This window comes from Eubalaena glacialis, chromosome 3 (genome assembly GCF_028564815.1).
Source record: "Eubalaena glacialis isolate mEubGla1 chromosome 3, mEubGla1.1.hap2.+ XY, whole genome shotgun sequence".
NCBI classification, from domain to species: Eukaryota; Metazoa; Chordata; class Mammalia; order Artiodactyla; family Balaenidae; genus Eubalaena; species Eubalaena glacialis.
Window position 1 is genome coordinate 33,580,525 of NC_083718.1, and position 113,102 is coordinate 33,693,626.

Genomic DNA, 113,102 nt, shown 5'->3' on the forward strand with positions numbered 1-113,102 from the left:
GAGCAGAGTGGCTTTGCTGCAGTCTCAGCAGAGCCTTGGGCTGATCGGAGAGTTTGATCAGTCATTGCCCCAACCTGATGGAGGAAGAGGCTGAGCTTATTTAAGGTCCAGAAACTGGGCCTCGGATTTGCCTGGCCCGAACTTCAGTGTGCCCTCTGCTCCCCTACTGACTTTCCAAATCGCCTTGCCAGCCCCTTCCAGCTCAGGCGTCCGGAATTCTATCTTGGAGCCCACAGCAGAAATGTCTTTGCGTTCCCTCTACCCCTCCTGACAAGCTGAGCACAGCCAACCCTTAGAACATCTTCCTTTGCCCTTAGCCAGTGGCTTTGGCCACATTCCCTGAGGTCAGTGGAAGAACCTACACTCCCGTTGCTATGGGTAGGGCAGGGGATGCTGGGGAGCAGGTCCGGAAAATAGCAGGTCTTGGGCAGCAGGTGCCTGTGGCTCCTAATTCTGAGCACCTCTCCCCTCCCCCATGGTATTGGGTCCTTTTTCCCCACCCCCTGTCTGATGGCCTCTTCCCCCTCCCTGCTCCAGGGGTCCGGATGGGCAGCCTGGGGCTGTTCCTGCAGTGTGCCGTCTCCCTGCTCTTCTCTCTGGTCATGGACCGGCTGGTGCAGCGATTCGGCACCCGGGCCATCTATCTGGCCAGCGTGGTGGCTTTCCCTGTAGCTGCCGGCGCCACGTGCCTGTCCCGCAGCGTGGTGGTGGTGACCGCTTCAGCTGCCCTCACTGGGTTCACCTTCTCTGCCCTGCAGATCCTGCCATACACGCTGGCGTCCCTCTACCACCGGGAGAAGCAGGTACTCGCCCTGGCCGCGGAGTGGAGTGGGGTGGAGGGGCAGCTGACTAGCCCAGAACCGGTGTCTGGCAAGAGAAGCTGGAGAAGGAATTCTTTGATCAGAGAGGAAGCCTGTTGTAGCCCCAGGGCCAGAGACTTGGGCTGCGGAAGGAGGGTGTAGATTAGATTCTGGGAATGACTTCCTGGTGTCAGGACTATAAAGCACTTAAAGTGGATGATTGCAGGAAATGTGAAATCCTTCTCTGGAAATCCTGAAGAATCAGGCTAGCAGAAGCCCTCAGTCAGGGCTGAGTTGTTCTGTGCAGAGGCAGGGGTCTGGATCAGATGACCTCTGGGTCCCCGGCTTCAGCAGCCAGTGAGTGGGAAAGGTCTGGTGTGGGCCACGCCTCTCCTTATTCAGGGGGGGACCTTGTGAGTGACCCAAACCTTGCTTTGGTCTCGGAGATGGGGAAAGCTCCTTACCGCCCCTTCCCCTCTTTGGGTTTGTCTTCCTTTTCTGTTTAATTCTCTCTTTTCTTTTCCTGCTTCACTCCTTTGCCTCGTCCCCTCCCCCCGCCCCCATGGCGGATCTCTGAGCCTGATGCGCCTGACACCGCTCGCCTGGGCACTGTGTAAGTTGGGGGGCCTCCTTCCTGCTCAGCCCCACACTACCCAGCCCCTCCAGGGGCCCCCTCCTCTGGGAAGCCTCCTGACCAGGCTGTGTGGTCACCTTTGTTGTCTCCACTGGCCTCACTGAGCTACAGCCCTGGGTGCAGAGCTCTGCCCAGAGGGCAAGAAGTTGGGGCATCCCGAGGAAAAAGAGATGCAGCCTGGCTTCACAGGGCTTCTAGACTGTAGGAAAGACATAGTCTGCCCCTTGTAGGACATGGGTGGTGTGGCAGAGAAACACCTAGCTGGGAGGCTGGTTAACTGAATAGGTAGCTGCAGGGGTGGGGGTGGAGGTGGGGCTTTGGGTTGGGGGAAGCTGGTCCCCGAGGCCCCTGTCAGCGCATTGATAACCTTCATCATCCTCCACGCTTTCCCGCCCTGGTTGGGGGCTTGGGCTGGTGTCCAGAAGCCCGGCTTGGGCATGTGCCAGGGAATGTGCTGAGCTGGTCTTCCCTTCAGGCTGAGAACACGTCTGTCCCCAGGGGCCTCTCCAAGCTCCAGCCGCACTGATCTTTTGTGGGGTGGCAGGCAGGAGGTGAGGTCCCAGGCATGGTTGGCCCCGCATCCCATCTATGTCTGCTTTGTCCACTTCTGGCTGCACCATGAGCCTTGGGATTCCCTGGTGCCAGGCTTGAGCTCTGCCGTGGCTCCCAGCGCTAATGCAGCTGACCCTGAGAGCTCTGTGTTAGGCACTAGTGGGCCTGGGGAAAGTGGTCAGATGAGTTCTGGCCTCGTCCTTAGATAGGAGGGAGGCTCTGGGACATTGCGGGCAGGGCAGGGGCAGGTCACACTGATCCAAGGCAGACAGTGAGAAGGAACGAGAAGGCTTCGGCCTCAGCACAGCTGGACCATGGGAGTCGGGAAGAGGGTGATTCTTTCTGTTCCTCGCTTCCTCCAGGCTGAGTCTGAGGACCCTCCCTGCCCCAGGCTGGGGCCGCAGACCTCACAGTAGGGCAGCAACTGTAGCTTGGGCCTGGGACCCACAGTGGGAAGGGAGCGTCTCTCAGTGGAGGTTGACAAGGATTTCCCAGTGGTGAGGTGGTAGGGGCAGGAGGAGGGTTAGGAGCATCTGTGTGGGGCTTTGGGGCCTTGGGGGCCCCACCTTTGGACTTTGTTCCTCTGCTCTGACATGTCTCTCTGCCCACCTGTCCTCATTCTTCTGTGTCTTTCCTTTACCTTGGGGTTCTGTTCTCTTCCTAACCTGCAGTACTGAGTTTGTCTGTCACTTACTGATTCTAGGAGAGGCTAGAGGAGACCTAGACTTCTGGTTTCAGATGTCCCCTCCTGCCCCCCTGCCCTCCTGCCCCCCTTCTGAGGAGAATCCTCACTAGACCCAGACCAAGCAGGGTCTGCTCAGTTTTCTGACCTGTTGCCCGATTTTCATTAAGGCCTAGTGCCTGGTTTCTTCTAGCCCCTGGGATAAAGGCCAGGGTCTGTTCTCCTAGTTGGGGGATCCCATGCTTGGGTACATACCTGTCCTTGTGTGTTCCCCTCCCCCCAGGTTTTCCTGCCCAAATACCGTGGAGATGATGGAGGTGGTGCCAGTGAGGACAGCCTGATGACCAGCTTCTCGCCGGGCCCTAAGGCCGTATCTCCCTTCCCCAATGGACACGCGGGTGCTGGAGGCAGCGGCCTGCTCCCTCCTCCACCTGCACTCTGCGGGGCCTCTGCCTGCGATGTCTCCATGCATGCAGTGGTGGGTGAGCCACCGGAGGCCAGGGTTGTTCCGGGCCGGGGCATCTGCCTGGACCTTGCCGTCCTGGACAGTGCCTTCCTGCTGTCCCAGGTGGCCCCGTCTCTGTTTATGGGCTCCATTGTTCAGCTCAGCCAGTCTGTCACTGCCTATATGGTGTCGGCTGCAGGTCTGGGTCTGGTTGCCATTTACTTCGTCACACAGGTGGTATTTGACAAGAGCGACTTGGCCAAATACTCTGTGTAGAGTACTTCCAACCCACTGAGGGAGGACCTGCCTCACTGGGTCCCAGCTCTCCCTATTCCAGTCTCCCGTTGGCCCTGTAGGGCTGGGGGCTGGCCTTCCAGTTTCTATTGCTGCCAAAGTGGTGTGGCTCTCTGCTGCCTCCCTGTGGCAGTGAGGTGCATAGCTGCACAAGTAGGGGACTGGGGCTTCTTCCCTCCCACCTCTCCTCAGTCTTTAGGGCTGGCTGACTGGAAGCTCTCCGGAAGGCTTCAGTCTGGACTTCCACAAGGAGAGAAGGGCAGGGCATTTAATTAACTCTGTGCACTGGAATGCAGGACTCTGCCGGGGGATCACCCAGGCTCAGGGTTAACAGCTAGTGTCCTGGTCGAGAAATACCCAGAGAAGGGATTTGGGGAGCTGAGTAAACTCAGCCACCTGGTCTCCTACAACCAAGGCCTCTTATCCCATAGGTTCTCCCAGTGTCGCTCTTGCATGGGAGTTTCTAATGTGAAACGCTCCTCTACAGGATTTGAAAGTATGAAAGTTATTGGGGGATGCGGTCCCGAGGGGAGAAAGGAAGCTGCCTAGCCCCACAGCGCCACCTCTCTTCTGTTCCCCCTCCCCTGCCTTTTATTAGGATTTGGCTTGTTGGCCCCTGTGTTGCCCTCACAGGGACACGGGTTTTTAAATATTTAACTTATTTATTTAAGTAGAAGGGGAATCAAGGTGTTTAGGGGTTGGGTAGGATGAGATCCCTAATGACTAGGTCCCCTGAGACGATTGGTTATTGGGCTGAGAATTGTCAGAATCTCCTCCTGGAGTGATTGGTCTGGCCCCAGAACTGCCTAACACTGAGCCTGGAAGCTCTGCTTACCCCAACTGATATCCCAAATCCTGTTACCCAAGGCGGGGAGGGCTGGGGAAAGGTGAAGGGTGGGGCTTCAGGTCTCAGCAGCCTCCGTAGCCTCCCCTCCCCTCTTGGCCCTGCCGCCCCCCCCCCCCCAGCACCCCTCTGCTCCCTCTAGGACTGGGCTGATGAAGGAGCTGCCCAACCCCACCTTTCCCCACTGGCTCCACAGCCCTCTCCTTGGGGCTGTTTCGGGACCAGAAGCACAGAGTGTGGCTCCTTGAGCCTTTATCCGTCTCAGCCCCCAGGGCATATCTGTGCTTGGGGAATCTAGCACAGAAACTCAGGAGCACCCCCTGCCTGGGCTAAGGAGGTCTTATCTCCGGGGGCTTTAAGTGCCCTTTGCAATAATGTTATGTCTTATTTATTTAGTGGAGTAAATATTTTATACTGTATGTGAGCAATCAGAGTATAATGTTTATGGTGATGAAATTAAAGCCTTCTTATATGTTTAATTGGTCTTTGTGTCTTTTCTGAGCGGAAAAGACCAAATCTCTCTCAAATTATCTTCAGCTTCCTTCTCATCAGGACCGTTTTGGCAGCTTCAGTTCCCAGCACCACCAGCAGGTGGAGCCATAGACCAACACTTTTGTCCTTTGGCGATTGGGTGTGGCTGTGCTTCCCCAGAATTGGGGAGTCCCTTTGAGGGTGAGGGAGAGGGCGGGAGAGTAAGAAGTATAGAGAGTGGGGGCATTTTCCTTCTCAAATGGCTCGCGGTGTGGCCAACGAGATGGAGCAAGCACCCATTATCAACCAGAGCAATAGGAATCCCCTGGCATGTATGGGTGAGGATTCGACACCACTGTGCCTCGGTTGCCACCCTTTCCCACCTCCTTCACCCTTCCTGCCAGGCTCAGGTCAAGTTCAGTCTTCTCAGCCTTGCCACTTCCTCACCCCTCCAAACTTGACTGGCCTTCCTGTCCCTTAAATTCAAGTGGTCAGTATAGTTAACACCCTAGGCAAGGACTAGCTTTATTTTTTAAATGTTCTATCTTTTATTTAACTTTCTATTAGTTTTCAAACATACACAAGAAATGAGCCTGGTGATAATGAACCCAACTTCAACATTTATTAACATTCTGCCATTTTTATTTCATCTATTTTCCCTCCCCACCCTTCCCCGCCCACCCCCCACCCCCCACCCAGGGTATTTTTAAAGCATATGGCAGATACAATTTCACTTCACCTGAAAATACTTCAGAATGTATCTTTAAGAAATAGGACTTTTAAACAACTTGATCACAATACCATGAATATATTCAACAAACAGTAATTCCTTATCATCAATTACCCAGCCCATGTACAGTTTTCCCCAATTGCCTTGAAAATGTCTTTTTACAGTTGGTTTGTTTAAATCAAGATCTAAGAAAAACAACTATTAATTTGCACTTAGTGGTTATGCTTCTTAGGTTTCTCTTAATCTCTAACAGTTTCCCTCTTTTTTTTTTAATGCCATTCATTGGTGAAGAAACAGCCATTTTTCCTACAAAATTGTCCACATTCTATGTTTGGCTGACTGTATCCTCAGTGTTATTTAAAATGTTCCTTCTTCCCCCCTTTTCCCCCATAATCTGGTAATAAGGTCTAGAGGCTTAGTTAGATTCAGATTTGATTGTCCCATCAGAGGGACACAGGCCTTTAAATGTTTAACTTAATACCTCTGTACACGCCTACATAATTTTGAAGAAATTTCAGGTATCATATTCCATTCCTAAATATTTCAGGATGTATTTCAAAAAGATAAGTACTTATTAAAAAAAAAAACACACATAGTCACTTTACTAATATCAGACCAAAAAAAAAAAAATTCCTTAGTATAATCAAATATCCAGTCAGTGTTCACATTTCCCTGTCTCATAAATTTTTTTGTATAGTTTTTGTTCAAAGTGAAACCTAAATAAGTTCCTTACGTTGCAGTTGGTTGATGTGTCTCTTAAATCTCTTGTAATCCACAGGTACCTCCTCAATTTTAATTTTTTTCCTTGCAATTCATTTGTTAAGGGAACTAGATTGTTTGTCCTATAGATCATCTGGATTTTGCTGATTGCATCCCTGTGGTGATATTTCACATGTTTTTATTGCCCTTCTATTTTCTGTAATTGCCCTTCTATTTTGGTAATTATAGTCAGAGACCAGATCAGATTTGGTTTTTTTGTTTTTGCAAGAATACTTAATAGGTTTGTGTACCTCCATAGAAGGGAATATGTATTGTCTGCTTGTCTTCCTTTTTTGATGTTAGTAACATTGATAGCTTAGATCCATTTTTTCATAGGCATTGGAAAATTATTATATTCTTTTATTTCCTTAACAAATGCTGGACTCCTTCCTTATATTTACCAGTTTTCAAAATAATGAATTGGTTACCCCCTAGTGATGACAGAAGTTTTTCCCTTTAATGTCATTATGTATTCATGTGTTTAAACATATGTGATATGTTTCAATCCTTTGCATTTGCTATTCGTGTTCAAATTGTTCCCATCTTTGGCCAGTAGGAGCCTCTTCAAGTTGATTTCTTTGAGTCCTTTTGACAAACTTCTAAATGGTCTTTGAAAGCTTCTATGCTTTCTGGCATGACTAGATGTCCTGGCTCATCTTGTATATTTCTTGCCATAGACCTGGAATGAGCTATTTTCTCTAAGGGTCTCTGATAGCTTTTTGTGGAAAAAGGTTTTTTCCCACGGAGACCATAATACCGGCATTGGGAGTACTTGTTACTAGGTTGATCATTGGTTTTAGGTCTTTTCAGTGGACAAAGCTAGGGAAAAAAATTTTTAATGTAAATACATGGTGAGTTTCTGCTGATATTTCCAATTCAAATTCAGGATTATAGATTATATATATTTATATATCTACATACATATGTATTTTACTTCTCTATCTAATTTCTACCACACTGAAACAGAGCTGAAGGCCTGGCCCAAGGCTTTCAGCATGTATGTGTGTATGTGTGAGAAGAAGCAAAAAGAACCACCAGTCAGTCATTAATGTCAGCTTGTCTGTGCCACCAGAACGTAGAACCTGGCCCAGAAGGCATGTTCATTCTTTCTCCCGATCCAAAGGAGAAAGAATGAACACTTGGGCAAACTGTTTCAGAATATACAAAAGGAGACTGGGAATCATTGGGGAACAGGAAACTTGGGCTCAGAGAGGCTTTTCTTTTCTTTCTTTTTTAAAAATTGAAACATAGTTGACATACAATATTATGTTAGTTTCAGTGTACTACATAATGCTTTGATATTTGCATACATTATGCAGTGATCACCACAGTAAGTCTAGTAACCATCTGTCCCCATACAAAGCTATTACAATATTATTGACCATATTCCTTATGCTGTATGTTACATACTCATGACTTATTTATTATATAACTGGAGATTTGTACCTCTTAATCCCCTTCACCTATTTCAGCTGTCCCCTGGCCCCTTTTCCCTTCTTGTAACCATCCATTCGTTCTCTGGGTCTGTGAGTCTGGTTTTGTTTTGTTTTGTTTTTTAGATTCCACGTATAAGTGAGATCATGCAGTGTTTGTCTTTCCCTGTCTGATATTTCACTTAGCATAATACCCTCTAGAGCCATCCATGTTGTCACAAATGGCAAGATTTCTTTTTTTTTTTTTATGGCTGAGTAATATTCCAGTGGGGTGTGTGTGTGTGTGCATGCGTGTGTGTGAGTGCATGCACATATGTACATGTATACCATATCTTCTTTTTTTGTGAGTGTGTGGAGCTGTACTGCATGGCTTGTAGGATTTTAGTTCCCTGACCAGGGATCAAACCCGGGCCCTTGGCAGTGAAAGCGTGGAGTCCTAACCACTGGACTGCCAGGGAATTCCCACCACATCTTCTTTATCCATTCCTCTATTGATGGGACACTTAGGTTGCTTCCATATCTTGGCTACTATAAATAATGCTGCAATGCACCTTGGAGTGCGTATATCTTTTAATTCAAAATCAGTAATTCAAGTGTTTTTGTCATCTTCAGGTAAATACCAAGAAGTGAAATTGCTGGATCATATGGCAGTTCTATTTTTAATTTTTTGAGGAACCTCCATACTGTTTTCCATAGCGGGTGCACCAATTTACATCCCCAACAGTATACTAGGATTCCCTTTTCTCCACATCCTTACCAACACTTGTTGTTTGTTGTCTTTTTAATAATAGCCATTCTGACTGGTGTAAGGTGATATCTCACTGTGTGTTTTTCTTTTTAATTAAATATTTTAAAAAATTTTTGGCTGCATTGGGTCTTCATTGCTGCACGCGGTCTTTATCTAGTTGCGGCGAGCAGGGGCTACTCTTTGTTGTGGTGCACGGGCGTCTCGTTGCAGTGGCTTCTCTTGTTGTGGAGCACGGGCTCTAGAGCGCAGGCCCAGTAGTTGTGACACAGGCTTAGTTGCTCCGCGGCATGTGGGATCTTCGCGGACCAGGGCTCGAACCCATGTCCCCTGCATTGGCAGGCGGATTCTTAACCACTGCGCCACCAGGGAAACCCAGTATGGTCATTTTAACAATGTTAATTCTTCCAATCCTGATCACAGTATATCTTTTCATCTGTTTGTTGTCTTCAGTTTCTTTCGTCATAGTTTTCCAAGTACAAGTCGTTTACCTCTGTGGTTAGGTTTGTTCCTAAGTATTTCACTCTCTTTGATGCAGTTAACTTCAGAGGGCCTTTTCTAGCACAAGTTTTCAATATTGGAGACCAGCAAAGCCAGCTCACAGGCTGTGAGGCCTTGTGTTGGTAGTGCCTCAGTTTTGTTTTGTTTTTTTTTATATTGGGGAATAGTTGATTTACAATGGTAGTTCCTCAGCTTTAAACTACATTCTTCACAGAAACACCAACTTGCTAAGAAGTGTAGAAGGGGAGGAAAGAAGCAGGAAGAAAGGGGACTCTGGAAAGGAGGAGGAAACTGCAAGTAACTTCAAAGACATCACAAATAACATTTACTGAGTCCTTTTCATGTGGGGTCTCAGACGAGTGCAACCTGGCCAGTGCCCTTAAGGAAAATTTAATTTAGGTGGAAAGGAATAAGCATGTATGAATCAATTGTTCATAGATGTATCAGGTAGGATGTACGTGGAAAATTCAGAACATGAACCAAAGATACTGAGTTTAGAGAAGGGAAAATGATTTTTTTGTGGTGGAGAGAGGAAGGTTCTCTGGCCTCATCGTGCTGGATCCTGCCCATCTCCCAGAGGGGGATGGAGCCCTGGGTCCTGGCTTGTGGTTTGAGCCCAGGAATTGGAGAAAGGGGGGTTGGAGTGGGGTTAGATGGGCAGTGCTCCATCTTTTGTACATTCATGGGTCTTCCTTTCTGGCCTGGGTGCTTCTCCCTGCAGAGCCAGTTACAGTGAGAAAGGGGAGCAGGAAGAGTAGGGGTGGGGAACATCCCATGGGTGGGCAGCTTGGATCTCAGGTTACTTCTTGTGCAGCTGGGGAAAAAGCCCTTGGTTTCCAGGATCAGATTTGATTACAGCAGCCTGGCAGTTTTGTCACTGTTGGCTGGAGGGCTGTTCAGAGTAGGAACTTTCTGACATCCAACACTGTCACTAGATCTCCACACACATTAGGAGGTAGCTTGGTGTGCCCTGGCGACCAGGTCACTTGACCTCAGTCTGCCCCCGAGCATTTGACCTTCAACAAGTCATTCTAGGGCTTCCCTGGTGGCTCAGTGGTTAAAAATCCGCCTGCCAATGCAGGGGACACGGGTTCGAGCCCTGGTCCGGGAAGATCCCACATGCCACAGAGCAATGAAGCCCGTGCGCCACAACTACTGAAGCCCGCGTGCCTAGAGTCTGTGCTCCGCAACAAGAGAAGCCACCGCAATGAGAAGCCCACGCACTGCAACGTAGAGTAGCCCCCGCTCGCTGCAACTAGAGAAAGCACGCACGCAGCAAGGAAGACCCAACGCAGCCAAAAATAAATAAAATAAATAAATAATTTAAAAAAAAACAAAAAACAAACAAACAAAAAAAACAAGTCATTCTACTATGTGTACAATGAGGGGGTTAATGGACCTACAGACACAGCTCTAGACTTCCATGCTCCACAGTTCCCTGCCCTGTGTTCCCCTCCCCAGGACACTGTTTAGCACTTTATAGTCCCCAGTTAATGCTCTCCCCTTCCCTCCTTTCATCAAATAATATTTGTCTATCTTCCTATATGCTGGACCCTATGTGTGCCCTGGGGCTGTGGCACTGAAGACTCAATCACCGGCAGCTCAGATGGGGCTGTGAGGAAGCAGACTGGGAGCAGCCTCCTGCCTGCTTAGGGGCGTCCATCCTGGAGAGGAAGCGGGCTCCAGGGAAGCAAGGCGTGGGTCCGCCAGTGAGCAGCCGCCCGCACCCTGAGACCACCTCACCGTCTGGCATGATTTCTCCCAGTGACGTGGAGAGAGCAGGTAGGCAGGGGACCCTGTTATCCTTCTTTCACCAGTGACAGAACTGAGGCTTGCTAAGATGACGTGACTTGTCCAAGGGCACACTGACTCAGGGCTGTTTTTGTTCTACTGTCACCAATTTTAAATGGTGGAGGTGAGGGGTATGTAGGAAGCCTCTGCGTTATCTTTGCAGCTCTTCTGTAAATCTAATATTATTCCAAAATAAAAAGGTTTTTTCGTCTTTTGACCCATCTCACCACCTTCTGAAATACACCAACAAAATCAATTAGTCAACCATTACTGTTCACTGAACACCTGATAGGTATAAGGCTCCATGGTACGTATAACCAAGGGTTAATGAATATGTATCAAACGTGGTCCTTGCTCTCTGTGAGTTCTCAGGTTTCCCCATAGAAAAATAAGACATGTTCAAATGAAAAGTTATTTCTAATGGTACAAGGCAGTTTGATAAGTGCCAACAATACATAGGAGTACAAGGGAGATGGGGAGAGAAACCACTGCTAGGAGGATGTTTTTTTAAATAGGGACAAAGATTATTTCCCTCTGCAAAACAAGTTCAGTGTTTTTGACTTAATGAACACTTTTGAAATACATGAGCACTTCAATCGATAGTACATACATTTTCTCAGGCTTCCTGCATTAGTCATAAAGAAAACCACCAAGTCATATTGATTCTACATCCTAAATATCCCTCATACTGATTGCCTCACTGCTAACCTCACTGCCACTGTCATGTTGTCCCTCTCCTGGACCAATTCATTAACCGTAGCCATCTCCCTTTATCTGGTCTAATCTCCACTCACCCTGACTCCCGCCGCCATTAGGTCCATGCTTGTACTGCAGCCTGAGTTAGTTTCCCATGCACTGAGCTGACAGCCCCATGCTTGGGTGGCAGGGGAACCTCAGGAGACTCACCTGAACATGGCTCCTTCACATGTGGCTCCGTCCACCTCTTTATCCCCTTCATTGCCACCTCCCCATTCCCCCAGCCCCTCAAACCCTGCTTCGGCCATAGTGAGTTTCTTCCCACTGCTCAACCAAACTTTGCTCTTATGAGCCTCAGTGCCTTTGCCGTTGCTGCTCTCTCTTCGTGGAAAGCCCTCTGCCTCTTCTCTGCCTATGGGAATCATGGTTATTCTCCAACCCTCAGCTTAAACATCCCCTTCTCTTGTTCCCTGAAGTTAATCACTTCCTTCTCTGTCTTCCCATAACATACTGCTACTGTGCAACTCATGTACATTGGACAAAAACTTGGCTTATCCACAGGGTGGGGGAAAATATTTGCAAATGAAGCAACTGACAAGGGATTAATCTCTAAAATATACAAACAGCTCAGTAACAAAAAAACAACCCAATCAAAAAATGACCGGGACCAGAGGGCAGACAGCAGAAGCAAGAAGAACTACAATCCTGCAGCCTGTGGAACAAAAACCACATTCACAGAAAGATAGACAAGATGAAAAGGCAGAGGGCTATGTACCAGATGAAGGAACAAGATAAAACCCCAGAAAAACAACTCAATGAAGTGGAGATAGGCAACCTTCCAGAAAAAGAATTCATAATAATGATAGTGAAAATGATCCAGGACCTCAGAAAAAGAATGGAGGCAAAGATTGAGAAGATGCAAGAAATGTTTAACAAAGACCTAGAAGAATTAAAGAACAAACAAACAGAGATGAACAATACAATAACTGAAATGAAAACTACACTAGAAGGAATCAATAGCAGAATAACTGAGGCAGAAGAACGGATAAGTGACCTGGAAGACAGAATGGTGGAATTCACTGCTGCGGAACAGAATAAAGAAAAAAGAATGAAGAGAAATGAAGACAGCCTAAGAGACCTCTGGGACAACATTAAACACAACAACATTCGCATTATAGGGGTCCCAGAAGGAGAAGAGAGAGAGAAAGGACCCGAGAAAATATTTGAAGAGATTATAGTTGAAAACTTCCCTAACAACATGGGAAAGGAAATAGCCACCCAAGTCCATGAGCACAGAGAGTCCCATACAGGATAAACCCAAGGAGAAACACGCCAAGACACATAGTAATCAAAGTGGCAAAAATTAAAGACAAAGAAAAATTATTGAAAGCAGCAAGGGAAAAACGACAAATAACATACAAGGGAACGCCCATAAGGTTAACAGCTGATTTCTCAGCAGAAACTCTACAAGCCAGAAGGGGAGTGGCATGATATACTTAAAGTGATGAAAGGGAAGAACCTACAACCAAGATTACTCTACCCGGCAAAGATCTCATTCAGATTCGATGGAAAAATCCAAAGCTTTACAGACAAGCAAAAGCTAAGAGAATTCAGCACCACCAAACCCGCTCTACAACAAATGCTAAAGGAACTTCTCTAAGTGGGAAACACAAGAGAAGAAAAGGACCTACAAAAACAAACCCAAAACAATTAAGAAAATGGTCATAGGAACATACATATCGATAATTACCTTCAACGTGAATGGATTAAATGCTCCAGCCAAAAGACACAGGCTCGCTGAATGGATACAAAAACAAGACCCATATATATGCTGTCTACAAGAGACCCACTTCAGACCTAGGGACACATACAGACTGAAAGTGAGGGGATGGAAAAAGATATTCCATGCAAATGGAAATCAAAAGAAAGCTGGAGTAGCAATACTCACATTAGATAAAATAGACTTTAAAATAAAGAATGGTACAAGAGACAAGGAAGGACACTACATAATGATCAAGGGATCAATCCAAGAAGAAGATATGACAATTATAAATATATATGCACCCAACATAGGAGCACCTCAATACATAAGGCAACTGCTAACAGCTCTGAAAGAGGAAATCAACAGTAGTGGGGGACTTTAACACCTCACTTACACCAATGGACAGATCATCCAAACAGAAAATTAATAAGGAAACACAAGCCTTAAATGACACAATAGACCAGATAGATTTAATTGGTATTTATAGGACATTCCATCCAAAGACAGCAGATTACACTTTCTTCTCAAGTGCACACGGAACATTCTCCAGGATAGATCACATCTTGGGTCACAAATCAAGCCTCAGTAAATTTAAGAAAATTGAAATCATATCAAGCATCTTTTCTGCCCACAACGCTATGAGATTAGAAATCAATTACAGGGAAAAAAATGTAAAAAACACAAACACATGGAGGCTAAACAATACGTTACTAAATAACCAAGAGCACACTGGAGAAATCAAAGAGGAAATTAAAAAATACCTAGAGACAAATGACAATGAAAACACGACGATCCAAAACCTATGGGATGCAGCAAAAGCAGTTCTAAGAGGGAAGTTTGTAGCAATACAAGCCTACCTCAAGAAACAAGAAAAGTCTCAAATAAACAATCTAAGCTTACACCTAAAGGAACTAGAGAAAGAAGAACAAACAAAACCCAAAGTTAGCAGAAGGAAAGAAATCATAAAGCTCAGAGCAGAAAAAACTGAAATAGAAACAAAGAAAACAATAGCAAAGATCAATAAAACTAAAAGCTGGTTCTTTGAGAAGATAAACAAAATTGATAAACCATTAGCCAGACTCATCAAGAAAAAGAGAGAGAGGACTCAAATCAATAAAATTAGAAATGAAAAAGGAGAAGTTACAACAGACACCGCAGAAATACAAAGCATTCTAAGAGACGACTACAAGCAACTCTATGCCAATAAAATGGACAACCTGGAAGAAATGGACAAATTCCTAGAAAGGTATAACCTTCCAAGACTGAACCAGGAAGAAATAGAAAATATGAACAGACCAATCACAAGTAATGAAATTGAAACTGGGATTTAAAATTTTCCAACAAACAAAAGTCCAGGACCAGATGGCTTCACAGGTGAATTCTATCTAACATTTAGAGAAGAGCTAAAACCCATCCTTCTCAAACTCTTCCAAAAAATTGCAGAGGAAGGAATACTCCCAAACTCATGCTATGAGGCCACCATCACCCTGATACCAAAACCAGACAAAGATACTACAAAAAAAGAAAATTACAGACCAATATCACTGATAAATATAGATGCAAAAATCCTCAACAAAATACTAGCAAACAGAATCCAACAACACATTAAAAGGATCATACACCATGATCAAGTGGGATTTATCCCAGGGATGCAAGGATTCTTCAATATACGCAAATCAATCAATGTGATAGACCATATTAACAAATTGAAGAATAAAAACCATATGATCAACTCAATAGATGCAGAAAAAGCTTTTGACAAAATTCAACACCCATTTATGATAAAAACTCTCCAGAAAGTGGGCATAGAGGGAACTTACCTCAACATAATAAAGGCCATATACGACAAACCCACAGCAAACATCGTTCTCAATGGTGAAAAACTGAAAGCATTTCCTCTAAGACCAGGAACGAGACAAGGATGTCCACTCTCACCACTATTATTCAACATAGTTTTGGAAGTCCTAGCCACGGCAATCAGAGAAGAAAAAGAAATAAAATAATACAAATTGGAAAAGAAGAAGTAAAACTGTCACTGTTTGCAGATGGCATGATACTATACATAGAGAATCCTAAAGATGCCACCAGAAAACTACTAGAGCTAATCAATGAATTTGGTAAAGTTGCAGGATACAAATGCACAGAAATCTCTTGCATTCCTATACACTAATGATGAAAAATCTGAAAGAGAAATTAAGGAAACACTTCCATTTACCACTGCAACAAAAAGAATAAAACACCTAGGAATAAGCCTACCTAGGGAGACAAAAGACCCATATGCAGAAAACTATAAGACACTGATGAAAGAAATTAAAGATGATACCAACAGATGGAGAGATATACCATGTTCTTGGATTGGAAGAATCAATATTGTGAAAATGACTATACTACCCAAAGCAATCTACAGATTCAATGCAATCCCTATCAAATTACCAATGGCATTTTTTACGGAACTAGAACAAAAAATCTTAAAATTTGTATGGAGACACAAAAGACCCCGAATAGCCAAAGCAGTCTTGAGGGAAAAAAATGGAGCTGGAGGAATCAGACTGCCTGACTTCAGACTGTACTACAAAGCTACAGCAATCAAGACAATATGGTACTGGCACAAAAACAGAAATATAGATCAATGGAACAGGATAGAAAGCCCAGAGATAAACCCACGCACCTATGGTCAACTAATCTATGACAAAGGAGGCAAGGATATACAATGGAGAAAAGACAGTCTCTTCAATAAGTGGTGCTGGGAAAACTGGACAGCTACATGTAAAAGAATGAAATTAGAACACTCCCTAACACCATACACAAAAATAAACTCAAAATGGATTAGAGACCTAAATGTAAGACTGGACACTATAAACTCTTAGAGGAAAATATAGGAAGAACACTCTTTGACATAAATCACAGCAAGATCTTTTTTGATCCACCTCCTAGAGTAGTGGAAATAAAAATAAACAAGTGGGACCTAATGAAATTTAAAAGCTTTTGCAAATCAAAGGAAACTACAAACAAGACGAAAAGACAACCCTCAGAATGGGGGAAAATATTTGCCAACAAATCAACGGACAAAGGATTAATCTCCAAAATATATAAACAGCTCATGCAGCTCAATATTAAAAAAACTAACAACCCAATCCAAAAATGGGCAGAAGACCTAAATAGACATTTCTCCAAAGAAGACATACAGATGGCCAAGAGGCACATGAAAAGTTGCTCAACATCACTAATTATTAGAGAAATGCAAATCAAAACTACAATGAGGTATCACCTCACACCAGTCAGAATGGCCATCATCAAAAAATCCACAAATAATAAATGCTGGAGAGGGTGTGGAGAAAAGGGAACCCTTCTACACTGTTGCTGGGAATGTAAATTGGTACAGCCACTGTGGAGAATAGTATGGAGGTTCCTTAAAAAAACTAAAAATAGAGCTATCATATGATCTAGCAATCCCATTCCTGGGCATGTATACCTGGAGAAAACCATAATTTGAAAAGATTCATGCACCCCAATGTTCAATGCAGCACTCTTTACAATAACCAGGACATGGAAGCAACCTAAATGTCCATTGACAGAGGAATGGATAAAGAAGATGTGGTACATATATACAATGGAAAATTACTCAGCCATAAAAAAGAACGAAATAATTCCATTTGCAGCAATATGGATGGACCTAGAGATTGTCATACTGAGTGAAGTAAGTCAGACAGAGAAGGACAAATATTGTATGATATCACTTATATGTGGGATCTAAAAAAATAGTACAAATAAACCTATTTACAAAACAGAAATAGAGTCACAGATGTAGAAAACAATGTTATGGTTACCAGGGGGGGAAGGGGGAAGGGATAAATTGGGAGATTGGGATTGACATATACACACTACTATATATAAAATAGATAACTAATAAGGACCTACTGTATAGCACAGGGTACTCTACTCAATACTCTGTAATGACCTATGTGGGAAAAGAATCTAAAAAAGAGTGGATATATATATATATGTATAACTGATTCACTTTGCTGTACAGCAGAAACTAACAGAACATTGTAAATCAACTATATTCCAATAAAAATTAAAAAAAGAAACTTGGCTTATTCATCTACAAATTCGTTTCACAAACAATTTTTAAGTAGCTACCATGTGCCAGAGTTGTGGCAGGGTGAAAAGATAGGAACAGTCCCTGCCCTCTTGGAGGTCCCCAACCAGTGAGGAGTTTGGAGATACACAGAAGCAATTACAGAATGTGTGACAATGCTATGACAAGGGGCACAGGGCTAGGGGAGTGCATAGAGGGGCCCTTGCCCGGTCTGGGATAAGGCTTGGTGGTAGCAGGTCAGAGAGGGCTTCCCAGGAGAAGCAATGGTAAATGAGATGGGCCCAAGCAGGCATTTGCAATCTGTTCCCCCAGCAAGTTTTCCCAGAGCTAAAGCTGCATCTTATTCTTTGTTGTGTTGCCCCATATCTAGGTCTGTAGCTACACACAATATTCAATGGGTGCTCAGTAAATTTGCTTGCTTGATTCAATGAATTGTTGAGCAAACAAAATCGATGGGCAAATGAAAGACATCTTACTTTTAAGCAAGTGGACAACCTCAGTTTAACACCTCTGCTTCAAATATCAGGTGGTTCGTCTGAAGATGAAGGCTGTGTTTTGCCTTTGCATTTTGCGTGGTTTATTGTAGTACTTCTTTTTGACCTTTAGATTCAGTTTAGTAATACTGTGTGAGTGGTTTCACATTTTTTTTGGAGAGAGTTTGTGACTTCTGTTTCAGTATGCTATAGAAGGAAGTAGTTAATTTAATTTATTAATATCTGTGAATTTTATGGATAATATTTTCCTTAAAATGCTTGTAAAATTTTCTTAACATAGAAAAAGAAAAATTAAAGTTGTGAAGTGGGAGTGGAAAGAAATTGTAGGGGTGGTGGGCAGGTGGTAAGGGGAAGGGGTGGAGTTAAATACCAAGGATGACCTTGCCTTTATGTCTGGGATTTCAAAGCCATTTCCCATCCGATGTCTCTCTTGTTCACCACCAGGGCCAGGCCTTTCGAGTGACCATACTCTACTTCTACGAGTGTGATGGTTAATTTTATGTGTCAACTTGCTGGCCACAGGGTGCCCAGATATTTGGTCAAACATTATTATGGGTGTATTTGTGAAGGTGTCTGGGGATGAGATTAACACAAATTGGTAGGTGGAGTAAAGCAAACGTGGGTGGGCCTCGTCCAATCAGTAGAAGGCCTGCATAGAACAAAAAAGGCTGAGCTTCCTCTGAGTTAAATGGAGTTCCTTCTTCCTGACTGCCCTCAAATTGGGACATCAACTTTTTTTCCTGCCTTTGGACTCAAACTGAAACATCAGCTCTTCCTGGGACTTGAGCCTGCTGGCCTTCAGATTGGAGCTACACCACCGTTCTCCTGGTTCTCAGGCCTTCAGACTTGGACTGGAACTGCACCACTGGCTCTCCTGGGTCTCCAGCTTGCCAACTAACCCTGCAGACCTTAGGACTTGTCAGTCTCCATAATTGTGTGAGCCAATTTTTTATAATGAATCTTTCTCTGTATATAAATCCTACTGGTTCTGTTTCTCTGGAGAAATGTGACTAACAGAATGAGGTCTTACTAACACCAGGTAAATCATCAACTCACAGATGCCAGAGCTGGGCATCAAACACCTCCCTCAGTTTATGGATGATGAAACTGCAGCCCAAGAAGGAAGGGTCTTCCTGTGGCATACTCCACCTACCATGTTCACTACTCAGCTGATGCTTGGAATCTCCTTAACTGGAAACCATATTTACAAAGAATACTTAAAATGCAAATATCCCTGGGAGAATAATATACTGATATGAATTCATAAGAGAATATAAATGACTTGATGAAATGTTTTCTGAAGAGCAATTTTTGGTGGGGGAAGGCAAGAGTACAAGGTGAAAAGATAGACATAGTTCCAACCCTCTTAGAAAGGGGGTCCTTGATGAATGAGAGTTTCAGAGATGGACAGAAGCAAGCCATGCACGATGGGCATAGTTTGGTTTTTAAAAGTGAAAGGAGGAGGCATTTGGGACAGTGGGAGGTGGGGTCCAGGAAGGGCAGGGCAGGCCCACAGACTTCACCTCCTTATGACCTTGAGAGCTGGTCCAGACCACTGTCGTCTATGTTGTGCTGGGAAGCTGAGACTTTACACATCTGAGGGCATGAGTGGCTGGAGCTGGCCCAATACTTAATTTCAGTGAGCTTGCAAGAAGCTTCTGGAAATACAGACTTCTAGCAGTAATGCTTGCCTTTTTAAAAAAATAACATTTTGGGGCTTCCCTAGTGGCACAGTGGCTGGGAGTCTGCCTGCCAGTGCAGGGGACACGGGTTCAAGCCCTGGTCCGGGAAGATCCCACATGCCGCGGAGCAACTAAGCCTGTGTGCCACAACTACTGAGCCTGCGCTCTAGAGCCCACGAGCCACAACTACTGAGTCCGCATGCCACAACTACTGAGCCTTGGAGCCACAACTACTGAGCCCATGCACCACAAATGCTGAAGCCCGTGCACCTTGAGCCCGTGCTCCGCAACAGGAGAGGCCGCCGTGGTGGGAGGCCCACGCGCCGTGGTGAGGAGTGGCCCCAACTCGCTACGGCTAGAGAAAGCCCGCGCAGCAGCGAAGACCCAACACAGCCAAAAATAAATAAATTAAATAAATTAATTTTAAAAAAAATAACATTTTGTGTGCATGCATCTGCCTTCCTGGCTACATTAGGATGTGTCGTGGGTAGAGTGGGCAGAGGCTGTTTGGAGTCATGAGGTGACCAGAAGCCTATTTTCAAACCTTATGTGTAACTTTTCTGCTTTTTGCTTGTATAAAGCTTCTGATTGAGTTTTCTCTTTGGGTCAACAGGTTGAAAAAGAAAGCTGTGTTATGCCAATCTGGCCAGTATCATAATTGTCCTTCCTGTTTAGAGCAAGTGCAGCGGGCAAGATGGTGAGGATACTTGAAATCCCATTACACAATGAAGGTGAAGGAAATGGGGATGTGTTTAGTTTGGGGAAGAGACTCCTCAGGGGACTTGAGAGCAGTCTTCAGCTATTTAGAGAGCTGTTCTGTGGAGGAAGGAATGGAGTTGGTCTGTGTTCTCCTGAGGCCAGGGGGCTGGAGGAAGGTTACAGGAATACAGATTTTGATAGTCAAGAGTAAATGGGCTGCTTCAGGAGGTAGGGAGCTCCCGGCACTGGAGGCACTGAAGCATGGGCTGGACGAGTGCTTGGTGCAGGGTAAGCATTAAGGGTTGGTTGGTCTACATTATTTTTAAGCACTTTCTAACCCTGAGATTCTGATATGAAGCTATGGATGATGGTCAGTTGTCACGGATAGAGGAGTCTGAAGAAGTTTGTTATGAGCATTCATCCAACCAAACATATTGGTCTGTTGTGTATGAAGCACTCTATTCAACATGAGAAACTAAAGTCCCCGTCCCAAGGGCACAGATGGCTGTAATACAAAGCGGAATGCTGTATAGGCCGTAAAGAGGTACACACTTCTCTTTCTCTTCTGTTAGATATCTGAATCTGGATGAGCAGCCAGAGTTAGGCTAGCACCTAGGAGATTGTTTTAAGATGGCCAAGGGGAACGTGTCAGCAGAAGGGAGATGGCCAGGTGGAGGCTGAAAGGGGGGACCAGATGAGGAAGGGGTTGGGGGTGATCGGTCCCATGCTGTTCAGAAGGGGCTCCCTCGCCAGTACCCTGCTGTGCAGCTGGCATATCTAGTTACCATGTGCTATGGTCTGAATGTTGATGTCCTCCCAAAATTCGTATATTAGAATCCTAATCCCCAAAGATGATGGTATTAGGAGGTGGGGGCTTTGGGATGTACTTAAGTCATGAAGGTGGGGCCTTTGTGAGTGGGATTAGTGCTCTTACAAGAGAAAGTTCACAGAGCTCCCTCGCCCCTTCCACCTTGTGAGGACACGGAGAGGTGTTGGTTCTGACCCAGGAAGCAGGCTCTCACCAGAATGCAACCACGCCGGTGCCTTGATCTTGGGCTTCCCAGCCTTCAGAACTGTGAGAAATAAATTTCTGTTGTTTATAAGCCACGTGGTCTGTGGTATTTTGTTATAGCAGCCTGAATGGACTAAGACATCATGGAACATTTGACTCATTTAGCCCACCTCCCTCTGCCCAAACACCATGCTCACCAATTAGCATGATGGTCATGATTTGGCTTTTCATGTTAATTTCTCTACAGGAAAGGTGTATGACAGAAGGACCCCGTCACAGCACTTATCTCAGTGTTCTAATCCTTTGCTAGACTGAGGTTCCTTGTGGCTCTCTCTCTTAGCCCAGGGCCTGGTACTTAGCAGGAATTCATGAAATTTTTGTTAAGTGATGAAGGCTGGAGGGAACAATCACATCTAATTGGGGTGGAAGTGGGCAGTGGTCAGGAGAAATAGAGAAGTAACATTTGAGAGCTGGGCCTTCCTTGAAGTGCGAGTTCCTCATTCAGTACTTACTAAAGTCCCTACTATGTACCAGGCACTAAGCTAGGAGACACTGGGTATATAGAGATGATTGACACAGTACTTGCTTTCAAGGAATTCCATGCGATGGAGGAGACATTCCAGGCTGAGGGAGCTACATACACAAAGTCCTGGAAGTGCCTGACGTGTTTGAGGGGCTTTAGTGTGTGAGGCTGGAGATTAGGCTGAAAAAGGGCTAGACTGTAAAGGGTCACTAATCGAAATAGGAAACATTGAAGGATGATATGGCCTTTTTAAACCTTGCTCTTCACAGGCCTGTCAGGCCAGAGTTTGGACTTTATCCTGGAAGCAGCAGAGAAATCAATCACTGGACACTCTAAAATGGATGAGTGACATAATTGAATGTGGGTTTCAGTAAATTTCCTTGTGGTAATGTGGAGGATGGGCTGGAATGCCTGGACACCAGGAGAGAAGTTAGAAGGCTACTGCAATAGTCCTAGCAAGAGATGGTGCGAGCCTTTGGGACAGGCATGAGGAGGGGACAGATGTGAGATATTCCAAAGATTAGATACAATAGAGCACGGTGAACAGTTGTGGAGGGTGAAGAAGAAGGAATCATTAGAGATGACTGAAATGTCTGGGTAATGCTTTCAACTGAAATTGGGAAGGAGGATTTGGGGAGGTGTGGCAGGCGCAGGTAATGAATTCAAGTTGTATATTCTGAGAGGGAGGGCAGGTCATGAGGACATCAGGTGAAAAAATCCTGTAGGAAATTGGAAACATGGATCCAGGGTTCAGGGCAGAAGTAAGGGTCAGAGATAAAGTTTAGGGGTCATTAGCATTTGGGTGGTGAACAAAGTGTTGGAGAGAATGAGGTCCCTTGTGGGGAGTGTGTTGAGGCACAACAGCCCAAAGACAGAACTCTAAGGCAAGGATACAGCCCATTCTTCAGAGCTGGTGGAACAGAAGCCCCCAAAGAGACAAAAACTGGCCAGAGAGATAGAAGGAGAATCATGCAAGCCAAGAGAGAACTGTGTTTCAGCGAAGGTGCCAGGAAGAGACATCTAAGCCTGCTTTGGAAGTCAGGGGATGTTTACCTAAGGAGGTGATGTCTGAATTAGTCTTAAAGATGGAGAACAGGATGATGCCTGGAAAGGGGAGGTCAGATCTGGCAATTAGGATGCCTGTGGCCTCCACTAGGGAAGAGTCAATGGTGGGGCCAATAGACATATTCAGTGGATTGAAGAGTGAGTGCAAGGTGAGAAAGCATAGGTGGCAAATATAAACCATTATTTTTTGAAGCTTGATACTAAAGGGAAGGAAAGAGAGGAAAAAATAGGCTGAGAGTTGAAGGGGGAAGTTCCCTTAGGATGGGTGGCTTGAACCCCAGTGCACTTCTCCGCGTCAGGTATGTTCATGCCCTTCGCCTAGATGGTCTAGTCATTCCGTGAGTATATTGAGCAGCTCTCAGGGTAGGGACTGTGTTGGGTGCTGGGCTGCAATGGGGAACAAGACCTCTCAAGGACCCGGTCCAAAGGGTTAAAGAGACAAATAAGAAATTTCAGATCGGTGCGGTGAGTGCCACAGACAGGGTCAGTATGGGACACGATGGGAGACACTGGAGGTCACAAACCCAGCCTGGGGTTTGGGGGGACCCCCTGGAGCAGGTGACATCTGAGCTGAGACTTAAAGTAGAAGATAGCCAGGTGGGGCAGGGCAGGGCAGGGCAGGGCAGGGGAAAAGGCATTCCAAGCAGAATGTTTTTCCTGCAAATCCCGTCCCCAATTTTCTGTAAATCCTAGACACCCTGGATGCCCGTGGAGAACATGAGGAGCCTCCTGCCGTTTTTACCCCTATTTAACGTGCTTTCCTGTGTCATAGTGGTTTTTACCCCCTCGTCTGTGTGTCTCCTGAAGCATCTAGTGCAGTGTTCAGCACATGGCTAATGCTTAAAAAAAATTTTACATGAAATCTTCTCAAGCCCAAGGACCACTATCATGGTTAATATATTTTCAAGGGGCCCCTGGCAAGGTTAATAAACAGAGGTATAAAGGGAAAGGAAAAGTAGACATAGGAAGAAGAATAAGGCTGAGAGAGAAGGCTGGGGTGGGAGGTGGGGAGAAAGCAAAGAAACGAAGATCAAGTGTACATAGGGTGGCGAGGGATATAATTCCAAACAAAATCTAACCAGAACTCTCTGCTCCACGGAACCTTGCCTTTGGATTCTTTTCTGTCACGGGCAGAACCCCCTATTCTCCCTCTACTTTAGGGCTCTCCCATTGGAATCTGACTTCTAGACATATTTGATCAGTTATATGCAACACAGCTGCATTTTCTCAGGAATGGGGAGAAGCTGAGAGAAAGAGGGGAGGAAAAAAAGCCCTCCAGACCCAACAATTTTCCCACTTCACAGGGTGAGCCCAGACAGAATTCAAATTTCCTTCCCTTGAGAGAGGGAAGCTGGTGGCTGTGTCACACTTCTAAACTGGGTACACAACTCACAAGCTAAGTTCTGTAGCACAGCAAAACTAATTTTGTTTTGCAGCTGGATAAAGTAAGGAAGAAAAAAGCTGGCATTACAGATTTTTGAATTGGCACCATGTCTTTCAAACTCCACCTCTTTCAGGAAATGTTCCTTAATGCAGTGGGAGGTGGTAATTTCACTCCCTCTCCCAATCCCTCCTCACCACAAGAAACCCTGTTTAGAGCTGCACTTACCCCTTCATTTGTCGGCCTGACTTTGCTTTTCCCATCATCTCTGGATCCTTTGCTGAATTCTTTGTCTATGTCAATAGGATCAACATAGATAATGTGAAAGAACTCTAAAAACAATGGAAGTCCTAGATAGTAATGATGGTCTCTGAGGGTGTCAGTGTCACTGGTCCAAGACTGAAAGTTCCTAGGAAAAAGAACAAAGCCTCTTTCAGTTTCCTCTACAGTAAACAGCTTAGTATTATGCTGAATAACAGTATTGGTGGTTCCTGAATTAATTGTAATTGAAAAAAAAATTTCCAGCCAGTTATCACAATATATACAAGAGAGGAAACAAAACTTCTAATTTAAAATTCAGAGCAATATGTATCCTACAAGGAGCTGGAAAAGCCACCTAGAATCATACAGTTACACACAAGGTGGATTTCATGAGCTTTTGTCAATTAAGTTATATCTTTTCTAAAGGGCAGTTAGAAATGAAGTTCCCTCCTCTTTCTCTAGAACATACTCCATATCAATTTTCATAAGCCTAGAGAAAAGCACATTTATCAAAGACCAATAAAATTATTATTTTTTAAATTTTATTTTATTTTTTATTATTTATTTATTTGGCTGTGTCGGGTCTTCGTTGCAGCACACAGTCTTTTCTCTTTTTGTGGCACAAGGGCTCCAGAGTGCACAGGCTCAGTAGTTGCCACATGCGGGCTCTCTAGTTGTGGCGTGCGCGCTATAGAGCACATGGGCTTAGTTGCCCCATGGCATGTGGGATCTTAGTTCCCTGACCAGGGATTGGACCCGCGTCCCCTCTATTGGAAGGCAGATTCTTAACCACTGGAGCACCAGGGAAGTCCCCGAAAACCAATAAAATTATTTTAGGTTGAAAATATTAGTGGAGGAGGAAAGAAGTAGCCCAGGTGTAGATTCTAAAGATGAAAATTATATGAAGGTGTGTTTGTGACAGGTCATTAAATGTATTAGATAGTTGCTATGCCCCAGGCACGTAACTGCAATAACTCATGTCTCGTCATGTTTCCCTCTCTGGGAAAACAATGTGTTGTGTGAAGATTACAGCTGGGGCTGAAAGATGTTGCCATGAGCTTGCCTCATAGTCTAGAGGCCACGAGTACCTTGTTCAAGGACCTTTTCAGGGATTTTTCTCTGGACCTTGAATATTCTCTGATTATTGGGGATGAAATGTATTTGCCCAGAATAACAGTCTTGGTGAAAAGACATTTCTAACCATCATTTCACTGTTTGTCTTTGGTGAATTTTAGGCCCTTGATAGGTAGTGCGGCTTAGCAAATGCTGCCAAATTCTATAGACAACTAGCGTGTATTTTATTTTCAAATAACTTTTCCTCTATCAAGATCTCAATTCTCACAAATATAGTTAACTATAGGATCATTTAACAAGAGTTCAGGCATAGTTTGATCAACCATCTTTTTCTTTTACTCTATGCACCAGAGACTAGAAGCGAAAGGTATGACTTTCTTTTATCTTCAAAGATGTTGAAAGTGAGGCCCAGGAAAGATATTATTTCCTTAGGATTTCCTCAAGAGGATTTCCTCAGGAGGATCAAGCTTTGGGAGACTGAAAGGCTAGAACTCAGAGATCCCTGATTTTTCTTCTTTCATCTCAGACGTGGTGAATTTTGTCTCACATCTATCCCTAGGGGTTGTTGGTGCTCCTTTTGACATAAAGGTTATCTCTTCTTTATTTCGTGTGCTGCGAGACATGCCTGAAAGACACACCAGGCAACTGGATGGCTCCATGCTTGCTCAATGAGTCAGAGTCCATGAAATATTTCTTTAGGAAAAAAGGGATACAGTCATCCCTCAGTATCTGTGGAGGGCTGGTTCCAGGACCCCCGAGGATACCAAAATCTGAGGATGCTCAAGTCCCATATATAAAGTGGAGTAGTATTTGAATATAAAGCACATCCTCCCATATACTTTAAATCATCTCTAGAGTACTTGTAATACTAATGCAATGTAAACTCTATGTAAATAGTTGGCATGCAGCAAATTCAAGTTTTGCTTTCTGGAACCTTCTGGAATTTTTTTTCAGAAGGCTAGTTGAATCCGTGAATGTGGAACCCCTGGATACAGAGGACTGACTGTGCTAACTTGGTGTAATGATGAGGCAGTGAAATGGAAGAGAGGGAAGGGGAAGTTGCCTTAAGAAGAAATGATCATAACTTATTGTTATTGTTTCTTAGAAATGTAATTAAATTGGGGGAACTGGGGTGGCAGGGCTGGGATAACTGTAAAGGTTAAAACATACAATCTAGGGCAGATCAGGCAGAAAACATGTGTTTAAACACTGAAAAAATCTGCAAATTATATGTGATATAGCCCTGAGTAGCTAAGGCTAAGCATGAGGATCCATCTATCTGGTGGGAAAATGACAAACAAGATAACAAAAAAGCACAATCTTTTTGGTTGACCAATATAACCACCATGGAGTCTGCAAAAACAGAACCATCTGTTGTGTAAGGAACCATGGAGAGAGATTCTGTATTTATAGAATCCTGAGTGGGAAAAACAGGCACATTAATAAACTTTTTTTTCAATTCACTAATCTGAAATCCACTTTTCTTCTGGTTTCTCTGCTGTCAACATATACCGTGTTTAAAAACAAACAAACAAAACACCCAGTCAATTTAAAAGCAGACAGACTTGCTATGACTAATTTAAGAACTCCCAAAGTAGGCTCTTTTCCAAAAATACATAGCAATTGACAATACTGGCAGCTCAGTCTTCGGGGTTATGATACAACTACAGATCCTGAGGCTGAATCAGATGTTTACTACTAGTTTGGGCACCAGCAGGGTAGTTTGCAGAGGAACTCTACAACCCTTAACTGTTCCTGGTATGGGGCTTTAAAATGAAATCGTCCCATAAACAAATGTTTCCAATGCGTGTACCTTAAGCAGCCTACCTTAATAATTCTTATTTTTTCCTCTTGATTTCTTTTTTTTTTTTAAATTAATTAATTAATTTTTTGGCTGTGTTGGGTCTTCGTTGCTGTGTGTGGGCTTTCTCTAGTTGCAGCGAGCGAGGGCTACTCTTTGTTGCGGTGTGCAGGCTTCTCACTGCGGTGGCTTCTCTTTGTTGCGGAGCACGGGCTCTAGGCACGCGGGCTCAGTAGTTGTGGTGCACGGGCTTAGTTGCTCCGCGGCACGTGGGATCTTCCCGGACCAGGGCTCGAACTCGTGTCCCTTGCAGGCGGATTCTTAACCACTGCGCCACCAGGGAAGTCCCCCTCTTGGTTTCTAAAATGGAAGTTTTTCAAGGAAAAAACTTGTAGTAGTGTCCAAGAGCACTATTGCTTTTCAGATGTTGCATGTTCCTTTTAAAACACCTATTTCTTAGTTGCCGCCTCAGCGCAGTAGGCAGCGTGTCAGTCTCATAAAACACACATTTCTTAATGAAAATGTCATAAAATTATTTTCGAAAAGCTAACATCTTTAGCTGGCATTGCTTTTCCACTATGTGTTATACCTCATAGAATACCTCTATGTGTTATAATTACTCTGTATTATGATGGAGGAGGTTGGAAATTAAAGTGATGATTCTCTTCCAAAAGCCTTCAAAGGGATGATAGGATCACATTTCTTTTTTTTTTTTTTGTCCATTTTATTAAATTATTTTTCTAGGAATTTTCCCTTCAACTAAGTTTTCATATGTTTCTTCATAAAATTATTCATAGTATTTTGTTATCATCTGTTTAAATATCTATAGGATGGATGGTGATGTCTCCTTTTTCATTTATGGTATCGGTTATTTTTTAAAATTAATTTTTATTGGCGTATAGTTGATTTAAATATTGTGTTAGTTTCTGCTGTACAGCAAAGTGAATTAGTTATACATATACATATATCCACTCTTTTTTATTCTTTTCCCATATAGGTCATTACAGAGTATTGAGTAGAGCTCCCTGAGATGATCCCATTTCACTCAGTGAGTTCAATTAATTTTGCCATGGGGAACTCCCTGCGGGTCCAGTGGTTAGGACTCGCTCTTTCACTGCTGCGGCCAGTGTTCAATCCCTGGTCGGGGAACTAAGATCCTGAAAGCTACTTAGCGCGGCCAAGAAAAAAAAAAAAAATTTTTTTTTAAAAAAACCATTAATTCAACTGTGGGGACAAGGAGGAGGCAAAAATAAATGACATCACCATTTACTGGGTGTCTACTATGTGCCCTGCAGGTAATGCACTAAGCACATTACAGCCTTTATCACATTTTATCTTCCCAGCAATGCTGCACATTATTATCTTCATTTTACATGAGGGGACTGAGGTTCAGAGTGGTGAAGCAACTCATTGCAGGACACACAGCTAGTGAGACACTGGCCTGTCCTTGGTTTCCTGTTAAATGGGATACACAGTATATTTCTTGGAGGTTTTGTTCAGCATAAGGTTATACCTTCTGCTGCTAAATTGTTCAAGTAGTTTCTTGTACCAAGTGTGACCTGGTTCCTTAAAAATTGTTATTTAATGAGAACCTATGGGCTAGACACTCTGCGAGGTGATTATGCACCTTATCTCCTTTAATCATTACAGCTCTAAGAGATTGGGTTCTCTCCATTTTTCGTATATTGAAACTGTTTTGGGAGGTGAAGAAAGTTGCTTAAGACTGACGAGTTAGTGAGAGGCAGAGCCACGGAAGGATTCCAGGTCTCCGACTCCAACGCCAGAACGAGCTTTCCCCAGGACACCAGTGTTTCTATTTGTCAGTCCCGGCACTAGAGAACCACAGTGCTGATTTAATGTTTATCAAGTGTTCATAGTGCCCTGGGATCTGGCACTTCGATGAGAAAGCTGTGGCAATACCGACCTCTGTGTCCACCCAGCCAAGAAGGCAGGACGGGAGGTCTGGAGGGAGAAGCCCTCACATTTAAGTTTCGCAACAACAGAAGGGGTCCTCTGGAGGCTGCTTGGCGAGCGCCACCTCTTCCCTCGGGCGGGGGAGACACGGAGGGGCCCCAGGCCCCTCCGAGGTCCCGAGCCATGTGGCAGCTTTGGCGTGCGGTTTCGGGTCGTGGGCCTCAGTAAACAGCAACTGGCTAGTAGTCCAGCGGAGAGTGCAAAGCGGAGAAACCCAAGCGGCACCCTCGCCGCGCCCGCACCCCTAGCCCCCCAAAACCGGAACGGGGAAAGGGACAGCGGCGAAGGATGCTACGGCGGCAGCTGGCAGACCCCTCTGCTGCTGGCCCCTCCCTTCCCGACCCGGAAGTGACGCGCATCAGCTCCGGCGTCGGGGAGGGGCCCCAACGCAGCCGGGGGGTTTGAGAGTGGCGGCGGCCGCGGAGCGATTGGCAAGCTCGGCCGCGGCGAGGAACGCCCCGAGCGCGCGCCCGGCGGGTAGCGGCCCCGACGACCCGCGCCGCCGCCGCCGCCGCCGCGTGTGGGGGCGGGGCGGGGAGGGCGGGGAGGGCGGGGCGCGAGAAGCCGCGGCGGGTGCGGCGGCGGCGGCGGGAGATGCGGGCGGCTGCGGGCACCCCGCGGGCTTGGCTCGGCCGCCGGCGCCTTCTCCGGCTCCGCCGCGGCGGTCGCAGCGGCTGCCGCGCCATCCTCGAGTTCCCAGCTTGAGAAGGCGGCGGGCGGAGAGGAGCATCGTGTTCGAGGCGAAGACCCAGAGGGAGCCCCGCGCGTGGCCTCGGTGAGCGGCCAGCCCCGCACGCCCCGTCCACCCCGCGCCCCGTCGGGGTCTTGAGGCCCGCCAACGGCGGGGAACACGGGCGGGGGCGAGGGGCTCGCTGCACAACAGGAAACGAGCGCGCGGGGGCGGGCGCGGGGGCTGCGGCGCGCGCTCCCCTAGGGATCCGCCCCTGCCCCGCCCCGCCCGCTCAGGCGGCCCTAGCGCCGAGGCGCGCAGGTAGATGCGGCGCGCCGCGCTCCGCTCTCTTCGCCCCTTATTTGGTGCCGCGAGGTCCCTGGGGCAAAAGGTGGCAGTGATGTTTTTTTTGGGAGGGGCAAGAGGGGAGCAATTCTGACTTTATGTAGTGACAGGAAGTTGGAAAGTGAAAGTACAGTAATTCAGTGCTTACCCAGGCCCGGTGAGGTTGCGGCTCTTCCCCCGGACTTTGATCTCCTCGGGGGCACACGGTCATCCGTGTCTCTTCCTCTCCCCAAGCTCGCTATTCATCCGGTGTCAAGTTTCATTTCTTTTTCTATTTCTCTCCCGCAAACCCCCTCCCCTCTTTACTTTCCGCTTAATGTACAGCTGCCGCGAGGCTGGTGGCTTCTTCATTCCTAAGATCAATTGGAAACATCTTTTGGGGGCTGACTATTAACTGGCTTTGGCAGGAAATAAAGGGCATTGTTGACTGAAGTAGTCAAACGATACACGGTTGGCTTTTTCCCAAGCTATTGCTATTTGAAGTTTAGGGCATTTAAAGAAAGACTCTGGAATTTTATTCCTCATCAGAACGGTTCACCCATCTCTTTGGTTGGTGGATCAGAGCCTCCCTCCCTCTTTGCCATCTCCCACTCACCGCCCCACTGCGTGGAAAACTTGGTGCTTCAGTATTTAAGACTGTCAGTGGTGTTTTCATTAAAATGTATTGTGATTCAGTTTTCCCCCTCAGGAACTCTCCCCTCTTTAATTTTGTTTAAATGTTAAAACTGCGTAAGTGGAATACATTTAGGGAAATGTTGTTTTTAAGTTTTATGGTAATGTAACAGTACACTTTTAATATTCTGTTAGTATAGGATACTGTACAGTTAGATACACCAGATTACTTTTTGACAACTACGATGATTTTAAGTCGAAACTAGTCTTGATACATTTCATAATTTGCTTTTGTTTTACTTAAGCAGCACTCTGAATTTGGAGACATTTATTTTTGGGGTCTTAGCTACTGTTTCTGAAAAATAGTTGGGCCATGGGTCACCACAGCAGCTGGACTATGTGTATTGTAAACATGTTTAGGGTGGGAAAGGTTTCACTTAATAGAGGCTTCCTTTCCCTAATGAGTTACTTCAACATGCTCCTTCTTTCATTTTAGCACAGGGACTCATCTACTGTCTTTGAAGTGTTAAGTTAGAATCAGTTATGTTTTCCACATTTAATTCCTCAAAAATCAGATTCCTTCACTTGGATCAGTTAAGTATTTCCCTCCCTCATTATACTTCTACTAAAAATCTCTTTTAAAACTGTAACTTTTGGAAAAAACTGTAATTGTAGAAACATTGAGAATTTCATGAGAAGAAAAAGAAAGGGTTTTGGGGTTTTTTGACTGATAGATAATAAGAATAAAAGTATTTAATATTTTTGACTTTATTTCACTCTGTAATTTTAAATAACTTCTGTAACTTTTTTTCCTTTAATTCTCTTTTATGGCTGAAGAAATTGTTGAATTTCATATTAATAGCACACTTTTAGGAACTAAAATGAAGAGGTTCAGCTTAACTATATGCCCAGTGGTTCACCACCTTTTCAGTCAAAGAATAAACTGATATCAAAATTGAATGAGTAAAATATTCCTTTAAAGTACCCACTGAGGATGTCCATTTTATGTCTTTGTTAGTTTTTCGCAAAAGAAATTTTTTTTCCAGTATTTAAGTCCAAAACCACAGTGCCCATTTTCTTTCACAACCATTTCCAATCCCCGACGCACTGTGAAGTACCCTAAAGAAGCTGCAGCGTTTTCCACACAGTTGGGTTCTGCCCTGCAGTATGCAACAGCCCCACCAGCGTTTGGCTCAGTACACACTCTCTCCTAATAACCAAAGGGAGAGGTGGAAGGTAAACCCACACCACCTTGGGAACACCTCCCATTTGCTCAGGATGGCACTTGTGTACTCATTGTGGAGATGCTGATGGTTATTTCTTTCTTTTTGCATGTATTGCTTAGCCATTATAAACTTGTAGGGCTCAAGCACTATCTGCATGATAGGCGTTAAGACTCTAGGATTTGGTTTGGGGAATTTTTCCAAAAATAAATGGAATTACAGGCACCAAATTTGTAATAGTCTTGAGATTCCGGTTCTCTGCCCCGTTCACTTTCTTCTTTCCTCCTCTCTCCTCTTCCCCTCCTTTCTAGCTTCAACATCACCACCATTATCATTCTCTCACACATACTCACACACTGCTGTAAGCATTGTTGATAATGAAGATGATGTCTGGAAATGTGGAGACTGAGTTCTCTGGTTAAGCTGAAATTTACTGGGAAGTAGTTGTAACAGATTTAGACTAACAAATAATTGTTTAAATGGGAAACATGTAGTTAAAAAGTAACTTGCCATGAACAGGCATTATCAGAAGAAAAGCCTCTGCAGTAAAGTCCGAGAAATGGCAGGGACCCCCCACCCCCCACCTCCCCGCCCAATACTTGATGGATATAATATAAAACCTCTATTTTAACCCAGCTTAAGTGAGGCTATGGGAAACTATGATTTCTAGTGAGCATAGTTATTTAGCATTAAAGTAGCATTTCATATTTGTACATTATTATCACTTAGTATCTAATAATGTAATACTTCTTTACAACCCACTGGTGATGTGAATGCTTTTATCCATCTAGGGAAGTGGTTTCCCTAATGAACAGAGTGTATGACTGTGATGAAAGAGACTTAGATTCATGGTCTCAGTTTCTCCATTAACTCTGTAAATGTGGGAGGCATCTCCCCTATTCTATTCTTTATTATTTTCCCAACTCTACTTTTGGATGACAGTATCTCTGTATAACCAGCTTCGAAGTGATAGCTGAGGATAATTGGAGGACTTTTTGAAAGTCTCAGAAAAGTTACAGAAACTCAGGTATTTTCTAGTATAGTTCCTCATCTTTGCCCTTTTTGGAAGCAGACATTGTTGACCCTTTGTGAGTTGTACATAGTTAGAGTTAGGTTTCTCAGGCCTAACTTTTGTATTGTTTATTTTTAACATCTTTATTGAGATATAATTCACATACCATAAAATTCACCTACTTAGTACAGTTCAGTGGTTTTTGTATATTCACAGAGTTGTATAATCACCACCACGATCTAAATTTAGAATATTTTCATCACCCCATTAACAGTCACTCCCCTTTTCTTCTCCCCACCCATTCCCCATTCCCAGCCCTAAGCAACCACTGATCTACTTTCTGCCTATTCTGGACGTTTCATATAAATGGCTGGCTTCTTTCGCTTAGGGTAATGTTTTCAAGGTTCATCCACTGAAGTAGCCCATATCAGTACTTCATTCCTTTTTCTGGCTAATATTCCACTCTGTGGTTATACTACATTTTGCTTGTCCACTTGTCAGTTGTTGGACATTTGGGTGGTTTCTACTTTTTTGGGTATTATGAATACCACTGTGAACATTCCTGTGTAAGTGTCTGTGTGGACATATATTTTCATTTCTCTTGGGCATATACCTACGAGTGGAATTACTGGGTCATATGGTAACTCTATGTTTAGTATTTTGAGGAACTGCCAAACGGTTTTCCAAAGTGGCTGCACCATTTTACACTCCCATCAGCAATGTATGAGGGTTTCACTTTTCTCCACATTCTAGCCAACACTTATCATCTGTCTTTTTGATTATAGCCATTCTAGTAGGTGTGAAGTGGTATCTTGTGTGGTTTTGATTTTAATTTCCCTAATAACTAATGACACGGAGCATCTTTTCATGTGCTTATTGGACATTTGCATTACTTTTTGGAGAAATGTCTTTTCAAATCCTTGGCCTATTTTCAGTTTGTTTTTTAATTGTAAGGATTCTTTATACTTTTTTGATGAAAGTCCCTTATTATTTGAAAATACTTTCACCCATTCCAAGGATTGTCATCTCACTTGATGGTATTGTTTGCAGCACAAAGTTTTAAATTTTGATGTAGTCAATTTACCTGTTTTTACAGTATTTTAACAGAATTGATTTCATTTAAGTCCTGTTCTAATCCAGTGAGATCTAATTCATAGATTTAAAAAGGAAGGTTTTTTGCTGTGTGTGTGTGTGTGTGTGTGTGTTAAGTTCAATTATAGACTTTTTAGAATGTGCTTATATATGGCCAGAGTTTATGCCCTAAAGAATTCTTCCTGGGAGGGTGGGAGGGAGACGCAAGAGGGAGGAGATATGGGGATATATGTATATGTATAGCTGATTCACTTTGTTATAAAGCAGAAACTAACACAATTGTGAAGCAATTATACTCCAATAAAGATGTTTAAAAAATATTTTAAAAAAAATTCTTCCTTATAAACAAGGTGTTTTGAAGTTTTTGTGAGGAAAATAACTTTGTGAGAACATTTCCTTGCTGCTCCATTGCCTAAACCAATGGTTGTTAACTGAGATGATATGGTCCCCCCAGGAGAACATTTGGCAATGCCTGCAGACATTTTGATTGCCAAATTGGGCAGGAGGTGCTACTGGCATCTAGTCGGTAGAGGCCAGGGATGTTGTTAAACTACAATGCACAGGACAGCGTCCAGGAACAAAAAATAGTCTGGCCCAAAATATCAGTAGTGCTGAATTTAGGAAACTCTGGCCTAAATAGGAAGATCCTAAAACTTGAGATACTGAAAGATATTTCAGTTCCAGTCTTGATAATCAAATAAAGGTTGCTAATCAAATAAAAGGAGGATCTATGCAGGTGGAATCCCTGTGGACAGAATGGTGACAGGACTTGTAACTTAGGGAACATTTTGCTGAATTTTCAGTGCTGCCAATTTATGTGTAAATTACATTTATGATAATGGAAACTATTTGGAGGAGAAATACCAGTGGAGCAAAAGTAGATTATTCCCTATACCTCTGGGCCACCCTGAGACACACAACATATCCTGGCAAATAAACCAGCTGGGCTAATTTAGATAGATGCTGAAATGGTGGTCTCCTCGGAGAATATGACAATGAGTTTTTAAGATAAAATTTAATAACAGTGATACTCTACTGGTTGGCATTCGTCAGTCTGCTCCTGCAATTTATAAAACTAGCTTTATCTCACAGCAAGACTTTTCTTAAGCAGCGTGGCATGCTTAAGAGTTTGGACTCTGGATCCAGATTGCCTGCGTTTATTAAATCTCAGCTCCACCATTTACGTGTGTGACCTTAGACAAGTTACTTAACTCTTTAATGAATCAGTTTTTTCACATGTAAAATGAGGCTGCAGTAGTATCTGTCTTATAGGATTGTTGTGGGGATAAAATGAGTAATTAGTCTAATACAGTTAGAGTACTTAAAACAGTGTCTGACATATACGGTTGGCTGTTAATTGTGTATCTTATTCGATGCCTCTTTCAGCTCATTGCTATGGACAGTGCTATCACCCTGTGGCAGTTCCTCCTTCAGCTCCTAAAGGAGCCTCAGAACGATCACATGATCTGCTGGACCTCTAATAATGGGGAGTTCAAGCTTTTGCAGGCAGAAGAGGTGGCTCGTCTCTGGGGGATTCGAAAGAACAAGCCTAATATGAATTATGACAAACTCAGCCGAGCCCTCAGATACTATTATGTGAAGGTAATACACATCCACCTCAAAACAAGAATTGATCCTTCTCTTCTGGTGAGGTTAGAGGTACTAATGTCCTGGTTTATTTATTTATTAAAAGAAATTTTTTTTAATTGAGGTATAATTGACATAAAGTTATATTGGTTTTGGGTGTACAACATAATGATGCGATATTCGTATACATTGTGAAATGATCACTGTTCTGGTTTATTTTCATTCAATTTATTTTACAGCTTCAGCAGTTTGGAATTAGGATGACAGATGTAAATGTTCCAGGTGTATTTCTGCAAATTCTTATTCAGTACCCAACTCCCATTGCTCATATTTTATTCCTAATTACAGTTGTCTTTAAAGAAAAAATGATTATAGAGTTGGAATAAGGAAAAGGAAATTTGAGATTCTTGAGGATGAATAAATACTCTTGTTTATATCATAATTTACTTTAAAAATTATCTCATATTTACTCATTTTTTTAGCTCTACTTAATTTTTACTTTTTAGTTTAACCTGGAACACAAATTAATACCTTAAAGAATAGCTGTTAATACTTAGATGTGATTTCTTAGTTAAAATTTTGTTGTTTAATTTCTTATTATTTTGAATACATTCTTGGGCACTGAAGTAAAATAAATGGCTCAAATGGGTAGAATTAAAGTGAGAAGCTGGGATCTTAATTTCTTTCACCTTTGAGTGGTTGATGTTATCAGCTTTCCTGTATGGAGAGATGAGGTAAGAAACAGCTGGAGTTTCTGAAGGAAGTAGGAACCTTAGCAGAAGTAATATTCTGAATTCTTTTTTGCTTCCTCAGGATGTGAATGGCTTGTACCTTTGGAGTTGTTTGAGATTGCAGTTCAGCAATTTTTGAGTTCATACAGATACTTGGCTGACAGTGTTAAGCAATTAAAATCTTTCAGCTTTTATGTAACATATTAGTTCAGTTGTTAATAAGACATTTAAATGTTTTTAACTTGTACTCCATAATAGTAGGAACTGTGTTTGGTATGGCTAGATAAATTTAGATGATTTTGAAGCTTTCAAGTAAACTACCTATCAAATAGAGAACCCCATTAGGTCAGCTTTTTCATGGGGGGGTGGGTAAAGTTTAAGAAATGCTTAAGAAAAGTTTAAGAAAGTCTAAGAGTGCTTATTTTATTTATCTACAGAATATCATTAAAAAAGTGAATGGTCAGAAGTTTGTGTACAAGTTTGTCTCGTACCCAGAGATTTTGAACATGGATCCGATGACAGTAGGCAGGGCTGAGGGAGACTGTGAAGCTTTAAGCGTCAGTGAACTCAGCAGCAACAGTTCCAAAGATGTGGAGAATGGTGGGAAAGAGAAGCCACCACAGCCTGGTGCCAAGACCTCTAGCCGCAATGACTACATACACTCTGGCTTATATTCTTCATTTACTCTCAACTCTTTGAACTCCTCCAACAGGAAGCTTTTCAAATCTATAAAAGTTGAGAATCCAGCTGAGAAATTGGCAGAGAAAAAATCTCCTCAGGAGCCAACACCATCTGTTATCAAATTTGTAACCACACCTGCCAAAAAGCCACCAGTTGAACCTCTTGCTGCTGCCATTTCAACTGGGCCAAGTATTTCTCCATCTTCAGAAGAAACTATGCAAGCGTTGGAGAATTTGGCTTCCCCCAGACTGCCTTCTCTGGAAGCACCAACTTCTGCCTCTAGCGTAACTGCCGCTTTTACCACCACACCACCTATTTCGTCCGTGTCCCCTCTGCAGGAGCCTTCTAGAACACCTTCACCACCTCTGAGTTCCAACCCAGATATGGACACAGACATGGAATCAGTGGCTTCTCAGCCAATGGAACTTCCAGAGGACTTGTCCCTGGAGCCTAAAGACCAGGATTTGGCTTTGCCAGAAAAGGACAAAACAAATAATTCATCAAGGTCCAAGAAACCCAAGGGGTTAGAGCTGGCACCAACCCTGGTGATCACGGGCAGTGATCCAAGCCCACTGGGAATATTAAGCCCATCTCTCCCTACAGCTTCTCTTACGCCAGCACTTTTTTCACAGGTAACACTTTCTTTCTTATTAGTGCCGCATTTTTTTTGTTTTGTTTGTTTTTACTCACCTTTTAAAACAAATCCAGAATTTATAACCTCAAGTTCTCATTTGGCTACGTAGGCTTGCCTTACAGAAGGTTATATGACCCTGTGAAAGTAACCCAATTCCTCACCTCAATTAGGATTGTCAAAATAAAAGGTTTGGAGTATTGTGTTAAAAAATTCATTGTTCTACAAGTAAATAAGTATTTGGTTTTTCCACTTTCTCCTAAAGAAAATAAGTATATTCCCTCTCTCTCTCTCCCTTTTTTTTGGGGGGGGGGTCTTATAAAACAACAGTGATAATCTCAAGTTAGAAGACAACAGATACTGAGGTCCTTACAAGTTTGTGCAGTTATTTTCATTAGCTATTTCTTAACTTGCTTATCTCATATAACATTTAAATAGTTAGATTACTCCCAGACCTACGCATTATTAAGGGGAAAATATGTTTGTGACTCAGTTACCCATAATTTCTCCATACCAAAATTCAGATTGGTTTTGTTTTTCTATTTGAAAAAGATTCTACCAAAAACGGGTTAGAAAATATTTTGACCTTTATCTTACCTGGGTTGTAAAAGTAATTTCTGAGTTTTTCCTCATGATAAGATTTCCGACTTGGAGATGCTTGGAGTGGAGAATAGGACAATATTTGGATTCAGAGCTATTTGTATATTACAAGGGTAAACATAATCCTGATAAGCCATTTAGTTATATTTTTGGTTTGTGTATTGCAGACGCCCATCTTACTGACTCCGAGCCCCTTGCTCTCCAGTATCCACTTTTGGAGTACTCTCAGCCCTGTTGCTCCCCTAAGTCCAGCCAGGCTACAAGGTGCTAACACACTTTTCCAGGTAAATTACATAAAAGCTTGTCTTCTATAATTGGGGTGTGGTAAATGAAGAAAGAGGCAAAAAGGCAGTATCCACTCTTCAGTTAATCATTGTAAAACTTCTACTTAATAAGTATTCCTTAGATTTATTTTTGAATTTCTAAGTGTTCATTTTCTGGCCAGCAAACAACTCAGATAAATATTCACGGCAGAGTTTCCTTTTCATTGTTTACTATCCCATACATTTGAATTAGACCAAGAATTGTTTAAAACTGTAGTAGATTTTGAGCCCATCCAATTTTTTTTTTGGTCATTTTAAATGCTAGAAATCCTCTTTTCTAAAAAAAGAAAATGTGTGTGTGTGTGTATATATATATATATATATATATATATATATATATATATATTTTAGAGGGGTTTCCCCTTTTAACTGAGGATTTTAAAAAAATAGAGAAAACTCTTGAGAATAGTATATCAAATACTCCCATTTCCCCCCTCATTCAGAATTGATATTCATCAGCATTTTAAATATATATATTTTTAAAAAAGAATATTGTATTACCTCTTAACCAAGATCTTAGGAAAGGTCTCACAGCTTGCTTTATTTATTTATTTATTTAAACCCTGCAAGGCAGGTATTTTTAATCTTTTTTTTTAAGGTATTTATTTATTTATTTTAATTTTATTTTGTCTGTGCTGGGTCTTTGTTACAGTACGTGGGCTCTTTGTGGTGGCGTGCGGGCTTCTCTGGTTGTGGCGCGTGGTCTCTAGAGCGCACGGGCTCAGTAGTTGCAGCACATGGGCTTCTCTCGAGTTGGGCTCTCTTGCTGTGGCGCACGGGCTTAGCTTAGTTGCTCCGCGACATGTGGGATCTTAGTTCCCCGACCAGGGATCGGACCCTCGTGCCCTGCACTAGAAGGTGGATTCTTAACCACTGGACCACCAGGGAAGTCCCGGTCTCACAGCTTTAAACCATTATTTTGCCCAGAACATCTAGACTTTATAACCTGTAGGCTTTCTTGTAGTTGATTCATTCACTTATTCAAGGGTGACTCCCTGGGAGATTTTCTTAGATTTTGTAATTTAAATTTTCATTTGTTCTTTTGGAAATGGAATGGTGAGGGGGGAAAAAAGAAAGAAAATTAAAAATCTTACTACTTCTGCAATTTGTTTTTTGCAAAAACTTATAAATTATTGAATAGAGTGTTGAGAATTTTCCATATTTCATTTTACATTTTTCTTCGCCTCTCACAAACAGATAATTGAATTATAGAGAGAAAGTCATAGTGCTCATGTAGCTTCAGCCTGGAATCTCCATATAAATTTGGTCTCAGAATACATGATGGGGAGCCCTTTTCTAGGATGAGCACCCTACAACTATTTGCAGCAGTTAAGAGATGGGCATCTCCTTCTGGACCTCTTTTTGATAGTCTGTGATTTGCTATACAATTGAATTATACTCTGTAGTGCATGCTGTCATTTACTGAACTTTCTAAAACCTTCATTTTGAAGTAAAGTGTGAACCTGTGTACCTTAGCATCTGAGGGAAAGTATAGGCTTGTTCTTTCCATTCCATCAAGGTACGCTGGAGGGTGTTAATATTTAACATGTAAGACAAACAATTTTTTTAAAGTTTTTGTGACATCATATTCTTCCATGATAAACAATTACTGCCTTTGTCTTGTGAGCCACTGCAGGTGGATGTCATGTTCTGCCTCAGGGAATATAATAGGGACAGAAAGTGAAATTTAGGGTTGCATAATAGGATGATAATGTGTTTTATTTTCTTTCTCAGTTTCCTTCTGTGCTGAACAGTCATGGGCCGTTCACTCTGTCTGGCCTGGATGGACCTTCCACCCCTGGCCCATTTTCCCCAGATCTACAGAAAACATAACCTATGCACTTGTGGGATGAGAGAACTAAGGAATAAAGAAACAGAAAGACACCCAACATGATTACATTTAAAGTGAGCAATTGATACGTCACAATGCTGATAATAGACTATTGTGATTTCTGCCATTCCCCATTAAAAATGCTTTTTTAGGATTCCCTTTGAATAGGACCCAAGTTAGACTGTGTATAAAAATGCCTTAATTGGAGTCCAGACTCCACCTCCCTCTTTTTCTTTCTTTTTAAAAAATATTTTGAACTTTGTGTTAAAGAAATTTTTGGTGGGGTTTAGCAGCTAGCTATGCTTTGCAAGAGAATTAAGAACAAAGTTACTCCTCCTGCCTTATTGGGACCCTTTGGCCAGGAAAAAAATTATGCTTTGAGCATGTTATATAAAGAAATATTAGTTAAATGAAATGGGCCATATCTTTAGGACTTAATGTGCTCTGTTGAATATTGAGTTGTGCATAAGCAGTGGAGGAAAAAGAATCATTCCTATTCACACAAAGTAAGATTGGAGCAGGACTGTTGGGTAGATTCTGTTTTGCTATGAACTATAACATATGTAAGCAATTCCACAAAAAGACATCTTATTTACATTTATTCAGGGTGGATCTCTTAGCCATATGTGTGATCTTGTCTGAACCTGTCAACAGAGCATAGAGCTAGTTTATTCCCACATAGGGAGATTTTTAAACCGGGGACTTAAAACAGTATTTGGAACAACCAGTAAGAATATGGGACCCCATAGCTGGCACAGAAATGTCATCTGCTCTCTAGGTGGTATGATTACACACCCACGGAATACAGTATGGTAAATGATGGCTTTTAGGGAGATGAACCTGGGGTTTGAAATTTTGAGGCATCTCTGAGTCAAAGATTCAATTGAATAACTTGAAACAACATGTAGGGCTTTTCTCAGTTGGAAGGTACCGGCATGAAGGACCCTTTTCTTTGTTCATTTTATCCCATTTTCTACTGTATATTTGTCTTTTAAATTTAAGGTTGTTAGAGGTTGTGATAGTTTTAACAATGTAATTAGGAAGATGAAAAGCAAAGTGAAGCCTCCAAATCTGTAGTGAAGTAAAGATATGCTTATTTCTTTGAGGTTTTTTTTTTTTTTTAATAAGGAAGGAGCAGAGTTCATTTGGCAATGCTCATACATAGGGATTGGATTATTCATATTAGTAATGAAAAACTTAGGCCTTCATCTCTACCAAATTTATAAAATATTACCATGTAGTAATCAGTGCCAGGTGCAGACAGATTTGTTGATCCCCTAAACTGATTTGATACCAACATCACAGTTGAGTCTTTTGAAAAACTTGGCTTTAAAGTCCAGGATCAGATGATATGCTGCTACCATCACCACCACCCTGCCCATTAAACTAGTCTTTTAACCCTAGAAATAGTTCCTATAATTAACCACCTGAAGTAAATGGAATAAGGGAGTAGTAAGGACTTGAGGGCTCAAAGTGACACTGCTATAAACCAGCATCTTCCAGATATATCAAGTTCACTTTGTTTTATACAGTATGGAGAAACTCTAGCATAAGATGTCTATGCTAGTTCATTAGTAGCAGAAGGACAGTATTCAGGGAGCTGCCTTTATATTTGTAGTGTTGGAGACCTGTTACTGGTTCATTTGTGGTTATCAGCTGAAAAGTTCTGTTCCTGAGATGTGCAATAGCAGTGTTGAAAGGTAGTGTTCAGTAGTGATGGGGAACAGACATACTGGATTTTCTTTCCACATTGAATCATTTCGTTTGCATGCCTCTTTGAAATTAGACTGCTCAGCAGCACTTTGGACTAGTTTTTATTAGGTTAATTCACATTTTGTACATTAGATAAGTAAATATTGATGGCTTGATTTAACTAGATATTTTAAATTTTGAAAGCACAAAAGTATCTTATTTTGAGTCAAAGGAGAAAAGCCATTGGTTTGTTTTCATAGATAGTATCTTTGATAATTAACCGTCTCAGCACAGGGGTGCCTGGAACCAAGGGCACCATTAAAACTCAGTCAAAGCAACTTCCTAGGAACCAGTTTTAGTGAGTCCTCTGCCTATAAACCTCTCCCAGAAGTCTCTGAGAGGTGTGGGCCTTAGGAGGTTGATGATGATCTGCTTTCTCTTTGAGATCAACTATTCTGGGGAAGTTGGTGTGTGTGTTCATGTGTATGTATGTGTTCACTTTTTTAAGTGAAATGAAACTGCAACCATAGTGCAAGTGTATGAGGCAGATCGTTCTATTTGTAAACTACCTCCTTCCTGGAAAAGTCTCTGTTTTGTATTTTTTTGAACATCCACAGAGTTCTTCTTAGCATCAAAAGGTGACATACCACTTAAGATCAGTATTCACTGGAGAGACTTATATTTGGTAGCGGTAGCTGGTATCCATCACTAGTCACTTTGCCAGGATGAATGCTGGTGGGCAAAAGTAGCCCAAGTTAAGATAGGGGAGCAGGTTTAGTGAGTTTTTGCGACTTCTGCTGTGATTAGCTTAACTTTTCATTTGCTCTGGCCGATATCTAGTCAGTTGTATGCTGCGAGATGTTTAACCACCAGGCTCTCTGAAGGGAAAAAAAGGGCCTTAAATTGTAGCATTTGCTGATTCCCATGATGTTAGTTACTCCCTCTGTGGCTGATTTTAAGCCACCACCTTGGAGTTGAGAAGTGGGGGGCGCACAGTTGTCTCAGAGCCACACACTCAGCCAGCGAACCACTGCATTTATTTCACCCTAGGGTGGATTTTCACATAATTTCTAAAATAATTTTTTCTTTTTGGTTTGTCACAGTGCTTTTGTGATATAATATTCCTCATGGCATATTTTATGTGTTCAAACAAAGGTGGAAACTTCCATTGACTTTTTAAAAATTTATACATGATGGAAGAATCCAGAAACCCTCAAAAGGTCAACCTTATGCTTCTTCGAGTTAAAATATAGGTTTAATTTTTCTACATCTTGGTGGTTAAAATACAGGTTAGAGTAATTTTTTTCTTTAGATTTTGATAGGGAAAATAAGCCCATGAGCCTATAGTAAAAGGGTACTGGATTTTTTTTTACACTGGATTTTTTTTACAATTCCTTGAAGATTTACATACTATATTAGAGATCAAAAAAGGCAGCACTGACTGTTGAATCTATTTACATGGCACAATTTTTAGTTTTCTCCATACTATGCGTCACTTAGGCTTGGAGGAGACAGTAAATCAGAGGCTTGGAATTCTGGAGCTGTAACTGCAGGCTGTTGATATTATCACTTCAGTTCCATTCACACTTGGCATTGTGTGATGTCTAGTCTAATGACATTGTTTCATCCTGATCTCAGAACTTGTGTTATGATTCTGAAGTTCTCAAGGGCAGTTTTGTATGTTTCTAGTGAATTTATGCACATTAGAGCCACTCACTGGCATTTCAGAAAAGCAGTCTCCAACCTTTTTGAACACACACCTTGATCAATAAAAGGCTTTGAACACAAGTACCCTATTGCAAATTTATATGTATATATGTTAAGTTATATACTGCTATACTAAAGTCCTATGTACACTATAAGACATAACACAAAACAGAAATTAAGGATGGCATAAAAATAAATCTTGAGTAGAAATTCTAATATTTTTTTCCTGCACCCAGTAGATTGTCTTGTGCACCCCCCTGGAGGCATGTACTCTACTTTAAAGCCCCCTGACTCAGGGTATTGTTTGTCAGTCTAATCTTGAAAAATACAATGTGGAAGCTTTGGTTGTGATGTATGGGGAAATCCTTTACGTATTTGATTTGATTTTTATGTAAAATCTCCAGTAGAGATTAGGAATTTTTCAGCAGAGCTTGTCGTCAACTTTCTGAAATTTCCTATTTCTTTTTCATAAGAAATTTCTTTTTCATATGTTGCCAAATAGCCCATTACCAAATGTTTTCCAGAGCTTCATGCTTATTATTTTTGACAGCCTGTTGTCTCTTTCCTTTTCATATTAGGTGTGACTTTATAATTTACTTTTATTTTACTAGCTGCTCTCAAACTTCTTTTGGCCTTATTAATGTTACATTTTACCAACAATTTCAGAATTATTTCAAGTTGCTTTATGTTAAAATACATAACAACCTCCATTTTCTTGCTGCATTGGTAAGTTTTTTTTTATTATTATTATTTTTTTGGTAACATTTTGGCATCTGAAGAAATAAATACTTTCTTGATGGGTCTGTTCTATCTATCACTTCATTTATTGTATATATTTTATTTACCCATGCCAGAAATCTAGCATTGTGCTGAGGTGCCATTCTTAGGTGTGTAAACAAGTACGGCGACAAGTGCAGGTCTCTGTGCAGAAGCCTGGAGCTCTGAGTGAAGGACCACAGCAACAGGAAAACTAGACTCTTCATGAAGTACGTAGTCTGTGATCTGAGGGTGTGACAGGATGGAATTGAGAAGTTAATTGTTCAATTCATAGTAGTGAAGTGGAGGCCAGCCATAATTATCTTGAGCAGGTACTCTGACCAGAGAATTAGTTCGATGGAAAGTGTTTGGTTAATTATCTTCTTGGTTTTGGGTCAACAATTAAATGGGTTGTTACTGTTTTTAATGCTGCTGGCATTGCCTGAAACAAGGTGCCCTGTTATTTCTCTGTGTCATCAGAACTCTGCTTACTGAAGTTGAAGTTTTAATCTTAGAATCTAGAATTCTTGTGGGTGGTGGTGTATTAAGCAAGAAAAGAAGGCGGTTTGATTTCATTTCTCGTACTTGGTGGAACCTGTTAGGATGAAAGTCATGTTTTTACCTGTAAACAGAGCAGATCTGAAAAGGTGAGTTATTGATGTAGTATAAATGTTCCATTTGAAGCTGCCAGTTTCTTCAAGCTACTTTTCTGAAAAAAAAAAAAATTGTGGTAGATTGACAGCCTGCCAGAAAATAGCAATTTCTAGGGTGCTGCCATCCACACTTAGCTGTTGTGAAAATGGAAATCAGAGTGGTTTGTGTAAGAGGGGAAAGGTTGGCTCTAAGCTTTCTATAGAAACCAGGAAATTCAGGCTGTTGTTAACATTTTAAATGAAACCTTTAACAAGAAAATTTATGAGGGATACAATCAAACATAGTAAGTCTCTTGAACTCTAATCTTTTGAGTATAATACACATCAAGAAGTTTTAGGAGGCTTAAGTTTTTATTTTAAAATATTTTGGGAAACTAGAGCATTTCTTTCCAAGTCATTCTGATTGGCTGAGTGCATATATGTGTGTGTATATATACTGATGTATTGACTGAGTATATCTTTGTGTGTATGTGTATAAATAAATCTATTTTTCAGAGGGAACATATGGTCATCCTAGTCTAGGATGGTTCCTAGGCTATTTTATACTAAAACTTAAAAACAAAAATTGGCTGCACTTTGCAGTTGTCACTTTTTAAAAATTAATGCCTTGCACATTTCAGTTTTTTTAAATGCATAGAATCATAGGCCTTAAAGACTAATTGCTTGTCTACTCTTTAGAAATACTGTACAGTGCTACATGTGACATACTCTAAGCAAAGTCATCTTAAACTGTTTTCTTATGTTCATGTATTATTGAGCAAGTAAGAATGTTCTTTCTAAAAATTTCTACATTTTTGTGTTAAATCCTTGTTACGTTGGGTTCTAAGTTTCTCAGAGAGGAGGTTTATGCTAGACGTAGTATTTCTAAAATACAGATTTAACCATGATTGATATAGTGGTGGAGGAATTCTGGCATTGTAGCCTATTCATCCTTTTGAACTGTACATAAAAAGCATTAGCAGAAAACTCAGTGTATCTTGGGCTGAATGGTCTTCTCAACTTTGCCTTGTTTCCCATCTCATAAGGGCCCGTTCTTGTTCTTGTCCCCTCCAAGGATTATGAGCCCTGCGAGGACAGGCCTGGGATCTTCTGGACGGGTTGGGGGTGGGGAGGTGCCCTGTGGCTGGGCCTGAGTTCTAGCCAGTCCATCATTCAAGCTTGCCTAGAGTTCAGGGGTGGGAATGCCATATACTGGTATGAAATCACTTGGCACTTTTTGGGACACCATTATTAGCACTGTTCTGTTTTTAATAACTGGAAGCACTTAATGATTATTTTGTTTAATTTCATCTTGAGGATATTGAGGGTCAGGGAAGTTAAGGTTATTGCTTGCTTATGTTTTCTGGAACTTAAGACTGTTTGGAGAAGGGATAAATGGATTACCCAATGAGCCATTCTAGGCTCTGTAAGGTATGCTGTTTTGGCTAGGATGCTTTAAAATAACTTACAAGCTTTTAATATTCTGCTTTGTAGAAATGTATGACTTTTAATGGTTTGCAGTTGGTGGATTATACTCAACTTTGTGAATTCGCCAACTTTAAGTTTCTTTTCTGTTTAATCATTGTTGCTTATTGTCTGTCAGGTAGGGGACACAGTCCCTCCTAAGACATTTCATACTTTTTGTTTTTGATGGCAGTATTACCAAGGGCCTTTAAGTGTACATTACATTCATTGCTTATGTGATAAAGTAGCATATTGTATGAACTTCCCTGTTCAGTATTAGTGAAATGAACTAAGATGCATATATGTAAAGATAGAAATGAATGCAATTAATTTTTGATTACTTGAGGCCTATTTATTTGGTTTGGCCATTTGACCTTTTCTAGTCACAATCATATGTATTTCTTCACTTTTACCTTCTAGCAGTTTCATTTATCTTTGTGGGTAGGGAAGGTTAAATATGAAACTCAGTCCAGTCATTTTGCTACTGGTTGGCTTTGGTTTGAGGCAAATAAAATTTTTGACTTAGTTTTTTAGAATTCTGCCCTTTTCACTAGATAATCAAGTTGGCTTTTAAAAAAAGTGTACGATTTTGTCCTTTGAAGAACAAACTAATAGTTTTCTGTGAGCCCTATTGGATCTTCAAGTATGGACATCACTTGAAAATTAAATACTGTTAAACTTTTGATTTTCGTCCACCCTATCTATTAAGTCAGAAAAAGAGCATATGTCTGCTGTGGTGTTAACACAGAGAGATGTATTCTTTTACCTCAGCGTCTTAGTTTGGCCTCTGTAATAAGAACTTGTCAGGGTGCTTTTCTTAAACTCCGATTCATTCAGCTGAGAAGACAGTTACTTCATTGTTTATTTTTCCCCTTGTTTATTTTATTGAAATTTATCTCTCATAATATCTAGTATCCACTACTTTTGTATAAACAGAATACTTACATATAATGCCAGTGCACACCTACCCAAAAGACTGCATTACTGTTAAAGTGTCATTAATAACTTGTCTTGATTAATCTCAGTGTAATTTACATGAGGGAGACCTTCGAAGTATTAAAATCACTTTTTCTTTTTCCTAAAAAAGCAATTCAAATGATGGTAACTGCTAACATTTATTAAAATCACGTTAATTGTTGATGCAGCTGGAGAGAAACTGCCACATCTTCTAGCTAAGCAGTCTGACTTAACGTGTTGGGAAACTAAGGGATGTTGTTTTAGGGTAGTTAGTATGGCTGTAGCCGGAGCCTTCAGCTCTACATGTGTGTGGCAAAAAAACTTTACAGAGTTTAGGTTGGTGAGGAAGAATATGCGCTGGCACTTTGAGGGCTTTATAATATGCTGCTTTTAGGAGGGAAAAGTGTAGTTGATACTCAGTGCACCTCCAGACATAGTAAGGGGTTGCTCTGAATAAACAATCAGGTGATCTTTCTTTTTTTTCTATGGCTTCAAGTTTTATGCAAAAATATTGTTAAATTCTGTAATGATGATATGCATCTTTTTAGAAAGATGATACATTTTTTAAAACTATTTTATATAAGAACTGTCAGAGGAATCTGCTTTGTATAATGGCAAGCTGGCTTTAAGAAAGCACTGTATCAAATTTACTGAAGTCCAAAATTATATAGATATGTTAATAGATGTATGTGCAACTTGATATGGACAATTGTATTTTTTTAAATAAATATTTTTAACAAAATGACTTTCTGAATTATTTCCCTCCTCTCACATCTATTGAGGTAGTCTTTGTGTATTATATTCCCATCTATGCTAAATGTGGGTAAGGAAAGTTCAGCTTTCCCAAAGGTTATCAATCATTAAAACCTGGCCTTCAACTATTTGATGTGTATCTACATTAAAATATTTAAAGCCTGTGTTGAGATAGGTAGTGAAAAGGGGAAACTGTAAAATGACTGTTGATATAAAAAGGAATTAAAAGAGTACTGACTGACTGGCTAGAAAAATTATTTGCCTTGTGAAATCTTTTTATTTTACTTTTAAAATTTATTTACATTTTTTAAAAGTATTTAAATTTTAATCAATCAGGTTCTTTTGTTTTAGTCCTTTGTAAGAAGCAGCTCTTGCTTATTTCTGCTCTAGGCACTGTTTCTTCACGTAGTTTTTGAGATTAGAAACTAGAGACTTCAGTTCGTTCAGCAAATGAAGTTAGTTGTTAGGCCTTTTTAGAACTGGTCTGATAAAATATACATGGGGGCAAGTGGGGTTAATAGGTGGCAAAATCACATCAGAGCTCTGTTTCATATCTCTAGATGAAAATAAGAGTAACAAACTGTCCCGCGGGGGACGACAGTTCACTAGCGCTGGTGAGATGTCCCTTCAGATGATGGGGCAATGTTCACTCAGCACAGTGGGTGGTAACCACTTGTTAGGACTGCTGGATTCCCCTAAACCAGTGTTCTCAAAATGCATTGCCTAGAACAGTAGTCCCACGAGGGCGAATAAGATTGGGAAATGGGGTCTTCACCTCTTGGAGAGTCGAAGTGCATATTAGAATATTAAAAGCTCTAAGAAATCTTTTCGTAAAAATAACCTGTTTAATCCACCATTTTCTAACCTTTCTGACTGCTGACACGTCCTCTTTTGAGAGGCATAATGTCTATTTTGCAATTATCAATACTTTGTGTTTCATAGATGCATCTAATGATAAAACGAATATCCTAATATTGGGTAATTTTCCAGGGCTGGCATTATTAGGTAGGAGATAATCATTAACAGTTTTAAGATTTCACATTGATTGTCACTACAAAGCACTGCAATTACTGGAATACACCCTGTAACTGAAGGGAGTCCATGAAGTTGACTTCATTTGGAATAATTTCCAAGAAGAGGGCATTATATAATGAAAAATGAAACAGGGACAATAATTTCTAATAGCTGTGCAAGTTAGGTGGCAAGCATTGGTGGCAAGGAGGTTGCTGGAACAGAGTTGATTTTATGGTTCTCATATGTTTTGAATACACATCATTTGATAGAAACCCCTCTCTAGTCAAGGTCACCTTCCGTATTGCCAAATCCAGTGGCTGATGTTCAGTCCACATGGGACTTTGTAGCAGCACTGATTACTTCCTCCTTCTTAAGATATTCTTCACATGCCTTCCAGGAAACCACATTCTCTCCTGAACTTCCTCCTACTTCTCTGGTTGCTTCTCTCATTTACTCTGCTGGATCCTGTTCTTCTTTTCAAACCTCTCGGTGTTGCAGAATCCCAAGGCTCAATCTTCGATCTCTCTCTACATTTACTCCCTAGATGACCTCATTCAGTCCCGTGGCTTTAAACATTCTTTATACGTAGGTGACCACGAAGTTTGTATCTTCAGGCTTGACTTTTAACCTCTAGATTTTATATCTATCAGCCTTCTTGACATCCAAGATAGCATCATAAAATGAACATGTCCTGAAACAACTCTTGAGTGCTCCCGTTGTCTTCCAGTGTTAAATGGCCTTATCCCATGCCCATAACACAAGTCAAATGCCTTTGGGGTTATCCTTGATTCCCATCTTTCTCTCATGCCCCACACCTGATTTATCAGCAAATTGTCAGTTTGACTTTCAAAATATACTTTAACCCAATCACTCTGACTACTGATGCTACCAACATTGTCCAAGCCACCACCATCTCTTACATAGTTTACTGCAATTATACCCTTTCTGGTGTTCCCAGTTTCATCCTTGTTCCACAGTCTCTCTTTTTCACACAACAACCAGAGTATTACTTTTAAACATGTAAATCAGATCATGTCCCTTGCTGCCCACAACTCTCCCAATAACCTCACCTAACTAAAAAAAAAAAAAAAAAATCCACATTCCTACCATGGCTTATATGATCTGAACCCCCAGCTACCACCCCAACTTATTTGCCACTCTTCCCACTTCCTCACTGCACTTAGCCACACCGGCCTGCTTGCTGTTCCTCAGACGCTATAAGCATATTCAGTCTAAGGCCCTTGCACTTGCTGTGTCCCCTGCCTGACAGGAATACCTCAGGTCTTTGGATGGTTGCTCCTGCCTCTCATTTCGGTTTCTGCATAAATGGCACCTCTTTAGAAAGGCCACTGGAGCATCTCTTGACATTCCCTCTTCCCATCCACCTTCCCTGCTTTATTTTTCTTTACGCACTCAATTATCACTCACCCTGTGGCATGTTACTTGTTTACTGTCTTTGTGAGGCAGGGACTTCTGTCCCACTCTCTGCTGTATCTGCACCTAGATCAGTGCTTTAAACCTAGAAGGTGATCAATAAATCTTTTTTAAATGAATAAATGAATTCTCTAAAAGACTTTTTATGTCACTGTGAATCTGGTATACTTCCAGATGCTGGTATACTGATGGGTTAGATTCCCACATCCAAGTGGCAGAAGGAAATCTGGGAACAGGGTGATTCCACAGCACTCTGAAATGTCAACACCCTTCAAAGAAGATCAGGAAAAAAGCCTACTTTCTCTGTAACTGATATTGAAGTGTGGTATAAAACCTACCTGCTTCCCCTTATTCTGATCATATGTAAGAGGGAACAGTGGTTCCCAGTCCTCCCTCTGAGAGTTTTGTTTCTTCTAAAATATCAGCCATGGGAACCTATAGTATGAGAGAAACCTGTCTTTGGGGAACATTTGGTCATTTGTTTCTGAGCTTTTATAAAAGGATCAATTGTCCTTCATAATGGACAACACGCTTATTAAATTTGAAATATTTTATTTTAGGAAAGGTACTCTTAGATTTGTTTCAATCTTGTTTTCTATATTCACAAATTAATCATGATCACCTTAGATATAGCTATTGATTCTTCTTTCTAAATCTGTATAAAACGGATGTTTTCTTGAAAAAAACCACAAGAAAAATATAGCTGCTTTCTTTTTCCCCAGGTCAGTCACTCACTCTGGTTAGATTGCACAAGTAAGTCTGGCTGCCATCTAATACTTCTAAGTATTTACAGACATAGTTAAAACTATACCCCTAGACCAGCAGCTTTCAAAAGAATTTGGATGTTTGACTTACAATAAATATGTACCAAACATATGAACAGTTTCTAAGCTGCTAATGAGGAGGTTTTAAAAATAAAAATTGCTAACAGTTATTAAGCAAATTTCTATGTCAGGCATATGATAACTGCTTTACACAAATTCACTTAATTCTTTCAGAATTCCTTTGAGGTAGGGTAAGGTTCTTTTAGAAATGTCACTTTACAGATACAAAAAAGCAAGCCTGGAAGAGCCTCAGTGATCTGCCCAGGGCCACATAGCTACAAGGTGAGGCCAGGGCTTGAACCAGGTCTCTCTCTATAGCCAGATTCTCACTGTGACACCATATTGACGGCAGATGGAGCTGGCTAACATGACAATGCCGACGGTTCCAGGATAAGCCTTTGGTGTGGGGCATGTGAACTGCTCCACTCGGACAGGTTATTGAGAACCATGATCCACTTATTTTATATTTATACATGTACACTTGTATTTACACAGAGAAAGTGCTGGTAAACTAACACACAAACAGCCACTGTAATAGCCATTTCACTACTTACAGAAGTCTCAGCACTCTTACCCGCTCCAAGTTGCTGAGTTTGCATTCTGTCTCTGTATTACTACAGGATTTGATCTGGACAGGAGCTGATACTCCTTGACAGACACTGCTTTCAGTATACTGCACAGCTCGAATTGGTCAGTCGTCCAGCTTTATGTTAAAGAAAATTCTGACGTGATATAAAAAGTTTTTTTCCCTATAGAAGATGTAAAGTTTAAATTAGATATTTTTGAGAAATTCTTAATGCTCTTTCTATACCTTTTATAAGCCATTCAATGTCAGTAAGAAAAGCAGAAACGCTATCCCATTCTCCCAGACAACTTCTGGACCAATTAGCATTGATGATTAGCAGTGGTATGCTGGTAAATGTTTATCAGATGGCTCTCCAAGGGGACAATAAAGCCATGATTTGTAGCTTTCGCCAATTTCTGTGGTGTAAATACTCCCACCATGGCTGATCTCAAGCCACTAACATGTTATCACTGAAAATGGAGTTGGAAAGACATACACAGAAGCATACCTTTATATAATATTTCTACCCTGCAGGCACAATAAATAACTTCAAGAGCATAGGTATAAAAAAGTTAGGAAGTGATGAGTTTTGAGTAGTTATAGTTAAATTACATTAAAAACAAAGGTAATAAGTTTCTCTAATTTAATTTTAAATAATGGCTGGGTTTAACAACCAGCTCTCAAAATGAAAACTTAACAATTGGCTTTTATAAGCTGGTATGAGCTAGCCCAGCATACCACTGAAGTGCCCCAAAGGTAGCAAGATTCAACTTTTCCTTTCGATGTTTTAGATTACAGACGAACTACTGACAGCAGCAGCAGGAGTTGGAGGGCCTTTGGACTATAATAAGTAAAAGCACATAAATCCTTTGAGCATGCCAGGGAATAACTTGGGGTTTGTTTTGATTAATTTAAAGTCTATCTACATATAGCAATGATCATCGCTCTTTATAATTTCAACTTATTTTTTCAAACTTCAACCAAGAGTGATCTTCAAACCCAGGGTGTGGTCCATGAAGGAGGCGGCCAGTGGAGTGAAGCATCTAGCTGTCTTCTTCCTTCCCAGCTGGGTATCCTAGCCCGCTCTTACCAAAAGTCTGAGCCAGGGAAGAGGAGAGGAACTTGAATAGCCAGGTAAACATCTAATGATTTGCCCAGGGAGGACCCAGGTACCAGAACTCAATTTAATTTCTTCTACCCAACCAAGTATTAGTGAAGATCGGAACCAAGGCGTCGAGAGGTTGCCTCCACTGCCACCCCAGCTTTCTTCAGCCCTTTGACCTGAGCTGGTGCTCAAGAGGCCAGAAGTCTTCGCCAGCCTCCTTCATCTAGTTTTACCTCTGGTAGCACTCCAGGCTTTCCATTCCAAGTGCTTTGTCCTGGGTAGGAACTACAAGAGAAAAAACAGGTAGCACGTTTCAGCAGTTCTGATTAACTAGCCCTTATTCATCCCGAGAGCTCACTTTTTGTTTCTCTGCCATTCAATGGCTCACATTAGGGAGCCGAGTGGAAAGTCAGACCTACTAGTTCTGGCAGACTAGCCGGTGGAGGCAGTTTGCTGAGACTAGTGTCTAGGGCTTGGGGAATATGTTTTTTTTTTTTTTTTGTCTCCCGTGAACAGGGAACTCATTAAGTCTTACTCATTGGATATTCATCAGAGCTTTCTTGAACGGTGGCCTAACTGAAGGCCCTGTGCCGAGTGCTGGACTGAACAACTCTGGTACCTGCCACCTCAGGCACAAGGCTGTAGCGTGTGCTGACTGGGGGGCCCATGCTGATGTTTAAAGGGAGTGTATGTCCACCTACTGAGAGACAGGACCATGGATGCCTGACCCTTCAGTCTTTTTGTGATTGGTATTTTACTTTCTATGAAGAGGATAAGGGTTCTGCCTGGGCACCTTCTCTTAAGAACTGGCTATGTGCACAGCTGGTTCAGTTGCTGGGACTTTGAGCGCTCTGGGCGGAAAGGCAGGTGAGGGCTCAGGGTTATGAAAACAGCTTTGGGACTCCCCCTGCCTGGGGTCTCCAGGAGCGAGACTATTCTTAGGAGGTGTCTCTGCCCTGAAGGAGCTTTTCTTTGCCACTTGGCCTGAAGGACTTCTTTTTGAAAAAGAGATTTGGACTCGAGTCAAGTCCCAAACTGCAAAGAAATGGCCAATTAGGCTGCTGGGCCGAGTTCCAGCCAAGGAGGCAGGCTCTGCCTTTCAGTGCTCAGCACAGGCTGGAATGCGATTCTTGGCCCATGGTCCCCTGGTCTGGTGGGATGCAGGAAGCCAGTTCACAGACCATGCCCCTCTCCTGATGGAGAAACCATGAGTCAGCCTATCCCGTTCCCTCTTGCCCTGAGAGCCCAGCACAGACAATCGCAGGGCAAAGCAGGAAGAGGGGAAAAGGAAGCTGTAGAAAAATAAACATTTCCTTGCATTTTACTTGGAACAGAACATCATTTGTAGCGTGCTAAGATCCACAGCATCTCCCACGTGCCCCCCTGCTCTGTTTTCCTCCTCTTGTGTAGAAACAGATTCTTTCCTTACCTGATGAGAGTCCAGGGTGCATCCTGTGGAAAAACAGCAGCAAGATATAGAAGGTAAAAGCCAAGCCACCAAAGATCACGCCACAGACCAGGAAACTATAGCTGCCCTGAGCCTGGAATATCTGCCAAAGGGGAAAACACAGAGAAACAGGCCATCAAAACCTCACATAAAGATGTATTGGAGGAAGCAGCCTTCTCGGGCCTCAGCAGGTTTTTCAGTCAAGTTCTGGCCCATCATGCCAATAGACAGAAACACTGGTAGGAGGGACATCTTGGCCTTGTTTCAAGGTTATGTTTCTGGAGGTGGCAGAAATCCTGCTGTACGGCAGAGGTTGGACCCAGTGACCCCCTGCAGTCCCTTTCAGCTCTGTGTCCTGGAACCTTTGAAAATCTCCATATCTTCCTTAAAACTCCAATCATATTAGGTGTTTCTATATGCTCAAGCCCTGACCAGAACTCTGCAGAGGAGAGAGATATATATACATATCCTTTTATTATTATATATATATATATATATATATATATATCCTTTTATTATGGAAAATTTAAAACATATACTCAAGTGGCATATGGAATTCCCATGGACCCATCACCAACTTTAGCAATTAGTATGTTTCCTCTGTACCTCTCTGTACCCCTTCTTCCCTGCACTAGATTACACTGAAGCGAATGACATCACGTCATTTCAATGCAGAGGGTAGCGTAAGATATAGCTCTTCCTCCCGTCCAGCAGGACAAAAGAAAAGGGAAGGATAATTGAGTAGTGATTAGAGGGATTTTGGAGACTGAAAGACATAAGTATGGACGTCATCTCTGTTGGTTATTACAGGTGTGACTGAAGGCAAGTTGCTTAATTTCTCTGAGTTTCAGTATCCTCCTTTGTAAAAAGAAGCATAACAATATCTTCATTACAGTCTTCCATAAAAAGCAGGTGGATTTTTTTTTTTCCTGATGAACAAATGAAACGTGGGTATGTTTCAAGAGAACTGGGTGAGTTGGCCCTTGATCAGGGCAGGAGTCGGGCAGGAAAGCTGGGCCCTTTGTAGGGTGGCCAAAGGCGAGGAGAGGTGGGGCAGGGAGTGGTGGATTGAGAGGGATGGAAAAGAACTCCGCCTGCAGCCCAAACCCATCCCAGGCTCTGAGAGCTAAACATTCCCACGGGGCCCTCTGGCCCTGCTCCCAGACATGGCTTGTGTTTGCTTTGGACAATACCTAGCATCCCTTTACATCTCCAGGTCCCACATTTGGAGGCTCAGCTTTCAAGGGTGGCTCGGAAACGGAAACAGGTGACAGAGACAGAGTGGGGCTCCCGCTTGCTGTGTGGGAGGCTCAGGGAAGGGACAGCCTAGGTTCAGACGGGGGCTGGCCACATCTTCTCACCTGCCTGGAGGAGCGCTCCCTGATTACTCCCCCCACCCCGAGTTTCCCCACATACCGAACCAACCAGCATCTGGAGGGCCATCTCACCAACGCCTGCCCCTGTTACCAGCACTGTGGTCGCACAGCCTAACCAAAAGAGAAGGATCTGGCTTAGTAATAGCAAGTTAAGGAGACAGAAGTCCGCTGGCGTAATCCAAGTTGTTTCCGGGAAGCCTCTGGAAAGTGGTACAGCTGCCTAAGAGGACTACTTTGGATCCCTGAGATTTCTCAGACTTTAGCTCTTAACTTTGCTTAGGTCCTGCTTGTCATTATATCCCTTCCTTGTTCTGAAACCTTCAATTGCTCACGATTGTCTCCAGCATAAATTCCAAGTTGCTTAGCCTGGCATTCAGGGCCCTTCCCAATCTGAACGCCAACTACCTTTCCAGAAAGATTTCCTGATCTCCTCTGCCAGGCAGGCTAGTGTCCTCACTGCCCTGGCATCGTGCTGACCAGCCACACCTCTGGTCAATCCGGCAACATGGCACAGACCTTCAGAGCCCAAGCTTCAGAGTCAGACTTGGGTTCCAAGCCTGCTACGTCACCTACTAGCCATGGGACCTTAGGCAAGTCCTTCCCTTTCTCTAGGCCCTGGTTTCCTTCGGTAAAATGGGCATGACAACACCTCTTTCGCAGGGTTGCTGTGTGGATAACTCTGACGCAAGACACGTGAGTGCTCAGCAGAGCGCTGGCCAGTTCTCCGCTTAAACCCTTCAACGCTGCCATCAGGATCAGGTCCAAATGCTTTAATGTGGTTTGCAGGGCCCTCTATAATCTGCCCCCGTTGAGAGCTCAGACTGTCACAGTATCTGCTCACAATCTACCCTCCAGTCAGGAGAAACTCTCTTCCGTTTCCTGACCCTGCACACAGTCTCACCGCCAGCTTCTCATACATGCCTTCACCCCCTCCTGAACATTCCTCCTCTTCCTCTTTGTCTGGAAAACTCCTGTTCATCTTTTAAGTTGAGATTTCCATCATAATCTTCTCCCCCCAGCCCCCGTCCTTGAACCTGGATTAGCTCCTCCTCCTCTGTGCTCCCTCAGCCCCCTGCACTCTACTCTCATGTGCCTCACCCGCCTCCCACCTGTTTACCAGGCAGCCTCCCTCTACAGGCTGGAAGCCCATGAGAGAGGATGTGCCTTGAATTTTAGTTCAGTGGCATATACCACTGCTTAATATTAGCACAGTGGCCAACGTACGGTAGACACTTAGTGTTTTTTGAATCAGAGATCGCCATTGTCTCCTCTGTCCTTCAAGTTCCTCACTTACATTTACACCTGTCTCTGTGCCTTTGCTCTCACCCTGTTCACTGCCCCCCACCCCATCCTTCCCCGGAATGCCTTTCCTTTTTCCTCCGACTTTCCAAACCCTGGGGCAGTTCATGTTCCCGCCCCTCCATGAAGCTATCTCTAGATTCAACACTGGTCAGCAGTACCCACTGTCTATTCCACTCATACATTCAAAAACCTTTCAGTACCTGCTGTGCATCAGGTACTGTGCTAAACACTGAGGGTACTCAGATGAATAATTAGAGTTAACATATATACTGAGCACCTGTGAGCCAGTTATGCTGCTAAGTCAAGAGCTTTACATTTCCTCTAGTGCACAGAACAGTCCTCACAGGAAGGTACCTGCATCCCAATTTTGCACATAAGAAAACTGAGGCTCAGAAAGGGGAAGGAAATTGAACTGCACAAGGTCACAAACCCAGAAGGTGTGGAGACAGGACTGACCTTCAGATCTGCTGATGACCTCAAAGCCCATGCTCTTGCCCTTGTCCCTTGCTGGTGCATTCAGGGAGCATGTTGTCAAGGAGAGGATGCAGATAACATAGGTAGAAAAGCCTTGAGATGGGACAAACACGAGAGGCAGGTACAAAGGAGGGGGGCACACCTTCCCAGTGGGGTCAGAGACGCTTCCCAGAGGGGGTGGAAGGGGAGGGACTTGAGCAGGCAGATGAGAGGGTGGGACAGAAGAGAAAGGGCATTCCAGGCAGAGGGTTCACTTTGTGCCAAAGTGTGGCGAAACAGAATGGGTTTTGTGCCATCAGGGAATAGCAAATAATTCAACATGGCTAGAATGCGGGCTCTGAGGGGAAGCAGGGAAGGAGAAGGCTGGAGAAGGGAAAAGCGCTCCACAGAAGATGTGAAGGCTGTGAGCAGCTCTGTGTTTCCAAGCAATCCCTCTGCAGCCGTGTAGAGGACGGCCCAGTAAGTGTTCCTCACCCTGGCTACACGTTACCATCACTCAGCAGCTCTGGACCAGTTACATCAGACTTCGTGGAGATGAAGCCCAGGCATTGGGCTTTGTTACAAAGGCTCCAGGTGATTTTAATGTGGAACCAGCAGTGAGAACCACTGATGGAGGCAAATCTGAAGGCCAGGAGACAAGCCAAGACCTGCCAAGGCAGGGATGGGAGTGATTAGAAATTACGAAAAGCTGGGCACCCTTAACTATTCCAAACAGGTTAAGTGGTTGAACTAAGGCGGGGATGGTGAGAAAAGAAGAGGACGGATTTGAGTGACCACTTGCAGCAGAACCAACCAACATAACATTCTTCTTCTTATTAAACTCTAACATTTGTTAATCACTTCGACCTCTGTGGGATATACTATGTGACAGGTGATACCAACATTACTTCATTACTTCCTTTACTCGCTTGAAGTTTGGGGATTATCCTTTGATTTCAAGGACCCAGGTCTCAGGATCAACTCAGCGGATGAGCGGGATGTAGCTCTCCTTGCTCTGACCCTGCCTGGCGCCCCCTGCAAACCCCCACACCAACGGCCCCCACTCCTGCTCTACAGAAATCACTCATCTTTAGTGCTGGTTTTCCAACACTCTAGGGCACCTCTGATTACTTCTGACGGTAATGTTAAATGTTCAAAACATAATTATTTTTAATTAACTTATTTTTTTTAAAAAAGATCTTTGCTATACGCCCTTGGGAGGCTACGGAAAGGGAAGGAGACTAGTTGAGGGAATCAGAGGTTTCCGACATCAAGGAAGCTGGGCACAACCCTGAATCAGGTGTGGAGTCATTGTTCTACTCTGTTTCGAACAACATCCACAAGAACAACAAAACACAGAGGTCCTTTTACTGATAAGTTATAAAACTCCTTTCCTATGTTATAATTTTTCCTGTGCAACTTTGCTTTTCTTTGAACTTGTTATTTCCAGCACATGGGTGTTACACAAGATGCCAGCTGTGGGTCTGTAGACACCGCTACGGGAAAAAGAAAATGGGAAAGAGATGCTTACTGTTTCTCTGTGGTCTGAAATCACATGATCCGGTATAACGTTGAATGGGGGGGGGGGGCACGTGGGCCAGAACAAGCCTGTTGCCCCCAGAGTCAGAAGGGGAGCCTTCACTTCTGTGAGGAGGTGGGGCAGGGACCTTGTAGCTGGAAGACCCCAGGAAGAGGGGCTTGCGGGGAGGAAGCAGCGCCCGGCCCGAGGGAGTGCCTCTTCGCTCTTGGGCGTGCGGGCTCACCTCTGTACTGCAGGATGTCCTCGGTGTAGGCCAGCATGCTGGGAAAGGTGCTGCTGAGGAACAGGCCCAGACTGGCTGTCCCCACGAACAGGAAGACGACGTTGTAGGAGAAAACAAGAAGCACCAGGAACGTCACCACCACGCCGACCTGTCATGGCGGAGACGGAGGCGATAAGAAATTGGGGGAAAGCTGGGTGGTCATGGAGAAAGGAAAACCAGCAGTCCGTCTCCAGACTTGAAAAGTTCCTCTCCGACCGCAGGGGCAGCGCTGTGTGACCCGTGCGCTACCCTGTGGAATATGTGGGAACTGCACCTTCCCCAGTTGGTGTCGGCCAAGGAAACCCTGAGAATAGGAGCAAGGGGGGAGGGGAGCCCAGCCGGACATCTCGCAAACAGCCTACCGCGCATGCCTTAGAAACGCTTAGCTCCTTCTCCGCTCCGACCTTACAAACAAAGCTTTGAAGAGTCGCCCGGAAAATCTCTAGACTTGGGAAGTTTTAAGAACACCTAACTCTCTTAAGTTAGCCTGCATGACAGAAGACTGAGGATGCCAAGGGCGAATTAGCAACTCTGCCAACCAGCCCTGCTCCCACTCGGCGCGGCCCCCTCCTCAGTCGGTGGCGCAGACTGGCTGTCTGCCTGCTTCCCACCTCCCTACCAGCCCCTCATCCTCACCTCTGTACCGGGACACACACGCTCCCTCTCCCCTGCCCATCTTCTTCCCTAGCCAACTGTAAGCTCCTTAAAGGCAGAGACGTCGTCTTATAGAACTCGGCACCCCGGCAGTTCCCCGCAGGGCCCCCGCACGTGTGTACTCATTAACCAGTAAGTGGTTGTTGAGATCCAGGAGAACATCAAGAGCAGAGTGACCCTTAATTTTAAAATGAGCGGAATCTGGGAAGAAGTTGCAGTGAATTCGAGACATGGCAGCTGCCGCATCTGGGAGCTTGCTCAGGGCTGTTCAGGTGTGGTCCCAACAGGCTGCCCACGAAAAGTACCTGAAAAGCTTTAAAACAATTCAGACACCCAGGTTCCCCTCCACACTTCCCCCTGCTCCCCGAATCAGAATCTCTGGGGTAGGGGCCCAGGAATCTGTATATTCCAAAAGCACCTCCAGTGGGTCTAATGTATTTGGGAATCACTTGCTCTAGGATAGTGTTTTCCTAAACTTGCTTGATGACACGAACCCCCTAGAGTGTTTGTTGAATACACAGATTGCTAGCCCCCTCCCCTGGACATTCTGATTCACTAAGTCTGAGCTGGACCCAGAAATCTGATTTTCCTTTTTAAAAACCAGCACCCCGGGTGAGTTTATCATCAGTGCCTAACTCATGTGGAGGCTTCAGACTTCCTTTTCTCACCAACCCAGAGTTATACCCACTGTCTTCTAAGCAGCTGGCCTCGTGTGCTAGAGAGTCTGGCCACCAGCAGCCCCTGTACCCTCACTCTTCTCCACCTCACGGACCTGAGGAGTCTTTCTGCCTGCATCACGTCACCATCACCCCAGCTCCACAGAAGAGGGCCCCTCTTCTTACTAAGCTTAGCACTTCCTTCGCCTCTGTCCTTCGACCCCGTCCCTTCTCCCCTGACCTTCTTCATTCACTTACTCTCTGACGTGCTATCCTCACCGGCCTCCTCCTTACGGGCTTCCTGCCTTTCTCCTCTGCCTACAAACACGCTTGTACCACCTGACCCCTGTCAAACAAGACTCCCTTCACAGACATATTTGCAATTCTCACACCTCCACTTCCTTCTTATCCTCAACCTCTTTTTTTTTTTTTTTTTGGCTTGCACTGTGCGGCTTGCGGGATCCTAGTTCCCAGGCCACCAGGGATCAAACCCACCAGGGATCAAACCCACCAGGGATCAAACCTGTGCCCCCTGCAGTAGAATCACGGAGTCCTAACCACTGCACTGCCAGGGAATTCCCACCCTCAACCTCTTGAGTTTGGCTTCTACCCCCCTCCCCCACCTCCTATCTACATTGAACAGAAATTTCTTTCTTGAAAGTCATCAACCAGCACAAGGCCAAATCCAAGGGCCTTTCTTTGGGCTCATGATCTTTGACCTCTGTAGCCTCTACATTATTTCCCAACCTTCTCTCCACTAGAAACTCAACTCAAGGAAGTACTTTCCGACAGTGGATTGGACTTCCTGGAAAGGTAGTGAGTTTCCAGTCACTCAAGGGTGTTTAGACAGACTGTGGACCCCTTGGAAGGGATATTATAGAGGTGATTCAATCCCTGGTCGGAGGTTGGGCTAGACAACCTTACAGGAATCTGTAATCTGGACCTCTTTGTCATAGATGGTGGCATGGACACACATGAGGGCAAAAGTCTTAACCCACTTCTCAGGCCCAGACCTCCTGCCTCCGGAGCAGACCAGTTCCTTGAAGGCCATCCTACATGCCAGTCTGGTTACTTAAGAATCATCTGGGAGAGCTGCAAGATGTAAATTCCCAGGCCCCAGCCCAGAGATGGTGATTCTGAAGGCCAAGGGATCCCTGGCCTCCACTGGCCATAGGGCTCTGACCAGCTGGGCACCAAGGTGAACAAGGGAGGATCAAGGCCAGCACCTGCTTCTCTCTACTCCTTGCAGGCTGTCAGCTGGGATCTGCTCCAGACACAGCACTAATGGTCTCCTACAGCCCCTTTCTTCAATGGGTACAAAATCAGAGGCCCACAGAGGGGAAAGGATTTTTCCAAGATCACATGAATAGGCTCCACCCCTTGGATTTCCATCCCTTCCCCACCAGCATCTCTCTCCTCTCCTCTCCTCCCTCTACTTCTACATTCCTCACCTGCTGGCAGAGTCCAGTTCCGAGCAAATGTCCTGGGGCAGTGCTAGGGCCAGGAGTGAATGGTTCTTCTGGGTCTCCAAAAAGTGAAAGGCGGCCACTTACCACATTGACGAAAACCATGGTAGCTGGCTTCACTCTTGAGGAGATGGGAATGGAGATGAGCCGACCCAGAGTGATGAAGCCCCAGAAGAGGCTGGGGAGGTAACCGGCCACCTTGTGTCCCACAGACAGCGGTTTCTCTACTGCATAGCTGTACACAAAGGCGGAGTATGCCCCCTGTGGGGAGACAGGTCCTGCTGAGCACACCTGCAGCGTCCCCCCGCAGAGGAGGCCTAGCTGGGGCAGGTATGGTGTGGGCTGGCAGGGACTGGTCCTGCTGCTAGAGGCTTAGGGGTGGGCTTGGAGCCGAGACCACGCGGCATACACAGGCCTGAGCTGAGAGTGGAACCTGGGCACCACAGCTTCCGGACGGTGCCTGCAGGAGCTAGGGGATCCAGGAAGGTGTCTCTAGGTCCCCACGGGAGTCCCGAAGGGTCTGGTCATGCAGGCTCTGCTCCCCCCTTCAACCAGAGCAGAGTTCCACTACATGCCTTATTTGTGAGCATTCCACAGAAGGTTTTTTGTTGAAGGAAGGGTGCTGCAGCTGAAAAAAAGGTGTGTATAGGCATCTCATTTTACAGATGAGAGGGCAGAGGGAAGTGACTTGCCCAAGGTCACACTGAGAGTTGGAAGTCAACCAGTACTGTCACAAGTACTTTCCACCAGGTCATCTAGGTTTTTAGGGCCTTTTCTTTGAAGAATCCCTCATATGGCAACCAGTTAATCAATCAGCCATTCAAAAATGTCCTAATCCTTAGAGATTTTTGGAAAAAGGCACTAAACAGAGTAACAGAGGTCACTAGTGGACTGAATAGCTGGGCCCAGATCCTGCCTGTAGTTTGTTTACCACGTGGCTTGAGAAGCCCAGGCTTCGAATGTATTCCAGGAAGCAGAGTGCCCTAGAGTTTATATGGCATGACCTCTACCTGGGGGAATAGGGCACTGCCCCTTTAAAAAATGTGGGGAGCCTACACTCAGTAACAAACCAGAGGCCCCTATCCACAGAGTTCATGAAAATAAAAACAACTGAATGAGACAGGAAACCACAGCTCCAAGGGGCTGTATTCAATTCTGGAGAGACTCTCCCCTGGGACTTGTGCTTGGTTTAAATTTTTGGGCCCACTGTAGTACAGGTGAGGTCTCTAGGAAACCTTGACGTTCCTCCTTTCTCTTACCATCCCCAGATTTGAGGCTCAGGGAGCCCAGGGGGGTGCCCAATAAGGGACACCGTCCGAGGGCAGGCTCACCGTCAAGCCGTCGGTCATGAACAGGACCAGGGCGGCTGTGATGTGGATGGCGAAGAAAGAAGAAGGGACTCCTTTGAAGTTCTTCCTCTGGCAGCAGCTGAACAGGTCCTCATGCCCTGGATGAGACACGAGAAGAGCAGGGACAGGTCTCAGCTCCTGCTCCCTTCCTCTGCGCACCCAGGGACAGTGGCCAGCAGTCAGGAGAGCCCTGGCAGAGGGGAGACCACTTACTGCCTCCCACCTTCTCCAGCTTCCAACTCTCTATTAGGAACAGCCCCTGTCCATCTCACAGTGTTGTTGGAAGCAAGGCTCAGAGAGGTCAGGTAACTCGCCCAGGGTCACACAGGAGGGGTTAGGTAGAATGCAGGCTGGAGCCAGAAGTCTGCCTTCCTCATTCTCTTGGCCAGTTTGTTCCGTCTCCTGCCTCCCAAGACCAGCAGTGCCAAGGGTTCTTCCCCAACCATTCTCACCTGTGATCTACGTTCTCCCTCTGGGTGGGAGGGCTTACCAGGGAAGCCTCGGTATGGGGCCATGAGCCTGAGAGTTCATTAGAGCCCCCACCTGGGTGAAACTTAGGGGGCAGCGAGGAAGTGTCTTCCTTCTCAGGAGGCTGCGTCTCCAGGGTGAGCTCATCTGCAGACAGGAGTAGGGGCCTCCTCTGAGGGCAGCAGGTCAGCAGCCGCTCTTTGGACAGCAGATACAGCACAGCCATGGGCACCGGGAGCTGGGGGTGGGCAGAGGGTCAGGAGAGCCCTGTTCCCATTAGGGTCCCCATTTCCCATGCCTGGCCTGCCGCATACACCTCCACGTGGCTGTGTGGCAAATGTCTGCACAGTCCTGGGAGAAGACAGCTCTTTTCCCAGGGTGCCCACCTGGGGAATGCAGCCAGGTGCCTTGACCCCTGGGCAGGCTTGGTGTAATTGCTGCCCGACTTTAACCACAGTCATTTCCCTGAAAAGACAGGTACTTGTCACATGCAAAGCTTGGACTCACACCGGGCCTCTGCTGGCACAGGAGGTGCTAGAGATAAACTCCTTTCTAACGTCCTTGTCCTGAGCAGGGCTGGAGCAAGGCCCCTCACACTCATTCATGCTGGTAGAGCATGTGATGCTTTACAAAGAAGTTTGGCTTTTGTTCATCACAGTTCTATAAAACGTGCTGGGGGGAAATCCTTAACCCCATTTTCCAGGTGGGGCAACTGAGGCTCAAAGTTATTACTTAGTCAAAACCTGTTACAACTGGAAGAGACCTGAGAGCGTTAGTGCCGGTCACACAGCTGACTTGAGGCAGCGCTAGACTGGCGCCCGGGCAACCTGATTCTGACCAGTGCCATCTCCATGTCAGGGGCTGTTCTGGGTGATGTTATACCTTATGAAGGTACAGAGGCTATCCTCAGGGAAAACAGAGACAGGGACTCCTTTGGATTGAAAAATGCATGCTGTGAGCAACACACATGCAGAGCCCAGTGTCATGTTCACTGATATTTATGTTAAGCCGCTTCAGTTTTATGAACTCCCCAGAGTAATGGGAAATGTCTCCTGCTCCTGAGGTTGCCTGGAGAAGCCTTCACCACCTCCCTCAGGTGCCTTGCCTGTGTCTAACCACCCTCGCTGCCAGGAAGCTCTTCATCAAGTCTAACCTCTGCCCTTCCTGCTGCAACTTCATCCCAGCTCCTTTTGCTTCAGAAAGAGAGGAAGCCCAGGGAACTGCGGAAGTGTCCCAGGGGCTAATGGGCTCCTCTGGGCTCGCAGGCGAAGCTGGCCTGGTAGACGGACGTCAGGGGGCTGCCAGCCCCTGCCTAGTGCTGCTCTGGGGAAGCCTCCCCGTCGCCTGGAGGCAGGCTGGCTCACATAGACATTTTCCCAAGTCACCTGAATGCCACCCCTGTGCTGACACCTCCCTGTGGGCACCTTGGGAGCCTCCCTCCACTTATAAATAAATCAGACACACCCCAGCAGCATTAGAGCCATAAATCTGGCCTGAATGGACGAGACAGCCCCTGCCCTCAGGAGTCCTGGGTCCAATGGGGGAGGTGAAGCCCTCCGTCCAGTCTGATGGGAGAAACAGGAAACCCACACACAGAGGCCTGTGGTAGCAGAATGCCTGGGGCAAGGCCAAGGGGAAACAGCTGTAAAAGAGGTGTGCTCACGAAGGTTGGGCTCTCCAGGGAGGTGGGTGGTGGGAAGGACTTCACAGAGGATTGGCTGACGGTGCTGGCAGGAACACACCGGATCTTTATAAGAAGCCCATTCAGGGAAGGTAGGCTCTGCCTTAGAAGTCAGAGAATGCCAGGTGGGCTGGCCTGTGTGAATGTGTTTGCCCACATGCATGCACAGCCCATTCTCTTCTGGGGTGGGCTGTTTATCTTCAGATACAAACCAATGGAAAAAGTCCGGAAATCCTGCAGCAAACAAAGTGCCTCCAGTCTGCACCTCATGGGGCAAGAGAAAACAGACCTCAGGCTTAAGCTGGCTGGACCTTCCGGCTTCCTGGTCCCAGAGTCTCAGCCTTGACATTGTACTGACAGTGCTCTGTGCCTTCGTAGGTCCCCTGTGGAGGGCACAGGCCCAAAGCTGCATTGTTTCCAAAACAATGTTGGGCATGGGCAGAAAGGAAAAGGAGCAGAGGGAGAGGGGTATGTTTTTCAGAGCCCCCAGTGAAGAATCTGGTACAGGGAAAGTTACAAAAGAGAAGGGAAAATGAGCAGTGACTATAGGGCAGCTGGTAGGGGCTTGTGCTGGGGGTCAGGGTTCCAGCCTGGCCAAGCCTCTTCCTAGCCCCTTATCAGGCCCTTGAGCCAGTGATGGTATGACACCCCTGCCCTGCTGTTTAAGTGGGACTGGGTGCCCACAAAGGCCTCTTTCAATGCTACGTGTATAGCATCACTCTGAGGCCCAGCCTGCCTGCCTCAGGAGGGGTAGGTAACAAGTCTGCCTAGAGCAAAGACAGACTCCAAGTTGGGGTGACAAACCATGTGGCACCTCCATCCCATAGCCAGGTGGATGGCCACCTGGAATACTCCCCACCCCAGTGCGTGCTCCTGGTGTTCACGACCATTCTTCCCAAGCTGGAGAGGAGCTGGCGGGGAGGGTGTCCCACCTCTCCCTCTGGCCCCAGCCTGGGCTAACTCGGGCCGCAGGGCACCAGAGGAGGTTTCCAGCCAGAGACCAGAATCAGTCCTGACTTAGCAGGGGAGGATGAGAGCTGGAGTGCAGAGGGCCTTGGTATCTGACCCAGACACAGTGACGTGGTCTCCCTGTTCTGCTCCCACCAGGGCAGCCTTGGCAGGCAGGGTCCCTTGGAGGTCATCTTGTCTATCCTCCAGCCTCCACAGGGGCCCACCACACAGCAGGCACAGGAGAATCCCACCAGTGACTGAGGACCCTGGAGAAGAGCCTGGTATGTCCTGCAGTGCTCTGTCCCAGGGTCTACATCATCTGGCCTTGGAGGAAAAGAGCTGGTTCCCCAGGGAACCTCTGATGACTTGGAAGTTGACCCTGATCTCATTGCACTAAACCTGCTCACTGTTTCACCTCCCTTGACAATCGCAATCCCAGGATGTCACAACTGAAGGACCTTAGAGGTGATCTCCTGCAGCCCCCTGTGTTCAGATGAATCCCCGGGGGTCAGTTCTCCCCTCTTCTTGCCTTCCTGAAGGCATATCTCAGCCCCAGTACGTTTCTCAGAAACAGAAGAATCTGTACTGGGAGCTGGTATGGACTGGTATGGGTGACTGTCCACTAGTGCCCACCCAGCCCCGCCCCAGTGGCACTCACATTGATCAGGGCCATGATCCAGAAGGCGTAGGACACGCGGGCCCCTGCCCCGTCCTGTGGGGTCAGCCCAGGGAGCGTCTGGTTGGACCAAGGCTGGGCCCCAGTATGGTGGTGGGCCAGGACCCTGGAGGCATGGAGCAGGTGGCTGCCGGAGGTGGCGTTGGCTGTTCTGTTGGTGGGCAAGCAGCTGGCCTCAGACAGAAAGGGGTCAGCGATAAGGGGGCTCAGCAGTGCACCAAAGCCCACAAAGAAATGGAGAACCTGGGAAGGGAAGAGAATCGGGGTGGGTGGAGGCATGCCTCAGGCTTTGCCTGCCCCCCACCTTGTGTCCCATCTGGGGAGCCCCTGCCTGGGAGCAGTAGGGTGGGAGGCAAGAGAGGTGAGGAGTGAAGCTCCTGTCACCACCTTCCTGCCTGGGATAACTTGGTGACAGTGGCCAACCCCTCCCTCTCTCTTCTTTCCCAAAGCTTAACCACCAGCTGGGGGCTGTTCCCAGGTTAGCATCCACCAGTTAACACCCCAAAGGGAAGGGGGCTTAATAAAGGGAAGGGCTGGACTGGAATCCTGGGTAACTGGGAGGAGAAGGAAGGAAGAAGAAACACACAGAGAGGAGGAGATGAGAGAAAACACCAAGTCCTTCCATCACGCCCTTTCCAACTTACAAAGAACCTTTGCTCATTAGCACTTAGATTCCTCTGACCACCTGCAGGCCAGGATCATCACTCCATTTTAGAGATGAAGAGACCTGAGTCCAGAGATAACGGCCCAGTATAGTCCAGCTGGAAACGGTCACACTGAACTTGACCCTGCTCCTCTTTCTGGGTCACCGTCCTGGTCTCGGGGAGGAGATGCCTGCCCGGGGGGAGAGGGCTGAGGGAGCTCCCCTGTGCCCTGCCTGCCCCCAGCCCCACGCCTGCTGGGGGCTCACCTGGAGGAAGACCGCCGAGTCCTTCTGGTAGATCCTCACCAGCTGCATGTTGGCCACGGTGTCGATGCAGCCCATGGCCAGGCCTGCCAGCGCCATGACTGAGGCCAGCACCTTCACGTCTCGGCAGAAGGGGATGGCGGCGAACACCAGGGAGATGGCCAGAGAAGAGGTGAAGAGAGCCCATAACGACTGGGCCAGGCTGCAGTAGCGGAGGGTGCGGTCAGTGGAGGGGGGCCGGAGCCCTTCGAAGGAAGACCCCCCCACCCCGTCCTCCACTCACTGGGTGGCCCCCGGGGAAGCCGAGACGCTTCCCCCCGCCTCTGGTCCAGGAGCAAAGGGAGCTGTGGCAGAAGCTCTGTCACGTGTTAGCTATGGGTCATGGGCAAGATGACTGAGTCTGCCCAGATAACAATCCCTACCACGCAGGGTGGTTGTGAGAGCTATGTAATGGACACTTCACAAAGCGTAACTGCTATTATTGGACTTAGAAGTGATTTTGTTATCATTTGCTTAAGCTTTAAATTGTTTGCTTATAAACAATTATATGCAAAGATATTTCCATGTCTCTCACGGAAGGTGTGAGGGGAATGGCTTTGAGCGCCTCCAAGGAGCCGTGCCACATGCGTGAGCCTGGAGGGGGGGCCGGGGAAGGCTGCTGAGCCGGGCTGCAGTGCCCTCCCCACACAGGAATGGAACACGCCAGGCCCTCTGCAGGCACCAGGCCTGAGCTGCCTGAACCAAAGCCCACAGCCGAGGTATTTGGGGAAATTGGTGACCCCTCTATGGGCAGAGCTGTTGGACTCTGTGCCTGGCAAGTGTCCAGAAGGGAGGCCCCACTGAGAGGTGTCTGAGTGGTGACCTTCCCCCAGAGGAGCCCACAGCAGCAGGCTGAGTGAGTGAAAGGATGAGTGAACACATGGGTGGAGGCCTAAGGCTCTGTCCGGTCTTTCGGGTACACTCCGCCCAGTAAGCAGACTCTCGGAGAAAGGAAGGAAGCCTCGTATTTTCTGGGGCCAGTCTGAAAGGCTAACGTGGGGGGAAGGAGAGTGGGCAGCAAGCAGGTTCTGGAAGGGAGAGGTTGTAGAGGAAAGTGTCTCAGATTATGAGAAGGTGGAGAGCCCCAGGTGCCTTCGTCTGGCTGCCGGACCTGGAGGGGTGGAGGTGGGAGTGTTGGTATTTCTGTGACAAGAAGACCTGAGTTTCCAGCTCACCGAGGAAAAGGGGGAGGCCCCAAGAGACCCCTCAGACTGTCTTTTCCCAGAGGTTCTTGCCTCTGACCCTGTTGGCTCTCAGCTTTTCATCTCGCCCCATCGTTGATGAAATCCTTTATCAGAAGGGCTCTGCTGGTAGCAGCAGTTCTTTATTTTCTCATTTTCTTGTTTCCAGGCTGATCTGCTGATTGGAGATTACCAATCATGACCCCTGTCTGTTCCCAGCTCAGAGCTGTGTGTGAGGGGGCAGGGGAGACTCACTTCACCCCGGCCACTAGAAGGAGAACAAGAGGGTCGTGTTGTGGAGAGGCCTGTTCAGGTCCCTCCCAGCACCCCCTTCCCGCTCCCCAAGCATCCCTGCTCTGCTGGCCTCCAGCACTGACAGCCTGGGCCACTCACCAAGCTTCATGCGTTTCTGCTTCCTGCTACCTGGTGGCCTGTCTCATTGGTACTGGCACAGAGGCGATGCCCACACCTCTGCAGGCTGATACAATCGACAGACCTCTCAGAATAGCTCTCTCCTTCCCCTTCCTTTCCCCGCACAAGATCGACTAGGCAGCCTCCTGGGTGGCCTGACTTCAGGGATAGCAAGAGGGTCCCCATCTCCCCCTCAAGTGTTCCCCCCACTGCGCTGCTACGTGGGCCTGACACTGCCACAACCTCACTCACCACTTCGCGGTAAAGCACCGACACCCCAAGTACAAAAATGCTCTCTTGAAGAATTAATACATTATCATTATTGCCCTGAAAAACCTGGATGAGAGTGGTTAACCAGTCCTGTAGCACAGTCCTGCGGGCACGGGACCTGGGATCAGTGAACTGAGATAGGCAGGAGCTTTGGGAAGGTGTGGGAAAAGAAAGGAGAACTAACATTACAGGGTACATGAAAACAACGAACACTTGTTTACAGGGTCCAAGACATTTGGTGTACGTGACAACGCTGTGAGGTAGACCTTGCAATTGTGCCTCGTGTGACCCACGAGTAAACTGAGGCTGAGAAGGGCTAAGAAAGTAGCAGACAGATCCTTGACCCAAACCCAGGGCTTCTGACTTGCTGTTCCCTATGCCATGCTGCTTTCCCATGGAGGAGCGTGCACGTGCGTGTGTGTGTAAAAAGGCTGATGCTGGGCCACGGACGCAGCCAAGCTGGAGAGGGGAGCAACCAGGGAGCATGAGGCCAGATTCTTCAGAGCCTTGGTCTTAGGAAGCAATGGCAAACAGCTGTAGCCACTAGAACATGAGCCCCCAGTGGACCCTCTGCTGGTGTTATGGGAACTCCAACTGCTTCTGGATAACTGCTGGCTCCGTCGCAAGCTTCCCAAGGCATCTGCTGTATCCTGTTCATTGTGGGACCCCACGTCTGGACTGTGTTTGCCCCTGAGGTGTTTGATCCAGGGTTGCTGGATGTTGCTAGTGAAATGGGAATGCTTGAGAAAGGCTTGTGTCATCACCCCACACAGCATGGCCTGGAGAAAGGGACTAGAGACCGTTAGGAGGCTGATGTGGGATAGTATGGGGGTGACAGAGAGAGAGCCAGAGCCAGAGTCAGAGGTAACGAGATAAAGAATCTAGTGGGCCAAGTTGCCAGGAAGGTGCTGACTGGAACAGCAGGAGGCTCAGGAGATGGGGATGGGGTTTGGGAAGGGCTGGTGGCCAGTGGGCAGCCCTGTCCAGGCCTCTCCTCTCTCCAACTGGTACCCTCTCACCTTGTTATTCCAGAGAAGGACACTCGGTGCCCAAAGGGGGCTCTTTCATTCCCAGGCCCAGTGACAGGCAGGAGGGAGGGATAAAAAGAGAACAGGAGGAAGGAGAGGCTGGAGGGAGGCTGGCTTGGGAAGTCCCCTCCCTGTGACTCCTGCCAACCCCAGGGCCGTGGTTTGACCTTGCAGCCTGCCAGCTGCGTTCCTGGGGTATCGGGTGGGGTGAGCGGGCGGGGGGGCAGGGGAGATGGAGACCTGTTCCCAGTAAATGGGGACAGCCGCACCACAACGAACCCTGGGTTTGGAGCCCAGGCTGCCCACCCTCCCCAGTTGTTTCAGCAGGGCTGTGCCTGGTCCTTCCAAAAATCAGCCTGAACAAGTTTCTTTAGAATGGTATGTTGTTGCCAAGAAAAAAGGAGTCCTAGACACATCTCAGAGCCAGACTGAAATACACTAATTGTCTTGGTCACTTAATGGTTTGGTCAATGGCCCCTTCCAGGAAAGTGGGTAATTGAAAATTATAGAATAATAATGTCATCGCAGCTTTGGTAGCACGGATGTGCTACCTAGGACTGGTCCTAGGCCCACCTCTGCCACTTCCCAGCGGGCGGCTCACGGCAAGCCACTCACACTTAGCCCTTCTGAGCCTCAGGTGCTCCGCTATAAGTCAGGGATATGAAGCACTGCCTCGAGAGGCTGCCGCGCAGAGGGAGTGAGACGTTACAGTTCGTCCTCCTGTGCTCCCTCACTGGAAGCTGCCTCCCGGCCACCTGCAGCTCACCCCCTCCCTGCAGGCCCTGGGCCGCCCCAGAAAGCACCATCAGGCCCAGAGAAGCAGGCTCGCTGGGCAGAAAGGGTCAGAGAACTGGAGCCAGCTCCTGCCCGACACCCCCGCCCCGCCCATCCCTGCTGCCAGGCCCTCTGACTGCCAGAGTGGCACCGAGGACCAAAGAGTCCTACCCCCCATTTTACAGATCAGGAAGCTGGCCCAGACAGGGAAGAGAGCGAGTAATGCTGAGTGGGGACCCAGTTTCTGACTCCCAATCCAGGAAAAGGCCAGCGTGGTGTCGTGGAACGTCCCTCCCCTGGCCCTGGGCTCTGACGTTAATTCAGGCCAATGAGAGGAAGGGCCCCACTCCCCCAAGACAGTCTAGGGAACCCTTCCTCAAGAAGCCTGAGAAACGTCCAGGTTACTTATTAACGGCTCCACACGGAAGGTGCAAACGGGCAAGGGAGAGCAGGGAGCCAGGTGCCTGCCCCGCCAGCTGGCTGTGTGACCTTGAGCACACTGCGGACCTGTCAGCCCCAGTGCTCTGCCTTACCCAGAGGGCACATGTGATCACCTTGTCCTGCCATGGGTGCCTGCTCTGGCCTTCCTGGTTCTGTGATAAGAGGAGGGGCTGCTAGGCTCCAAAGCAGGGGAAGGGCTTGAGCAAAACAGTAAGATGTCAGCCAGCTGTCTAGCCCTCCACTGCCCAGGGGTGGGGAAGAATGCTGCTGAGGGGCCAGCCCCATGCCACCGGGGTGAGCGACCCCAGGGCGGCACTCACATTCTCCTCACATTTTTACCTCAAGGGATTCCCCCTGTCCACCCTGGATAATCTCCTTCCCTGAAGGACCAGGGAAAGGGGCAGAATGCAGAACCAGGAGGGGTCAGAGGCATCCCCAGCTCCCCTCCACCCCAAAAGGGGCCGGCAGTCTCCCAAGAGAGGAGCGGGGCCTGGGACAGGAACCAGGGGACAGGACACCCCTGGGAGTGAGGGCAGGCTGGAGACTGCAGCGCAAGCCAGGGCGAGAGGGAAGGGGTGATAGACTGAGGGAGGGGCAGGGGGAAAGGTCCCCCTCTAACTGGGTCCCCCCACACTGACACCCCAGCTTGTTTGACACCCTTTGTTAAGGCTCAGGGGACCCAGAAGGAGGAGCAAGGAAGCCTGTCTTTGGGGGGATCCCTGTTAGACTCAGATCAGGGGAGCACCCTTGCATGACGACGTTCCCTGGCTCAATGGGTGCTGGAGTCGCAGGGAGTGCTCCTTACACACTGGTTAAACTTGCAGCTCTGTCTGCCTGGAACACCTCTCCCCATGTTCTTTGCTTGCATGGCTCTCTCCTGTCATTCAGGTGTCAGCCCAGAGAGGCCTTCCCTGACCACTGAGCTAAAGTAACCCCCAACTCTGTAACTCTCCATCCTTACCCTGCCTTATTTCCTTCATTTCACTAAAATGATCCTCCAGAATGTAAGCTCCTTTAGAGTAGGGACCTGTGTCATATTCACCCCCAAAACAGGGTCTGGCTCAAGAGATATTTGTTAAATGAGTGAATTAAAGGGTGGGATGAGTTTTGAGATTTTTTTAATTAAAAAAAATGAAATATAATTTATATACCATAAAATTAATCTATTCAAAGTGTACAATTCAATGGGTTTTTTTTAGTATATTCAGAGTTATGAACTCATCACCACAATCTAAGTTTAGAGCATTTACATCACCCCCAAAAGAAATCCCTTCCCCATTAGCAGTCACTCCCCATTCCTCTCTGCATCCCACCCTCAGCCCTAGGAAACTACTCACCTACTTTCTACCTCTATAGATTTTCCTACTCTGAACTTTCACATAAATGACACCATAACAGTATGTGGTATTTTGTGACTGGCTTCTTTCACTTAGCATAACATCGTCAAGGTTTACCCATGTTATAGCATGAGTCAGTACTTCATTCGTTTTTATGGCTGAATAATATTCCATTGTGTGGAGAGACCACATTTTGTTTGCCCATCCATCCGTTGATGAACATTTGGTTTGTTTCCACTTTTTGGCTATTATGAATAATGCTGCTATGAACATTTATGTATAAGTTTTTGTGTGGACATGTTTTCAGTTCTTTGAGGAGTATACCTAGGAGTGAAATGGCTGGGTCAGATGCTACCTCCCATGTAGAGATGGATTTTTAAGCAAGAACCATGTCTGGTGCCAGACCCCTAGGAGACCTTCAGCCCACGTTTGCTACACGCTGAAAGGTGGACAAGCTGCTGCAGGGAGAGGCAGAGGCTTTCTAGATGGGAGACTAACCAGGATCTGGCTCAGAGAAGGGAACTGGCTTTTGTATTGTGATCCCAGAACCACAGGGGGCCAGCATCCTGGGGAAGTAGGTCAGATAGTGGCCTGGGGAACATTGCATGGAGATTGGGTTTCATGCAGTGCGCAGGAGAGAGTCAGAGGTGGGTATTGGGAAGGCAGGGCTGCAGGAAATTGAGGAAAAAAGAAAGGTAGAGAAAGAGATAGTTAATATAGCAAAGAGAAGAACTCAAGTCTTCCTTTAAGAGCATGTGTGCAGAGGAGAGGCCCAGGTGAGGCTGGGGAAAGGTTGGGGAAACTGAAAGCCATTTATCTGCCCTGATGCCTTTGAGATAAAGGGGTCTCCCAAACTGCCCAGGGTGGTTAAACAGGTCCCCATGGAACCAGGAACAAAACCCTAACCTTTTGTCTAAATACCCCTCCTCTTTCCTATCTGACAAAGCACATATCTATACACCCTGCCAACCAGGTGGCTTTGGGTTTTTCTCTTCTCTGAAAGGCTTCCTGCTCTCGATAAGCAAGATTTTTCTAAGGAAGGTCTAGTCCAGGTTTTTCTGGCCCTAATTGCACCCTTCTCCCTCTTGGCCTGCATGTGGTGGCCTCCTTCAAGATCTCTGTCAATGTCAGATGAGAGAGAGAGAGCTGGTCCCATCCTGAGTGGAGGGCTCCTGCCCTCCTCTGCACCCACTCTAACATCAAGGCTCTCCACACCCAGTCCCTCCAATGCATGTCCCTTTGGAGGCATCCAGAAACTCTATTCAGCCTTGGAACTCAGTCTGGGCCAAGGAGTAGGCAGGACTTGAGCAGGAACCCTAGAGAAAGAGTGCTGCCCTGACTCTCCTCTCCCTGGTGTGTGTCATCCCGCAATTTTCCCCACTCCCGCACAACAGCTGGCCCTCCCGTCCCAATTTGTTAAACCAACCCTCCCCTCGCAGTACCAGATGAGCTGCACCAGCAGTAATCACGTAAGCTGAAAGCACTAGCAGTGGTATTAGCATTTTAACTTGTGGTGAAGCCCCAAGGAATCAAGCTTTAGAGGCTGGTTTCAGGGCTGGTGGAGGTTCTGTTTGTTTTGGGAGATGGAGGATTGCGCTCAGCTGTCCAGCCCTAGCTGGGTGATGACTCCTGTCTACACACAGGCCACCCCTGTGATGTCCCTCTATTTCCACTGAAGTCTACTTTGCTCCTAACCAAGGGAAAATGTTCTTCAAGACATTCTGTCTTGGGGTGGGAGGACTGAGGTTCAGAATTTAAACCTGAACCACTGATGGGACTACTCCCCCTACTCCACCGTACCCCCACCCCTCAGATTCCAGCAGGAAGCCCCAGAGGCCCATAGTTTCCTTCCCAGGAGTGTCAGCTCAGGAATACTCAGCCCATGAGTATACACAGGGATACTCATGCCATGCCTTTGCCTGGTGAGTATAGGGTATAACTTGTACCCTTCAGAGCTGAAGCTGACTACTATGAGTCAGCTTGCTTTTTTATGAAAAAGCAAGAGGGATTTCCAAAGTATCTTGTTCTAGACACAAATGTGCGGGTTCATATCCTCACTAGCTTAATAGCTGTGTGACCTGGGGCAAGTTTCTTAACCTCCCTGTGCTTCAGCTTCCTTATGCACAAAATGGAGATAAGAGCACTACTCTACAGGGTTGTTGTGAAGGTTAAATGAATTGATACAGTGAGTATCAGTAAGTAAGAACAGCACCTGGCATTGCCTAAACACTCAATAAAGCTAGTTATTATTGCCACCATGATCATTCTTTTCTGTGAGCCAGTTTCCTGAGGCAAGACCCTTTCCACTGCCTGTTCAGAGCCCCTCGTTGAGTAAGGAGCCCTGAAGGAGGCACAAAGCAAGTAAGGAAGAGCTGGCCCAGCTTGTTGTGTACCTCTGCTGTTTTCACAAAGCCTGGCATGCCAACCTGCCATTTAGAATGATCCTCATTCCCTTTCCTGTTCTTTGCACTACACAGGTTCCTAAAAAGTTCCAGGTAAGGGAGCTTTTGTAAGTCAAAATACTTAAAAACAAAACCAGAAAAATACCCTGACTGATTTCTAATTAAACCTCTAGGCAGAATTAGAAAGGATCTGGAGCTTTTTCTTAAGATTTTCGGAGTCCCCCATGCATGCAATCCTGTACAAAACCCACAGAAACACTATTGTACACAAGGAGACTTGCTTCTCAAGAGGACACTTTGGTTTACAAGAGGATTTTGGTAGTGGGGATAATCACTCCCTAATTGATGCTTTGTCAGTTGGGTGGCTTAATGTGGGGTCTATATGTATAGACACCTATGCTCCTCTCCATCAGCTCTAGAAGTGAGGTGGAGGGGGAAACCCACCTCACAGATACCTCTAGCAGTGAGCCAAAGGGCAGAGCCCTTGGCGCAGAATGGCTCCCCAGAGGCTTCAACTGTGGTTTTGTTCCCAGGCATCTGCTTGCTTGAGTCCATGCAGTCCAGGAAACCACCCAGCTAGAAGCCAGGACTAGGGAAACCTCTAGCAGCCTCTGACTTGCAAGTCATCTAGCCCCTGCTTTGGGTCTGCTCTCCCAGTTGCACTAGGAGAGTGAATCCTACTGCCTTTCCAAAGGGCTCCGTGGAGGTGGCCCTGTCGAATTTGAGCCGGGAGACTGAGGCTCTGCAATGGTATCCAAAGGGGCATCTCTGGGGGCCATGCCAGGCAGAGGCAAGGGAGGAGTAACATGGGGTGGGGGAAAGCGGAGGGGGATCCTGGCACCAGAGCTGGAGTGTCACCTCACTAAGCTATGGGTGAGTCACCCTGTGCCTCCCCTACGTGGACCCAAGTGCTAAGGTTCTGTTTGTCTCAGAGGCAGAAGGGTGCCACCTCCAGGGGCCAATGCAGGAACCCTGGCTCCCTCAGGAGCAGGACCACACAGGACCCACCTGCCCCGTGGCCGCCCAGGGGAAGGGACACCCTGTGTCAGCTGATCTGGAGCTGAGGATCTGAGTGGAGCACGCCCCAGGGCACTCTGTCCAGCCGCAGCCAGCTCTGGCACTGGGCACGGCCCCTGAGGTGACACTCCCTCTCCTTCCACCTCACTTCCAATTCCGCCCCCCACCCCCGGCAGCAGGGGCTGCAGACAAACCTCAGGTCTGCTGTGCAAGAGGGCGACCCTCCCACCTCTGCAAACTCCCTCACCCCTCTCCCTCGGGGTGTGGGTGGGAGAAGAGGGGTGAGAGCTGAGTCTATGCCCTCACCGGGGTGAGCGAAGGCAAATAAACAATCCAGAAGTCACCTTCAGTCTCCAGAGAGAGTTTTGCGGGGAGAGCTGGGGTGGGGGAGGGAGGCAGGCCTCCAGCTAAGGCTGGGCATGGCTAGCGGAGCGGGGAGGGGTGGTCGCTGCCTTCCAGAAGGCAGGTACAACCGGCGGCCCGAGCCCCGCGGGGGCAGAGACGAGGGTGACGGGAAGGGTCGGAAGGGTCGGGGGGCTGCGGCGCTCGGGCGCGCGGACCGGGCACTCACGTCCTCTTGAAGACGCCCCCGAGGGCGCTGCCCAGCAGGAGGCAGAGCTGCTGCGAGAAGAAGACCCAGGAGATCTGGGGCAGCGAGCTGTGCGTCTGGCAGCGCAGGTCCAGCAGCGTGGGCCCCAGGAAGGCGATGCACAGGCCGAAACTGAAGAAGACGCTCCAGTAGGTGAGCGTGGGCTGCAGGTTGCGGCGGAGCAGCCCTGACACGCGGACGTCGCAGCCCATGGTGCCGGCTCGCGGCTGCTGGTCCGGGCGCGCGCGGTGCCGAGTGCCGCTTCGCCCGCGGGAGGGCCAGCAGGGCTGGAGAGGCCGGGGCCGGGGGAGGGGCGGGAGGGGCGGGGAGGGGCCGCCCGGCGAGGGGCCCCGCCCTCCGGCCCAGGGAGCACCGGGGGCGCCTGGGCCGCCCGTGGGCACCGCGTCCGGGCCAGCGCCTTCCTCGTGCGGTGCCAGGCGCCGGCCTCCCCTCCTTCCTGAACTCACGTTTCCACCCTCCCCCGGCTTCGGGAGACCAACCGGGAGCCGCTCTTCACCGCCACCCCCGCTCCCACCCAGCTCCGCGTCTCTCCAGCCTTCTTATCCAGCCCCCCAAGGTTGGAGGGCCTAGACGCCCATTTTAGAGCTGGGCAAACTGAGAGCCTGAGACGTCCTGTAAGTACACCGAGAGGCTGGGGAGCAGGATCTTCCAGCGCTTTTCCCTCGGGGCAGCTGCAAACCCTCCCCAGACACCGATCTGGCCTGTGCTTTGGCGGTGAAGGAAACACCGAGCCCTCCCCCCCTTAAACCTAGGGGCTTCACTGATGGACTTCGGGGGTCTGACAGCATCCCATCTTACCCTGGAATAGAAGGCAAAATTTCATACATACGTTTTTTTTTTGGTGGAGTATTCATGGCTTTCACCAGGAAGGTAATCACTCTAAGCTCCACAGAAGGACCTGAGAGCCGGTCTTCACCTGCCACATGACATTGGCGCCCTGTACAGGTGCGGGGTGGAGGAAGATGTAAACGTTCTTCCAGACTCCATCTCTCTCCCTTCTTCCTAGTTGGGGGAGGGGTGAGGAGAGGGCGGGAGGAGCAGGGCAGTGACTTGAAGGAATTCTGAAATAATCCTCTAGGAAAAGAAAAAAAAAGAGTTCTGAGGAAAATTGCTTTTTTTTTGTTTTGTTTTTTTTGTTGCGGGAAAAAGCTGGATGGAGGGTGGAGTGGGAGGGTGTTAAACTCCAGACTGGGAGTCCTTCCAGGATCCTGCAGCTGACACAGGCTGTTACTCCCCCCAAGTGGCCACGGGGCTGTTGGGTCCCGTGTGGTCCTGCTCATGAGGCTGCCAGACACCTTTCCTGTGCTGACACCTGGAAGCAGAGCAGAAAGGTCCTTCAGGGTCACTCTGCCCAAGTGTCCTAGTAGTGGCAGGAGCCATGACATCATGACCACTTGCCCACCAAAGGGACCAGGGCTGAAAGGGCTGAGGAGATAGGTAGGTGGGTGTCCCCATGACAGCTTGGCATGTGGCGGGGCAACCAGCTTCTCTTGCAGGTACCCTCCCCCCTCACAGTGGCACCCTAGCATCTGCTCCATTCCCCTAGGCTGTGAGCACCAGGGAGGGGAGCCCCAGGGTCCCTCTGGCTCAGTTGGCCTATAGGTGATGACAGTTACTTATTCAGTGGTGATAATGATGGGCCTGCACAGTACTTGCAATTAAGTAAAAAGTTATCCTCTGCAGGGAAAAAGCAAAACTAAATAATAACTGCAAATGTTTGAGTCCTCTCTGCCACTCTCAAAGAATTCCAGAACCATAGAAGCTTCAGAGCTGGAAGGAGCCATCTCCAGTTGAGTCCCGTATCCCCACCCCATCATTGCTGATAAATGCTTGTCAGTATTGTTCTTGACTGATACCTCTTACTGATGGGGACCTTACTTATCATTTCCTGGGGGGCTGCCTCCAATGTGGTTCAGCTCTGGTTGTAGGAAAGGTTTTATGTGGAACTGAAATGCTTCTCCCTGTGGCTCCCCACTGCCACCCACAGGACAAGACTATTGCTTTGTGCGTGTTAGCCCTTCACACACATAGTGATCTCACCCCCCACCACTCCCCCCTGCACACTTGGCTTTTCCAGCCCAAATTCCTGAAATTCTTTCATAATTTTCTTGGATGGTGCTTCCCAGTTACATCACCCTACAGGTTCAGATCCTCGGGCCACAGTAGCAGTGACTCAGGTCAGTGAGGAAGCCCACCATGTCTGGAATGCTAAAAGCATTCTATAACTTGATCTGGGTGGTGGTTACACAGCTGTAAACATGTAAATATTCATTGGGCTGTATGCTTATGATTTGTGCCTTTCACCGTATGTGAGTTATACTTCAATAAAATAGTAAAAAGTAAAAATAAGTAAACAAAAACAAAGTGAGACACCCCACTGTGAATGCAGTACCCAGTCACCTTATAGTGAAAGGCCTTCCCTTCTTCCCTCCCTCCCTCCCTCCCTCCCTTCCTTCCTTCCTTCCTTCTTTCCTTCCTTCCTTCCTTCCTTTGGTGGTGTGGGGCCCTTGATCGGAGAAAAACAGATAAGGAAAAAAGCAATAAGGTACATTTTGTAATAGGCATGCTTTGAGAGTCTGGGGGGCGGGGGCAGTGTCTAATTATGCCTGGGAAGGCTTCATGGAAGAGGTGATTACTGTACTGAACCTGAAAGGCAAGTATGTGAAAAGGTTTTGCTTATGTGCTCTTTCTTCTTCTCTTTCTCTATCTCCTCTGTTTTCCAGAATCACACTGTCCACCTCCTCCAGGAAGCTTTCTCAGCAAAATTCTATCCAGCCCCCAAATTCCAGCAAGCCCCCTCCACTCCTTTCACCCTGCAGTCTTCATAGTGTCAGCTATTACATTTAACCAAGTGTTAGCTTCCTGTTCCTGCCACCCTGCCTCTCCTGCAGCCAATTAAACTGTGGGTTCTTAAAGGCTGGGACTATATTTACCTATATTTCTAACTCCTCTCCTTTACCCAATGCCTCACAGAACACCTTGCAGATAGCAAGTCCTGGATAAGTAGCTGGGAACTGAATTATTTGCATAACACCTTTACAATTATTTTTGATTTTCATTTACATACCATATCTCCCAGTAATAACAAGTTTCCCAAGGGCAGAGTCTATCCTATATTGCCTTTGTGCTGTGTATTCAAATGTCTAGCCCTAGCTGGGCACCCTTTGGTCATTCTTAAATTTGAAAGAAAACCTTGGGTAGTCCCTTAGCCATTCTCTAATTTACCTCCTTCTAAATTGGAAGGAAATTACCCTTCCCTCTCACAAGCTCTGGAAAGCAGTTTGAGACCCCAAAATATGGAAGACTGAATAGACTGGCAGAAAGAATCTGAAGGAGTGAAGTGTTCTCAAGCTCTTGCCTGAAATCTATTCTTTTGCTTCAAGCATCATCTCCTCCAGGAAGCTTTCCCTGACCTTCCTAGAGTCCCTCCTTGGGGCTCCCAATGTAAACCATTGCTAATGACCTGTTTACTGCTGCTTTTTCAAGGCAGGGGCTATGGGGTTTGTTCTTCACTGGGTGTGGGGATTGACTCCTTGGTGAGAGATGTTTGCACTACACTGACTCCTGCTAACACCTGGAAGTTTACAAGCAATAAATCAACTGCATGTCTTGGACTATGGATAGGTGATGGACATCCTGGAAATACTCAAGGAGAAAGCAAACAAGATAATGTAACACAAAGTGAAATAAGAAGTAGGTACCCTCACCGTGATTCTTTTACATTCATCACGGCTGCCCAGATTCCTTAGTGTAGAAATGCACATGATGTGCATTTTGTTTTTGTTACTGTTTCTGTTAGGATTGAAAACCTTAAATGTTAAGAAAATGTACAAAGAGAAAAGATCTGATTATAGCAGCTTACAGGGGAGTCACTTGGACTTGGGCCTGATTTCATGCTTGGCAGGATCCTCTAAGTGACCATGGACCTGCCCTCGTCCCCAGGGCCCTCTGATCTCTGCTTCCCAGACTCTCAGGAGGCCAGGCAGGAGCAGTGGAGTGAAGTCTCCAGTTCAAGATCATTAAGCGTATCCTGCAGTTCCTCTGGCCTCTCTAGGGCATGAGGCTGCCCCTCCCCTACTTCCGGATTTTGTGTTCTCCTCCATATCATTGCCTGGCTGGCCAGACTGTGGAGAGTGAATTGGCAGGCTCTGTCTGGGGGTGGCATGGAGTAGGTTGCAGACAGCTTGGTGCCAAGGACTGCACCCAGATGACCCAGCCACCCTACCACACATGAACTCAAACAGTAGAGATGGGTGTGTGTACAAATATCCAGATGAACTGAGTTCTCATCTGCATGGAGGGTGAGGGGGGTGGTCGCTGCAGATGCCAAGAGGGATAGGAGCAGGTGAAATGGCGCAGAAGCATCTTAAGAGTTAGACCAGTGGCCACACGCATCCTGGAGAGAATGTTGCATAGCACCTGGCATTTAGTTGGTGCTTAAAAGTGCTAGTTGAAGCTAGTCTAAATTTGAGAGTTAGAAGGACTCTCTGAAATTATCTAGTGCAACCTCCCACTCAGAAACGGAATTCCATTTACAGCATCCCGGCAGGTAGCCACAGCTTCAGCATGCTCAGGCTTGAAGTCAGAAGAATCTAGTGTAAGCTGTAAGACCTGTGAAAAACTGAGCCTCAGTTTTCTCCTCTCTTAAATGGGGAGGGCACTTCCCTGGTGGTGCAGTGGTTGAGAATCCGCCTGCCAATGCAGGGGACACAGGTTCGAGCCCTGGTCTGGGAAGATCCCACATGCCGCAGAGCAACTGGGCCCGTGAGCCACAACTACTGAGCCTGCGCGTCTGGAGCCTGTGCTCCGCAACAAGAGAGGCCACGATAGTGAGAGGCCCGCGCACTGCAATGAAGAGTGGCCCCCGCTCGCCGCAACTAGAGAAAGCCCTTGCACAGAAACTAAGGCCCAACGCAGCCAAAAATAAATAAATAAATTTATTTTAAAAAAATTAATTAAAAAATAAATAAATAAATAAAATGGGGAGAATAATTCCTCCCTTACTGAGAAAAAATGTAGACAGAGTGTATAACACAGGAGCTAGTACACTAGGTTCTCAATAAATTATTGTTAATATTATTATTATTATATTTATTATCATCAACAATAACTCAAACTGATCTCCTGGTCTTGTACGCTAGAACGGTGGCTAATGAAACTGAATCCCCCTAAAACTGAGTCCGCCTTCTGAGTTTATGATTAACGTCTCTATCCAAAACTATTCCCCATCTTATCCCCTCTGGCCTCTATCCCGTGCAAACTAAACACTTATCACCCAGAGTCAGACGACTAAAATTGCTGTTGTCGATAACATCATTAATGTACAGACTCAGGTTGTTTCTCCAAGGCAAGATGAGGTAACAGACCCCTGGGTCATGGACCACCAGACCAGAGACACATAAACCTTTGGCATCCTGACTCCCAAAATTATGATTAAGAAATGTCATAAGATGACTAATCCCAGCTTCTTTTCCTTCCCCTTTAATAACCCCTAACTCAAAGACCAAGTGGGAGTGGATCTGAGGCTTGTCTCCCACTCCCTTGCTTGGTGCCCTGCAATAAACTCTTATTTTGCTGCAACACCTGCTTTCAGAGTTTGGCTTTCTACGTGGTGGGCTCATGAGCCCTTTTGCTAGGTTATAATTTGGCGACCATGAAGGGACCTCTCAGGTTCCTCTGAAGTTAGTGCCTGTGGTCTGTGGCCCTCTGCCAGTGCAGTCTTCCCTTAGCAGATCCAGAAGCTGAGGCTCTTTTGGCCAGGAGCTCCAACTGGGGAATTCCTTTTTTGACCAAGCATCAGCAACCCTAGGCAATATTCCAGGCTTGCGGTGAAGGAATGGTTTTTGGATTAGAAGACATCTACCGGTAAACAACCAGCACAATGGTGTAGGCCAAAAACGTTTAGGTTTGTATATTGATGCCCTCCTAGGCCCATTGCTGGGTATTGGGGGAGGGATTAGGTTTGATAAAAGTATGAGCCAAAGGTTGCTTTTGGAATTGGTTTGGCTTTAAACCTTTTGGAATTGGTTTGACATCTGTCGTGTGTGTGTGTGTGTGTGTGTGTGTGTGTGTGTGTGAGAGAGAGAGAGAGAGAGAGAGAGAGAGTATATTTCTGTCAAAGAAGATGCAGTATTTTAATTGGCAGACATGACAAACAAAAGTTCAGTTCCTAAAAATAGCCTTTTAGGATACTACAAAATTAGACCACCTTTAGTTATAGTTCCCCAAAACTGGGTTGTTGACTTGATAAAACATCTTTTCAGAATTCTGACCCTAAGGGAACAAGTGCTTCTAGGAAAAACTTGCTTTTCTCTACCTGTGCCTTTGAGATGTAAATATTCTACCACGCTCTCAGGAAATTTTATCTTCCTTTTATCTAGACCATTTCCAATTCCTCAGACTGAGGGAAAAAAAGAGAAAAGAGATGGTTTTAAACTTAACTTATTCCAACTGTTATTTATAAACTAGTGAGTTTTATATTATAATACCTGATTCATGACTAAGCTTTAAAATGAAGCTATGAGATTGTGTCTGTTTGTATGTCTATGTGTGCATTACAAATATATGTCTTTTCCTTTGGATGGTATTATCAAAATTAATTTGTAAGTGAACTCTGTTTAATTGGCTGAAAGGAAATTAAGCACTTATTTAAATTCTCAGAAATAGAAAAGATATAAAATAAACTAATAAAAAGAACAAGCACATATTTATTTTGTCATTAATATGACTCAATTAAAAACTAATATGAAAAAAATCAAAAAAAGAAAGAAAGAAAGAAAGAAATAGAAAATAAACTAACCCAAATTAATTTCAGGTTCATGTGATCTGCAAAATATTCAGTATTAAATTATTATCTGGTATTAAAGTTAATTTAAGGGACTCCCCTGGTGGCGCAGTAGTTAAGAATCTGCCTGCCAATGCAGGGGACATGGGTTTGATCCCTGGTCCAGGAAGATCCCACATGCCAAGGAGCAACTAAGCCCATGCGCCACAACTACTGAGCCTGCGCTCTAGAGCCTGTGAGCCACAGCTACTGAGCCCACGTGCCACAACTACTGAAGTCTGCACACCTAGGGTCCACACCCGGCAACAAGAGAAGCTACCACAATGAGAAGCCCACGCACCACAATGAAGAGTAACCCCTGCTCACTGCAGCTAGAGAAAGCCCGCGCGCAGCAACAAAGACCCAACACAGCCAAAAATAAATAAATAAATAAATAGATTTATATTAAAAAAAATAAAAAATAAAGTTAGTTTAAGCTTGTTGGTTTAATTAATATAGACATGTCTTTAGAGTCATCAACATTAATACTTTTATTATACCTAGGTTTACTGAAAGTCAAAAAAGATCTTATTTCTTCCTTTCTGTTTTTTCTTTTTTTATTGAGGTATTGTTGATTTATAATATAATGTAAGTTTCAGGTGTACAATATAGTGAATCACAATTTTTAAAGGATATACTCCATTTATAGTTATTATAAAATATTTACTATATTCCCTGTGCTGTGCAATATATCCTTGTAGCTTATTTATTTTGTACATAGTAGTTTGTACTTCTTAACCCTCTACCCCATCTTGCCCCTCCCCCTCCCCCCTCTCCGTTGGTAACCACTAGTTTGTTTTCTATATCTGTGAGGGATCTTATTATTTCTGTTACAAAAATTTGTCATCAAGAAGAATAACTTGGGCTTCCCTGGTGGCGCAGTGGTTGAGAATCTGCCTGCTAATGCAGGGGACACGGGTTCGAGCCCTGGTCTGGGAAGATCTCACATGCCGCAGAGCAACTGGGCCCGTGAGCCACAACTGCTGAGCCTGCGCGTCTGGAGCCTGTGCCCCGCAACGGGAGGGGCCGTGATAGTGAGAGGCCCGCGCACCGCGATGAAGAGTGGCCCCCGCTTGCCGCAACTAGAGAAAGCCCTTGCACGAAACGAAGACCCAACACAGCTAAAAGTAAATAAATAAATAAATAGAGTAGCTATTAATTAAAAAAAAAGAAAGAAAAATAACTTGATATAATGAAATTTTTATAAGTAAATTAAATGTAAATGAAATGAGAGTTTTTAGGTAAACTCTTTAGGAATAATTATATTTTAGGAATGTCTACTTAAAAATAATTTCTCCAAAATAGATAACTAATAACCTGCTGTATAAAAAATAAATAAAATTCAAAAAATAATAAGTGTTAAGTCTTGAAATGATAGAATTATCTAAGAGAAAATGAAAACTTATGAAGAAAAAAAATCTCTATATAAAATATCCTTGAGAAAATATTTCTGACTTGAAATATTATCCTTCTTCACCAGTGTTTGTTTAAAAAAAAAAAAAAAGTCTCTCCAGATTTTCGGTAGCTTGAAGCTTTAGAGTTTTGCTAAATGAAGTTAAATGATGGAAGTTTATTAAATATCTAGGTCACTTCCAAATAAAATAAGATACTGGAACATTAATTACTGAATGTAGGCTTCTTTTTACAGAAAGCTAAAGATATTTAGGACTATTAATAAATATTTTTGGTGCCACACCAAGATATTTTCTATAAGAAAGCATGTGTTTTTTGAAACCATAAGTACTATTTATGTTTGCCAATCTACAGAATGCTAATGTAAAAGGCAAAAGATTTATATGACCTGAAGAGAAACATGAGTATGGATAGAATGCTAATATAAAAGACAGTTCATAACTGTTTCCTTTTAAGTTTTCACTAGAAACTAAGATTTTTAAAGGTTAATAATTCTAATTAATGTATGTAATTAAAACTACTGAAAATTAATAAGGAAAACATCTTTGTATGTGAGGGAAAAGAAGGTATAAGGATTGGAAATGCATTTTATTAAGGGAAAAGAAAATAACTTTGTCCTAAAGCTGATTATTTCTTTTTTTTTTAATTTTTAAAATTTATTTTACTTTGTTTTTTTTGGCCACGTCATACAGCATGTGGGATCTTAGTTCCCTGACCAGGGATCAAAACTGTGCCCCCTGTGGTGGAAGCGTGGAGTCTTAACCACTGGGCTACCAGGGAAGTCCCTCATTATTTCTAAATGGGAAAGAAAATAAGGGACAAATTAATATGAATATAGAAAGTGTACAAGGTTTATAAGAAAAAAAGAGTCTTAGAAGGGAATTCCATGTGTGGTCAGGACTGACTAAAATTAGAATACATTTAATTGATTAAGTGAATTCTAATATTAAAGATAAAATGGTGCACAACTAGAATTTGTTTCCCCTGTGTTAAGAGTACAAAGTTTTCTTGGAATATTGAGCTGCTTTTGATAACAGACTGTAAGTTTCTTCACCTTTTAAGTCATCCGTTGTAACTTTCTGTATTTGCCTTTGAAATCTTTTACTATCACTTTGGTTAAGTGAATAAGTATTGTTTCACAGTGACCCATGATTCTATTTCACCCAGTGTTTTAAATTTTTTAAAAAATATTTTTGACAAACTTCCCAAATATCAAATTCTAATTGAAGTTCCTTTGACCTCCAGCTAACTTTGGGATGTTTCCAAGGACCTCTGAGGCATCTGAGAGAGATATTAAACTAATTTAGGATTACTTGGAATGTTAAATTACATGAGAAACATTGTCAAATGAGTGGTAATAAACATTCTTAGGTTATATTGCATAGGTAAAATGGCATTAATATAAATTTTCTAGAAATTATATGAAATTTCTAAGATTTGAATAAGTCCTGATATGTTATATTCCTTTACTATCATATGTCACAAAAATAATCAGATTTCTTTGTCATTGCAATGTAATCAGATCTTTGTGCCTTTTTAATTCTTTTGTCATTCATGGACAGTTATTGTTTTACACTAGTGCTTTTGCAAAAATGCTTCATCTTCAAGCAGATTCATAGAAAGGACTTTCTCACAAGTCCAGATTTCTGATAACTTTCAGATCATACTGCTGAACTGAGTAAGAAATTAAAGAATTCTAACGGAAAACCTGATGGCTTCATAAAACTGTTAACAAAAAGGATTAGTTACATAGGACTGAGTGATCTGATTAATATGGTTATAATTTTTAATGTTTTTTTGGTCTGAAATACTGCTGGCTTTTAATCTATGTTTTCCAAATGTAAGGAAACCATTCCCCTTAAGCTAATTATGACTTACAGCAATTTGGTAAATTATACATTTGTTAGCAGAATTGAAACATTTACCTTTTCTCTCTACCTGATCCCTCTAGAAATTGGAAACTCTTAAGTTCCCAATAGCCTTAACAGGTGAACAAGAAAGGCCACCTCCTTACTGGTGCAGGAATCTCAAGATATGTTAGGGAAACTGAGAAGAGAGGAATTCACCCAAATCTGTAGATATCACAGGCAGAATCTGATGGCAAGTCCTTGGCATGGCTTTCCCAGTCTTGAGAGGCTTCTTAAAAGTTCAATCTGAGATTTCTTATGAAAAGTTCCAACACAGCTAATTTAAAAGAGCCTTTGTGAATTCCCTGGCAGTCCAGTGGTTAGGACTCGGTGCTTTCACTGCAGGGACCCGGGTTCGATCCCTGGTCGGGGAACTAAGATCCCGCAAGTTGTGTGGTGTGGCCAAAAAAATAAAATAAAATAAAATAGCCTTTGTGATCAATTACATGTATGAAAATAATCAGGCCAAGCTTGAAACCAGACTTATGTTGCAAAAAAATTGGTCTTAATTTGGCTATATTTGGTAGAAATGAGGGTAATTTTAGAAAAAAAGATTATGTTTCAGTGGCTATTAAATTCTAGTTTTGTTCATTGAGGTCTGTGTTTACTGCTTAAGACTCACTTCCCAGACAGCTCCTTCTTGGTATGTTACATTATTGTAAAGTTTAATTGAATTATTAAAAGGATACTCTGTTTGTTTCTGGAGCTTATCACAGCAATCTATCTTTGGATGTAGATCAGATACCCCAGAACTTGCAACCAAGAGATTATGCATATGGGAAAGGACTGCTCCAACTTAGAAGAAAGGCCCCGTAATAGGTAGTCTTAAGTAGCTCAATCTCAGTAAAACTGCAGGGAATTGACTCTTGACTTCATATTTCCTTTAAGAAGGGCCTCTGCCCTGATCAGGTCTATAAAAAGGGCTGATAACCCCAATGGACATCAGCATAAAATGATGATGACAGCAGTAGTAGACAGCTGACCCAAGAATCCAGACCAGACCCGTAAGACCCATCCTACTAGTTCAATTGAACTTTTTACCAAATGTATGTCTCCTTATCAAAATTGGAAGTTATTATTTTACTTGTAACCATACTATTGCCTCCAATGTTCAGGATCAGTGATCCCCAAACATTTTGGCACCAGGGGCCGGTTTCATGGAAGACAATTTTTCCATGGATGGGTGGGGGATGGTTCAGGCAGTAATGTGAATGATGGGGAAAGATGGGGAGTGGCAGATGAACCTTTGCTTGCTCGCCCACTGCTCACCTCCTGCTGTGCGGCCCAGTTCCTAACAGGCCACCAACTGGTACCAGTCCACGGCCTGTGGGTTGGAGACCCCTGTTCAGGATAGAAAGAAAATTCTCTAGTGAAGCTGTCACAGAGTATAACTACCCATGACATATATCACTGCTTGCTTTAAGTCTACTGCTAGAAGCACATGTACGATGTTTGTGCAACAATTTGGTATAATTGATAAAAATGTATAGTCTATAAAATGTTTCCCCATTAGCATACCTCTGAGCTTGTTCACTGTGTCTGATTAGTTTTCTCTCAACGTGGATAACTAGGCAAATATATATAAACAAAAGGAGGCACCAAGGGACATGGTGAACCTAGGGCAGGCAACAACCACCCTGGCATTGGGGGACAAGTATTTTTGATCATCAATGCTTTCTATTGAAAGATTTGCAAACAAAAGGGGAAATGATAGAAGAAATTTTCACATATTGAAGAATAGGGAAGTCATTCTGGCTTATACATGATTTAACTTAAACTTTATGCTAATTAGAACCACCTGTTTTGTGGCCTATCAAACATGCATTGTACATCTGCTTTAACCATTAAGGAGAAGAACGCATTTTGAAATCAAAAATAGACTAACATTGGTTCAGGCATCCAAAATAGAGCAGGATGGCCATTGTGGATATGGTTTCAGACACATTCCTGTATTACTGAGAACTTGAATTTTCTGAACTGTATCATACTCAAGGACATCATCAGCTATTCTCAAAAACAATATCTTCTAGCAACTGCAACTGCAATCTTATGGTCTCAAAGTCTCCTCTTATAACTTTGGGAATAGTAACAAATGAAACAGCTCAAGTCATAGCCTCCCAGCAGAAGGCACTAGATTCTTTAGCCAGAATAGTACTAGACAATAAAATTGCTTTAGATTCGATTTTAGTAGAAAAGGGGGTGATATGTGTAGTGTCCAATAGCTCCTGTTATTTGTATATTAATACTACAACTGAAGTTAAAACCTACTTAGATAAAATTAGGCAACTGTTTACTGTAAGTCTCTCCAGAAGTGCCAGGTCCAGACTGGTTTTCAGGCTTATTTTCTTGAATTTCTCAGGGAAGGAGATCTATTTTCCAAGGTTTCTTAAAGTTCAAGTTACAAAAAGGGAAAAAAAATTCAGGTTGTCACTCTTCCTCCTACTTCTAATTGGGTACCTGAGTATAAAATGTGCTATAAACTATTGCACCAAAATGGGTAGACCAAGGCACTAAGAATTTAATTATGCAAGATTTAGATCCAAAACCTGGAACTTGGTAATATTTCCAACTCGGTGTACAATATTTCCATTCCCCAAATTGAGGCAGGACTATGCCCCTTTTCAGCAGAAAGTAGCCAGAGCAGTCATTGCCCCATTCCCTCAAAGATTTGGAGAAAGTCAAAACAGGAATAGGGATTGAAACTGAGTCCCCTCAAACCAAGTTCCCCTGCTGAGTTTATGATTAACCTCTCTATCCAAAACTTTATTCCCTGTCTTGTCCCCTCTGACCTCAGTTGTGTCCTAACTGAACACTGATCACCCAGAGTCAGATGACTAAAATTGCTGTTGTCTATAACATCATTAATGTTCAGACTCAGATTGTTTCTCCTGGGCAAGATGAGCTAAAAGACCCCTGGGTCATGGACCACCAGACAAGAGATTCATAAGCCTTAGGCATCCTGACTCCCAAAACTATGAGTAAGAACTGTCACAAGATGGTGATTAACCCCAGCTTCTTTGTCTTTCCCTTTTAAAACCCCTAACTCAAGGACCAAGTGGGAGTGGATCTGAGGCTTGTCTTCCACTTCCTTGCTTGGTGCCCTGCAACGAACCCTTACTTTGCTGCAAACACTTGCTGTGAGAGTTCTGCCCTGCTCAGTTACACTAGCAAAGCGTGTCCCTGGACCAGCAGCAGCTTGGCCTGGGAACTTGCTAGAAAAGCAGATTCTTGGTCCTGCTGAATCAGAAATTCTGGGGGTGCAGCTCAGTAATCTGTTTTAATAAGCCCTCCAGGGGATTCAGATGCAGCTGCAGTTTGAGAATCACTGCCCTAGAACCACAAAGGAAATGTCTAATTCCCATTCTACAGAGTGCCATTGACTACTTGAAGACATTCTTCATGTTCTTCCTAAGTTTTATTGTCCCCAACATTCTCTCCACTTCCTTCAGCCATTCCTCATTTACTATGTGTTCCAGACCCTTTGCCATCCTTATCTCCCCATCATATCATGCTCTGATTGTCAGTGACCCTCTTAAAAAGGGAGGCTCCCAGCACCACACCCAGGGCTCCCAAATGGCCAAATCAGCACACAGTGCAATGAGTTTGCTGCCTCCTCTTCTCTAGAAAAGAAGAGTTTTGACAGCTATTTATTGAGTGCCCACTCTGTGCCAAGCACATGACATACAATAACTTTTTGTTTACTTTTTTTGATTGAGGTTAAACTTACATACATTAAAGTGCATGAGCCTTAAGTGAACACACTGAATTTTTACATATGTATTTACATAGCCAGGTGACTGCCACCCAGATTAAAATATAGAACACTTCCAGCACCCACCCCAGAAACAGTACTGTACTTGCTCAATGTTATGTCTATGAGAGTAGTAGTTCATTATTTTTCATTGTTATATAGGAGAACATTATATGCATACACCACAATTTATTTATCCTGTCTACTATTGATGGACATTCAGGTTGTGTCCAGTTTGGAGCTATTATAAATAAAGCTGCTGTGGACATTCATGTACTTGTCTTTTGGTGGACATAAGCTCTCATTCTATTGAGATAGTGCCCAGAAGTGAAATTGCTAGGTTGTGGGGTTGGTTTAACTTTAGTAGATGCAGCCAGTTACCCAAAGTGATTGTATCAGAGTACAAACTTACTAGAGTTCCAGTTGCTCCACTTCCTTGCCAACACTTGGCATTGCCAGCCATGTTCATTTAATCATTGTGTTGGTAGTATACCAGTATCTCAGTGGGTTTTTTTGTTTGTTTGTTTGTTTTACAGTCCAGGTCTTTTATTTTCTTTACACCCATCATGCCATGAATTCATAGGGAATGGGCTGCAACAGTTCAGGCTCCTTTCCATTGGTTCTCACGAAGTGTGCTTCTTTGGGTGGAGTAGGCTGGAGCTTCAGTTGAACCCAAGTACCTTTCTCTTTGGCTTCCTTCTTTTTCTTCTTCTTTCTTTTTTTTTTTTATAAATTTATTTATTTATTTATTCATTTTTTTGGCTGTGTTGGGTCTTCGTTTCTGTGCGAGGGCTTTCTCTAGTTGTGGCGAGCGGGGGCCACTCTTCATTGCTGTGCGCGGGCCTCTCACTTTCGCGGCCTCTCTTGTTGCGGAGCACTGGCTCCAGACGCGCAGGCTCAGTAGTTGTGGCTCACGGGCCTGGTTGCTCCGTGGCATGTGGGATCTTCCCAGACCAGGGCTCGAACCCGTGTTCCCTGAATTAGCAGGCAGATTCTCAACCACTGCGCCACCAGGGAAGCCCTCCCCTTTTTATAGATTAGGAAACAGAGACTCAGGAATGCACAGTATGTTGCCCCAAATCACACACCTATAAGTATTGAAGCTGAATTTTGAGCCCAGGCATCCCGATTCCAAAGACTGGATCCTTCCCATGACACCATCTGCCTCTCACACTCCTACTTACACACCTAAGACTTGTGCTTGAGCTTATAGCTATTAACATTTTCCCGCACAGGAACTGCTGTTGAACCAAGTCTTCCCATCTCATTTATGAGCAGTCGATGTATTGAATCCAAGTATAAGCCTTGGTATACGTTGAATAATGGAAAGAATCTGGACCTGGGAGTGGGTCAGGCCTGGACTATGTTCTGGGCCCACACTTGGCCATAACAACTCGGGGCTTGACATGATAAACTTAATTTTCTTCAATTGTAAAATGTCAAATTCTTACAGTGTTATGGTGGGATGAAATTAGAGCATATGCAAAGCCGCTGGTAGACACTCTTCGGTGCTGCTCACACTTCTCTGTTGCCTTCCCCTGCTCCCGTGTCTCATTTAGTTTTTCTTTGGGTTCCTCTTCCCTGCCAGCACGCTTCGGGTTCCAATTCAGCCATGCAGCAGAAGAGCTACTCCTCCAGCTGTTCCAGAGAAGGATGGCACCTCACATTCATAATGTATATTTACTAATACAATTCACCCTTGAACAACATGGGTTTGAATTGCACGGGTACACTCATAGGCAGATTTTTTTCAGTAAATACAGTATTGAGGTTGGTTGAATCCTCAGATGCAGAAACTGGGATATGGAGGGCTGACTATGGGACTTGCGCATCCACAGATTTGGGTATCCATGGTGGGTCCTGGAACCAGTCCTCTGCGATACCACAGGATGACTGTACTCACCCAAATCACTGAGAAAAATATTGAATGCACTGCACCATTCTCCACCCTCCTCTCTCCTGATGAACCTTTCCTTCAGGGCTCAGATGAGCTATATGTTCTACCGGGAGCTCCCAACCAACTCAGGGCTGCCTCTTTTGCCTGCCTTGTGTTCCCCCCATCTCCTCACTTACCTCCCTTTCTTGTGGTCACCAGCTGGGGTGTTCATAATGTGGATCAAATGTCAGCTCCTTGAGGATGGAGGTTGAGTCACACATTAATTCTCAGGGGCACTATATAGCACCTGCCTGGCACATAGCAGGCATTCAGAAAATATTAGCCATGCAAATATATGTTTAACTGTCATAACCTTGAACTTATGAAAAACTGAGGAAGAAATAATATTCATAGAGGATTCCATGAGGGATGTACAACTCATCTATTGTATTTAGTCAGTAGTTCTCAGACTTGGCTTCTTGACGTACCATGGAGTTAGGTCCCCATAAGCCCATTGTAAGTTGAAAATATCTTTAAGTCAAAAATGCATTTAATAGGGAGATCCCTGGAGGCCTAGCGGTTAGGATTCTGGGCTTTCACTGCCATGGCCCAGGTTCAGTCCCTGGTCGGGGAACTGATATCCTGCAAGCCCCCCACCAAATAATATATTTAATACACTTAACCTACCAAACATCATAGCTTAAGTTAGCCTACCATAAACGTGTTCAGAACACTTACATTAGCCATTAGGCAAAATCATCTAACAGAAAGCCTATTTTATAATTAAGTGTTGAATATCTCATGTAATTGATTGAAAGTTGTACTGAAAGTGAAAAACAAAAAGGTCTTACAGGTAAGGAATGGTTGTAACTGTATTGGTTGTTTACTTCTATGATCCCCTGGCTGACTGGGAGCTTTGGTTCACTGCCACTGCCCAGGATCATGAGAGAATATTGTACTGCATATTGATAGCCCAGAAATCAAAATTCGAAATTCCAGGTATGGCTCCTACTGAGTGCATATCACTTTCACATCATTGTAAAGTCAAAATATCAGGAGTCAAACCATCATAAGTTGGGGACAGTATGTATGTTAGAATCACTTGGAATCTCAAAAAAGTCAGACTTTCTGGTTGATGGAGTCTTGCGTTGGTAGTTTGCCAAAGCTCCCCAGGGCTTTCTTTTTTTTTTTTAATTAATTAATTTATTTATTTATTTTTGGCTGTGTTGGGTCTTCGTTTCTGTGCGAGGGCTTTCTCTAGTTGTGGCAAGCGGGGGCCACTCTTCATTGCGGTGCGCGGGCCTCTCACTATCGCGGCCTCTCTTGTTGCGGAGCACAGGCTCCAGACGCGCAGGCTCAGTAGTTGTGGCTCATGGGCCCAGTTGCTCTGCAGCATGTGGGATCTTCCCAGACCAGGGTTCGAACCCGTGTCCGCTGCATTAGCAGGCAGATTCTCAACCACTGCGCCACCAGGGAAGCCCTCCCCAGGGCTTTCTAATGCACAGCCAAGGTTGGAAACCACTGGTCCAGAGAGTCCACATTTTATCAACAGGAGCTGTTTGCATATCCCGCACCATTTAGGCCCCTCATTGAAGTGCCTTTACTGAATTATCCTTGGACTTTATGCCTAGTTTGAGCAACTTGAAGATATGTGACTGGAGTTATGGTAGGGATGTTGTTGCCAATAGGCCACTATACAAAGACACACAGAAATTTCTATTGGGCATCTGCACCAGGAAAAGCTGTGATTCTCCTGAGCAACCATTTCATGTTTATCTTATGGATGCTGGGAATCATTTAATTAACACTATTTTCCGAGCTTGTAGGAGCTGCTGGAAAGCTCATGGTCAAAGTCATGATTCACCTTTATCACCTATATGGAATTTTACGGATGTATTGTATACTGACTTGATTCCTCTTTATTTTCTGTCCTTTTCTCTTCATCCTCCTTTCCTCAATCTTCCCCATAATAATGTTTTTTAACTGAGATATAATTCACATACTATAAAATTCACTCTTTTAAAGTGTACAGTTCGTGGTTTTTAGTATATTCACATCACCACTACCTAATTCCAGAACATTTTCATCACCGCATTACCCATCCTCAGTCCCTCTTCCCCTCAACCTTTGGCAATCAATGATCTACTTTCTGTCTATGGATTTGTGTATTCTGGACATTTCGTATAAATGGAGTCATATAATTATGTGGCCCTTTATGTCTGGCTTCATTAATTTAGCATAATGTTTTCAAGGTTCACTCACATTGTAGCATGTATCAATACTTTATTCCTTTTCATAGCCTAATAATATTCCATTGTTCAAAATGGATGTACCACATTTTGTTTTTCCATGGACATTTAGGTTTCCACTTTTTGGCTATCATGAATAACGTTGCTACAAACATTCATTTACAAGTTTTTATGTGAACATGTTTCAGTTCTTTTGGGTATATACCTACAAGTGGATTTGTTGGATCATATAGTACTTTTATGTTTAACTTTTTGAGACTCTTTTCTCATTAAAAATTTTTTTTAATCTTATTGTATTGTACGTCTCTGTAAGCCACTACAAATCCTTCTTTTGGGAAGGAGGCAGAGTATAAATAAATAAATAAATCACAAAGCACTCCCAAGCCATCTGTTTAATAATCTGTGCTAGAATTTTGCCAGGATTCTATATTGAGCCATTTGGTATATAGTTTCCAGAAATACCTTCTGTCTCTTTGTGAAAATCAGAGCATTTTCTTATCTCCAATGTCCTCATCATTTACCCAGGTTGTTTTTCAGTCCTACCTGCAAGCTATTTCATGACCCTGTGTCTAATTCATCTGAATCTGGCCCCCAGAATTCATCTGCAGCCGCGTAAGCTCTCATCTATCTTGTGATGTACTTAAATTTTTATATCCAAGTAATTCATGTACATGGTTAAAAATAAAGTAGAACAGAAGAGCCTGCAAGGAACAGTCCCACCTCATTCCTTCCCCTCTAGTCCTGCTCCCAGAGGCAACTGCTTCTCAGTCTTTTAGCTCTTTATTCTGGGAATGACTTCTATATCTCTAAATAATGTGCTCATGTGGCCGTTTCTGGATTTCTCAGTTTAAAATATCCTTTCTTGATTTATAACTATGAAAAATAAGGATTTAGTTCATATATATCATCCAAATAACCCTCTCCCACCCTACTCACAACATGGTTGTATAGCTGTTTTTATTTAGTTCCTCTAAATAAAATAAAATCTGTTGATTACCTATGTTGCTTTAAGTAACATATTTATATCTTTATTTCTCATACCATCAGCTATTGATAGTAATTTTGACTCACTGTTTTGAAGGATAAGGATATCACTCCTACCTTTCCCTTTTAGCTCCCCTTCCCAGCTTCTGTCTTCTGAACATTTACTTTAAATGCTCAAAGTTGATTACCTGTATATATAATTTTCTAACCATAATTAAGTCTTCTGTGCTTTGCCTATTAGTTGGTTCTGAAAGTTTAAAACCAATAAATAATGTTTACATTTGTAACAATGTAAATATTGTTTATTACAGAGACAGCAATGTCCTATAATTACATTTCTTTCTTTTATTTGTTTTAGTTTTTCATAGTTTCAGATTGCCTTTCTTCTCCTTCCCCTTCCCCCTTCTCTTCTTCTCTTTACTCGCCATGATTATTTCTTCATGTTTGTTTCCTACTTTTCAGCTTATCGAGTATTCTATTTCTGAGGTTCCTCTTTTTCCCAGGGACCTCACACGGGGCCCTCTCCATTATATGCTCTAATTTGGGCGTGTTGCTTTTCTCTTACATAGCTGTTGGTCGGGGACTTCTTTCCACTGATGCCCTTGACTGGTCCCACTGTTTTCTCTCCCCTCCCTCCTTCCCTCCTTCCTTTCCTTCCTTCCTTCCTTCCTTCCTCTCTTCCTCCCTCCCTCCCTTTGTTTTTGTTTTTGTTTTTGTTTAGGCTATAATTTTGCTGCACCACATCTCAGGTAATTTCTTTAAAAGGAGTGTATGTGTGTGGGGAGAGATAAATTAGGAGTTTGGAATTAGTGTATATATACTACTATGTATAAAATAAACAACAAAGACCTACCATATAGCACAGGGAACTATACTCAGTGTCTTGTAATAACCTATAATGGAAAAGAATCTGAAAAAGAATATATATACATGTATGTATGTAACTGAATCAATTTGCGGTACACCTGAAGCTAACACAACATTGTAAATTTACTATACTTCAATTAAAAAAATTGTTATTAAAAAAGAAAGAAAGAAAAAAAGGAGTGTGCGGTATGTCATAGATTTTCTGAGTCCCTAGCTTCTCAAAGTGTTATAGCTCCACCCTCACACTTGAATGATAATTTGGGTGGATGTAGACTTCTTCGTTGAAAATTGCTTTTTTCACAGAATGTTGAAGGCATCAGTCTAGCCTTCGCTAATGAGAGCCCTGAGACCAGTCTGATTCTTATATTTTTAGAGGTAAATTTTCTTCTCCTCTAGGGAAATTTTTAGGATCCTGTCTTTATCATTGCTATTCTAAAATTTCACCATGATGGTGCTCATATGTAGGTCCCTTATTCACTCATTGTGCTATATTCTTTTTTTTTTTATAAATTTATTTATTCATTTTATTTAATTTTTTTTTGGCTGCATTGTGTCTTTGCTTGCACGCAGGTTTTCTCTAGTTGCTGAGAGCGGGGGCTACTCTTTGTTGCAGCGCGCGGGCTTCTCATTGCGGTGGCTTCTCTTGTTACAGAGCACAGGTTCTAGGCGCGCGGGCTTCAATAGTTGTGGCACACAGGCTTCAGTAGTTGGGGCTCGCAGGGTCTAGAGCTCAGGCTCAGTAGTTGTGGCGCACGGGCTTAGTTGCTCCGCGGCATGTGGGATCTTCCTGGACCAGGGCTCGAACCTGTGTCCCCTGCATTGGCAGGTGGATTCTTAACCACTGCACCACCAGGGAAGCCCTGTGCTGTATTCTTGGTGTCCCCTTTACAAGTTGTCCTTCAGCTTTGGGGAATTATTTTGTTTTCTTATTTGAGAATTTCTTCTCTTCTGTTTTTCTCTTTACTTTTTTTCTGGATGTTTCTCTTATCCAGACATGAAACTACTTCTCTAATTCTCTTACCTCCCAACACTTTCTATTGAAATTTCAATTTCCATAATCCTATCTTTTATTTCCAGGAGCTCACACTTACTTTCTGGTCCTCCTTTCATAGCATCCTATACTTGTTTAGGGATGCAACACCTCCTCAAATCTCCCTGATTACCTGTTAGTTATTGAAAATTTCTTTAGTCTTCTGTTTCCTAAATTATTTCTCTAAAGAGAAATAATGGAATATGTCCATTATGGACATTATGTCCCCCCCCCATTTATCTTTATTTTTTTTCATGCCAGAGGCTTTTTTTCAAATGTCTGATGATCTTTGTCTTTTCATATTTAAGAGTGAGGCTGGGCTGGTCAGGTGGCAGATTTCATTGCATTTTGGCAGTGAGCCTGCATCACACGAGGACTCCAGTATTAGAGGTGGAAGCCCCTGCTTTGGGACCACTGAACTGAACCCTCCGACTGGGGATGGATCCCTGGCTGTCAATCCCTGTGTGTTGCTTGGGAATTGACTGTTCCATGCACCGTTGGCCAGTCCTCCTCACTTCAGCGGTGGCTATGTCTCCTGCTTCCTCTACGCCATCCACCCTCATAGCATCTCGGAGGCCTGAGCCCCACTGTGGTTCTGCTGGGGTAATGTGCAGCCGTCTCTCTCTCTCGCTGCCTGCTCCTCTGGGCTCACTGTCTTCCACCCACTTCATCAGTAACCACTCTCTTCTCCATTTCTCAGCTCCTATATATTTGCTGAGAATGTTTATCTGCAGTGGCCTCCCTCCTGTTCTCTTCATCGCTGGGAGGGTAACATTTCCTCATTGCTTTATAATCATTTCCGTGGGATCAGGAAGGAGAAGTGTCGAACACATGTGACCAATAATCTGTCTTTAAAGGGGAATCTTCAATTCCCTCTTAATGTGTCTGTTTTACCTTTTCCAGAGTGAAGGTCATTTTCCTTGATATAGGAGAATGAAACAAAGTAAGAGCATTATCATTATAATAAATGTCTCTACACTTTGAGAAACGAGGCTCCAGGGGGCTCCTTCCTTCTCTGTTTGGCTGCTTTTGTTTCACCTTTTTACTTCAGACGCTATTTCCAGACCCACCCAGTCACTCTGTTAGAGACCTTTGCACCCTCACGTCCAAATGCCAATTTGTGTCTCTATCCTGTCAGTTCTAATTCCAGAATGTTTCTTGAATTCACTGCTCCAGCTCCACTGTCCAATGGTCCTGACCCATAGTTCAGTTCTAGGTGGGTTTCTCCTGCACTATTGCAGTGGCCTCCAAACTGGTCCCTGCTTGCCCACCTCTAATCCAGCCTCCTTAAACTCTAAGCTCAGACCTGATTTTATCCCTCATTTACATCAAAAGAGGGACATTTTAAAGCAATTAGTATCACCTCTACAGAGGGCTGTTAAGCAATATGCATCAAAATTATAACTGCACCTGACCCTTGACCTGTAACTGCACTTCTAGGAAGTTATGCTGCATATGGAGTTTTACTTGTGCAAGACGACATATGTAGAGTTATTTATGGCAGCACTGTTTACAAATGCAGAAGATTAGAGAAAACCCAAATGACTATTAGTAGAGACTTGCTGAATAAATTAGAATACATTCATACGATGGAAAAGTATGTAGCCATAAAAAATGAGAAGAGTTTTTATATATTCATAGGAAATGGTATCCAAGGTATATTAAGCAAAAACTGAAGGATGCAGAATAAGTGGCTAACACTTGTGTAACATTTGTGTAAAGGGGAAGAAAATAATATGTGTTTATCTTCTTGTCTATGCATAAAACTCCTGGAAGGTTACAACATTTATTGAGTCCAAAGAGGAGAGCTAGATGGTAGGGGATGGAGCAATAGGGACATTTTGAGTATACAACCTCTTGTGCCTTTTCAATCATGGAGCACACGAATGTGTTGTCTATTAAAAATAAACAAATACAAATTAAAACTCCCTCTTTATATCATCTCAATTTAGTTTTTTTTAAATGAACTATATTACACTAAATTATTATATAATAACTTGTATGTTAATTTATATATTCTCTGAATTCAGATTATGTTCTAACATAACATAATCTTTTAATACAAAATATGCATTTTGCTATATTAATATGACTATATATTACATGTTGTATCTACCCTACATATACCCTTTTTAAAGGTCTCTTTATAAGAAACAGTCTGAAAGGAAAACCTCAGTGGTTATTTCTGGGTAGTTGACATATGAGTGATTTTAATTTTCTTCTTTATACTTTTTCTGTTTCTCTGGTTTTTATGCCAAAGGTATATTGCTCCTAATAATCAGGAAAAAAATCATGTGTGTTCCCACTCCCCTCAGTCCACAGGGTAAAGCTCGGTGCCTTCAATATGCCTTTCGAGGCCCTGCCTACATTTCCATCCTCTCTTATCACCCCTCCCCTTGCCCCCACAGGAGGCTTTGTGACCCCTGAACAAGTCCCCTTTGCTGTTCCCCACTGTCCTGTAGAAATGCAACCTAGCCTTCAGTGTCCAGCTTCAATGTTCTCCCGCCTAGAGAGAATCAGTGGCGCCCTCCTCTGTGCCCAGGTGACCCGCTGTCTCCCTCTGGACTGGATTCCTCATGCATGTGGCCCTTGTCTTAGGAGTCACTGAGCCTCCAGGAGCAGCCCAGGCGCTGACTCAGGATGAACATCGGGAGAGTGTGGGCCCAACGGCTCTCTTGTGGTTTCCTCCACCTTCTGTGAGATGGAGGTGCTAAGAGAGTTACCGTTGGCTGCAGTGCTCACTTCACTTTGGTGTCTCCTTTCTGTTTGTGGGTTTCTGGGGCGTGATCTTGGTGTCCTGCCTGACCTGGCCGCAGTCTTTGTTCCCATCCTGGTGGGGCCCTCTACCTATCGGCATTCTTCACAGAGAGCTGCATCTTCCAAACCAATGGTGGGCAAGGATCAGCCACCAGTGGTCCAGTTTGAGGGGAAAGGGCTCTCCCCAGGGTGGCTGGTCTGCCCAAGGGAGAGAAGGTATTTTCTCATGTCTGTTGGAAAAAGTGGGGCTGGGAGATGAGGTGACATTTGCCCTGAAGACTTCCAATCTCTTCCAGAAGCCTTCTGAGTCTTCTTGCCTGCTCCTATCCAGAGGGAAATTAGCCAGAAGGGAAGGAGATGATAGGAGCAGGAAGAACAGGCCCCATCATCCATCCCCTTTCTTGGAGGATTTGAGCCTGCTATTTGCCTTTTCGCAGACTCACGGACTGGTACAGAAGAACAAAGCTGTCAGAGAATCCCACTCCTTCCCTGGATCACAGAGTGCAGAAACCCAGTGATTTACCAAACCCTACCCCCAGTTCACAGGCAACTGAACCTTAAGAGAGAAGCAGATGTCAAATTCCCTTCATCTCCACCTATGCTTTCCCTTAAGCCCTGGCTTGAGAGATACTAACAGAGACTCTCCCCTAATCCAGCCGCTGTTGTTCTCATCCTTATCCTTATTCCCAAGGAGATTTACCAAGAGGATGAATCCCAGCCCAAGAACTCAGACACTTGGCCCCATTTGCAGCATTCCCTTTAGACAACAGCTAGGGCTAAGCTTGGACTTGGCGGGCACACAGCCCTGGCTGGACACAGGCATTTACCTATGAAATCCAGACTAGTAAATGTCCCAAATCCTTCCATTAATGAGCAATAATGACTAACATTTATTGAGTACTTAATATGTGCCAGACATGTTGAGACTTAATATGTGCCTGCATAAAAGAAGTCGATACGTTTGTTATTTCTCTGTTTGATACATAAGGAAACTGAAGCAGGTGGCGCGAGGTCACTCAGCTAACGAATGGTCTAGCCAGGATGAACCTCTGCCTCCAGAGCTTGTACTCTTAACCTCAAGGCTGTACTGCCAGGGGAGAGGCCCTCTTCAAGTCCCCCTGGACTGCTTTCTTACAGCTGCTTGTAAAGTGCACCTATTCCAGGGGAGGGCCTCAGGCCTGCCTAGTCCACCCACTGGGTATGAATTGGTTTCTCAGATCTTTTCCCTGCAGGGAGTTAGCAGTTGGCCTGAGGATGACCCCTGGGCTTCCTGAGAGGGAGAGGGGGAAAAGGAGCCTCTAAAGAGGGCATAATGGTCAAGGAAGAGGGCATAGGGGTCCTTGGAGGCACCCAAGGGTGATGGGGAGGAGGAGAGGAACAGTTAGGTCCCCCAGCTCAACAGAGACAACTCCAGGGAAACAAGACTGAGTAGCAGTGAGGGTCATATGGGGAAGGGCCCCTGGGCTGACCTGTCAGAGCCCATGCTTATGGTGTGATTCTTGGTGTGAAATTAAGGGTTTGGGGAGTGGACGGACTGGGGAGTGGAGTGGTGGAAACAGCCCTCCGGACACGACCTGGGCTTCAGGGTCCTTCAGACCACAGGGCTTCAGGGCTTCAGGGCTTCAGGGCTTCTGACCCTCTGAGGGTGTCCCAGGCCACTCCATCAGCATCCACAAGTCATGATTCTGAATTCTAACCCCCATCACCCAACCCAGTCCTTGGTTCTCCAACAGAGTGAAGTGGGTCTGTGGCAGCTGGATGCTGTTGGGAGCCCTCTGTCAGCATTGCCTGAAAACTTAGAATCAGCTTCTTCCACCGCTCACCTGCTGCTGTCCATTCAGTGCCCACTGTGTGCTCACTGGGTCTTCATAGCCATGCGCAGAGGTGGACCGGATTATCCTCATTTGACTTGTGAGGAGTTGAGCTCAGGAAGGTCGTCACTTGCCCAGGAGTGCAGAGTGGCCAAGCCAGGGTTCAAACCCAGAATTCCACACACTAAATGTGGCACCCCTTTCACTAGTCCACAGCTGTACCCCAGGGATTCCCACCCAGGCTGGAGCTTTGGGGCCCTCCTGGGGTCCTCAGCTTCGGGAGTTCCTTTCCTTCCCAGGCCCTCTGGCCACCAGTTCTCAAACCTCTTTTGCTTCAGAATTGTCTGGGGAACATATTTAAAACAAAATGAGTTCACCTAGAGTTTACCCCCCAGGGATTATGGCTATGGAAGTCTGGGATGGGCCCCAGGACTCTGCATCTTAGCAAACCCCCAGGTAACTCTGAAGCAGGAGGCTCCTGATGCATCCAGCTGTACTTGCCATCTCAGAATTTCAGAGGAGTCTGTCCCAGGCCCTTTCCTGTGGCAGGGGTCCATAAACGTCTGAGGGGTGAACGAGGGCCCCTTTATTCTGACTTTGTTGCTCAGTTTCCTATCTTGTGTGTTTCAAATATTATAAAGGGTGATGGGAGAATTTTCTATGCTGCAGACGGGTTCCCTTTGTCTTCTGAGGCTCCAGGCTGCTTCTCCTGGGTTTCACACATAGGCAGGGACAAGTGAGGGGACAGGGCCACCTCTTGAGGTCTCAGCAGGGGCCTGGGGCTGCGCCCCTGTTTTTAGTCCAGGATGCTGCTCTCTTGGCTAAAATCATAAAACAGAGCCCAACCCCCAAGGCAGTGTTTCTCAACCTGTGGCTCAAGTGCTTCAGAATCCCCTGTTATTTGGCAAAAATGCAGATTTCCTGCCCCACCCTGATTTATTGAATTCGAATTGGGGAGAATGCAGGACCCAAAAATCTGCATTCTTAGCTAGCACCCCAGTCAACTCTTATGCAAGTAAGTGAATGTTTGAGAAATCCTGCTGCAGATCGTGGACTGTGGAGGGTCACAGACCTGGGTTCAAATCCCAGCTCTGCCATGAAGTAGCTGTGTGGGCTGGAACTAATTCCTAACCTTTGTGAGACTCAGTTTCCGCATCTGTAAGAAATGGCGTACTATACCTGCCTATAATCCTCTTGCTGCCAGGATTCAATCAAACGATGAGAAAACTGATGCAAAGCACCTGGCATCCAGGAACCGCTCTGAAGGCACATCCAGTCTAGTGGTAAAGAGAGATGCATAAATAAATACCTCCCCTGGGAAGGAAGAGCTGTGAGTTGAGAACACTGAGCATTACTCACCCCACAGCAAACACGGAGCAGCTTTAAAACAATTCTGACCTTGCATTTCCCCTTGGGTGAGCACAGTGAAGCTTTTCAAGGTGACTAGGTCCATTCCCACCCTCAGGTGTGAGCCATCCCAAGTTGGGGTTAGGTGTTGGCAAACCTCAGGTCTGCCAAGGTCCCTGGGACCTTCAGCCTTGCAGTTGGCTGCCAGGAACCGGAAGTCTTCAAGTCCTTCCTTTCCCTGGCTCCCCCAGTCCGGCCCTAGCCAAAGAAATGCCAAAGCTTGTAAAAAGCTTCAGCCATTCATAATGGGCCAGTTCCCTCCGGAAATGTTCCCCAGCTCTGCTGAAAGTTTGCCAGGCGACTTGGTGACGTCCTGCTCTCAGCCCACACAATGGGCATGGGCAGAACAATGCAGAGTAGGAAAAACATCCCGCCTGTCCATAGGCTCACATCCTCCTGGGACCCCACCCCACGGCTCCCAAAGTGTGGGGGGGAGGGAGGGGTGCAGAGGGAGGCAAGAGGATGCCAAAGCAGCTGTGGAAGAGGGAAGGGGAGTGGAAGCAGGACCAAATTTCCCTATTTTGGCTGCATTCTGAACCAGCTGGGTGAGTCAGATTAGAAGTCAAATCTGCTTATTCTGGCTCCCCTGTCAGCTCTGGGGGCCCCTGCTCAACAGCCCTGACACTGGAACAGATTAAAACCTGAGCTGGCGGGGCTTCCCTGGTGGCGCAGTGGTTGAGAGTCTGCCTGCCAATGCAGGGGACGCGGGTTCGAGCCCTGGTCTGGGAGGATCCCACATGCCGCGGAGCAACTAAGTCCGTGTGCCACAACTACTGAGCCTGCGCGTCTGGAGCCTGTGCCCCGCAACAAGAGAGGCCGCGATAGTGAGAGGCCCGCGCACCGCGATGAAGAGTGGCCCCCGCTTGCCGCAACTAGAGAAAAGCCCTCGCACAGAAACGAAGACCCAACACAGCCAAAAATAAATAAATAAGTGAAATTCTTTAAAAAAAAGAAGTCTAAAACTTGAGCTGGCAAACAAAGCAGTTCAGAGGGCAGTGAGGCAGGTAGGTATACCTGGTGGGAGGCCTTGCTTTGTCACTTAATTAACTATGTGCAAGGTGTTAAACCTCCCAGGGCCTCAGTTTCCACATCCATTGAATGGGGTCATCCCACATGCCCTGTCTACCACACAAGGTGTTTTCAGAGCAAAATGGGCTACCATGCATGAAAGCACCTCAATAACTATAAATACAATATTTGGTCACCAACGGGTGTCATTATCCTAACAAAGCAATTGGGGAGTGGGATGGCATGCCTGGGGGAGGCACACTCAAGAGGACATGGTCCTCTTCAACGCAGGCAGCTTGCAACCTGAACCCAGGGAAGAGACCTAACACGTTGGAAACCTGGATACATGAACGCAGACCACAGGCTGTGAGAATTTCTAGGTAGTTGGGCTGCGGGTGGTGGAGGTGGCTAGGATGGGGTGGAGTGCGGCCGGGGGGTGGGGGGAGGGGGGTGGTTATTGGAAAACTTACCTGGAGGTCACACTTCCATACTAGGCTCTCTGTTTTTCCTTAGGTTGTGTATATTTGGGTAGCCTTTTGGGAAATGGAGGTTATGAGGGGCTAAGGCCCCCATGAAGCCCTTGCATCAGCATTGGTGTACGCCTATTTGGTGCCAACAGAACTGAGCACGTAGTGCTCAAGGAGTTGATCAGGGAAGGCTTCCTGGAGGAGGGTTTGAGGCATGCTTGAAAGGAGGAGACAGGAAAATGGCTCCCACAAAACCCTAAAGTGAGAACAGACAAGTTGATGTTAAATTGGGAGCAGGGAGGACACTCTGAGGGCATCTGCACCTCCCAACCCCATCACTGTAGGGACAGGAGCAGTGAGTCCCACCACCTGCCCGAGGTCCAGAGTCTGACTGAGCTGCTGCAGGAGGTGGGAGGGGATGTCCGGGCAGAGGTACGAAGGCTTGAAGGAAGAGGCGCCTTCGGGGAAAGGTGGTCCTTGGTCTGCTAGCAGGAGCGAGGAGTGTGCAGTGGGTGGTCAGATACGGGACCGGAGAGAGAGGAGGGTCAGGGCTGGGACACAGAGGGCTGGGGCACTTGCTGGGGATGGGCACAGCCCCTTAGAGATGACAGTGGGACAGTCAACAGGATGTCTTGAGGCCTCTAAGAGCTCCTCTGCAGCCCAGGGCCACATTCTTTTGAGTATTCTGGGGGTGGGAATGGGGGTTGGAGGAGTATGGAAACACCTAGAAACAAGACTGGCTTTACCATGTGACTAAATGGCACTGTGTCTAGAGAGGTCTAAGCTCAAAGTAGAGTGTCACCTGGGGGTGCTCACTGATGCAGGCAAGGAAGGGAAGGACTTGCAGAGGTGGGTTCCAGCAGTTTCCTAACGTATCAGAGGTTTCATTTCTCTGTTAATTCATTTTCATTCACTACTATGAACTATGAGGCCTAGAGGTCCAACTCACTCTCTGAGGCTTGCAAGACTGATAGGTAGGCAGAGGTTGAGGAAGGGGAGGGGAGGCAGGCAAGTGACAAGCCCCCTGGGCAGGCCGCTCACACCCTCTGGGATTATCTGCATCTCGCAGATGCAGATGCAGATAACAGCCCATTACTGTCAACATTTCTGCAATTGGCTTCTCTCTCCCTGACCAGCCGTGAGTTCCTTGAGGAAAGAGAACTGTTTACTTAATTCTGAATCTTTAGTGCTTCACAGAGTGATTTGGACCAAGGAGATTTTTAATAAATATCTGTTAGGGGCCCCTCCAAGCCCAGAGCCAATGTGGTCCCCATGGATCCTCCTCGCAGTGGGCAGTGACCAGGAGGGACCAGCCCTGGTCATGGGAACACAGAGCTATCCTCTCTGTGAGCATCTCTCCAGACATGTACATCAGGGGAAATGGGAGTAAAAACTCTAGAACCATGGAAACCCAACTGATAGCGACAATATAATCATAATAATGGCTTTTGTTGTCCTTTTCATTGACCATAAAGATAACCCATGTTCATTGTGAAAAATTGAGAAAATGGAGAAATTCATGATGGAGAAAGTGATAATCACTCATCTGTATACATACTTCTAGTTGTTTTGTCATGAATATTTGTATAAATACAAAATTAGGACTATATATTTTACATACTTTTACATACTGTGTATTTTTACAACCAGTGTATTTCACCTATGTCATAACATAATTATGTTGTAAATAATTTTCATAAGAATGTCATAAGCAGTTTCCCATGAGTTGAAATAGGCTTTGAGAAGAAAGTGAGATACAAATGTTTCCATACTAGTTATGTAATGGATGGAAAAACATGTATTTATACTTCTCTTGTGAGATATTTATGTTGCTTCCATCTTTTTACTGTGTATAACAGGGCCACTGTGACAATCTCTGTCCCCAACTGTTGTAAACCTCTTACTATTTCTTTAAATTAATTTGGAGTAAAATGGTGTGTTCATTAAAAAAAAAAAAAAAATGTTAAATTTAAAAAAAATTTTTTTTAATTTAAATAATGTTTGTTAAGTTCACAGTACCTTGCCTAACATACATCTGTTAGGATAAGGGACATCAGAATTCTGAAACTCTGGTGGCAGTTTGGGAAGATGGGTGAGTTCCCCTGGACAGAGGGGTTTTAGTCACTCTTGTGTCCCCTACAACCGTTCCCCCCCCGAGAGAGTGATGCCTGCTTCCACCCTAGAGGACAGGCAACAAAACAACAGCCAACATTTAGGCGGTGCTTTTCTATGTGGCCAATAAATTCTGAGCGCTTTCCATGTATTAACTCATCTAATCTTCACACTAATCCTATGATCACCCCATTCTACATATGGAGAAACTGAGGCACGGAGAAGCCATTTTATGTGATCCCACAATTAGGAAGTGATGGAGCCAGGATTCGAGCCAAGGCACTAGAGCTCTGCTCTTGACCTCCACACGGCACTGCCTCTATTGCTTGGAAATTCCAACCTTTCCCCCTCCTCTGGTACCCTAAAGCTGGGCAGTCAATTCCATTACCTAGTAGAACACTTAGCCAGAGGTGTAGAATCACAGGTGGTTGAGGGTAAACTTCAAGTCATCACCTCAAGGCATGAAACGGTACTGGGCCCTAACCCCTGGGCCCAACCCCCTGCTCCAAGGCAGCCCTCCCTCCTGTCCTCATCAGCTCCAGCTTTAGGAACTCCCACACCCCAGAGTCAGCCCCAGGTCTTGAAAGGCCAAGGCAGTCTGGCCTCAAAGCAAATGGCCCTATCAGATGCTCCAGGCATCCTGCAATCCAGGTGGAAGGGTGTTGGCCACATTCCTCTCGGCATCTCTGAGGAATGCTTCTTACCTGTGGGCTGTATCTTGTTGCCCTGCTTGGCAAAGTAGAGACCCAAGCAAGGAACATGGTCAGACCAGGGGCAGATCTGGCCTATCCCAAGACGGCACCTTCCTCTGCAACCTGGTAGGACTTACCGGAAACAGTGCATGCCCCTGGAATTCCCAACAAGTGGTCTCCCAGCCTCTGCTTGGATGCTTCTAGGGACAGAGAGCTCACTGCTTCAGAAGGCAGCTAATCCACTAAGTGATACCTGTGACCCAGTGCTTTTTATCCTAAACTCTCTTTCCATGTTTACTTCCCCAGCTACATTTTAAACTCTGTGGAAACAAAGCTCTGGGATGAGGTAACCTTAAAGTCTTGCAAAATCTTTTAGGTAGAATGTGCTTAATACATTCTTGCTAATTCAGATCTTATCAAGGGTGAAGAATGCAAGACAAGAAAAAGTATGATCTAATTTAAATGCCAGGACTAGGATCCCTGGCGGAAGGAGGGAGATGGAATGTCTGCTGGTGGAGAAGGGGCTGGGCATGTGCAGAGTGAGAGTCATGCTACCGCTCACCGAGCACTCGTGTCAGGCCCCTCACGGGAATTCTCTCATGAATCCTTACAATCCCATGGAAAAGGTGTTGTCACCATCTCCATTTTACAGAGAAGGAAACTGAGGCACAGAGAGGTTAAGAAACATGCCCAAGGTGACACAGCTTGCAAACAGCAGAGCTAGGATTTGAATCCAGATTCATGGATTTTGGAGCCTTGGATGTGCAAGACGCCTCTCCAGGGACCCGGGACCCAGCTGATCTCTCCTCCAGGGAAAACATGGATGGTATAAAAAGTCTTCGTTGTGTCTGAAAAAAGAAAAAAAGAAAAAGACAAAAAACCTTGGTAAATTTGAAAAAAAATGACTAATGGACAACTCCCCTTCCCCCAAGAAACTGAGACCTCATGAGAGGGAAGCAAAGATCGCATCCTATCTGACGCTGAGGCTCTGAGCTCCTGCAAGTGGGGTCTAAGGGTCAAGTTTGTATCCCAGATACTGGAAACAGAGCCTGGCATGTAGTCAGGAAGTCTCAGATGAATAATGAGTGAACGTGGGGAGGAGGAGCTCAGAAGGAGACAGGAAGATGAGGAGCTGGGCTAGAAGCTTTGAGCAGGGAGGAGCGCTGACCGCGTCCCGGAGGGCCGAGCCCTGTATCCACCACTCTGGCTGGATTCCCTTGCTCACACAGCTGCTGCCACAGCACCGCCATGCCTCGTGTTGACATCACCAGGATGAGACGGACAAGCGTGCAGGAGACAGAGATGCCGCTTGGCATCAGGAGAGCTTCTCAGGGATTTGGGGCTGGGGTGGACAGCTAGGAGAGGCTTCCCTCGGGAAGAGGCCCGGTCAGATGATCGATCTCTGCATTTGTGTTACCCAGGGCAACCCCAGCAAGAGTAAGGGGCCGGTGAGGGGCAGAAAGAGGGGGCAGCAGGGGGAAAAGGGGGACAGGAGAGAGAAATGGCTAAGCGGCATCTGCGATCCCACTGGAGCCGCCCACCCACCCCGTCCATCCTGTTGAGGAGAGTCGGCGCTGACTCTCCGGAGCTGGGCACCGACCATCAGAAAGGACGCCGGTCACAGCTCTGGCGCAGGAACTGGGGCCCCCGGTGCTCAGTGCTGCCTTTTGAATTGGTGGGGAGGTCCAGAAGGTCCCGAGGAGGGGCTGGGCGATGGCAGGGCACATGTGGTGGGGTGGGGCACAGTGACTTTCAGCTAACTCACTGGGGCCTACTGGTCGCCTCTCAGCCATGCCTGTAGGTGACCGGAGGGTGAGGGTGCTGTTCCCAGTTCCCGGGAACCCAGCAGACAGTGAGGTGGCGCCTCCAGTGCCCGCCCACACCCACCTGGGAGGCAGACGTATCGTGCGAGCCCTGCACTGCTCAGGTAGGCAGACTTGGGTTTGAATTCTGACACTCTCTCTTGCTCTGCGTGGCCCAGCAAGCTACCTTGCCCAGAGCTTCAGGCGCCTCCCGGTAAGTGCGACGACAGCCCCCATCTCAGGGCACCGCCCCCGAGAAGAGGCTCCTCCCCCCCTCCTGCGCCCCTCGGCTGAAGCCTCCTCCTAGTGTGGTGTGGGGTCCTTCCCTCCTCCGCCCATAGCACCCTCCTCTCGGGGGCTGACTTCTCCTATTCGTCTCTCTGAGCCTTTAAAAACAGAGGTCAGTGGCTTCGCAATTCAGAACGGGATCCAGAGTCCCTTCCATGCCCCACAGCACCCCACGTGAGTGCTTCTCAACCCTGGCTACGCGTTGGGGTCACCTGCGGAGCTTTTAAAAAACTACTGATGCCTAGCCCCCCCGCTGGAAAATCCGTGTGAATCACTGGAGCTGGAGCCGGGCATCCGTACTTCTTAAATGCTCCCTGGTGGATCTAACGCGCGGGACCACTGCTCCACGTGAGCCAGCCCTCCTGTCACCCCGCCCAGATGCTGTGCTCCCACCTGGCTGCCTCCTTGTTCATCCTCAAACACCCTCCTTTCAGGACCTCTGCTGGAATACTCTGTCCTTGGGGGTTCACATGGCTCCCCCCTTACAAGTCACTGCTTCCCAATCTTATCAGTGAGGCCCCTGACCATACTGTGTGCCAGCCCCCCACCCTGTGCCCTCACATCTCCCCTGACTCTGCTTGATTCTGCTTCATCACATTTGACCCCTGATGTGTCACATTTATTTGGGTGATGCTTTCTCCTTCACTAGAATGTAAGCTCTGTGAGAACAGGGACATGGCGATCTTGCCCATCCTCAGTGCCCAGCACAGTGCCTGGCACACAGTGGGTGCTTAATAAAAATCTGCTGAGAGAAAGGCCATCAACGCCAGGAGGTCTGAGCTCCCACTGCGGGAAAGCAAGGGTGGAGAGTCTTGCACCTTGGTGTCCTGGCACCCAGCACAGGGCCAGGCTGTGATCAATTCATGGGGCTGATGATTTGATGATTCAAGGGGTGCTGTGGAGTGTCAAGACTGGAAGCAGGGGTCTGAGCAAAGATGAAGGTGGAAAGGTGGCCCAAAAGGAGCTGAGCTGCTTTGAGGAGGAAGGAAAGGAGGTCTGGCAAGTGTCTCACACCTGGCTGGCCCACGTAGCCTAGCAGGGCAAAGAGAGCGGTGGCCTGTGGGGCATCAGCCCTGACCACTGGGCCCAGACCAGAGGGACAGGGTGACTGAGAGCCCACAGGAGGGGTGGGGCAGGGGAGAGCCAGCCCCAGGTCCCACCAGGGTGGGAGAGGACTGGGGCAGAGCCCAGCATGAGAGCTGCTGTCACCCTCAAATAGGACCTTTTGTCCGGCAGCTGCAGGGCTGCGGCAAAGCACAAACGACCCCGCCGAGTGGGCATGGTAAAGGGAGAGACCAGTCGGGGGCCCCAGGCACTCCTGACCCATCCCAGGAGCCCATGGCAAAAGTGAGGCCAGAGGGGGAAATGACTGGCTGGGGGGTTTGGCCAGGGACTCCAGCATATGGGGCAGGCTGCTGTTTGTGAGAGCCAGCCATAAGGCATGTGGGAATGAAGCTGGGGGTGCCCAGGAAACAGAGGGCTCCAGGACACGTGCCCTGTGTGGCGGCAGTCTGGCCACCGGAGAGCCCAACGGCAACCCTCGAAGCCCTTCTGCCCCAGCAGCTCATAACCAATTACTCCGCCCCTCCAGCTTCCTTCTCCAGAAACATCATTTTTCCTTGAGCACTAACTACATACAAGGGCTGGTAGGAGCCTGTCCAGCTGAACACCCCCAAGCTTTCTAGAGCAGAAGCTCAGCGTGCCTTAATGTCTCC

General features: G+C 45.4%; 3 protein-coding genes across 6 annotated transcripts in view; 2 read left to right on the top strand and 1 right to left on the bottom strand.

The window, feature by feature from the left end:
* The window catches only part of SLC45A3 (solute carrier family 45 member 3), a 19,095-nt gene extending 14,365 nt beyond the window's left edge, over nt 1-4,730 (top strand). For all 3 annotated transcript variants that reach the window (XM_061185482.1, XM_061185484.1, XM_061185483.1), the window contains 2 exons: nt 538-803; nt 2,952-4,730. In XM_061185482.1, the coding sequence (XP_061041465.1) occupies nt 538-803; nt 2,952-3,389 (704 nt within the window). In that variant the 3' untranslated portion in view covers nt 3,390-4,730. The remainder of the gene's footprint in view (nt 1-537; nt 804-2,951) is intronic.
* A 25,063-nt stretch (nt 4,731-29,793) lies between these two features.
* On the top strand, nt 29,794-44,571 carry ELK4 (ETS transcription factor ELK4). Its single transcript, XM_061187423.1, has 5 exons — nt 29,794-29,979; nt 35,545-35,760; nt 36,914-37,789; nt 38,556-38,672; nt 40,446-44,571. The coding sequence occupies exons 2-5, from the start codon at nt 35,554-35,556 to the stop codon at nt 40,542-40,544; spliced, it is 1,299 nt and encodes a 432-aa protein (XP_061043406.1). The 5' UTR covers nt 29,794-29,979; nt 35,545-35,553; the 3' UTR covers nt 40,545-44,571.
* An 8,398-nt stretch (nt 44,572-52,969) lies between these two features.
* On the bottom strand, nt 52,970-78,396 carry MFSD4A (major facilitator superfamily domain containing 4A). Of its 2 annotated transcripts, XM_061187424.1 has the most exons (10): nt 78,105-78,396; nt 68,637-68,835; nt 67,709-67,969; nt 64,494-64,656; nt 63,933-64,048; nt 62,689-62,862; nt 59,787-59,934; nt 56,309-56,379; nt 54,875-54,995; nt 52,970-53,730 (listed from the first exon to the last, which is right to left on the bottom strand). In XM_061187424.1, the coding sequence occupies exons 1-10, from the start codon at nt 78,332-78,334 to the stop codon at nt 53,675-53,677; spliced, it is 1,539 nt and encodes a 512-aa protein (XP_061043407.1). In that variant the 5' UTR covers nt 78,335-78,396; the 3' UTR covers nt 52,970-53,674. The 2 variants fall into 2 exon arrangements, with proteins under 2 accessions (XP_061043407.1, XP_061043408.1); XM_061187425.1 differs by lacking the exons at nt 52,970-53,730; nt 56,309-56,379 and having other exon boundaries at nt 54,882-54,995.
* Between the last annotated feature and the right edge of the window lie 34,706 nt (nt 78,397-113,102).

Coding starts and splice junctions, on each gene's coding strand:
- ELK4 (XM_061187423.1), top strand. CDS start 35,554: ATGGACAGTGCTATCACCCTGTGGCAGTTCCTCCTTCAGCTCCTAAAG. Junction 35,761..36,913: donor TCAGATACTATTATGTGAAG/GTAATACACATC, acceptor ATTTATCTACAG/AATATCATTAAAAAAGTGAA. Junction 37,790..38,555: donor CGCCAGCACTTTTTTCACAG/GTAACACTTTCT, acceptor TGTGTATTGCAG/ACGCCCATCTTACTGACTCC.
- MFSD4A (XM_061187424.1), bottom strand. CDS start 78,334: ATGGGCTGCGACGTCCGCGTGTCAGGGCTGCTCCGCCGCAACCTGCAG. Junction 56,380..59,786: donor GGACATCCTGCAGTACAGAG/GTGAGCCCGCAC, acceptor TCTTTTGGTTAG/GCTGTGCGACCACAGTGCTG. Junction 53,731..54,874: donor GCACCCTGGACTCTCATCAG/GTAAGGAAAGAA, acceptor TTTCTCTTGTAG/TTCCTACCCAGGACAAAGCA.